The 132454-nt window shown below is 36.4% G+C and overlaps 4 protein-coding genes across 9 annotated transcripts; 2 read left to right on the forward strand and 2 right to left on the reverse strand.

The window, feature by feature from the left end:
- The first annotated feature begins 975 nt into the window (after nucleotides 1–975).
- On the forward strand, nucleotides 976–37911 carry LOC106068402 (uncharacterized). Of its 2 annotated transcripts, none has more exons than XM_056005700.1 (17): nucleotides 976–1239; nucleotides 6533–6696; nucleotides 8733–8905; nucleotides 10986–11085; nucleotides 12437–12518; nucleotides 14182–14465; nucleotides 16064–16201; nucleotides 17345–17509; nucleotides 17652–17745; nucleotides 19064–19162; nucleotides 21044–21209; nucleotides 28112–28194; nucleotides 31739–31840; nucleotides 33333–33456; nucleotides 34148–34349; nucleotides 36002–36144; nucleotides 36945–37911. In XM_056005700.1, exons 1-17 carry the CDS (start codon nucleotides 1100–1102, stop codon nucleotides 37320–37322), a joined length of 2637 nt encoding a protein of 878 aa, XP_055861675.1. In that variant the 5' UTR covers nucleotides 976–1099; the 3' UTR covers nucleotides 37323–37911. The 2 variants fall into 2 exon arrangements, with proteins under 2 accessions (XP_055861675.1, XP_055861676.1); XM_056005701.1 differs by having other exon boundaries at nucleotides 977–1239; nucleotides 16064–16189.
- A 1611-nt stretch (nucleotides 37912–39522) lies between these two features.
- Nucleotides 39523–60729, reverse strand: LOC106068403 (sphingomyelin phosphodiesterase 4-like). 4 transcript variants are annotated; one of them, XM_056005702.1, is made up of 18 exons: nucleotides 60694–60729; nucleotides 58425–58508; nucleotides 56820–57041; nucleotides 56203–56301; nucleotides 54347–54561; nucleotides 53447–53624; nucleotides 52955–53029; nucleotides 51569–51610; nucleotides 49949–50091; nucleotides 48558–48648; nucleotides 48342–48460; nucleotides 46579–46702; nucleotides 46076–46115; nucleotides 44882–45045; nucleotides 43733–43942; nucleotides 42319–42480; nucleotides 40959–41087; nucleotides 39523–40362 (listed from the first exon to the last, which is right to left on the reverse strand). In XM_056005702.1, the coding sequence occupies exons 1-18, from the start codon at nucleotides 60715–60717 to the stop codon at nucleotides 39994–39996; spliced, it is 2490 nt and encodes an 829-aa protein (XP_055861677.1). In that variant the 5' UTR covers nucleotides 60718–60729; the 3' UTR covers nucleotides 39523–39993. The 4 variants fall into 4 exon arrangements, with proteins under 4 accessions (XP_055861677.1, XP_055861679.1, XP_055861680.1 ...); XM_056005704.1 differs by lacking the exon at nucleotides 60694–60729 and adding an exon at nucleotides 60225–60357; XM_056005705.1 differs by lacking the exon at nucleotides 60694–60729 and adding an exon at nucleotides 58635–58653.
- Nucleotides 60730–65277: 4548 nt separating this feature from the next.
- Nucleotides 65278–76755, reverse strand: LOC106068389 (fructose-bisphosphate aldolase-like). Of its 2 annotated transcripts, none has more exons than XM_056005089.1 (9): nucleotides 76632–76755; nucleotides 71647–71763; nucleotides 70981–71156; nucleotides 70186–70276; nucleotides 69165–69325; nucleotides 68771–68854; nucleotides 68424–68598; nucleotides 67220–67419; nucleotides 65278–66206 (listed from the first exon to the last, which is right to left on the reverse strand). In XM_056005089.1, exons 1-9 carry the CDS (start codon nucleotides 76753–76755, stop codon nucleotides 66114–66116), a joined length of 1221 nt encoding a protein of 406 aa, XP_055861064.1. In that variant the 3' UTR covers nucleotides 65278–66113.
- A 41207-nt stretch (nucleotides 76756–117962) lies between these two features.
- Nucleotides 117963–129648, forward strand: LOC129922061 (uncharacterized). Its single transcript, XM_056006299.1, has 6 exons — nucleotides 117963–118189; nucleotides 123072–123181; nucleotides 124117–124216; nucleotides 125376–125465; nucleotides 126997–127147; nucleotides 128707–129648. The coding sequence occupies exons 1-6, from the start codon at nucleotides 118112–118114 to the stop codon at nucleotides 128973–128975; spliced, it is 798 nt and encodes a 265-aa protein (XP_055862274.1). The 5' UTR covers nucleotides 117963–118111; the 3' UTR covers nucleotides 128976–129648.
- The last annotated feature ends 2806 nt before the right edge of the window (nucleotides 129649–132454 follow it).

The following is a 132454-nucleotide window of genomic DNA, read 5'->3' on the forward strand; positions in this document are numbered from 1 at the left end:
AGGAGAGAAAGCGACAAAGAGAAGAAGAGAAAGAGAAGGAGAGAAAGAGAAGGAGAGAAAGCGACAAAGAGAAGAAGAGAAAGAGAAGGAGAGAAAGAGAAGAAGAGCGAGAAGGAGAGAAAGAGAAGGAGAGATAGAAAAGGAGAGAAAGAGAAGGAGAGAAAGAGAAGGAGAGAAAGCGAGAAGGAGAGAAAGCGAGAAGGAGAGAAAGAGAAGGAGAGAAAGAGAAAGAGACAAAGAGAAGGAGAGAAAGAGAAGGAGAGAAAGAGAAGGAAAGAAAGAGAAGGAGAGAAAGAGAAGGAGAGAATGAGAAGGAGAGAAAAAAACCGAGAAGGAGAGAAAGAGAAGGTGAACGAGAAGGAGAGAAAGAGAAGAAGAGAAAGAGAAGGAGAGAAAGAGAAGGAGAGAGAAGATGAGCGAGAAGAAGAGAGACAAGGAGAGAGAGAAGGAGTGTGAGAGAAGGAAAGAGAAAATAAGATGAGAGAGAGAGAAGGAGAGAGAGAGAGAGAGAAGCTGCTATCGCCTTAATCATCCTTTATTTGATTCTGTCTGTGTATAAGGTTAGGGTTAAAGTTCACACCGAGGGAAAAAGTATTTGTAGGCCTAACCATGCCTAACTAACGTCGTGAGTGACTCTTGGAGACGGAAGATACAAAATGTCATTCGACTGAAGACTTTATGAACTTTTTTTTTTTCTAAAAATAAAAAAATACAATCATTTATTTTTATTTACACCCAGAAAAGAGCTTTAATTTAAACTGTAAAATGTTCAACAGAGCTACTAAATAGAACGGCAAGATATCGAAATAAACAAAGCAAATCACAGTTCAATAAGGTATTTAATAAACATTGCAATTTTAATCTCACATGCCACCAAAAAAGTATTTTTAGGCCATACGCTAACGACCGTGTCATAGCACTATCAGATACTATCAGCTAATCACCTTATCCAAGTATCGATATCGAACTGTCCACTTAGTATCTTTGTGTAAAGTTTCTGACTTGTGTTATCCCTCTCTCTCTCTGTCACATCAATAAGTAATCTCGAGAAACAAACTTGTTTGACCAGTTTCTAATCCATGTGGAAAACAAACAAAAAATGTCCAATGTATATAAGGGGATATTCATATGTCTGATTCTTATTGGATTTATTGACAGCAGTGGTTCTAGTAATACTGTATTGGGCAATAACACCAGCAGCTCCCAAAGTTCAACCAATAACAATGCTCAAAAAATTCCGTAAGTAAAAAAAAACAACACGTGACTCCATTGGAGATTTTCAAACTGAAAGTTATTAGCGATAATCCAGAGACATAAATAAATATAGACTGGCCGATAATAGAGTTTTATGAAACGAAAATTTGTGACTTGCATTTCTGTGTACTTTATTTATGTCTAGGAGTTTTGTTTAATCTCTAAGACTGAAGATCATGCAATTTTCATAGACATATATATATAGACTGGACGATAAAGAACAAATTATTATCGGAAATATTTGGGAAAAGATCAGTGTGTAGATCCACATCACAAACCTATATATATTTGCCTATGTCTATGATTATAAAACAAAGACAAAATATTGGGAATATGGCAGTTTTGCACTTTTCAAAACTAAAGATCAAAGGTATATATTGGCTGAAATGTTAGTCCTAGAATTTATAGCTCAATCGCCGCCATTTTTTTTTCACATAGATATAGTACATAAAACATATTGACTCCCCCCAAATAAAAATAACTTCCTACTTCCAGTCTATATTTATTTATGTCTATGGCAATTTTTCAAATTTTCAGAATTCGGAAATCCGAATACAATAGATATACATGTTTTCAAGTTACATGAAGTTATTTCCTTTTTCCAGTCTATGCGATAATCTGTTTACTGATTTTAATTACATCCTACATAGCAAGCAATTATTACATGCTATTTAAAAGGAAAGTTTATCAATAGTTCTGTATTCTGTACACACAATAAATGGCTATTTATGGATTTATCTCGATTTTATTAGAACTCCCGATTAACCAACATTATTGTTATAGTAACAATAGATATTATTTACTAAACAAACTCCAGAGGAGGCCTTTTATAATAAAAAAGCTGATCTCGTGCCAGAGGGGGACCAGCAAAAGCAGAAATGATTATTAACTTGTTTGTTGACTTTTCCATGCAAAATATTTCTGAATCACAAGTTACGTTGATTAAAGGCCACTAAATCAATATTAGAGGACTGGGGATAATATCGTTTAAGCAAAATCCTATATGAAGAACAAGTACATAGTCTGTAATACAGTACCAGCGTAAGGTACTATTTTTTAACAATAATAAAGCATAGCACACTATAGGCGGACGAGCCCGTTCACGTGGTGTGGTATGGTATATTTAGTCAAAAACTCAAAATATCACGAGATATAAAATTTGAATCATTTATTTCCAGCTGAAATTTATCACATAGTAGTGTGGCTTGTTAGCTAGGCGAAATGTTAATAACGTGAATGTCGTGGGTTCGACCCCCGCGGTGGCCAATTTTCTTCTCTTTATTTTCAATGAAAAATAAAATCGGAATGCTTTGTTTCCTATTGTCACATGTGTGTGCAGTGTCGTAGCTAGAGTGGGGGAGGGAGGGTTCAAATTTGAAAGTCCTCCCGGACCTCTACTTGGAGGGGGAACCCAAAATGTCCCAAATCTAAGAATCGACTTTGGGACATATTGAACCACACGCTAAAGATGTATCCTTAATCTTTTAACAAACATAATGTCCGGCCACAACGGCAATGTCTACGTTTCAGAGGATTATTTATGAGTGAAGTGATTCACATCGTTACGCAGACCCAGTCACGACCTGCATATTTTCCTGCAACTGATGCAGATAAAGCTTTGGTACTCAAAAGGGGGGGGGGGTCTGTTTCAGTTTCCTTTACGTCTTCTAAGCCTCTCTTCTATAAAGGCGCCTGGGGGTTGATCTTTATAGCGCTTACCGAGTGAGTTTCTATTACGGAGTGTGTTTCTATTTCGGAGTGTGTTTCTATTTTGGAGTGTATTTCTATTTCGGAGTGTGTTTCTATTTTGGAGTGTATTTCTATTTCGGAGTGTTTCTATTACAGAGTGTATTTCTATTTCGGAGTGTGTTTCTATTTTGGAGTGTATTTCTATTTCGGAGTGTATTTCTATTTCGGAGTGTGTTTCTATTTCAGAGTGTGTTTCTATTTCGGAGTGTGTTTCTATTTTGGAGTGTATTTCTATTTTGGAGTGTATTTCTATTTTGGAGTGTATTTCTATTACGGAGTGTATTTCTATTTCGGAGTGTATTTCTATTACGGAGTGTATTTCTATTTTGGAGTGTATTTCTATTACGGAGTGTATTTCTATTTCGGAGTGTATTTCTATTACGAAGTGTATTTCTATTCCGGAGTGTATTTCTATTTCGGAGTGTAATTTCTATTATGGAATGTATTTCTATTTCGGAGTGTATTTCTATTTCGGAGTGTGTTTCTATTACGAAGTGTGTTTCTATTACAGAGTGTGTTTCTATTTCGGAGTGTATTTCTATTTCGGAGTGTATTTCTATTTCGGAGTGTAATTTCTATTATGGAGTGTATTTCTATTTCGGAGTGTATTTCTATTTCAGAGTGTGTTTCTATTACGAAGTGTATTTCTATTACAGAGTGTATTTCTATTTCGGAGTGTATTTCTATTTCGGAGTGTATTTCTATTTCGGAGTGTGTTTCTATTTCGGAGTGTGTTTCTATTTCAGAGTGTATTTCTATTTCGGAGTGTATTTCTATTTCGGAGTGTATTTCTATTTCGGAGTGTATTTCTATTTCGGAGTGTGTTTCTATTTCGGAGTGTGTTTCTATTTCAGAGTGTATTTCTATTTCGGAGTGTATTTCTATTTCGGAGTGTATTTCTATTTTGGAGTGTATTTCTATTTTGGAGTGTATTTCTATTACGGAGTGTATTTCTATTTCGGAGTGTATTTCTATTACGGAGTGTAATTTCTATTTCGGAGTGTAATTTCTATTTTGGAGTGTATTTTCTATTACGGATTGTATTTCTATTTCGGAGTGTATTTCTATGACGCCTAAAGAGTGGTTTTGGTCTGCACAGTTCACATTCCACTATAAACATAACTAACGCTAACTGGTATAATAAGCATTGATAATAATGTCATTTTACTTGACTAATACTCACATATAAATTACAACTTTTACCTTTACCTTTACCTATCCCTTAGTCTGCTGGACCGTTGGGGCACCAAGCAAGACTCGCCGACCGTCTTTCCCCAATTATAACTACAACATTTTATTGTTATTGACAAAAAAAAAAACACACTAACTTCTCGCCCCTTTGTCATCACCCTAGAAGGTGTGGGGGGGGGGGACCTCACAGTTTGAGAAACGCTGGTCTCAGAATCTGAACAACTCACATAAAAAAGGAGAACCTACATTATTCAAAACTGAAAAATAAAATTGATTGTTGATCTAGAAGTAGCGAAGAAAAATTGTCTTTTTGTTGTCTAATTATTTAGTGAACTCTTTTATAAAACTTTTTTCTCATCTACTGTTCATTGAATCTATTATAAGATTTGTTATTAATATTATCAATATTAATTTGTTATTAATAAAATATTTTTTATTGATAAGGCAATTATTCATGTAGATGCTAATTGACATATCGTCATAAACACAGCGCATTGAATCCAACACGGTGAATACATCAGATTAACGCGAGTGGAAGTCTATTGTAGAATTAAAATAAGACAGATCAAGTTATGCAATAAGTAATTATTTCTATGTGAACATGTTTTGTTAGTTAAATTAATATTTCAAGAAAATCATATTTGTTTTCTATTTTTATTTTTGCGCCCCTCTGCTTGTGGCGCCCATCCCCGAGGGTGACGCCCTGAGCATCGTGGCCCCCTCACTACGCCTCTGCTAGCTTGTTGACCACACTTTTTGAGAGCTCTCCAACTGTCTCTTTCAGAGGTCATCTGCTGCCAGCTACTATCCTCTATGCCAGTTGGGACGAAAAAATTGCCTGAGTTGATTTTTATAGTGCTTACGGGTAGTGTCCGATGGGGGACACCTCTAATATGCGTCCTCCTTTAAAAGTAAGACGAATCGCCAATAACGCTTTAAAAAAAAGTATGACAATAACAAGTTGCCAAGTTTTTTTTACAAAGCTTATATCAATTAAGTCTGTTTGTCTGTCTGTCTTTCCCCCATTCTCGGATGAAGTTAAAACTTTGCACAATTATTCAAGAGTACCAAGTGACCGAGCCTGGTTTGGGAATATTTTTGTAATTACGATAATGAACGATGGGATAGAGGCTACTAATCTGAAAAGTTGCTTTAGTGTTCTGTTAGTTCTAAATGTAAATGTACATGGCGATGAAATAGAAAGTCTCTTAAGTCCTCCTACAGTCTAGACAAACCACAGCTCACGTCGTGTCGTTTTACAATGCATCCTTTGAGTAAAACTATTATATTATTATTGGCTTGGAAGAAAGTCTTTGCACTGTAACTTCTCAAACGGTTACGTTCAGACATTTAATATTGCAATTAGTATATTCATTATGGCTTTAGTACGAAACATCAAGTGACGCAAATCTCTACGTTATAGGGTAAAAATGGCACTTTGTGACAAAGTAAAATGGCGCATTTTTTTCTTCATAGATTTAAACCGTTACATTAGTTTTCTAAATAAACGTTTCCGTGGGGCACCTCTGTTACGCCGAACACCTTGCCTTGTTCGTCCCCTAGACTGGATACGTGCCTGCCCAGCCTGAGTGTCGGACTATAAGAAAGCTCATACCGGCTTTTGATATCCATCCATCCCAGTGGCGCTACAGCCCATGGAAAGATCTGGCCTGCTTCAACGCACCCCTCCATTCAGATCTCTCCTGGGGCTTCCGTCTCCACGCCCTAACCCCCAAGCTTTTTATCGAGGTTTATAGTTAACTCAAAAGAGGCTGCAGCGGTGCACAAACTCGTTGACCGCGAGCGAGATATCATGATCAGTGTGAGCAAGAAAGGCGTTGAGAAGCTGTGTTATGACCATTTTCTTTGTTCTAGTACGGAAGATTAATGAGGAATGCAGTATTTCCCGTGGCTGTGCAGCCCCAGCTATAACCTACAAATTTTGACACATCCAGGGCAAGCATAACCATTGTCGATTAAGATTTTCTTTTCGCCATCTGCGTCTGCGGATTTTCTTTGGTCTCAAATGTGTATCCCGCGGCCTTTGTATAGAGAGGACTTTTTATGGTTCAACAGTTACGTTGGGCAGGGCACGTATCCCGTATGGGAGACGAACGTATGCCAAAGGCAATTTTTTTTTGGTGAGCTAAAAAGTGGTCGACGTAAAAGAGGTGCCCCACTGAAACGCTTTAAAGACCAGCTATAGATCAATAAAGCAGTCTTAGTTTTAAAGGTATGTAAAACAAAACACTTTGCTCAAAAACTAATACATACAGACTTTCTTGATAAATGAATTTCCCTCTCTAATTTGATGTCCTAGATAATATTTGTTTTACAGAGACCCCGCCATACAGTTCAATCCATTCTTGTTTGCGAACACCTTGATGACGCAGATGATTCCTATGTTTAGCCCCTTTCTGTATCCTAGCTCACCTAAGTGCGCTGAACACAGAGGGCGTGTCTTTGAAGGCATCATTCAACAAAAGATATGGGCCATGAAATGTAAGTATGTGCACACTCAATTCTCCTAAATCACTCAGGTAATTCTTTGTAAATCACTCCAATTCTTCTTCTTCTTCGTTCTCATTTTTTTTTGTTGGAGTGTTCAGATGACTAGACCAATACATGAGATGAACTGCGCAGTGGTTTCCAAATCAGGAAGCTCTCCATATAATTTTTCTAAATCACTCAGGGAATTCTGCTAAATCACTCAGGTGATTCTTGTAAATCTTTCACATAATTCTTCTCAATCACTCAGGTAATTCTAAATCACTAAAATAATTCTTCTAAATCAATCTATTTCTTTTGAATTGCTCATACTGCATACTTGCATACTTATGCTGTATATATCTATATCTCTATATCTGTATATCTATATCTCTATATCTATATTTATCTATCTATCTTTCTCTCTCTCTCTCTCTCTCTCTCTCTCTCTCTGTATATATATATATATATATATATATATATATATATAATATATATATATATATATATATATATATATATATATATATATATATATATATATATATATATATATATATATATATTTACAGCATAAGTATGCAGGACCATTCGACTTGAGGGTGCTAATTTAATGGATGCCTGCGAGGCACCTCTTCTTTTTTTTTTGTTTACAATAATAACTATTAATAAGATCATTTTATCAACATTTACTATATAACATACCCATGAAGTTTGGAAGCAACTCAAATACAATAGGAGCATGTGGCTTTAATAAAGTTACGTCAATCGTATGATTTATGATACACAGAATATGTGAACAACACGTCCTACATCTTTCGAAGCGTGTGGCAAGAGCCATGGCTCATACTGATTTGCTAAACGTAAATTTCGGCCCCACTGCTAGGTGCGGGGGCCCAATTGGAGTAATCGGTCAAATCGGCCATTTGCACATCGGGAACACAGTGCGAAGAACAGCAGACGACGTTGCAAGGTAGAATCTAGACTGGGACCCACATGAGAAGAGAAAGGAAGGAAGAACAAAGCAAACATGGAGGAGTTGGTAGACCAAGAAGCGAGGCTGGCAGGATAGACACAGACCCAACTGAAGGGAATTGCCCCGGAAGGAGTTACGTAACTTACGTCCCATGCTCCACTGGGAGTCAAAGGTCAACTTATGTCGGGACAACATTAACCTTTTATAGTAAGAGTTATTAATAAGGTTTAGTACCCTCAGACATTGCGATCTATAGATGTAACGCCCTCTTCGTTACATTTGACTGTGCATTTAAGTGTAATTAAAGATGTCTTATTTCTCTTAAGCTGGTGTACTATTTTTTTACCTCGCATGTCTAATTCATTCAGCATAGTACAACAAATATCAGTAGCGATCATAAATTAAGTAAGGCCTTGGTTAGCAGACGATATTTATTATCCATAAAATACAATAGCAATTTACTGGCAATTCCAGCCATCAAAAATACACATTATGTTTGACAAATCCAATGAAAATATTCTAAGTACACAATTAATATCCAATCACTGAGTCAATTACGTTAGACATCCTTACAGCTTGAGAACATGGCCACTACCATCCCACAATTCCCATCTGGACTCCCGTCTCTCACGTGCAACAACAACAACAAAAAATCACATTTCGTGCTTGTCAACTATTACAATCACAATATCTATAAATAGCGACTCCTATGATGATGTGACAATAGGGCAGATGACGTAAAGGTCATCTGTTTCCTTGGCTCACGGTTAACGAGGGTGTCATGTGGCTAGCACAACGACCAACCGCCTTTACATTTCTCCAACTAACGCCAGCTGCCCATTAAAGCTGGGTGGACTCAGAGGCGCCTTAAATATATCGTAATTAATGATCACAGTCTTCACCAGGATTCGAACCCGGAACCCTCGGTTCGGAAGTCAAGTTATATCACTCAGCCACCGCGCCTGCATTTATTTATAAGGTTTAATACCTATAATAATATGGCGGGGCATCGCGTCATATGCCATAAAGCCCACTGCTTTTATTCTTGTTTTTTTATATATTGTCTCTGTTTCAGTTGTTGACTCCTTCGGCAAACTTGGTAGTGGGATTTTTCAAGGCAACACAATCATCATGGGCAACTATGATCTCTGTTTGTCTGCGGATGACGGAAACGGAACGAGCGGCTCATTTATTGAGCTCAAGTTCCTCGCGCCGGTTCCAGTGACCACGCTAATTACATCCGGCTTTGTAAGTATTTATCCCGATTCATAGAATGCCGTCAAATGTAATAGCAAGGTTTCATGTCCACACTTGCAGAATTTTAAATTTTATTTAACGTTAGAAAGACAGCTGTGAACTGCTAATTTTTTTTTTTTGACTTAGCTTATGCATACTCAGTGGCGTAGCTATGGTGGGGGGAATTTAAAAATTTCCCGGGCCCACTTGAGGGGGGGGGGCACAAAGTGTGTTCGATTTTTTTTACATTAAATATTAAATTAACCACATGATCTCATGTCATGATGTCGAATGTCAAAAAAAAAACCCCAGAGGCCCCTAAGGTGGTCAAGCCTCCCAGGCCCCAAAAATATGGCGAATTCCTAGCTACGCCACAGTGTATACGCCACTGAATTGTAAAATCTTATGCCACGTTCATAGTCTCTTTCAGTTACCTTATAATTCCCAAATGTTTCTCCACATTGCTTTTCTTTGTTTATTGCTTAAAGAATATAAATGGGATCCTAACAAGAAAAAACATTAAAAATACTTGATAAAAAGGAATCTACCTCCTTTATACAAATGTGTAGAGCGATTATTTTTCTCTTAATAACTAATAAATGTTAAATTTTAAAAGAAAAAAACATTTTTTTACCTGCCCCATTCACCCCCCCCCCCCCCTCTCCGGAGAAAGAATCCAGGTTAAGCGAATGTATAGACCTACTAGACTTTATAATATACCCCTGATCCTCGTTCGGTTGAACGATTTGGGAAAGATATTTACCCTCAATTCATTTTGGAAACATTTTTGTAATGACGAAAATGACCAAGCGATAGGGAAACGACTAACCAATCTGAAGAGTGGGAAGCGTGGTCGAGACGCTTGAACTTGGCTTGGCTTGGCTAACTAGTAGGGGCTCGAGGTTCGACACCCGACTCGGGCGCCTGAAGGCAGCATGAAAAACCAACTCCTAGATACCCCCCCTCCCCCCACTGGTCCACAAATGAGATTGGACCATAGCACTCTGAGCATGTTATAAGCATGAAAGTAGTGCTATATAAAAGCTATAATAATAATTAAAAAAAAGAGTTGCTTTTATGTTCTGTTAGTTCTAAATGTCGCTGAATAGAAATATTGTGGCCCTACGTCGTGTCGTTTTACATTGCATCCTTTGTGTAGCATTATTGTCCTAGTATTGGCTTGGAAGAAAGTCTTTGCAATGTCATTTCTCAAATATTCTAGATAAATATTTTCTCGCTCTCTAGCCAAATTGAAATGTATTTATTTTTTTACTTTAAAATATTGTAAAGGTCAGACTAGAGTTTTTTCCAGTCTGGAAAACGAGCTTGTAATTCTTTTCCCAACGATATAAAGCAACTTTCAAATTTCTAGGAAAATTGTTAGAGCCGTTATCGAGAATCATGTCCACCCAGGCAGAAGTTTCCGTCCAGATTTGTGTTGAACGCTTTCAAATAGATGCTTGTGCTTCATCATGGACATACTGTGGCAGGACCGCACTACAAACAGCTATGTCCTTTCGAACGCCGGTGTGGACAGTATAGAGGGACTTCTTATAATCCGACAATGGGCAGGGCACGTATCCCATATGGGGGAAGAACGTATTCCAAAGCAGTCTATTTTTGTGAGCTAAAAGATGGTCAATGTAACAGAGGAGCCCCTCGGAAACGCTTAAGAGACCAGCTTAGGCGCCACCTCGCCTTAGCTGACATAGAAGAAAGCACCTGGCTGCATGCGACCTCAGAACGAGACAGCTGGAGGACACTCTTAAAGCCCGCGGGATACACATTTGAGACCAAAAGAAAATCCGCTGCCGAAGACAGACGCAGACGGCGATAAGAAAATCTAAATCGACCACCGGCGGACAATGGTTATGCTTGCTCTGGGGTGTGGCAAAATATGTAGGTCACAGCTGGGGCTGCGCAGACACGGGAAATACTGCATTACTCACTAATCTTCGGACTCGAAGACAAGCCTTATTATTATGTGTTTCCATGAAGTTTAAAATTGAATAGAAATATTGTTTCTTTCTATGTTGTAATGCTTTGCTCCTTGATTTGAAACAACCGACTTAGTCTATACATTGGCTTTCAGGCTAACCAACAGAACGGCTTGCCATTTCTGTACTGGCACATTTGTCTGCCAACCCAGTGCAACAAAGCCGATGCTGAAAGTATAGGGACAAAGTTTGCTGGTAAGTTTGTTTTCCGTCCACTAACAGCCTCTTTCATCTAATGATCCTGCCCCACCTAACCAATAGTTTCTATTTAGTAACAGGGTCGGTCTTAGGCATTGGCAAACTAGGCAGCCGCCAAAGGCTTTCGATTAGTTTTCGATTAGTTTTAGAGAAGAAATAGCAAAACCTGCCCTCAATGATATCGTTAGAGTACACTAGGTTCTTTAAAAAAATTCGCAATATTAGTTTTTTTCGTTTTTTTTAGCGGCCCCCGAAAGGGGAATAGCCGCTATTAGTTTCGTGTGGTCCGTCTGTCCATCCGTCCGTCCATCCCGTTTAGATCTCGAAAAGTAGAAAAGATATTGAAAAGTCGACACCATGACACAAATACACTTAATTAAAGGGGAAAGTTGTTTTTTTTAGGAAAGAAAGAAAAAAACAAACTATACGTGAACTGCAAATAAACACTACATCTATAGAACAAGTGAAGGCATATAAATACCTAGGCTTTATCATTAATTACAAGCTCTCATAGGAAGACCATCTTGGAACTCTGACAAAGAAAACAGCCCAGCGACTTTTTTTTCTATACAAACTCAAAAGCTTTAAACTAAATAAGAAGAACCTAAATACTTTTTTACGGCGCGATTATACAAAATCTGCTAACATACGGAATAACTTGTTGGCAAGGTAACGCGTCATCTAAACTGGTGCGCCGTCTAGAAACCATCATAAAGCCATCAAAGCCTAACCATCAAAAATTACACGCACAACATTACCACAATTAAAGGGTTGTAGTTGTTGATAGGGTTGTAGTTGTTGTTGATAGGGTTGTAGTTGTTGATAGGGTTGTAGTTGTTGATACGGTTGTAGTTTGTAGTTCATAGTTTCTAGTATTCATTCTAAAAATATTAAACCCTGTCTATTTATTTGCCTGAGAGGACCACTTCGGGGGCCGATTTTGAGTTTGTGTTTACACACAAACTGTCTTTGTAGCCTTGTTTTTTTTTTAATTTTTGTTCTATTTCATTTGGGGCAACCAAATTCATTTCTCTTAGGGCCTCCAATTTTTAAAAGGCCGGTTCAGGTAACAGTCCCCTTTATGTAAAGGTCTGCCCCACCTACCCCACAATGTTCTGTCTAGTGATAGTCATGTAATGATCTGTCTGTTATGGAGTGCGTGTGTGTGTGTTTCTATGGTGACGGTGGGAAGAAGTTAGCGATTGGTTCTGAATGATGCAAGATAGGTGGCCTTACAGTGACTGTCATGAGAATAATGTTAGTCTTACGCCAGTAGAAGACATATATTCAGTACATCTTTAAAAAAAAACTCAATGGTATTGTATTATATAACATGTATTGTCGACAGATGAGTCCGGTATCACTTTAGTTGAGACCCTGATCCATGAAAGCAAATCTCCCACAGAAGACACTTGCTTTATCATCGCCGTGTGAGTTTTTTTTTTTTAGTTTAGACCAACAAAATATCTAAACAATATAAACCATACACATAATGTCATGTAGCACATGTCATGATGCAAATAATGTCATGTAGCACACAATGTCATGTCACAATGTCATGAAGCAAATTATGTCATGTCACATATAATGTCACGTCATATCTAATGTCACTTCACAATGTCGATTAGCACAATATGCCATGTTGCATATTACTGTCATATTGCACAGGCTGTTATGTCCCACGTGATGCTTAGCTGCACATAATGTCACATCGCCATGCTGAACATGATATCATGTCATACATGTTATATATTACAAAATGCTATGTCATACATAATGTCACCTTTCGCAAATGTCATTGTCATAGAAAATGCCAAATTACACTTAATGTCACTGACAGCCCTTGCTATGACAATCTTTAAAATCATGTATATATATGGTTTACGGGCTTTTTCAGTGTACTGACCAAAGGTTTGGAACTCACTCCCCATTCATCTCAGACATCAAGAAGAACATTAAGATCTATCTGTTCAAAACCTTTTTTTTTTTTTAGATTAGTTTGTCATTTCAGTTCTCGTGTTTATGTTTTCAATGTAATCACAGCACCTTGAGCCTACATCATGTTTGCTAACGCTGCTCTATAAATTAAATAGCATAATAATAATTATTATTATTTTGTTAGAAACGAACGAGTATTCATTCTCTGGCGCTGCCAGGGTCGAGTTTCTCTAAAGAGAAACAACATTTATTGTAGTCCCTTTAACAGTTTCCACTGAAGAATTTTCTGGTGATGTGGCAACCTTCTTAGGAATGTTAAGGGCCTTGAAGGTATTTGTGACGTCAGTTGTTATTATTCCCTCGGTTGATATAACAATGGGGTACATTGTTGTTTTAGATAACTTCCATAAACGCTTAATCTCCAAGCCTAGGTTCCCATATTTTCTTTGTTTTTCCAGCTCAGTTTTTTTTTTTATTATGAGACACTGGTACGTCGATGTTGATAATGGTAACGTTTTAAAAAAATATTTTTTGTCAATAAACTGCAGATCAAGGCGATTAAAATCTACCGTTTACTCAGTCAAAATAGGCCTATCCCAGTATAATAAGTGATCAGTAGACTCGAGAATCTCTCGTGGCAAGTATTTGTAATGACGAGTATTATTCTTATTTATCAAATTATGTGTCAAAGCCAAGTGTTAGTGTATTAATTTTGCAACTTGGTTATGGCGACCTAGGTAGGCAGTTTCCAATAGGGCTGAACATCCTGCCATTATGTGTTCAATTGACTCACCCACATTTCCACGTTTTCGGCATTTGTCAACAACATTGAGTTTTAGGATATGATTCTGGTAATTTTATTTCCTAATTACTCTATCCAGCATTGCTGTAACAAAGCCTTCTGTTTCAGGGTATAGATGACCTGATTTGAGCCATGTTAAGGAAGCAGCCTTGTCAATGTTATCACCATCTTATAAAGCCGGGAATTTTCCGTGGAGTGTTTTTTTCTTCCTATTGGCGAATCTCATGCCCTGCCATTATTATTATATACATCCTTACTGTCTCTAGTTTGAGCTAATAATAGCAACAGGTATTTCTATATTTCTATACCGTCTTCATGTCTGATTTTTTGTTAAATTTTAATTCTACCTTCAGGATTATCTTAAGCGTGTTGGGTGCTTTTTGCCTGGCTGGGACAGTCATCGATGTTTTCACCAAAGACGAAGAAGAGGAGGTAGCGAGAGGCGAAGATGTGACGGTTGGAGCGTCAGGCTTGAACGCCGAGCAGGAACCCCAGAGTCATAACGAAAGCGTCATTGTGACTGGCATTCGCGTCATCCCCGGAAACCAAAACGAGGCTCTGACTCCGCCCACTGTAGGACAGCATGTTCTGCCAAGAAGAACTTCCGAGATCTTAAAAACAGAAAAGAGTAACAATGGTAGATACATCGTTTTTATTACTTCTCTCCCCCCCTTTTTTTTTTAAATACATGCTGTTCCTCTCGGGTTGTATCATCTTGCAACAAGGCTCAAAATATTCCTTATTTATTACAAAAAAATCGACTCTGGGTATGCTTGTGAGTCCAGAACCATCGAACACATCAGGCGTGATATTTCCGCCTAAAGGAGGACATGCCGTGTGTAACGGATGTATGTGCGATTTGTGATTAATGTATTTCTACAGTACTTATAATGCTTATAATACTCCTAGATGTGTGGGTATCTCGTATGGTGTATTACAGATGCGAGTTCTATTACTAAGACATACACCGCCCACAAACAAAATATAAAAGGCTCAAACTCCAGTTGCTAAGTTCACTTGATATGAAGATAGAATGACGAACTTTAATACAGAATGGGCCAGAGTCGAGTCAGTCACTAAAAGCGATGTTATCCCTTCAAGAGCCTAGCAGTACCTGTCCTAAAAGTCTACACGACTAATCTCTAACCCAATGCCTATGTCGTCACTAGAAAATGTCGCGTTCAAAGTCTGTCTACTACAGTGCGCCTCTAAACTAAACAAAGTGTCTAACAAGTGGTCATTCTCTAAAATAGAGCGTGACGTTTTTTTATGCATGAATGTTTGAAAAATGGGAGGGGGGGGGGGAGAGTAGTTTGGACTTGTTGTCCACTCAACACCCATATGTTCAGATCTTACAGTTCGCTTTAGGCTCCACACATTCACAAATAATTCACACGCTTTAAAGATCTATTCCCGATGTAATAAATCTGTTTCTATATTGTCTTGTATTACACATATTTTTGCCTGTGCCGAAATACTATAAATATCTAGGTTTTAATTGGTGTATCTGGTTTACAGGATGAAGACCGTGGTGTTAAGTTGTGATTTTAAAAAGTTATTGCACAAGAAAAACTGGTCGCCCCCACTTCCGTTACACAGATGTAATAAAACGTGACCTCAAATCAGTGAACATCAATACTGATAATTGGGAAGACATAGCTCTAGACCGTAACAAATGGAGAGAGACAGTGACCAAGAAAGCTATGGACAGTGAAAGTACATGGGTCTCAGCTCAGGAAGAAAAACGCACAATCCGAAAAATGGCCAGCTCCTCTACCACCGAAGCAAAAGCCACCTTAACCTGCGCTATTTGTGGACGGGAGTGTCTCTCCAAAATAGGGCTCCACAGCCACATGAGGAAGTGTGCTCTGAGATGAACCATAGTCGTTCTACGACTGAAGGAGGCCAATGACAAAAAAAGTTATATTGCAATAATTTGTGTGTGTTTTTTAACATTGTTGAATCGAGATTTTTTTTTATCTCTTCCTTTTGTAGTTCATTTTTTACAAAGTTTTTATCAACTCACTTGGTCTGTCTGTCTGTCTGGTACAAATTTTGTACACGTTATTTCTCCCACACCCGTTCTCAGATCAAGTCGATACTTTAAACAATAATTTGTTGGATCTAACGAAATGTGAATAAAAAAAAAAAGATTTTAAAAAGGATTTTGTATATTTTGCTTGTTAAATAAACTATACTTGATTGAATCTTGTGATGTTTTTTTTTCTTCATCAGTCTCGGGTCAACCAGCAGACGTGACTGTAGATGCGGTAGATGCCAACTCGGATATTTCTAACGGATCCACGTTCATCGATAGGAGCTCACTCACCAGCAGACGATCATCTCTAACTTGGAGAAGAAGTAATGAGCTTGGTTAGCGATTCATTAGCACTTTGATTACTTTAACGAGGTGCACTCTAACCTCTTGTCTCTTATTGTAGTTTTTTTCACTCTAACCTCTTGTCTCTTATTGTAGTTTTTTCACTCTAACCTCTTCTCATATTGTAGTTTTTTTCACTCTAATCTCTTCTCTTATTGTAGTTTTTTCACTCTAACCTCTTGTCTCTTATTGTAGTTTTTTTCACTCTAACCTCTTGTCTCTTATTGTTCTTTTTTCACTCTAACCTCTTGTCTCTTATTGTAGTTTTTTCACTCTAACCTCTTGTCTCTTATTGTAGTTTTTTCACTCTAACCTCTTCTCATATTGTAGTTTTTTTTCACTCTAATCTCTTCTCTTATTGTAGTTTTTTCACTCTAACCTCTTATCTCTTATTGTAGTTTTTTTCACTCTAATCTCTTGCCTCTTATTGCAGTTTTTTTCACTCTAACCTCTTGCCTCTTATTGCAGTTTTTTCACTCTAACCTCTTGTCTCTTATTGTAGTTTTTTTCAATGTCTTATATATGACAATGACCTATTAAGTACAAGTTCTCCTTTTAGACTTTGCGATCTCTAGGGCAGATAAGGTAAAGCTCATCTCTTTCTTTGGCCGACGGTTCACAAAGGCGTCATGATGCCAGCACAACGACCAACCGGCTTTCCTTTTCCTCAACTAATGAGTGAACTCAGGGGCGCCCTTAAAATCCCGAAATTAAGCATCCCAGTCTTGACCGAGATTTGGAACCCGGAACCTCTCGATTCAGAAGCCAAGGGCTTTGCCATTAGGCCACCATTACAATGACCAGATTGTTTAAAACATCTTAGGATTGACGCCCATGAAATATGTAAGTCCCCCCCCCCCAGTACATAGTTTAAAAATTCAATGCATTACATGCATATTCTATTTTCCCATGGCGTATCTAACTGGGCGGGCAGTTATGCACTAGAGGAGTGCAGATTTCTTGAAGCACAGCATTCGACGACTTAAACGCCCCATCATAAAATGTACACCACGTCTCACACTATGTTAGTGTCGGCCCTGATTTTTGGATGTAACAAATAAGTATTCATTTCATTAAAAAAAAAAGTAGTTACTTTCTTGAGTAACACTTTTACTTTAAATCTTTTATTTCTACAGGTGTGCTGGGACGTTCTCTCCTAGCCTTCTCCTTGCCCACAAATCTGAGGGACATCTTGAATGCCAAACATTCGCCAGGTGACATTACGTGTCTTCACGGCATCAGAGTGCTGACCATCAGTTGGGTCATTCTCGGACACTGTTACTATCAGGCACCATACTATAGTAATTATATCATAATCATGTTCTAATGACTAAGGGGATATAATCTAAACAACATCAGAATAAAACTAGCTGTTAAATATTATACATATATTACAAATTACGACTTGACAGAAAACTTTAATTTCAAATCATTTTCTTTCAGTCAACCAAACAACATTACTTGATATGTCTAGGTGGTGGACATTCCAGGGTATTCTGAATGCTCCATTCGCTGTGGATACATTTTTTATGTTGAGGTAAAACACACACACACACTTTCACGTACACATACTCACAAATACAATGGTTAGCTCATGAGCGTAGTCAGGATTTCATTTCAGGGGAGCGTTGAACGTCACCCTCCCCCCCCGGCTATGCCCATGGATTATCTTACTGTTTATTTGTTTTACATAATTCGGATGTTCCTTCAGAGTTGAAGATAGTTTACTTCCTAGTCCAAATCTCCCGCAGGACGACGGGGGATGGGAGCGGGCAGGGTTTGAACCCTCGACCGTCGATAAATCCGAACGACAGTCCAGCGCGCAAACCGCACGACCAGGCAGTCATCCTGTTAGAAAAATGTAGTACATTATGGGCTAGGCGTGACAGCTATTACATGAGTCCAATAAATTGCAAGTTCAATCTCCCAAGAGATCTTCATACATAAGAAAAATCTATAAATAGTACGTTGTTTGTTTTTTTCTTTTTGGTGTATCCGGCGTACAGAATCCGGAAGTCTTGATCAGCAAAATGTTTTAATAAACTATATAATTTTTTTTATCACTTTTCGTCGCAGTAGAATGAAATTTCTAAACTCTTTTGCTTGTAGTAAAAAGTAATTGTTAATAAAAATAAAAATAATTTTAAGGCTTGTCTTCGAGTCTGAAGATTAATTAGGAATGCAGTGTTTCCCGTGGCTACGCAGCCCCAGCTGTGACCTACATACAGACACCCATGGCAAGCATAATCATTGTCCGCCGGTGGTCGATTTAGATTTTCTTTTCGCCGTCTGCGTCTGTCCTCGGCAGCGGATTTTCATTTGTTCTCAAATGTGTATCCCGCGGCCTTTGTGAGTGACCTACAGGTGCTCTCTTCTATGTCAGCTAAGACAAGTTGGCGCCTAAGCTGGTCCTTAAAGCGTTTCCATTGGGCACCTCTGTTACGTCGACCACCTTTTAGCTCCCCAGTGGTCGATTAAGATTTTCTTTTCGCCGTCTGCGTCTGTCCTCGGCAGCGGATTTTCATTTGGTCTCAAATGTGTATCCCGCGGCCTTTGTGAATGACCTACAGGTGCTCTCTTCTATGTCAGCTAAGGCAAGTTGGCGCCTAAGCTGGTCCTTAAAGCGTTTCCATTGGGCACCTCTGTTACGTCGACCACTTTTTTAGCTCCCCAAAAAAGACTGCTTTTGGCATACGTTCGTCCCCCATACGGGATACGTGCCCTGTCAGATCATAGTAATACTTAGTTGGCAACAGTTATCTTTCATATATACATAGGTTCGTCTTTTTATTTAAAAATTACTCAAATCTTCCTATTTTCATTTTTTATAATTTCTATTCTTGTGTTGACAACAGCGGATGTTTGGTCGCCTTCTTGTTTCTCCGCACGACACAGAAGGCCGGAAAACTGACAGTCCAAAACATGGTTCTGTATTATGTGCACAGATTTTTAAGGTAACGTGTTATTTGCATCACTTATGACACCAGACATTATGTGTTGTTAGCCATGTAAAAATCCCAGGTGGGGTGTTTTTTTTAACTACATGGAGTGTATGCGCGTGTTTCTGGTGTAGCAATGAGTAAAGGTGGGCGGATCGTTGTGTTGGCTGAATAGATTCTGATGAAATAATGATGTGGTCTGTCGCAGTTTAAGTTAGTAGAGGTTGAAAGTTTAAGACTAGAGAACAAGTGAGAGACAGAAAGACGTGTATTTTAGTGGGTTATATCTTGTTTCAAATATCCTTTCTAACTTGTGTTTCTACATACATCTAAATTTGAAAGCTTTGCATTTAACTAAACGTTATACTCAAATTTGTTTAAAAAGAAGCAGTGGCGTAGCAAGGTACCTGTGGGCTTGGGTTCAAGAATATGTTGATGGGCCCCCTCCCCTCCTTTCCCATATGTCAAATTTTAAAATTTTATGTAGGGCAGATCACAATTGGTCAGTAGTCACGAGCCATGCGGTGCCGTATTTAGACTCAAAAGACCCTAAGCTATTCGAGATAAGGGAACCCCACATTATTTCAGATATTATATGGAACTACTAGGCCTAAATATTTCTTAAGGGCACTAACCCTATAGCTTATGTTGCATATAGATAAATCTAACCCTGGCCCCATGTTTGTAACGCCATCGGGTGTGGGCCCCAAAATGGTCGTAGGCCCAGGTTCATTGAACCCCTTTGCGCCATGGATGCTACGCCACTGAAAAGAAGTCTGTTCAAGTTTATTTCAAGTTATACAGTAAGAATATAATACGCCAACATAGGTTTAGTTGTACTAGATGTTCGCAGCTACAACCCAACGACTGGTATCAACACTACGCCAAGTCCTTTACAAAAGATATAGTCAATCAAAAACTTCATCAAGCTGCTATTGCCTTAACCAATATGCTGCGCTTGAGTTTCAAGCTTCCTTTTCATGCTACTAGATTTCTTATACATTTTTTAAAATATACTTTAAAATGTGAATATCTTTGATTTGTTTTTTAGCTCGTCTCATTAAAATATCCTTGGATGAGGGTGTGAATAATTGATATCATCATCATTATCATCATCATCATCAAACTCCATTTGAGTGAGGGCTTGAGAGGCTCAAATCCTCTCTTGCAAAAGCCCTGGACAGAAACCCTGCTGTCTTGCGAAGTGCGTACACGTCACCATACTGGTCGAGAATTTTTGGTTTCCCAGACCTGTCGAGGCGGAGATCAGCAAGTCTGGGACAGTCAAACAGAATATGAGGCACGGTTTCCTCTTCTTCCCCGCAGCGGGGGCAATGTGAATCGAAATTTGGCCATAGCCGTGAGAAATATGAGCCAACAGGACAATGACCTGTCCTGCCCTGTGCTATAAATAGCTTGCTCAGGCCTGGACAGCCTCCACCACGGGGATGTGCGGTCAGGGCGTCTCATGCGCTCCCAGACTCCACGGGCTTTTTGGGACTTGTCCCAGCACTCAAACCACTTTTCCATTTCGGTTTTTTTTTTTAAATTATAGCCAGAGCTTGATGAAAACTTTCAGCCTGTTCAGTGGGTGGAATTGATGTGCAAGCTTCTTTTTACAATTTAAATGAGCATCTTGAATGTATTGAGCTAAGAAAGTTAGGTTGGTAAAGTCTCATATAAAGACAATTAAGCCAAGTAAGGGTAACCTATTGTATGTATACTATGTTTGTTATTATTCTGTGAAGTTTACAATGCAGCATGTCTGTCCCCTTACTTATTTCAATGCATGCTCTAAGCCTATTATTCTGTCTGATAATTTAATTCATGTCTGCCTGTAGACTGTCACCAATGCCCGCCCTCAATCTGTTATTCTGACTAATTCTTTGCCTGTAGACTGACGCCCATGTACGCCCTGATCATACTCTGCTACACTGGTATTGCACCGTACATGGAGAGTGGACCTTTCGTCAAGGTTAACAGCGACAGAGACGTATCGTGCAGGAAAACTTGGTGGAGGAATATTGTGTACATTTCAAACTTTATTTCAGACGATGGAATGGTGAGTTCACTTTTGTTACATGCGATGGAATGGTGAGTTCACTTTTGTTACATGCGATGGAATGGTGAGTTCACTTTTGTTACATGCGATGGAATGGTGAGTTCATTTTTGTTACATATAATGGAATGGTGAGTTCATTTTTGTTACATATAATGGAATGGTAAGTTCATTTTTGTTACATATAATGGAATGGTAAGTTCATTTTTGTTACACATAATGGAATGGTGAGTTCATTTTTGTTACATGCGATGGAATGGTGAGTTCATTTTTGTTACATGCGATGGAATGGTGAGTTCATTTTTGTTACACATAATGGAATGGTGAGTTCATTTTTGTTACATGCGATGGAATGGTGAGTTCATTTTTGTTACATGCGATGGAATGGTGAGTTCATTTTTGTTACACATAATGGAATGGTGAGTTCATTTTTGTTACATGCGATGGAATGGTGAGTTCATTTTTGTTACATGCGATGGAATGGTGAGTTCACTTTTGTTACATGCGATGGAATGGTGAGTTCATTTTTGTTACACATAATGGAATGGTGAGTTCATTTTTGTTACACATAATGGAATGGTGAGTTCATTTTTGTTACATGCGATGGAATGGTGAGTTCATTTTTGTTACATGCGATTAAATGGTGAGTTCATTTTTGTTACACATAATGGAATGGTGAGTTCATTTTTGTTACATGCGATGGAATGATGAGTTCAATTTTGTTACATGCGATGGAATGGTGAGTTCATTTTTGTTACACATAATGGAATGGCGAGTTCATTTTTGTTACATGCGATGGAATGGTGAGTTCATTTTTGTTACATGCGATGGAATGGTGAGTTCATTTTTGTTACATATAATGGAATGGTAAGTTCATTTTTGTTACATATAATGGAATGGTAAGTTCATTTTTGTTACACATAATGGAATGGTGAGTTCATTTTTGTTACATGCGATGGAATGGTGAGTTCATTTTTGTTACATATAATGGAATGGTAAGTTCATTTTTGTTACACATAATGGAATGGTGAGTTCATTTTTGTTACATGCGATGGAATGGTGAGTTCATTTTTGTTACATGCGATGGAATGGTGAGTTCATTTTTGTTACACATAATGGAATGGTGAGTTCATTTTTGTTACATGCGATGGAATGGTGAGTTCATTTTCGTTACATGCGATGGAATGGTGAGTTCATTTTTGTTACATGCGATGGAATGGTGAGTTCATTTTTGTTACACATAATGGAATGGTGAGTTCATTTTTGTTACATGCGATGGAATGGTGAGTTCATTTTCGTTACATGCGATGGAATGGTGAGTTCATTTTTGTTACATGCGATGGAATGGTGAGTTCATTTTTGTTACACATAATGGAATGGTGAGTTCAATTTTGTTACATGCGATGGAATGGTGAGTTCATTTTTGTTACACATAATGGAATGGTGAGTTCATTTTTGTTACATGCGATGGAATGGTGAGTTCATTTTTGTTACACATAATGGAATGGTGAGTTCATTTTTGTTACATGCGATGGAATGGTGAGTTCATTTTTGTTACATGCGATGGAATGGTGAGTTCATTTTTGTTACATGCGATGGAATGGTGAGTTCATTTTTGTTACACATAATGGAATGGCGAGTTCATTTTTGTTACATGCGATGGAATGGTGAGTTCACTTTTGTTACATGCGATGGAATGGTGAGTTCATTTTTGTTACATGCGATGGAATGGTGAGTTCATTTTTGTTACATGCGATGGAATGGTGAGTTCATTTTTGTTACATATAATGGAATGGTAAGTTCATTTTTGTTACATATAATGGAATGGTAAGTTCATTTTTGTTACACATAATGGAATGGTGAGTTCATTTTTGTTACACATAATGGAATGGTGAGTTCATTTTTGTTACACATAATGGAATGGTGAGTTCATTTTTGTTACATGCGATGGAATGGTGAGTTCATTTTTGTTACATGCGATGGAATGGTGAGTTCATTTTTGTTACATGCGATGGAATGGTGAGTTCACTTTTGTTACACATAATGGAATGGCGAGTTCATTTTTGTTACATGCGATGGAATGGTGAGTTCACTTTTGTTACATACGATGGAATGGTGAGTTCACTTTTGTTACATAGGATGGAATGGTGAGTTCACTTTTGTTACATGCGATGGAATGGTGAGTTCATTTTTGTTACATATAATGGAATGGTAAGTTCATTTTTGTTACATATAATGGAATGGTAAGTTCATTTTTGTTACACATAATGGAATGGTGAGTTCATTTTTGTTACATGCGATGGAATGGTGAGTTCACTTTTGTTACATGCGATGGAATGGTGAGTTCATTTTTGTTACACATAATGGAATGGCGAGTTCATTTTTGTTACATGCGATGGAATGGTGAGTTCATTTTTGTTACATGCGATGGAATGGTGAGTTCATTTTTGTTACATATAATGGAATGGTAAGTTCATTTTTGTTACATATAATGGAATGGTAAGTTCATTTTTGTTACACATAATGGAATGGTGAGTTCATTTTTGTTACATGCGATGGAATGGTGAGTTCATTTTTGTTACATGCGATGGAATGGTGAGTTCATTTTTGTTACACATAATGGAATGGTGAGTTCATTTTTGTTACATGCGATGGAATGGTGAGTTCATTTTTGTTACATGCGATGGAATGGTGAGTTCATTTTTGTTACACATAATGGAATGGTGAGTTCATTTTTGTTACATGCGATGGAATGGTGAGTTCATTTTCGTTACATGCGATGGAATGGTGAGTTCATTTTTGTTACATGCGATGGAATGGTGAGTTCATTTTTGTTACACATAATGGAATGGTGAGTTCAATTTTGTTACATGCGATGGAATGGTGAGTTCATTTTTGTTACACATAATGGAATGGTGAGTTCATTTTTGTTACATGCGATGGAATGGTGAGTTCATTTTTGTTACACATAATGGAATGGTGAGTTCATTTTTGTTACATGCGATGGAATGGTGAGTTCATTTTTGTTACATGCGATGGAATGGTGAGTTCATTTTTGTTACATGCGATGGAATGGTGAGTTCATTTTTGTTACACATAATGGAATGGTGAGTTCATTTTTGTTACATGCGATGGAATGGTGAGTTCATTTTTGTTACATGCGATGGAATGGTGAGTTCACTTTTGTTACATGCGATGGAATGGTGAGTTCATTTTTGTTACACATAATGGAATGGTGAGTTCATTTTTGTTACACATAATGGAATGGTGAGTTCATTTTTGTTACATGCGATGGAATGGTGAGTTCACTTTTGTTACATGCGATGGAATGGTGAGTTCATTTTTGTTACACATAATGGAATGGCGAGTTCATTTTTGTTACATGCGATGGAATGGTGAGTTCATTTTTGTTACATGCGATGGAATGGTGAGTTCATTTTTGTTACATATAATGGAATGGTAAGTTCATTTTTGTTACATATAATGGAATGGTAAGTTCATTTTTGTTACACATAATGGAATGGTGAGTTCATTTTTGTTACATGCGATGGAATGGTGAGTTCATTTTTGTTACATGCGATGGAATGGTGAGTTCATTTTTGTTACACATAATGGAATGGTGAGTTCATTTTTGTTACATGCGATGGAATGGTGAGTTCATTTTTGTTACATGCGATGGAATGGTGAGTTCATTTTTGTTACACATAATGGAATGGTGAGTTCATTTTTGTTACATGCGATGGAATGGTGAGTTCATTTTCGTTACATGCGATGGAATGGTGAGTTCATTTTTGTTACATGCGATGGAATGGTGAGTTCATTTTTGTTACACATAATGGAATGGTGAGTTCAATTTTGTTACATGCGATGGAATGGTGAGTTCATTTTTGTTACACATAATGGAATGGTGAGTTCATTTTTGTTACATGCGATGGAATGGTGAGTTCATTTTTGTTACACATAATGGAATGGTGAGTTCATTTTTGTTACATGCGATGGAATGGTGAGTTCATTTTTGTTACATGCGATAGAATGGTGAGTTCATTTTTGTTACATGCGATGGAATGGTGAGTTCATTTTTGTTACACATAATGGAATGGCGAGTTCATTTTTGTTACATGCGATGGACTGGTGAGTTCACTTTTGTTACATGCGATGGAATGGTGAGTTCATTTTTGTTACATGCGATGGAATGGTGAGTTCATTTTTGTTACATGCGATGGAATGGTGAGTTCATTTTTGTTACATATAATGGAATGGTAAGTTCATTTTTGTTACATATAATGGAATGGTAAGTTCATTTTTGTTACACATAATGGAATGGTGAGTTCATTTTTGTTACACATAATGGAATGGTGAGTTCATTTTTGTTACACATAATGGAATGGTGAGTTCATTTTTGTTACATGCGATGGAATGGTGAGTTCATTTTTGTTACATGCGATGGAATGGTGAGTTCATTTTTGTTACATGCGATGGAATGGTGAGTTCACTTTTGTTACACATAATGGAATGGCGAGTTCATTTTTGTTACATGCGATGGAATGGTGAGTTCACTTTTGTTACATACGATGGAATGGTGAGTTCACTTTTGTTACATAGGATGGAATGGTGAGTTCACTTTTGTTACATGCGATGGAATGGTGAGTTCATTTTTGTTACATATAATGGAATGGTAAGTTCATTTTTGTTACATATAATGGAATGGTAAGTTCATTTTTGTTACACATAATGGAATGGTGAGTTCATTTTTGTTACATGCGATGGAATGGTGAGTTCATTTTTGTTACATGCGATGGAATGGTGAGTTCATTTTTGTTACACATAATGGAATGGTGAGTTCATTTTTGTTACATGCGATGGAATGGTGAGTTCATTTTTGTTACATGCGATGGAATGGTGAGTTCATTTTTGTTACACATAATGGAATGGTGAGTTCATTTTTGTTACATGCGATGGAATGGTGAGTTCATTTTCGTTACATGCGATGGAATGGTGAGTTCATTTTTGTTACATGCGATGGAATGGTGAGTTCATTTTTGTTACACATAATGGAATGGTGAGTTCATTTTTGTTACATGCGATGGAATGGTGAGTTCATTTTTGTTACACATAATGGAATGGTGAGTTCATTTTTGTTACATGCGATGGAATGGTGAGTTCATTTTTGTTACACATAATGGAATGGTGAGTTCATTTTTGTTACATGCGATGGAATGGTGAGTTCATTTTTGTTACATGCGATGGAATGGTGAGTTCATTTTTGTTACATGCGATGGAATGGTGAGTTCATTTTTGTTACACATAATGGAATGGCGAGTTCATTTTTGTTACATGCGATGGAATGGTGAGTTCATTTTTGTTACATGCGATGGAATGGTGAGTTCATTTTTGTTACACATAACGGAATGGTGAGTTCATTTTTGTTACATGCGATGGAATGGTGAGTTCATTTTCGTTACATGCGATGGAATGGTGAGTTCATTTTTGTTACATGCGATGGAATGGTGAGTTCATTTTTGTTACACATAATGGAATGGTGAGTTCATTTTTGTTACATGCGATGGAATGGTGAGTTCATTTTTGTTACACATAATGGAATGGTGAGTTCATTTTTGTTACATGCGATGGAATGGTGAGTTCATTTTTGTTACACATAATGGAATGGTGAGTTCATTTTTGTTACATGCGATGGAATGGTGAGTTCATTTTTGTTACATGCGATGGAATGGTGAGTTCATTTTTGTTACATGCGATGGAATGGTGAGTTCACTTTTGTTACATGCGATGGAATGGTGAGTTCACTTTTGTTACATGCGATGGAATGGTGAGTTCACTTTTGTTACATGCGATGGAATGGTGAGTTCACTTTTGTTACATGCGATGGAATTGTGAGTTCACTTTTGTTACATGCGATGGAATGGTGAGTTCATTTTTGTTACATATAATGGAATGGTGAGTTCATTTTTGTTACATGTGATGTAATGGTAAGTTCATTTTTGTTACATATAATGGAATGGTAAGTTCATTTTTGTTACATATAATGGAATGGTGAGTTCATTTTTGTTACATGTGATGGAATAGTGAGTTCATTTTTGTTACACATAATGGAATGGTGAGTTCATTTTTGTTACATGCGATGGACTGGTGAGTTCATTTTTGTTACACATAATGGAATGGTGAGTTCATTTTTGTTACATGTGGTGGAATGGTCAGTTCACTTTTGTTACATGCGAAGGTTGCATTACTATTAATGGAGTATACCTCTTCTGTCTGATGTCGATGATAAGGATGATTATAACTTGTTTCAGTTATGTGGGGCACTCATCAAGTGGCCAGAGATATGCAAACAAGAAGTTGTTTACATTTAAGTAATTTCCAGTTTTTATTAAGTAATTTCAGGGGGGTTAATTGGTTCCCAAAGAAAGGCAATTTACAATTCTGCCAAAACTTTGGCATTATCAGCCTCATAAGAGATCACCGGAAGACTAAGAAATTGGTGAGGAATTGATTTCCGGTACCAGAAACTTAGACAAATTTCGAATTTAAAGTTATAAATAGAAAAGACGAGCATATATAGTTCGATACCAATAAAAAATTTTTGACCTATATTTAAATAAGTAATTAAATTGATTTTTGTATTGTCAGGCACGAGACACAATTATGCGAAATTTTGACTCTATCCGAGATTGGATGTAGGAGAAATACCTTGTACACATTTTTTTACCAGACAGACAGACTGAATTGATACAATGATACAATGACGTTACAAAATGCCATATTTGTGATTCACTGTATTTTTGTAGGCCTACATTGGAAAGAAATTGTATAATCAAGTAATGACTCTCTAATGTTTCTCTTAAATCTTAGGTATATAATCTGTATCTCTTTCTTGTTTATTCCAGTGTATGGTGTGGTCCTGGTATCTTGCTAATGACATGCAGTTCTATGTGGTGGCTCCGCTTGCTTTGGTACCAATCGCCTTAGGGTACTACTTAGTATAGCAATATCATCTCTTAGTTTATTGCATTGTAGACCTACATTTACATACTAAGTAAAGTAAAGTTCCCATGTCAGGTACCCACTAGAGCTGGGTGGACTCAGAGGCGCCCGAAGTTCCCGAATTTAAAATCCCAGTTTCACTAGGATTCGAACCCCGGTCCCCGGTTCGGAAGCCAAGCGCTTAACCGCTCAGCCACCGCGCCTCCCACATTTACATACTACTAGATCTTTATGTCTAAGATTTTATGCTCGTAATGTTTTAAAATAAGTAAAGTTACCCTTACAGACATTGTGGTCTATAGGGCACGTGATGTAAAGGTCATCTGTTTCTGGGGCCTACGGTTAACGAGGGTGTCATGTGACCGGTACAACCTTTCCCCACTGTCAGGTGCCCATTAGAGCTGGGTGGACCAAAATTAAAAATCCAAGTCGTCTCCAGTATTCGAATCCCGTATCCCAGTTCGGAAGCCAAGCGCTTTACCGCTCGGCCACCGCGCCTCCTCGTTTTGTTTTGCATGTTGCCTCAGAATCGAAAATTAAAATTATTACATCCTAGCCCAAACCTCCCCCAGGACGGCAGCAAGGTTCGAACTTGGGAGCATGGAGACGACGGTCCAGAGCACCTACTACACGACCAGGCAGCCATATGCAGAAGAGAACAGCTTTTTGTCAAGATTGTGTGTAGCTCATTGTTGGCGCTTTACAGCCGTTAAAAAAGCCTGCTGTGAGTTTTTGTTGAAGTCTCGATGACTTTTAACTCATTAGACTGTGTAAGGCTGTAAAGCTACTGGTAGGTAACGAAGCAGAAGTCTAAGATTTCACACTGAGCGACTTAGGTACAACTCCAAGTAAGACAACTCTGAACTTTGGTATGGACTATGTAATTATACCTGGTGGTGGAAACAGGGCCGGTCTTAGATAGTTGTAGGCAACAGTCGAAGTGACTTTGGTGGCCCAAAATGAGTAATTAAAATAATATACAGCGAAAAAAATATAGTTATGCAATTGATTAAAAACCTAGTGTACTCTAACAATAACATTAAGGACAAGTTTCGTTGTTTCTTCTTTAAATAAATTGTTAGTCCTGTGCAAGATCCTCGCCAATCTGAGACTCTAGGCGGTTACCTAGTTTGCCTATCCCTAAGGCTAATTGTAGAACAATGTGTCGAATGGCAATCTCCTCTCTATGCAACTTTTGTCGACTTTGAAAAAGCTTTTGATAGTGTCGACAGAGAATCTATCTGGACTGTAATGAGACATTATGGGATCCCCAATAAAATAATAACCATAATCAAGAACCTTTATGATGGTTTCACCTGCCAAGTAACCCACTGTGGCAAGCTGTCAGAGGAATTTCCAGTCATAATAGGAGTCAAACAGGGATGTCTTCTTTCACCACTCCTGTTCCTTCTAGTATTGGATTGGGTCACAAAAGAAGCTTACTCTAACGTAGGGAAAGGAATCCAATGGACTCTCACACAAAAGCTGGAAGATCTGGAATTCGCTGATGACATAGCCCTATTATCACACAGACTACAGTATATGCAAGAAAAGGTCACAGCTTTAAGCGAAGTAGGAAAAAGAGTAGGCCTCAAAATAAACCATCAAAAAACTAATGTACTTAAAGTAAACAATAAACAAATTGGAGACATAGTATTGGATTCTCAGACAATAGACCAAGTAGAAAATTGTATATACCTTGGGAGTGTAGTCAGTATATCAGGTGGAACAGATGAAGACATTAAACGCCGTATAAATCTAGCACGTCAGACATTTACACAGCTAAAACCAACCTGGAAATCTCCTTACATCTCAAACAAACTAAACTAAGAATCTTTTACTCTAATGTCAAGGCTGTCCTACTGTATGGTTCTGAAACATGGAGAACAACTGAAGCCACAACAAAAAAAATACAGACCTTCATCAACAGATGCCTGAGAAATATCCTAAAAATACACTGGTATGACAAAGTAGAAAACACCAAACTGTGGGAGATGAGTGGACAGAAAAATATAGAAGTGCAGATCTTAGAGAGGAAGTGGAGATGGATTGGTCACACCCTTAGAAAAGATACCAGCAACAGAGCTAGGCAGGCCTTAGAGTGGAACCCCCAGGAAACAAGACGCAGAGGACGACCAAAAAGAACATGGCGACGCAGTGTACTTGAAGAAGCAGAGAAGACCGGGAAGAGCTGGGACACCATCAAAAAGCTAGCAAGAGACCGTGGAGAGTGGCGTGTTTTTGTCGAGGCCCTATGTTCCATGAGGAACTCAAAGGAGTGATGATGATGATGAAGGCCGGCCATGGTGGGGAGAAAACGTTTGTGACTCTTGCGCTTCAGACCGTACTCTGTTGGTCCTGAGTTTCCTGCCATCTTTCTGTACTTTCATGCTATTAGAGCATGGAATGGGTTGCCTGAGGCAGCCAGAAAAACCAGTGACTTGGCAGAATTTAGGTCATTGGTTAATATGTACGACTAAATGCATGACGTGTACGACGTAATCATCTTCTTTTTTGAAGTAACGTCTGTATTATATAAGATAAGGTCTGAAAGTTTTACAAACAAGTATTTTCAAGTGTTCAAGTCACATAAGATATGCTAAGTAACTAGATCAGTTCTCCCAATGAGGCCATACGCATGTAACCGGACTACTTAGTACATCTATTATACAAGCTACACGAAAGCGGGAAGCGAGTCTGCATTCTCACTTCGAGCGCCCCTCTAGCATTCTCACTTCGAGCGCCCCTCTAGCATTCTCACTTCGACCGCCCCTCTAGCATTCTCACTTCGACCGCCCCTCTAGCATTCTCACTTCGACCGCCTCTCTAGCATTCTATTCGACCGCCCCTATCTCTTTCATGATAATATCCGTCATACTGAAACTGTATAGGCTCACGGCGCCCTTACTGAATATACTGTGCGGTTCCTAACTCTCCGTCTGTAAAACTAATGTAACACAACGCTAGGAACCAACTCAATGTATTGAGTTACTTTAAAGCACAACACAACAAAAGACACAGTAAGAACAAATAACAGTAATTAATAAACAGTGTCATAGCAACTGGTCAAAATGTTCACCACCTTGTTCCACATAGAGATTGCATCATTTCTTGTAGCTTGAATATCATTAACTTACGACTTCTTGATTGATGTTTATTCATTCATATGTAATTGCTTCTTCAAGTGCGTTGAGCGTTGTATAATTATTATAGATTGCATAAAGTCGGTCTCTGATATAGCTCCATAGCCAAAAGTCCACTATCGTGAGGTCTGCAGATGTGTCCATTCCTTTGGTCCTTTATGACCAATCCGAGAATGTTCATCAAGCCGTTGTCGTGCTGGAATGAGGTGGAGGGGGGGGGGAGGCACCATCGTGTTGATACCAATGTTGATTGCCATTTCCAATGAAAGACAAGAGTCAGTTTCACTTGGTTCAAAAGTCCATACAACAGTTTTGTGTTAAAACTTTGCTTCCCGCGTCAACCAACTGCTTCTTGAGGTAGTTCTTTTTTTCCTTGTCCATTTTCAGTTACTTGTATCCAGGAGTTGTGGTAGCACTTCTGATGCTGGCATGTCACATCGTCAGTTACGCTGTTATAGACGATAAATATCATGCGGCTGCTTTATACAGGTACACAGTACATTAAGTATAAATCATAAAACTATCATTCTTTTAGAGTCATCGATATTATTCTTTCTGTCAATCTTTTAGTGTCATCCCTATTGTTCTTTCTGTCGTTCTTTTAGTGTCATCCCTATTGTTCTTTTTGTCGGTCTTTTAGTGTCATTCCTATTGTTATTTTTGTCGTTCTTTTAGTGTCATCCCTATTGTTCTTTTTGTCGTTCTTTTAGTGTCATTCCTATTGTTATTTTTGTCGTTCTTTTAGTGTCATCCCTATTGTTCTTTTTGTCGTTCTTTTAGTGTCATCCCTATTGTTCTTTTTGTCGGTCTTTTAGTGTCATTCCTATTGTTATTTTTGTCGTTCTTTTAGTGTCATTCCTATTGTTATTTTTGTCGTTCTTTTAGTGTCATCCCTATTGTTCTTTTTGTCAATATTTAAGTGTCATTCCTATTGTTCTTTTTGTCAATATTTAAGTGTCATTCCTATTGTTCTTTTTGTCGGTCTTTTAGTGTCATCCCTATTGTTATTTCTGTCAATATTTAAGTGTCATCCCTATTGTTATTTCTGTCAATCATTTAGTGTCATGCCTATTGTTCTTTCTGTCAATCATTTAGTGTCATCCCTATTGTTCTTTCTGTCAATCATTTAGTGTCATGCCTATTGTTCTTTCTGTCAATCATTTAGTGTCATGCCTATTGTTCTTTCTGTCAATCATTTAGTGTCATGCCTATTGTTCTTTCTGTCAATCATTTAGTGTCATGCCTAATGTTCTTTCTGTCAATCATTTAGTGTCATGCCTATTGTTCTTTCTGTCAATCATTTAGTGTCATGCCTATTGTTCTTTCTGTCAATCATTTAGTGTCATGCCTATTGTTCTTTCTGTCAATCATTTAGTGTCATGCCTATTGTTCTTTCTGTCAATCATTTAGTGTCATGCCTATTGTTCTTTCTGTCAATCATTTAGTGTCATGCCTATTGTTCTTTCTGTCAATCATTTAGTGTCATGCCTTTTGTTCTTTCTGTCAATCATTTAGTGTCATGCCTTTTGTTCTTTCTGTCAATCATTTAGTGTCATGTCTATTGTTCTTTTTGTCGGTCTTTTAGTTTTATTGCTATTGTTCTTTCTGTCAATCATTTAGTGTCATGCCTATTGTTCTTTCTGTCAATCATTTAGTGGCATGCCTATTGTTCTTTCTATCAGTCTTTTAGTGTCACGTCTATTGTTCTTTCTATCAGTCTTTTAGTGTCATGCCTATTGTTCTTTCTATAAGTCTTTTAAAGTTTTATCGAAAAACTTTTTGTTTGTTTCTATTAAGACTACTTAGCAATTTATTTCATAAATAAATAAAAAATAGAAATAAAAAAAATAAATAAACTTTTCATCCTTGTTTTCTAAGTCAACTTCAAATCTAGGTCAGTGATTGAATCCTGCTTTTGTTAGTATCAACAGGACGTAGTGTCTAGATTAGTTCTTGACTTTTGTAACTCTCTTGTCTAAAGGAACGCTGGGGACTACATGGCAAAACTGTATTTAAAACCTTGGTCAAGAGTCGGCCCATATGCCGTGGGACTACTTCTCGGAGTAATACTTTATAAAAGGCAGAAAAATCAGAAAATTAACAAAGTAGGTCTTTTATATTTTATTTATTTCTTTTCTTTTCTTTATTATTTATTGTTATTAATATAATATACCCTTATATTATATCTTATACCCTTCATCTATATTCGATTACAATATCTATACGTGATACTTAAGTATTCCTTGCCGCTTACGGGATTGTAGGTTGTGGCAAATAGCTATTGGTATCCAACTGCTTCCAGGTTCATATGTCCGTCGCAGGTCAATGTCGATGCCTTCTATAACGCTCGCTGTCGATTCTATTTGTGGCATATAGGAGCATTGGGGGAGGGTGTTTGGGAGATCAGCTGCGCTATTAAAATTTATCTTTTTTTTTTTTTTTAATTTGGATATGGATACAGAATTTTTTTTTCTTAATTTCATTTCGTATTTTTCGGTCTTAATTTGTTATTTTTCTATTTCATTCGAGGACACTCAATTTACTTCGCCTAGGGCCTCCAGTTGCTTAAGGCCGGCCCTGTGTAATTCATCATCTAAGGTCAAAAGAAGACCATTAGCTTTTTGCCCTTGCGCCATCTATATTTCTGCTACAAAATATATCCAATAACTCCGCTCCCTTTTGCTAAATAATTAATTAAATTGATTACTATATCGCGATGTCTAAATACCTAACAATTTATCATGATAGAAATATGCTTGCTAAAATAGACAACATTGTGTAATGTCTCTGTACTAGAATGTTGCGACCCTAGGATGGCTATTAGCTACAGGAGGTGGTCTTACACTGATGTATGCTACATACGACAACTTTAGAGACGGCGGTTTCATTGCTCCCGCATGGGGTGAAATGTCCACCATCGCTCATGAAACACTGAAGAGTCCGGTCTGGGGAATGTGCGTTGGATGGGTTGTCTTCGCTTGCTTTTCAAACTGCGGAGGTAAGAGTTTATGTAACTGTTTAAAGCTTTTCAAGTACAAACACAATTTTAAAGTCATGTATTACAAATACGAATATAAGTGTTTAATTATTAGTTGAAAACGTTTAAAAATGTTATTTATGTTTTTGAATGGTATCCTATAGTCATAACGTGTTCTTCCCCTTCACCTGTCCATTGTCCGTTGGGGCACCACTTTTGATCTGTCAACTGTCTTCATTTCTCTTTAGTTTGCCAAGACTAGAGTCTCTTTTACGCACCGGCCCGTCTTCTAAATGTTGTTTTCGCGTCGTTTCTTGTGTCTGACTGTACTTCTCTTTTTTTCCACCTGGTACTGTTCCATGCAGGAATGTCTTTGCGAGACATGAAAATCTCGTGTATGGCCGTGGAGTATTAGCTTGCGTTTTTTTTTTTTTTGGACAATTGTGAGAAAGTTATTATGGGACCCAATCACCACCGTGATTTTGTTTCGGATTTTCTTTTTTTTTTTTTTTGATGATTTAACACTAGGCTTATCCTTTCTTAAACGCATTAAAAACAAAAACTTAATTGTAAAACAAATACTTAAAAAAATGCACAATTACAAATATGAGTAAGATCGACAATGAATAATAATGCAAAGTTTTAACCTGAGAATGAAAAGCTGGAGAAATAACGTGTGCAAAAAGCTGGAGGAATAACGTGTGCAAAAAGCTGGAGAAATAGCGTGTGCAAAAAGCTGGAGAAATAGCGTGTGCAAAAAGCTGGAGAAATAGCGTGTGCAAAAAGCTGGAGGAATAACGTGTGCAAAATTTGTACCGGACAGACAAAGTGAGTAGGCCTATATATAAACTTTGAAAAAAAAAAGATGTCATAGCAACGATCCTTAGAGAATTAGAACTGCCTAATTAGTCTTTAGTCAGAGTGTTTAAAATACAATGTTCCTCAGCGTTTTTCCAATCCACCAGACTGTATGACACGGGCTTAGAATACCAGAAATACTAGCGATTACCCGCAAGCCCAAATTTAAGGTTTTGGTTTTACGCAGTCAGTGCAGCCGCCCAAGGCTTCACACTCAAAGCAAAAATACAAACTTTTGAAGTTTATAGAAGCTCTTCAGTCGGGATATCTCATTGTTTTATCTTAGCACAGCTCAATTTTGTGCTCAATTTCATTTTTAAATGTACCATTTAACAAGCTTAATATAAATAATCCTTTTTTAAAAAAATAAAGCTTATCTAAGGGGAAGAACTTTGTACTTAAAATACATCATCCAAAAAATATTATTTCCCTTTTCCCATATCAAAAAAAATACAATTCAACTGATTCATGTTTTGTTTGTTAGGTACCATAAATAATGTTTCATAGGTTTAACTTGGTAACTTGATCTAATAATGGAAATGGGAGAAATAAAGTGTACAAATATTTAAGGGGACAAACCTCGATATATTTAACCATATTTGTGACTACTGAAGGATTAGTTTCCTTGTTGGTACCAAAGGAGACCAATGATTAATTGACTAATAAGTTATTTGGTTATTGATTCATGTATTGTCTTGCCTCTAGCTAAGCCAATGAATAATTTCAGTTTGATCCGAGAATAGCTGTGTGAGAAATAACTTAAACTTTTTACCAGAGTTAGTTGAGCTTTGTAAAAAATGGCGTTCATTTCCCAGGATTCATCGACTCCTTCCTGTCATGGCAGGGGTGGATCCCACTGTCCAAGTTGACGTTTGGTGCTTACCTGGTCCACTTGATCATCATGATGTTCTTCAACAACAACGCCCAAGTCCTCAACTACTTCAGCTACTTCTTTGTGGTAAGCGTTCTCTGGTCCAAACTAACGTTAAAGCACTGAGACCATTACCCCTAGCAGGGGCGTAGCTAGGAATTTTCCATCGTTTTGGGAGCCATGGTGGGTTTGGCCTCTTTTTTTGGGCCCCCTGCATTTTGCGTAATATTTATTTTTTCATGTAAAAAACACTCATTAGGGGCCCCCCTCAATAGGGGGGGGGGGCAGTGAGATTTTCAATTCTCCCCCCCTTTCTCTCCACCCTAGCTACGCCACTGACCTATAGTATGTACTAAACACATACGCTCGTTACCAGTATTTGCTAAGATATATGAGCGTTATATCAATGTTTGATTTGTTTGTTGCATAGATGTTTAGGATGTTACCTCAGAGTTGAAGTTGAATTAAACCCTATCCCAAACTTTTCGAAGGATGGTGGGATGGGGATGGCAGCTGACAGGGTTCGAACCCGTAACCAACGTGACCATCGAAGGACATTCCTGAGCTCATACCACACGACCATTCCTTCAGCGAAAAGTACCAGGAAGGTCTTTGCGAGCTCCGAAGACCTTGTAATATGGTCATAGCTTTTTAGCTGGCGTTTTTTTTTTTTTACAATAGTTATCAGGTCATCATGGGGTCCAATCGCTGCAGTAGTCTAACCCTGTCTCTAATCTCTTGGTTTATGATGCGGTATTTAAATGTGATACCTAGGATCCTTCTAAGGAATCTCAATTCCAGTGCTAGGATCTTCCTCTCTAGCTCTGCTGTGAGACTCAAGGATATAAATTTAATTAACTTATTTTTTAAATTTCTTTTGGTTTCAGATTGAACGATTTCTTGCCGTGTTTGTTTTATCCTACGGGCTGTCTTTAGTCTTCTCCCTGCTGATAGAAACTCCAGTTAGAAACCTGATCAAGCCACCCGGCAAAAAGAAACACGTCAAGGCAGCGAAGCCTGGCTCTACCAAACGTGACATTGACCCAGATTTAGAAGTCCGAGGTATAAATCCAGAAGAGCAAGTGATCCAAACATCCGGGCGTAAACCTGAAAATGACGTCACAGATGGGAGGTTTTACAAGACAAAGATGTATTTACCACACTTTGAGCATCATCAGAACAGAGCCTACGTGCCTGATGAGAACGAATACGAGTCAGCGGACAATATAGGTCAACCCCAGAAACTTGTATCACGCTGGAAGTAGGACTAGTGGCTAGGACTGAAAGTTTGGATCAGTTGATGTCAGAAAGTAACAAAAAAAGATATGTAACTATTTCAAATAAGTGTTTTCTTTTCGCCAATAAAGAGGAGGCGCTTTAATACGTCTGCTTTTGAGGTACAAGACTTCGAAGCATCTTTCATAAAACAAAATAAAACACAGGACTATATGTGTGACGTCAGAACGCTGCCTGCTGCTTGTTTGATTTCGCGCGATGACACTACTGTTTAAGAATATATTTATTTTTCATTTTAACATTTAGAATCAAAGCAGATAGACCTGGGTTTTTCTTAAAATAGCAAGTAGATTTACCAGCTAAGTCATTGGACATTTTTTGTTTGTTTTAACATTGAGGTAAATCCATAAATAGCGAGCTTCTTGGAGTAACCGGTGTACAGAATATGGACGTATGTGAAGTAGCCATTTAATTTTTTGTTTGTTTGATCACATTTCTAAGCTAACACCTACACTTTTACTTTGTATCATTCATTTAGAAACAATATTCTTTTCATTAGTGTATTTGACGTTTTAAATTGTCTATTTTATATCTCTTAATAAACATGTTTGAATATTATGTTCATGATCTCTAAAAAAGAGTTGCACCGCAAGCCTGTGTGCAGTAGAGTATTCCAGGAGCAGAATGGTTGTCCCATTCGGCCCTGGTATTACCGTACAATCCAGTCCTCAAATAGCGGGCCACTTGATAATGATGGGGCATCCATTCATACTTGTCCTCATATAAGATGTTAGTTTGAGAATCCATCGGGAACTGAACTCGGCGTGTGTTTACAAAACTTGTATTTGAAAGCTGATAAGAATATAGATCTACGTAATCTCAATGCGTATGGCATACAGGCGCAACTTTAATTATTTTGAATTACTTGTTCCAGCAATGTCAACAAACGAAACAATTCTATCGGACATAACGAAATAGTATGTTGTTAGTGGATTCTATAATAGTATGTTGTTAGTGGATTCTATAATAGTATGTGGTTAGTGGATTCTATAATAGTATGTTGTTATTGGCTTCTATGTATAAGGGTTGAAGCTCTCCAGACTAACGGTATACGGATACAATCAAGTATCTATGTATTATCACGGAGATTGTTTTGGGGACATTGAATCGCCTATAAAAGATCTTTTATAAATGGTAATGCGAGGGCCAGAGGAAATGTTCGGTGGGCCTCTTTTATAAGCCAATATAAAATATTGTAGAGTATTACGGACCTAATTGCAATTCCAAGCCTCTGTATACAAGCTGTCTTTTCTTCCAAGCTCCTTTGGAGATGTTCATACATACATTCATACACAAATAAAAGAAGTATGATACGGCTATGTTATTTGTGTTTAACAGTTCCGGTATATGACAATCTTTTGTTGCACTTATCAGAACTGCAGAATCACACTTGCGCTTCCGTTTGTAGCGCTAAACCATTTCATTACGGAGAAAGCTTTAAACTTTCATCATATTCCTTACAACTTCATGAAACACAAATGGGCAACTAACTGGCGGAAATAAAGATTACATAAAAAGATGAACTGCTACGAATGGAGATAGTTTTTAAATTAGAGCAGTTCTTTTTCATTTAGTTGACAACAGTGGCGCTCAATTCAGCGTCCTTGAAATTCTTTAGTTTATCCTGTAGGTCTCCAATATGCCTAAAGCACTTACCTACCTTGACATTGAGTGCATCAAAAGATCATATTGAGCAGGTCATGCCAACCTAGACGTTACTCTCTAAACTAACATTTTGAAAGAAAATGGAAATAGTTCTAAGACAATTTAAAACACTTTCTATTTAATGGAGCCAGAGAGTAGCTTCATTAAAATGACATCCGAAGATAAGCAGCCTAACCTCAAAACTACCAGCATTGACTGTAAGCTGTAGGGCTTATTCTAGTTTTTAATCAACACATTACTTCGATATAAGCTGTTGATTTAAAGATAACATTTACACTGTCATTCAGATCATTAAAATCACATTGCACTGTCTTTAATATCATTATGCAATAAGACTGGACTGTCTTTACATTTGATTAACAAATATGTTGCAATCTTTAAGCAACATTTCCTTAAACGACATTATTGAATAAATACTTGACTAAAATTATTCGCCAAACCTTCAACCGATTGGGAAGTACTTCTAGAAGCCTTTAACAACAGATACAATGTAACAGGATGAAGTTGAGATGAGTAGACAACATTTTATTAAATAATATTATGGTTCAATTTAAAAGACAATAATTATTCATATGTGTAAATTAAGTATTAATGTCAAATCTGGTTCATTCATTCCTTTTCCTGGTTTGTCTCGACACATTCTTGTCACATGACTAAGCATCACATGACTTAGTATCACATGACTTGGTACAAGATATAATAAACAACACTTCTACTCACACTCTATATCGCATTTATTCAAAGGCAGTGTGAATGTATAAAAAGAACAACTCAGAATTGCATTCAATTTCATGAAGATAATCCTTAAACCATTTATCATTGCTTAGCACAAACATTTCAGTGCACACATAATTCAGTTACACAACAACTTGGCCAGATTTATACAAAACAGATTGTCATAGTTCTTGTTGCTCAGCAACCCCAAACAAACATACAAAATCTATATAAAGCTATGTACACGTCATTGGTTTGTTGTCATTGGTTGGTTGGGTCTTGCACAAGTTTTGGTGGAGAATGTGTCAGCATCCTATATGTTGCCACTACAAGTCCATAGGCCATCACTAAAAACAAAACCAGGAACAAAAACGGGACAAGCCCTGTCCCCAGCATGAAAGACATGAAGAAGTAGGCCAAGGCCAAGCGCACCATGGTGTGGTAGCTAGCCAGGAACCGTAGGCTGATCCGCGGCTGATGCGAGAAGTTCAGGTGAGTCGTAGACTTGCTGATTGGCGAATGGATTTTACGCTGAAGATCTTCTGGGGACATCGGGTCTTTGAGAAATACTCGACTGAAGTGGCCAGCAAAAGTGGGAGAAGAGTAGAGTGAGATTAGGTCTGAGCTGAACTGAAATAGACAACAAACAAACAGATGACAAACTATTTGTAAGTAAGTCTAAGCAATGAGGAATAAGACTAAAAAAAAATGAACAAGAGTGATTACATTGGGTTCATAATTGCTGGATCAAAGCATTGCCAACTAGCTGCTTGCTCGGATACACATTAGAAATCACTAGCCTATGCAACCTATTTTTAGTAAAAGCAGCCAGGGAAAATGTTGAAAATATCAACAAACAAATTTATTTTTTTTATTAGATGCAATGAATGAAGAAGATTGACTTTAAAGTCAATGTTTTGACAGAACCCAAAGGCGTTATAAAAGTGTCTGGGTATTACATGGCTAGAGATTAAATAACCAGGGCTTTAAGGGACAGGGATCCAATGAGTAAATGAAAATCATTTACATTTTTCTTATAAAAATCAAAAGCAATAAAGACGAAGACTTCTTTATTGTTCCTTACAGGAAATGCATTATGATGACATGGACTCCTAAAAACACTGAGTCAGGGTGGTGGGGGATACAGCAGTACTAAGTCTAGAGGGCTCTGTCAGACTAATGATAGTGGCTAAAATGTTGACCAAAAAAGGTTTGCCGCTACTTACATAAGAGTTAATGAAAGAACAGAAACGAAACAGTATGTTGACAAGTGTGCCATTCTCATAGCTTCTCACAGGCTGAAGGTCAGGGTCACCCACATAAAATGTGTCAAACCTTCTCTCTTTGTTTATTAGCTGTGAAAATTTTTTTTTTTTTAAAAGACATTAAAACAGGACGTACAATTTACTTTTGTTTAAATTCATTAAAGTTGAAATTACAGAATAAAAATATTTAATATAAAAATATTCAATCTTAACATGCAGTTCTTATAAATATATACAACTGGCTACTGCCTATCTTGTGGTTTAAAAAAAAATTAAAATAAAAACTTGGCTAATAAGTGTTTTAGGGCCTTATCCAAAGGTCTGGATTTTTACTTGAACAGTATAACTATTACATTTTGGGGAAAATAGAAATTGGGTGGGGTTTTTTTAAATGTCAAGAAGAAGTAGAAGCCCAAAGTTTTGAGATCTAGTTGAAGAAACAAACAAGACCCAGACTTTTTGTCTATTAAACATAAAGACACAATCACAGAACAAATAATCTCATTCAAATCAAAATGGAGCTGTGATAGTCCACAATAGAATGGATTCATATTGTCAAAGCGTCCAGCTAGGACTAATAACTTACAATTGTAAAAATGGAAAAAGCTGTAAAGAATTGTGACATCAAGGGAAAAAACATAGATCAACTCATGTTGATTAATTGGGGGAGGGGGGGGGAGGGGAAGAGAGAGAATTAGAAAATCCCCCCGATCTTCACTTAAGGGGGGGCACTCAAATGAGTAATTTTTTTTTACAGTAAATATTACGCAAAATGCAGGGGCCCCCAAAGAGATCAAGCCCCCACATGATGAAAAATTCCTAGCTACGCCCCTGTCCAGAAGTGCATACTAACTAAAGAAATCTCTAGGATGAACTTTGAACTTGAATGTTTCAATAGGAGTAGTGAATAGAATGATTGTAAAAAGTTCAAAATTAAGCTGTGGTATGAATCTAAGTGAAGACTGGGATTTTAATTTCAGGATCTTTGGGTGCCTCTGAGTCCACCCAGCTCTAATGGGTACCTGACATTAGTTGGGGAAAAAGTAAAGGCAGTTGGTCGATGTGCTGGCCGCATGACACTCTTGTTAACTGTGGGCCACAGAAACAGATAACCTTTACATCATCTGCCCTATAGATAGCAAGGTCTGAAAGGAGAACTAAACCTTATAAATAATGCCTACTATAAAAGTTAATATTGTCCTGACATAATTTATGTTTTACTTTACTTGAAATGAATTGTGGGGGATGTTTTACAACAAAATGGCAGTAGTGAAACAATCACTGCAAGGTCATGTGACTTGAGATTTGGTTTAGTGTTCACCTGTTTTCTGCCTGTGTCTGTCAGCTTCAGGCCAAACTCTGTTGCAATACATTCAGGATACTGTTTGTCTGGTTCAGTTAGATACATGGATTCATTGGCTATCGATGGGTCATCGCTTTGGTTCAAATTCGTTGAGCTAGTCATACACACTGGCTTCATTATCTGTGGATACAATCAAGTTTGTTACAGTTATGTAACATATAAGCATAGTAAAACATATATTACATTAATTATTGAAGGGAGGGACATAGCTGTATAATTATCATTAGTAGTGTGGTGGATGAGCTGCAAAGTGCTTGGTTTCTGAAACAATGGGTCCCGTGTTCGAATCCTAGTGAACACTGGGAATTTTTTTTATTTTGGGATCTATAGGGTGGATCTGAGTCCACCCAGCTCTAATATTACCTGACATTAGTTGGAGAAAAGTAAAGGCGGTTGGTCATTGTGCTGGCTACATGACACCCTCATTAACCTTTACTACTTTACTATGGTAATAAAAGCAATCACAGAGTTATAACATTAATTAATTAATGAAGGGACATAACTGTATTATTATCATCAGTATGGTAATAAAAGCAAAACACAAGAGTTATTGATGTAGCATAGAGGTCACTAATTAACAAGACCAAAGGTATGATGGGATATGAAAAGACAGAGAGATTGTCTGCTGATGAAAACTAGTCATGGCCATATTGTATTTCCGTAAAGGTTATATTTTATAAGAAATCTAGTGTCAATGTAGTTGTAGTTTTTTTTTTAACTCATACATCTGATTAGACATTTTAGTCAACATAGAAGCACATTTCAATGATTGATTATTATTTAACAAGAATAAATATTAAGTGTGCAGGATTTTATGGAGTTATTTCATATTTGGTACGAGAGCAGACATATGTAAGAATCAGAGTAATTAATGCAAGTAAAACAGCAACTACAGTAATATGGGCCTGTTATGCAGTACATTAAGTATTCTAACAAGAACTATCAGGGCTGGCCCTAACAATTGCGTGGCCCTATGCGAAATGGATTGCGCGGGGCCCAGTCTGAGTAGGAATAAGGATAATATGTGAAAATTAAGCATTTTGTATTTTAAAAAAAATTTTGTCTATGCATTTTATTTATTAGATCTTTACTAGGTACAATTTTTATGATTTTAGAAGATTTCCATGAGCCCGTGGAAAATCAGGAGGCCACGGTAACCCTGCAATATAAGTTATAATAGTTTAATTTAATAATGTAAACCTAGAATTAGTGCGGGGCCAAAGAAAGTGGGGGGGGGGGGGGCCACCGCAGCTGCATAGGTTGCATTGGCATAAGACTGGCCCTGAGAACTGTAATAAAAATCACAACAAAAGATAAAACCTAAATTGAGTACAAACACAAACACAAGAAAACATAAAAAAACTCAACTCACCCCAAACACATCACAGAAATTAGCAATGGCCTGCTCCAAGTGCCCTGGCAACCTCTTGTGATCAGAGGACGTGTATATGCTGTAGGAGTTATCCCTGAAGCCAAACAACGCTGAGAAGAAACCAGACCTTGTATCACTGTGTGGAGCTTTAACCTGCAGGTCTCTCACAAATTCTAACGCCTCAGCCAATTGGTTCACAACTTTCACCATCTATTAAGAAGTACAAAAAAAAAGTTTCAGAAATGAAGTACTGTAAGGATACTACAGAAAACATTCTAGAAAGTTTTACAAAGCAAGTTTCACTAACTATCACTACATCATTATAATAATGTGTTTCTTATCTATTAAGGTGGTTAAACTCATCCAAATAATATAATAATAATAAAGCTTGTCTTCGAGTCCGAAGATAAATCAGGGATGCAGTACTTCCTGTGGCCACGCAGCCCCCAAATAATATAGACATATATTTAAACACTAACATTAAAGCCACTCAAGGTTCAAGGACACGTTACAATTAAAATGTTCAAAGTACATCTCAACATAATTCTGTCACTATATTTAAAAAATTGGCTTTGTGAACAAAATGGCCGACATTTTTCTATCTCATTTTTCTTTCTAGCTCATGAAGACAAGATTTTAATGGGTTCAAAAGAAGACGGTTTATTCTAATTTAAACCTAATCTTGGCTTAGCACTACACTTTTTTTTAGCCTGTTTACAATCATACTAATAGGCTTGGTATAAAACATCCAGATAAATACAGATCACATTAGTTTCTAAGTCAATGTTTTTTTCTGTATCAGGGAAAAAATAATATACAATTAGTTCTATAAAAAATAAGTATAAAAAATATCACATTTCAAAGTTCCCACTTCTTAAAAATATCCACAAGGCTGAATCCTAAACTTGATTAAAAGCTAAGCACAGGAGACAAGCACAAATCTTTTTTTCAGTATCATATTTTTGTTTCCACCAAAATTAATGGAAATACACATCAAAATAATACACTATTGGTGACCTCATAATCATTATAAATGGTCACCTTCACCTATTTTATTTCATAAATAGAATGTGTATCAAACAGAATTTCTTACTTTTTCTAAGTTCTACAGTGCATAATGCATTAAAAAATAGAATGTGGATTACTTACACTATGTTTCATTTGGTTACTAAAGAAAGACTGGTATTGAAAATGAGGTCCTTCTAAATCAAGTATGGGGGAAGGAAGTAGAGAAGTAAAGAGGTTGTGTCCAGACAAATAGCTGCCTCCAAGGTCAGTGGGATGGCTTAGGTTGCCAAACAATTCCGATTCGGCTGAAACACAATTTTGACAAATGTAATTTTAGCATAACCATCAATCAATCCCCACATGATAGAGATGTATAGCCATCAATCAATCCCACATGATAGAGATGTATAACCATCAATCAATCCCACATGATAGAGATGTATAGCCATCAATCAATCCCACATGATAGAGATGTATAGCCATCAATCAATCCCACATGATAGAGATGTATAGCCATCAATCAATCCCACATGGTAGAAATGTATAGCCATCAACCAATTCCATATGATAGAATGTATAGCCATCAATCAATTCCTATGAGATAGAAACTTATAATTCTTTCCTACAACCAAAGTATATTCATAATTAATAATAATAATAATGGCAATGCCTTCGATTCCGAAGATTAAGGATGAGCGCAGTGTTTCACATCACTATGCAAACCCAGATGAGACATTTAAAAATTTTAAGCAGCAAAATGCCATAAGTGGTACTGGTAGCAAAAAGCTTTTTTTTTCTTTCTTAAAGAATTGTTGAACTTGTAGCAATATGCATGAAGACGTAAAGTACAGGATAGATCTGAAAGGAGAGAAGATGTGCTAAAGCAGGCAAAGCCCTCCAAGGGCTGTAGCACCACTGGAATGTAACACTATGTCAAAATAACTGTATACATTTGCTTTAGGTTCATATTTCAATTGGCTATAATGGATGTGTGCCATTCCAAGTGGCATATGTTCTCTAGAGCTAGAATGTAGTAATGTTCAAGTCTGAGGGGACATTTGAAACATTTAAATCAAACAATATCAAGACCATTTTTCAATTACAAAAAAATTATCCCTAATTGGGATTGATACAGTTGGTTCTTTTATTGAGTCATTCTATTCCAGGTTAAATGTGGTTATGTTTTAGGCAACCCCAAATCATCACTGTCTTCAATTTATCATTTTAGTCATCCAGAGAAAGGTCAATTTTTTTTTCTACTTAAGTCCTAGGTAGCTTAGAAAAGAGTCTTAGACTACAATCATTTATCTTCAATCATTTTATTTCCAATCTTACCTTTGAAAATTAAATCTCTTAAATTGGGAAGACTTAGAATCTGTAAAAGATAAAAATTTAAGTTAAGGAATTACAAAACTCAACCAATGAATCTAATGTATCTATTTGAATTTTGCTACACCATTCAGCTTCATTCATTATTAATACCTACTTTAAATGTTACCATCACTAAAACGCATTATTTTCTTTGTCAACAAAATACATTTTCTTTTTTGAGGATGTAAGATTAAAGAAACAACCCAAGAGCAGATAAGTATCAATGTCATATTTGTATATATGTTATGGGGGGATAAGGAATTTGGCGTGAAAAGTTATTTGTTTCATAAATAGGGGAAGTTTTGACTAAGAGACAATGACACAATAAAGTAAAAAAAAAAGATGAAGATTTTAGTCAGAAAAATGAAATGTAGACAGTTTTTATGGACGTAGAGATTTGCTTGGCAATATTCGACGGTTCCCTTTGTTATTATTAAGAACAAAGTCTACTGAATGAGAAAATTTACCTTTGAAACTCTAAAAACCATATACGCACTGTAAGGTGAGGTTAGATCCATCCTGTAAATACGAGGAATGAACTCGGCTGTCAGGACAGTGTAAAAAAGTAAATTATCCTCAACAAACGATTCCCTACAGAAAAAAAAAAAGACACATATATCAGTTGATTAAATTCAAGTTTCAGAAATATCTGGGTATAAAATAGAAAGTATATTGGTATTAGAAGTTTGACATGGTAATATGAAAAATTGAACCAATAATATAAATAAATATTATTAAGGCTTACAAAATTGTACAGTACAGTCACTGGGAGGAATATACATGTATGAGAGATTGGAATATAACAATAAAAATTAAAATGTCTGTCAGGAATTACTTGAAATGTGCTTTTAAAATTTGATATGGAACCAAATTTGTTATTATTGACACATTTCAAGAAACTATTGCCAAGGTCTATTCCAATATAAAATTGCAGACATTCCTGAATAATAAGTTGATATAACATTTGTATTCTTCTAATTAAAGGGTAAAGATACCAGCAACAGAGCTAGGCAGGCCTTAGAGTGGAACCCCCAGGGAACAAGACGCAGAGGAAGACCAAAAAGAGCATGGCGATGCAGTGTACTTGAAGAAGCAGAGAAGACCGGGAAGAGCTGGGAAACCATCAAAAGCTAGCAATAGACAGTGGAGAGTGGCGTGTTTTTGTCGAGGCCCTATGTTCAATGAGGAACTCAAAGGAGTGATGATGATGAATTAAAGGGTACTGGAATTACTTCAAGAAAGCATTTGCAATTCATCATGACCCCAACTCGCAGTATAATTTTGTAGGCCAGCATCAAGTTAAACTTTTCATTTGTTCAGATGAATATATCTGATTTTAAAACAGTTTGTTCAGATGAATATATCTGATTTTAAAACAGTTTGTTCAGATGAATATATCTGATTTTAAAACAGTTTGTTCAGATGAATATATCTGATTTTAAAACAGTTTGTTCAGATGAATATATCTGATTTTAAAACGGTTTGTTCAGATGAATATATCTGATTTTAAAACAGTTTGTTCAGATGAATATATCTGATTTTAAAAATGGTTTGTTCAGATGAATATATCATTTTAAAATGGTTTGTTAAGATGAATATATCATTTTAAAATGGTTTGTTCAGATGAATATATCATTTTAAAATGGTTTGTTAAGATGAATATATCTGATTTTAAAACGGTTTGTTCAGATGAATATATCTGATTTTAAAAATGGTTTGTTCAGATGAATATATCTGATTTTAAAAATGGTTTGTTCAGATGAATATATCATTTTAAAATGGTTTGTTAAGATGAATATATCATTTTAAAATGGTTTGTTAAGATGAATATATCATTTTAAAATGGTTTGTTAAGATGAATATATCTGACTTTTAAAATGGTTTGTTCAGATGAATATATCTGACTTTTAAAATGGTTTGTTCAGATGAATATATCTGACTTTTAAAATGGTTTGTTCAGATGAATATATCTGACTTTTAAAATGGTTTGTTCAGATGAATATATCATTTTAAACCCGTTTGTTCAGATTTATATATCACTTTAAAACTGTTTATTCAGATAAATATATTATTTTAAAATTATTAGTTCCCATTAATATATCATTTTAAAACCATTACGACTTAAGCATTTTAGATAGTTCATTCTTTTCAAGTTGAGTGCTATGTCCTAAGAATGTACACTACAACCTGGTATCTCCATAACACAACAGTAAATGCACAATACTCTTACCATCTTTGGTCTACATATTTATTAATATCAGTCTCTGAGTGATGAGATTCCAATATTCCTCCTTTAGAGATATCCTTGTACCTCCAAGGCTGGATAAAACTAAGCCAAGTTTCAAGAACCTGCAGAAACACAAAGCAGAATTTCAGATAAGCAACTGTAGGAGTCTCATCCCACAGGTTTAAACCCATACCATCCACACTCCCAACTCTCTCTTACCATTCTAAAGCAGGAATCCAAAGGCCACATTGCAAACGCATGTTTCAGAAAAGTGTAAAGTTTCTTCTGTAAAATATGAGGAATCACTGACCTACATAAAAAGAAGGAATTTCAAATTACAGCATTTCTTATTCTCAAACTTTGACAATCACAGCGATAAATTTAATCAAAACATTTGGAAACAAGCACAAACCGACCTTAGTAATTTTTGGTAAGAAAGTCACTTCAAAGTAAAGAAATGCTTACAGGTGATTGTTTAAAGGGCTGGGAGCTTTGCAAATGGTAATGGCATCTTAAAACTACAATAAAACTTTTTTTTTCTAAACTCATAAACTGAAATGAATCATTTTCTTCTAAAAATTAGGGATTAGTCCCTCAAGTTATTTGGTTGGATTATATAGCCAATACTTTGTGGTCGAAGGTGATCACATTTCTTATTTCATCTCATTGGTTGGATTATATAGCCAATACTTTGTGGTCGAAGGTGATCACATTTCTTATTTCATCTCATTGGTTGGATTATATAGCCAATACTTTGTGGTCGAAGGTGATCACATTTCTTATTTCATCTCATTGGTTGGATTAACGACTTGTTCAAAGGGTGGGGCTATCAGACATTATTTAAATATTCTTTTTTTTTTCTATAAATTTTACTTGATACATTTTTTTTAACTCCTTTTGGACATTTGACCGAAAATGTGTCACTATAATTTCTTTAGCCAACTGTAAGGTATCTCATCCCATTTTTGTTAAGCCCTGATGGGCTTACTGATGGGCTTAGTGACAGCTGTGAGCCTGCATCTATTTCTCCAACCAGTTCAAAACTGAAGCTGAAAACCAAATTTGTAACACTAAAAAATTTTTAGTGGGCAAAAGGACCTGCTTTACCAGAAGAGACATACTTGTATGTTTATTGATTGGCCATTTGTATTGTACAAATATATATGGATATGTGTACAGTCTTTCTTCTTACAGCATATATTGAGGTGTGTGTTTTTTTTATTTATTTGGACATTGGATAACAATCTTTCTTCTAATCCTGATGCTCTTCTTAATTTTTTAATTTTGAAACTATCTAAAACTGTTTTACTAGACTGCACTCTGATTATGTAAAACAATGATGAAAAGAATAGGTTACTGGGACAATAAGTAAAACACTTAATTGATCTAGTCATATCTAGTTTATAATTGATTTTATGTATCTGCTAGCAGCTGACAAGGCTTTGATGCCGCCTGCTGACCAAAAGTTTTATCCATCTCTTGACTTGAGCTAAATAATAAATTAACCCATATTTTTTTTCTTGCATTCAACTAAAACACTTTCTAAAATATATGGTGTACTGTTATTGGCAACTTTGCACAGGCTAATAACAAATTCTAAAAAAAAATACCTTTTAAACTGATCAAGCGGTGACTGAATGTTGTGTGTGTATGGCGAACTGACCACCAATGTGGCGCTGTTAGCAAAGTAGTGTAGGTACTTGACTAGGAGCCTGACCATCTTAACATGATTCATAGTTGGCATAAAGTGTTCCTGGAAAACATACCGTTGCATTATTAAAGGACATAGCATCTTTGTATAAATTAACTAGTAGCGATCATGCAACATAAATCATAATAAAAAAAAATAAGGTAGGTGTTACTAGATATAGGTGTGGTTTTTTTAATATAACTGATTACAATTTTTATAAAATAGGAATCCCACATTATCCTGGCAATGCTGGTGCCCCATGGAAATGCTTTAAAGGACCAGCTTAGGCGTCAACTTGCTTTAACTGAAATAGAAGAGAGCACCTGGTTGTAGGTGGCTTCAGAACGAGATAGCTGAAGGTCACTTGCAAAGGCAGCGAGATACACATTTGAGACCAAATCTGCTGCTGAGGACAGAGGTATATGGCGAAAAGAAAATCTAAATCTGCAGCCGACGGACAGTGGTTATGCCTGCGCTAGATGTGTGGGTAGCAGCCACAGGAAATACAGCATTCTTCATTAATCTTCAGACTTGAAGACAAGCCTTATTACTATTATTATTATCACCCTGGCATTGCCACAGAATACCTTTAAGCTCTTAATTTTGTAGTAGTTATAAGATTTATTATCTTAAAGTAAATGGGTTTTGAACAACAATTCAGCAATGATAAAAATAAAAAAAATAAAAAAAGATGTTACAAATTCATTCCTATAACAATCTGATTGAACGATTCAAAAAGGGGAAACACATCAGAAAGTAAAAGCATGTCTAGCTACCTCTATGCCAACAACCATGCTATATGTGATTACAGCTACTCAGCATCATGTACATGAAGACAAATATAAAGTACAAATATTCATTTTAATACTAGGTGCAGAAAATTGAATAAAATGAGAAATAGACAAGAATATAAAAAATGTGGGTGAATGAACTCAAAACATCAGATGGACTCTATAAAAAAAAATTTCAGATTTTAAAAAATCAAATGACTTCACTAGCTTTCTGTAGCAAAAAACTTTATTTCTTTTAAATTTACAGCATTTATAGCTAATGATTTGTCAGACCTTAGTGTAATTTTATGTGAGTTTCTTAATATAGGCAGGGATTCCATTAAAAATATTTTAGATTTAACAAATCAAAAAAAAATAATAATAATAAAGAGACATCATTCAAACAAAAAAATAAATAATTGGAAAATTTAAAATTACAATCATGCACACAAAAAAAATTGTGTCATAGAAGAAAAAAATTAAAAGAAAAAAAAAAAAAAAAAGCAAAATATTAAATGATTATAGACATGAAGGGTAAATAATTAAATGTCTAGTCAGGCTATTTTTTAAACTGGGATGTGAGTAATATAAATGCTAAGAATATCAAGGCCACCGAATAGGTCAAATTTCATGCCTGACAGCTAAAGAGTGCCAAGCCAATGGGATGAAAAGTGCGCTTAATGAAAGACCAAGGGAGTTAATGTGGAGAATGAGTTGATGCTGAGATTAGCTAAGTGATACAATGAGCCGTGATCCTCAGACATACTTACAAATATTGTCTTAAGTGGATCTGTGTAGCGAAACGCTGAAAACTTAACAGGAGAAATAAAGACATCTATTAATTACTAGTTCTCTTTGCTAACATTTTTTATGACAAATAAAGACATCTATTAATTAACTGTTCTCTTTGATTAATTACATTTTTGTTGACAAATAAATACATCTATATATTTACTTTTTCTCTTTGATTTGTTACATCTTTGTTGACAATAAAAAAAACAACAACACATTTCTTCATTTCAAGTGGCAGACTAATGAAACTTCACAGATAAAAGTATACAAGGCTATTTGGTTGAATAGTAAAAAAGCATGGAGGCGCAGGGTTCAACTCTTGGTGAAGACTGAGATTTTAAATTCAGGATCTTTGGGAACCTCTGAGTCCACCCAGCTCTATTGGGTACCTGACATTAGTTGGATAAAAGTAAAGGCGGTTGGCCATTGTGCTGGCCACATGTCACCCTCATTAACCGTAGGCCACAGAAACAGATGACCTTTACATCATCTGCCCTATAGACCACAAGGTCTGGATTTTTACTTTATTTGTGATGGTTTGAAATTGGAAATAGGAAAAGCGGCAAAGACTGGGATAATACATTCAGGGTTTACTCAATTCTATGAGCTGTAATTATCATTTAACATTTTAAAAATTAATGTTAAATCTTGCCACAGAACAATCTCCAAAAAACTCGACCATCTTTGGAACTCATGTCTTATGGACCTCTCAAAGTTTGTAAACAACTTTATTTCTATTGTTAAACAGTAAATCTAGCTTTTAAAAATGCACAGCCTTATAAGCTGAACGAAATGTTGGCAGAGTACAAATCTTTTCTTTTTTTCGTAAAAAAAAATTAATTGAATTAAATTTTGATGAACACACATTTTAATAATTAATTTTCTAATTTAGTTATTTGGTTTTGCTTTTGCATGTTTTTAAATTGAATGAAATACTGAGTTTGAAATCAAAGGCAAGGATTAGAAGAAGAATGCTACACGAGGTTAAAAATAATGTGAGTTATAGACATCAGGCAAAGTGAAACTAAAAATTATCATAAATATGAGTAAACTTAAAGAAGAAATATACACACAGCTAGGCTTAAATAGTTGTTTTTTTTTTAATATAAATTTATCAAATTTTATTAACAATTATCCAAGTCACTATTTTTTAAATTAATAACCAAATGAAATACCTTACAAATCAATAAAAAAAATTGAAAATGAACATAGATTTAAAATTAAAAAAAAACAAACATTATAAAACATGAACTAACGAAACAATCCAATCATGTTTCCAAACTTAATTAAAATGAAAACAGTTCATGCCCTCCAATCACTCAAGCTCCTGACAAGAAATAGTATTCTTATAACAAATAACTTACAGGAACGCCACAAGCGTAGGACTGGATCTCATTAACACCAGAAGAGTTTTGGTTCAACCAGAATTCAATAAGGACCTAGAAAAAAAATTGAAGGACATTGTTTACAATATGAGTCATTTTCTAACAATATCAAAAATACCCCCCCCCCCAACTATTTTAATTTAGTTTTTTCATTGCCTTCTAAATCAATGTGTGCTGGAATCCACTGAAGAAGTTCCCTTGCTGTTGATGTTAAAAAAAAGGTTTACAAGAGCAGAGCTGTCCTGAGTTGCTTTATAAATATTTAAGAAGTGTCCGAGTTTTTCAGGCTTTGAACTACTGTTTTGACATCAGTCAGTAAGACAATTTGGCTGTTTGGTGTACATGGGGTTATATATCATTATATGTAATATGAATTATGATGAGAGTATGATTTACAGACCTGCTCATTATTAAACTGTAATATTTCTATCATCAATACAAAAAAAAAAAAAACTACCACAAATGACTAACTTGTAAGAAAGTCTCAGAGCGCCAGATCTCTGTCTCTGCCTGGTCGTACACTGGCATGTTCTGCATGTGAATTTTTTGAGCATTAAGGAAAGAAGATTTGAATAAACTTCGATGTGAAGAACTGGACAGTGATGCATTTGATGGGGATACCTGCGTCAGACTCTTGCTAAAAACACGGCTGAAAAAGTTAAAAAAAGCGTCAATCAAATAAAATTAAGAAAAACTAATCTGCTCTATGCTTAGTTTATCACACATAGTTTTCTTAGTGCAAGAAGCTAAATGCAATCCTTTAATACTTTCTCAGGTTGAAATAATGGTATGTTAATTATAATTTTAATGCTCAACTTTTTAAAAAAATAATCCTTAATTTGGTCATCATTAGATGGAAAGTCAATTAAATGTTGCATCTGTTTCTTTTTTTTTTGGTTGAAAAAAAAAAATGTAACATGAGTTTGGTTAATTCTTTTAATTTCCTGTGAGCTGGGAAAAAAAAAGTAAAAAAAAAAAAAAGTTCCCCTTTCAGAACTTGTGGTCTATAGGGCAGATTATTTAAAGGTCATCTGTTTCTGTGGTCTAAGGTTAACAAGGGTGTCATGTGGCCAGCACATGGACCAACTGCCTTTACTTTTCCCCCAACTAATGTCAGGTACCCATTAGAGTTGGGTCAACTTAGAGGCGCTCAAAGGTCCTGAAATTTAGATCCCAGTCATCACCTGGATTTGATTTTGCTACCCCCCGCTCATCCACCACACCTCCTTGTGAGCTGGAAGGGGATCGTAATTATACTGTTGAGGCCAGACAACAAAGAAATAGTTAATGAAAGCATTAAAAATTTTTTTTCAAAAGATGAAACAATAAATCTTTTTTTTTTTAATGATAACAAAAGGCAAACCAACAGACCTTTGATTCTGTGATAGGATTGGCCTAACTGCTGCATTGCTAAACTGTGGTAGGATGGGAAGTGAGCTTTTGTCGCAAGGCAAGAAATAGGAGAGCATGTCCTCTATCAGGGTAGGGTAAAGGTACTCGTGCAAATCATTCCAGTTGTGGTTGACAGTTCTCCAGACGGGATTTACCAAGGCGTAAGCTAAATGAAACATGTAGTACTCAAAGGGATTTGAAAGATATTAAGGAAATACATCCCTGTCTGTTTACGTGGGCATGTTATTAAATGCTTATTACATATATATATATATATAATATAATCAAACATATGTGCATTATTATCAAACTTGTTAATGCTTAGGTTTTTTAATGCAGATTGAAAGTTCAATGGGTTTACACTTTGGAGTGTCATCACGATGGTCCAATGTTCAAACCCTGCCAGATTCCATCCCTTGCCCTCTAGCAGGAAGTTTTGGTTTGGGAAAATAATTGTCATTTCTGAATAAACATTTAAAAAGTACCAATCAGGACGAAACAAATAAAGATGTTGATAATTAGGTGAAAACATAGGGCACTAACTGGACACTTAATATAGATAAAATAGAAGTGCTTTTTATTCCATTCAGAATTTGAACTGGGTTAGTTGACAGGTTGTGTGTTGTTTTAGTACAAGGGTGTAGTGTTAATTAATTCTACATTAAAATAGATGTATCGAAAAGAGGTATCTTAATAATAATTTTATTTATAAAGCGCTGTTAACAAACAAAATGTAGGCTCAAGGAGCTGTAACAACATTACAAACAAAAACACAAGAGCTAAAATGACAGTTAATCTAAAAAAGTTTTAAACAGATAGGTCTTAATGTTCTTCTTAAAAGTGGTGTAGCATGTCTGTCTGAGATCAATGGGGAGTGAGTTCCAAACCTTTGGTCCGTGAACTGAAAAAGCATGCAGATCTTGTACAAAGACTGCATCATAAATGAGGACATTTGAAGCAGGATCACAGGTGACTGGGCCCTACTATGAACTGCTGACCACAGTCAGAAAAAGCTAAATCAAAACTCTATGGTCTTCAGAACTCTATGGTCTTCAGACCTTACTGCAGGTAACAGTACCAGGAAAAAGAAGAGGCGGACAGAGAAGATGATAAGAGAACACAACAACATCAACGAATGGACAGGCCTATCATTGAAAGAGATTTTTGTCAAGGATAATAACAGAGCGGCATGGAGAAAGATGATTGACAGATCATGTGTGGTGCCCCAACTGCCCTACAGACTTGAAATGAAGTGAAAAAGTTAGTTTCTTTGTTTTACATGTTTCGGACATTCTCTCAGAAATGAAGATTGTTACGTCCTAGCCCGAACCTCCTGCAGGTTGGCAGACGTCGACGGAGACCAGGGTTATGTGCTAAATAAAAATTTGAAACAGAGATTCAGATATTATTAGTAAGCTTAAACCACACAAAAAAAAAAAAAATATAAAAAAATCCAATTCAAAATAAATGATTCAGCACCCTTTTACCATAAGATTACTAAAGATTTAAAAAAAAAGATTTTTCTACATCCCTCTCAGATTGTGCTTCAAGTATTTAACAATGTTGTATATATGTGAAATATATTGAACTAGGACAAGACCTTATGAGAAAGGCTTTGTTTCAGTAAAGTATGACACCATTAGAAGATGTAGCACTCACTAACACAGCGATGGAGTCACGGCCAAAAGACTACAGTAAGAAAACAAACACGAAGATAAATACTAAAACAAATACACGCCCGAGCAACATAGAGGATAAGTTTATGATTGCTCCAATATTTACATGCACGTGCCATTTGTAATCACCCAATCATTGGAACATATTTATTAAAGGATATTTAACAGAAGCACAGTTGAGCTCAAGTTTTGAGACTGCAGCTTGTTTAAAAAGAATGCTGGGATAGCTCCACTTTCTATCATCTGCCTTGAAGGAGACTACAAAAAAATGGAAAGACAGAAAAAAATTTGCATTAAATGTTGTTCCATAAGAAACTTTGTGAACTATGGGACTCAAAAGAGGAATGAATATTGAAACAAAAAATAATGGGAAAAAAAAGTATCACACAGGTAACAGCAGCAAATTTCAAACTTAGAAAGAAGTGAACAAATTATATTTTTTTTTTAAGTTTTTGAAAAGCCAGGAAAACACATGTACCTCTCACATCTTACATGTTGTTTATAAATGACATTTGACATTATGTTTCAATTTCTTCTATTATAAAAAAAATGATTTGAAAGACAAATTTAAGGAATTCTTCCAATTTTAATTGTAAAAGTTATGATTGTACTGTCTGAAACTAACATTTTTTACTTTATAACTAGTTCAAGACTGGGCTGTGTAACTGAAAGTCATTTATTTTATTTTAAAGAGGTGTTTCCTATTGACTTTCTGATCATTCAGAATAAAAAAAACATTGTAATAAAGATGATTGAATAATAATTAGATCACTTACTGGTAAATACTTAATCGGGAACTCATACAAAGCTGCTGGGTCATTATGCAAATAATTCACCACTTTCATTAATGGTCCTTCAGGGGACAGCAGAGATCGTATGGCAGAAAACACCTCAGGAGTGTGATGCTTGGAGAGTTTGTCCAGCTGCCAACCTTGGTTAGGCTCTTTCTCAAAGTCAAAAATCTCATGAATAATGGAAGGAAATGACGCTTTCAACTCCTAAATAAATACACAAATAATGGATCAATTAAAAATATGCATCAATAAATTCTAACAATAAAAAAAGTATATCATACTTCAGTAAATAAATAAGTAAATATGACTCTATGCAGTCACAATAAACATATATATGTAATTGATACTATTTGGTTCCAAAAGAATGTTATTGTCAGAAGTGGTAATATAATATATAATATATATTTACTCAATCACCTATAAGATGCTTCTAATGGCATGTTTCTCAAATAGCCTCTGACAACCCATTCAATTCCTGGCATTCAAGTGTGACTCAGATATATTGGGTCTGGCGTAACTGACAGGAGAAGGGGGAAAGGTGAACTATTCAAGCATTAACAAGCAAGCTTTAGACAGGAGGGTCTCATTAGCCTTGGCTGGCTACCCACCTAGGAGAAGGAAAACTCTGCATCCAAACATCTGCTGCCTTGGGGCGATACACAAACCTGGGAAAGGCTTCAGGAGTTAGGTCTAACTTGTTTAACATGCAACAATAACTTTTTTTGATGTTTTCTTTAAATTACAGCTCTACTTTTATAAAAGAAATTTCTTAATTGAACTCTGATAGCGTAAATCAAATTCAAACACATTTCTTGCGACACAAAATTGTTTTTTTTTAGTTCAACTAGAAAAAAAAATCAATTTTCCCGTTCAGACCTAGCAGTGTATGGTTAGAATGTGAAGCTTATCTGTTGTTGTGGATGTGCCAAGCGCTTATAAACATAAACAACAAAACAATATCATGTGACTATTAGAACACAAGACTCTTCAAAATAAGCAGACACTCTCAGGTTCTAATTTGGAAATACTTTAATATTATTACAAATTACGTAAACATAATATTTTCCACTCTCTCTCATGTCAACATTTTCCGGCCTCCTCTTTTTAACCTCACTTCCCTTCAATATCCAAATTCGCACCAATTGTCATTCACACCATGCTGTGCTACGACTGTAACAGTGACCTCATCAAGCAAGTGTTACGATCAAATATACAGGGAGAGGTAGTTGGCTGGGACACATACTCTGAGAATGGACTGCTATGAAATGGACACTTCATCCCAAGAGAAAGAGATGGAGAGAAAAGAAAACAAAATGAAGATCAGCAGAGAGGGTGGCCCAAGTAGCAGAGATTATATAGGTCGAAACTTGGTGCAACCTTGATGACGCTTGAGCTCTAATAAGCATTGACAATGTAACATATCTACAAGACCCTTGAAAGTGCTAAGCATTTTGTATAATTTACCTCTAAAAGAAGCTAGTGGAGCAAAGTATTTCATAGAAGGTGCTAAGCATTTTGTTTAATTTACCTCTGATCTAGTGAAGTGAAGTATTTCCTTGATGGTGCTAAGCATTTTGTTTAATTTACCTTTAAGCTAGTGGAGCGAAGTATTTCCTCCATAATTCGAAACCTTTGATGCAATGGTCTGTTCTGACTGGCAGAAAGATGTTCCTGATAGGAAAAATAATTAATTTTTTTAAAAAGTAAAAACAACTTATATGGTAGACAAAATTAAGTGTTGTTATATTAAAAATGAGTTCATTAGAATACATAAAAATTGAAATTATAAAATCATACACAACAAATCACTCCCCACTTAAAGCATTCAGATTTATTTTAGTGTCTTCATTCTCTGTTTCCTGTTTAGGAAATAGGAACATATATACAAAAAAAAAAAAAAAAAAAAAAAAAAAAGCATTATAAAAATATTAATACACCAGTATTTTATATTTTTTAAAAAAATGGTCTACCTATCTCATTTTTGAATAGATCTAGATCTAGTTACAGTATGACTCTCTCTACGATGACTATCATAGACCAGTATGAGTATGACTCTAGACCTTCGAGGAATGATTAACCATTTAAAATTTATATTTTTTTTATGTCTACGATGATTATGTATTATTTCTTCTTCTTCTTTGTTCTCATTTTACATGTCGTAGGGTTCAGATCAGTAATCCTATATTAACCCTGCAGTGGTTTCCAGATCAGGCAGTTCTCCTTATAGTTTTTATTCTCTAGGAGGGTTTTGGGGCCAGAGTCTTGTTTGGGTCTCGTCATATTAGTATGCAGCTTTGAAGGACATGGTCAGCATTATCTGGTGATGCTCCAAAAGGGCAGGTTTTGCTCATCCCAACTTTAAGCTTCCGAAACATATGCGTTGGTCATGTCGTCCTTTTTCTTGTAATTGGGATACATGTGAGATGGTCCAATTCTCATATATTTTACACTCTCTATTATTTTCATCATTTCTTCTGGGTAGAGGGGGGATTTTCATTTGTTTGTTCATTCTAACATCTATGGCCAGTAGGTCTGCTTTTTCATTGCCTTCAAATTCAATATGTGCTGGAATCCATTGAAGAACAGTTTCCTTGCTGTTGATGTTTAAAAAAAGGTTTACAAGAGCAGAGCTGTCCTGAGTTGCTTTATAAATATTTAGTTGCTTTATACATATTTAAGAAGTGTCTGAGTTTTTCAGACTTTTACTGTTTTGGCATCGGTCAGTAAGACAATTTGGCTGTTTAATGTACATGGGATTATATATCATTAGGCCCTATATGTAATAATATGAATTATGATTTATCATCAGTCATGCCTCAGTGAGTCAGTGTCAGTATCAAACTATCATGAGTATGTACTAGATTCTAGAATCTAGATCTTTGTTTATTGTTATAATATATAAAAATATAAAATGTATTTGACTATTTGTAGCCACTAAACTTCACTATATAGACACATCATTGAGTTACTAGCACCAGAGTGTGACTAGAGTACCAGTACTAGTAACTAGACTACTCTTACTCAGCTAAGACTAGAGATTAAATCATAGTTAATAGTATTTACTTTAACTTAAAGAGTTAGATCTAGATTCTAGAGTCTAGTTTAGTAGTTAAGTCTAGTTACGTTAGTTAGTAGAGTTACTAGTCTAGAGTTCTAGATCTAGACTAGTCACTATACTAAAGTTAATAGTATTTATAATAGTCTCCACTCTAGTCTCTACACTACAGTACTACAGGTACAGTCTACAGCTACACTGCTGCCCAGTGCTGCTACACTACAGCCTACACACAGTTTAGTAACACACTATACTTATACTATACTCTAGATCTATACTATAATTAATACTAACTATACAGTAACAGTAATACAGTACTACAGTCTACATACATGATACACTCAGTTGTTACAGATAAACTGTCGTAACAGTGGGTGAGTGTGAGTGAGTAGACTGACTTTGAGTACTCAGAGTCAGAGTGACTCAGAGTAGTCTACACTTACACTCTGACTCTACGTCTATTCGTCTAGGTCTAGACTGTACTAGTAACTAGACCGTAAGTCTAGAGAGTCTAGACTAGTCACTAGGTAGAGTACCGTAGAGTCATAAGACTAAGACAGTGCTAGACCGTACTCTAGCGGCTAGGGCTAGAGTAGAGACACTGACAGTCAGTGACAGTGACCGTCTAGACTTAGAGTCTAGCTAGACTAGACTATTGATTCGGTAATGTAAATTTTCATATTGTAGATCTAGATTCTACTCTAGTCAGAATCAAGATCGATAGATTAGATCTAGACAGAATTCTAGATCTTAGATTAGAGCTAATTATTAATTACTTTACTTTAAATTACACTGACTTACAATAAGTGGTATGTAGGAAGCCATGATGGAAAATGAAAGTATAATTAAAAACTTTGATTTTAGCGCCGGCTGAGCGTCGCATTTTTCCTTCCCATGTCTTTTAAATCGCTTTTTAATCACAGACTGAGAGAGACTACTAGATGATCTATGTATGTCCTAATATATAGCCTAATTCTCACCGACAATGAATAATTGTACACAATTTCAACTTGATCCGAGAATGGAAGGTTGTAAAGAAAAAAAAAACGTGTTCAAGAATCCAGACAGAGTTGATATAACTTTTGTAAAAATTTGCTTCGAATTGAGGCGTAATTATATTCTTAGGGTTACCAGACACCTGCATGTCAAAAGGAGGACAAAAATTAGAAAAAAAAATCCTTACTAAGCCTAAGGAGGACAAAAAGACAAAGGAAATTGTGTCTACAATGTATTTGATGAAACATGTCTGTGTAAAAATACTGTTTTATGTTGCAGCAATCCCAGTAGATATAGTCACAAACACAGGTATGGTGTACATTTTCTGTTTTTACTTTGTGAAACAAGCAAAACATAGTAAAAGAAAATGAAAGTAAAAAAAAAAAAAGCTTATATAGTGGAATAACCGCGAAATCAATGCAACATATGTGAATACTGCAGGAATTAGCTTCCTTTTTCTAATTAATTATCACTAATTGATTAACTAGTTGTTTTTTTCTTTTAATTAATTCATGTATAGTCAATCATCGACTATGAAAAAATATGTAGGCCTACAATTATAGGAAGTGGGACAAATAAAAACGTGTACAAAACTTAATAAGGAAAATAACTCCATGTTACAGACCCATTTCTCAATAAAAGTTTCTATTTCCCTTTTCAACATCAAACAAAATAATTATTTACCAATAATTAATTAACTAATCGGTTAATGTTTAATGTTTTGTTAGGTACTACAAATAATTGTGTAAAAATTCAACTCGATCCGAGAATGGGCCTGGGAGAAATAACGTGTAAAAAATTGTACCCGAGTGTACCGGGCAATTTAAGCTTTGTAACCAGAGTGAGTATACCGGGTAATTTAAGCTTTGTAAAAATGCCTGTCACCGTAACAACGGAAAGTCTATTGTTGTTGTTTTTTTCTTTCTTTTGTCCAATGGGCGTTATTAGGGACAAACTTCTTTTCAACATTAGCAATATGCCATATAATGCAAAAGAGTTTCTCAGATCTTGAGAAGCTTCGAGTCATAGGATTCTAGGAAACGACCCCAAACAGGAGATTTCCTCAATCGCCGAATGTCCAGAAGCCTTACATAGAAATATCAACAGTGTCGTTACGGAACTGAGAAGCTGAGGAATAGTCAGAGATTGTGGATATTTTTTTCTCGGGTGGGGGAAGGAGAAGTGATAGGGACTACTAGAATTTAACGAGCCAAGTGTTTATGTTTGGAATGGATGGTAGAGGGCTTAAAAACGTAATAGATACTAGAATTCAAGGGCAAAAGGTAGGCCCTATGTGTGGGGCAGCGTTGAAATGACGACCTTTAATTATTGGAAGTGCAAAATAAAAAAACAAAAGTGGAGGGAAGGGGTGCCAGTAAGAAATCAACACAGTAAAACGTCTTTTATTCGGACGTCAGTCATCCGGAACGTATAACATCCTGACCGCCTTTTGTTGTAGATTTATTAAAATTGTATAGAAATTGAAACCAAACGGAGGAAAAGAAAATAGAAAAAAAAATACGTGCACAGAATGAACTAACTACCAAGCATTTGTAAGCTTTCATGCACTAAGGCTCCTTGCTGGGATGGCTCCATTGTAGCACGGTTCAGATATCTGGCACTCAGACTGGCTGTGTTCTTTAGAATGAACTAACTACCCATCATTTGTAAGCTTTCGTGCACTAAGGCTCCTTGCTGGGATGGCTCCATTGTAGCACGGTTCAGATATCTGGCACTCAGACTGGCAGTGTTCTTTAGAATGAACTAACTACCCATCATTTGTAAGCTTTCGTGCACTAAAGCTCCTTGCTGGGATGGCTCCATTGTAGCACGGTTCATATATCTGGCACTCAGACTGGCAGTGTTCTTTAGAATGAACTAACTACCCATCATTTGTAAGCTTTCGTGCACTAAAGCTCCTTGCTGGGATGGCTCCATTGTAGCACAGTCCAGATATCTGGCACTCAGACAGGCAGTGCTCTTTAGACTGCTCTTGTCTCTGTACAAGTAAGGTGACCAGATATTTGGGGAGTGAAAGAGGAACACATGTGGATCATGAGACGTGAAAGGAAAAGGCACTATTTCATTCAACAACGTAGACATTACAATGTCAACTCACACAATTTACACACAATAATTTAAATAATTGCAGGCTTTCTAAAAGGTAGATAGATCATCTTTCTTAGCGATCCATTTGAAAGGGTCAACCTATCAAATTGGCCGCTTCTCTATCTTTTCGATTGTCGCGGCTACATCACTTTTCTAATCAACACGCGCCATCCGAAATAATAAGTCGTTTGCGTATTTATTTGGGGAGGAACATTTTCATGCTTCAATTTGTGCATTTCTGAACCAATTCGTGAATGGCAGAAGATACTTCAATAATAATATTAAATAATAATAAATAAATTAATAATAAAAACTTCTGCATGGAATATTGCCGCAATGTTGTGTACAAAATGCAGCTACAATTCAGCTCACGGGTTTTTAATTATGCTTTCGAGTATGATGGGGCATTTAAGCAGTCTCTCCGCTGAAGGCTTCAGATGTAACCACCTGGTCTTTCCACAGCCCGAAATTCTGCTCTGTTCTAAATCTACGAATAGGCTTTTAAAAATATTTCATGCGAAAAGTGTCTAAAAGAATCGCATCATCAAGGGAAACAACTTCATTTTATTGTGGGCTCAAAGCATCCATGAACACTGTTAAAAACTTGGCATCACTAACCTGCTTATTTATTTTGTTCATTTTTATAAGGGCCAAACTTTAGTAACGATTCCTTCAACTTTGGTTCTTGCACAAGTGTAGGGTCATACATTTGTAAGCAATTTCAACGTGCAGTCCATTGATCCAAGACAATTATAGGCAAAAGTACCTTTAAAGACTGCGAGACTAATTATTAAAAAAGTATGGAAATGCCGGAGAAGTCCCTTTTTGGGGCCTGAAAGAAGCTTTTAATTGAAAATTACGACTTGCGACAGAATTCTTATATCGCACTCCACTTTGTTGATTTTTCTTGCCTTCTTTCTAAACGGAAACTCGGCCTGTACGTTTTTTCTCAGATAGTTCATACACTGTCATAGACATGAACAGAAGGGAAAACTGAACGACAATACGCCAAGAGTGGACAGGAAACAAAACTGACGCCAGTCTCTGAGAAGGGCAGTACGCTGCATAGTAAAAGCACTAGACTTGCCTCGAACAAGGGAACCTGCGAAGCGTCGAATACGAAACAAGGATCAAGAAGGAAACGCCCAACGGCAGTATTTTTTAAAGTTATTAGTCTAGAGATTAAGAAACATTCTAAAATAAAAGCGTGTCATTGATCGATTTAAAAAAAAATTAAAGCGGGACATTGGCCGTCCATCCCGGATATTTTATGAAAATCGTGACAGCTCCGCCTAAGTCGGGACGTCTGGTCACCTTAGTACAAGGCAAGACCCCCGCATGCACAGGTTCTAAAGTTTTCATAACAGTGCGAACGGATCGAAACTGCTTCTGAGCACCTTGCAATTATTGAGGACCTGTTCCACTGTTTCTGAGCACCTTGCAATTATTGAAGACCTGTTTCACTGTTTCTGAGAACCTTGCAATTATTGAAGACCTGTTTCACTGTTTCTGAGAACCTTGCAATTATTGAGGACCTGTTCCACTGTTTCTGAGCACCTTGCAATTATTGAAGACCTGTTCCACTGTTTCTGAGCACCTTGCAATTATTGAAAACCAGTTCAACAGTTTCTGAGCACCTTGCAATTATTGAGGACCTGTTCCACTGTTTCTGAGCACCTCGCAATTATTGACAACCAGTTCCACTGTTTCTGAGCACCTTGCAATTATTGAGGACCTGTTCGATGTCCTCTTGCCTAGATCTAGGTTTTCTCTTTCCTAGCAAAGTAGGCTTCTATAGGACATATCCTTCCTCCTTCTCAATTTTATGAAGCGTTCAGATGACTAGACCAATATATGAGATGAATTACGCTATGGTTTCCAAATCAGGGAGCTCACCCTAAAGTTTTCTTTCTAAAAATTTTTTGGGGGGGGGGGGGGGGGGGGGGGGGGGCAGTGTCTTCTACGGACCTCATGGTAAAGAGAACAGTTTTGAAGGACATGGTCAGCATTCCCTGGTGACACGAACTACTGGAATAATTAAGAAGTAGGTCACTAACTACTCAGAATGTGCAAGGTGTTCTGTTAAGGAAAAAGTTTGGGAATCACTGCTCTAGCAAGATGTAGCTTGAGAAGGAATGCTGGTTGAGCTATGGCCTCAAATACAACCAAACAGGCAGCAACAAGGATCAAAGAGCAGGTACATGAGAAGTAGGTACATGAGAAGTGCTTGAAATCAAGGACATAAAACAAAGACAATAATAAATAGATAATCCAGACATATTTAGTCAATTTATTTTTATTACACATGATCTACAAACAATGTAGTTTGAAGTGAAAGCCAATTATCTAGACCATTCTAGTTTGGACAACTAATGGTAACATATAATTGTACTTGTCTGTTGACCAATCACAGAAAGACAAGAAAAAAAAAATGTACACTATACATTTCCTTTAAAAATTGTGTTGCTAAAGATGTAGCATTTGTAAATAACTCCACAAGATTTTCTGATAGATCTTTGGCTTCATTCATTGACTCAGATTTCTAAAAACACTTAAAAAAAAAAAAAGGAGGGAATATACACACACACACTATGTTATAACATATATCAAGTTTTTTTTTTCTTCAAAGGTTTCGAAACAAAAGCTAATATTGTGGATACCTAATAGTATCTGTGGTATCTATAGAATCTAATTAAATATATATAATAAATGTCCCTCATTCAGTCAATGTAACCATTTCTTCATCAAAACATTAACTGCATAAAAATTATGCAAAAAACAGCAACAGATCAAATCCAATGTTTGATATTTTCTATTCCACTCGTGGAAACGTACATTTATATATATACTGAAAGACTAACAAAACTTACATTCAAAAGTGATTAAAAAAAAAAAAAAGTACACAATTATCTGACTGAAAAATATCTCAGGGGACTTAAGCTAAGTGAAAGTGACAATGCAGATAAACACCTAGAGATTTTTTTTTTTTTGGGGATAAAGATAAAATAAATACTTTTTTTAAGTTTTAAAATCATCGTTAAAAATTTTATACTTTTAACTATGAAAGCCAAAATATTTTTTAAGACGTAAATTTTGAGGTGTTCCTTTGTGGTTGTTTAATAAGCATGGTTGGCAACAAACAGAGATTCTCCGCCCGCTGCTGAGGAACCGGATCCTTTGTATAATCCAACTGCAGCTTCACCATTAGCCTGTACAAATAGACAAAAACAGATTTAGTAAGGAGCTACACATTTTAGAGAAAGTACAGTAATCATGTAGGTCAGAATCCTCAGTTAAGAGCACCAAACTTAAATACAAAATTTGAGTACACACACTAAATGTAAACAGTGATTTAAATAGACTGTTATAAAATATAGAACCTTTGTTATTCCAATGATTATCTTATCGACTTTGACATGAATGTTGTGCTGCCATTTTGTTACCTATGATTTTTAAATCCCAAAACATAACTCACATTTCTTTTAAAATTATCATTAGCTAAATCTTTATAGCAATTCTCATTTTTAGTTGGCATTGTCTGAAAAGTCTGGCTATGCTGTTGACCAGGCTTTGACAAATGTCAGAATGTCATTAAAAAAAATCATTAAGGCATGCTGATCTACACTATAGTCGAAAGTACTTATTATTAAATGTTTTACAGCCAGAGAAAAGATGGCCCGTGCAGCACATAGATGAATCAGAGAAAGTCAGCACAGATTAGGATGGCTGCCTGGTCGTGCAGTTTGCGCGCTGGACTGTCGTTCGGATTTATCGACGGTCGAGGGTTCAAACCCTGCCCGCTCCCATCCCCCGTCGTCCTGCGGGAGGTTTGGACTAGGAAGTAGTAAACTATCTTCAACTCTGAAGGAACATCCGAAACATGTAAAACAAACATTAGGGGGTAATCATTGAGCTCTATGCCAATAAAATAAGGTATATGATTTATGCCATATTTTATTCCCATGCCAGAGTTTGAGACTTATGAACAGAAATTCAATAAGAGAAAGCTCTATTCCAGATGAAACATTTTTAATCAACAAATCAAAACTTCATTATAGTGGTAGTAATTTTTCTTGCATAGGACGCCAGATGAGAATTTAAAGTGTAGGATAAAAATTGTTATATATATATCTGGATAGAATTAGTAATAATAATAATTACTTTAATAATAATTTTTAAGCTTTCATAAAATTGCATGACTTAACAAAATGTCGGAACTTACTCTAGCACGCTTGACCAATTCGTCCTGGGCAGCCTTGATGTTTTCATCTTTACCTCCCCAAGCTTTCAGTACACTGGCTTGAAGGGCACGCCCATAGGAGAAGGTCAGTGGCCAAGGTTTGCGTCCTGGGAACTGGTTGATGGCATTAAGATTTAAGGTAGCATCCTCTTCAGACTGTCCACCAGAGAGGAAAGTAACACCTATTGGGCAAATTTAACAATCAGATGATTAATAAAAAAAAAAACAAAAAAAAAAAAAACAGCAATAACAATTAGTCTTCATCTTACACATCCCAGTAGACATTATTTCCTAGTTGACCTCATGCCCCACTTAGCCATCTAAATTCAAGAGAAGACTTGTGTCCTCCTCCCCCCCCCCCAACACCTTTGGTCCTGATTTTAAAACCCCATAAAAGACAAAGCACTTAAACACATTTTTAAAGGTGTACCTAGGATAAAATCAGAGTATGCTAGATTAATTCTAAAAATAAACTTGTCTTTCCTTAAGAACATTAATACTGAACCTTATCACAGCAAAAAAAAATTATGAGTACGGACAAAAACTTGAAAAATAACAAAATGATAGATTTGTAGTCTCAACAAAGATGAACAAATGCAATAAGTCTATCAGTTATTTTCTAAAAAAATTTGTTGGTCCAGTATCCAATTTACAACCAAAATGAAGAATCACTTTCACATCCAGAAAAAAAGATACAAACTTTTGACATTATAAAGATAGTGAAACAAATACTGTATAGATATAAAGTTTCTAGTTACTATAAAGTAACTCTGGCTGGAAAAAAGGAGGAAATCCTCAATGCTATGAAGAGATGAAAGCTAAGCTGGTTCAGTCATATTGCAAGACACGACTCAAGAGAAAAGCTGGCAAGACAACATAAAAGAATGGAACAGCCTCTCTCAATATCCTGCTAAGAACAGCTGCAGACCAGGAAAAGTGGAGTTATTTGGTTACACCAACTGTGTCAGCACCCATATTACAAAAGTCAAGAGACGGTTGATATGAGATGCAGAGATGCCACACTAGCAAAGTAGCTGAGAGTTAAAATGTTTACAGAGTGGGGGAATAAAAAAGTTAAAAATAGTAATAGTTTACAAGTACTAAATATACTGGACGTCTATTTCAAAATTTGTACTTAAATCTAATTAGCCTCAATGTTCAATTCAAACTTTGAGGCAACACTTACCAGCAACTGCAGCAGGTACAGTCCTGTTGAGAGCAGTCACTGTTGCCCTTGCATTGTCTTCTGGCTTGTAAGTCTTGGTGCAAGCCTGACCAGCTGTCACCATGTTGGGTTTTAGTAGAGTACCCTCCAAGAAGACATTATGGTCTGCAAGAGCTTTGTAGGTGAAAGCTAAAACCTGCACAAGAATAAATACAAAATCATAAACATTGTTAAGAGAAGCAGATATAAATAAAATGAAGATAAAAAAAAAAAAAGCCAAAAAATTATTAGAAAGAAATAGGCAGATTCTGGATTGTTTCCTAACTTAAAAAAAACTACAATTATAAAGCAACAAAAAATTCTATTACCTGTTCAGTTACTCTTTGTGCAGTTTCCAAGTCATGATCACCATCAGGGAGTACTTCTGGTTCAACGATTGGCACTAAGCCATTCTGTTAGAAAAATGGTATCAAAAACATTAGAAAACAACAACAAAACATAATAATAATTAAAACCTTAAGCAGAATAGTGGGGAAAATTATAAATTTTAGAGCAGGCTTTAGAGTTCGGATTATCAAGCTAACTAATTGAAACCTTGAAGTGCTTCCGCATCAACAGGGTTGCAAGACATATATAGAAGACAGTAAGAAGATGGTTCAAACAATAAAATTGGTCAACATAGACCTACATCTTAAATTACTGTATTTGATAAATACAAATGCTATCTTAGAAAAAAAAACAACAAACAAACAAAACTCAAACCTGTTGGCAAATGCTGGCGTAACGGGCAAGCACATTAGCATTTTCCAACATAGCTTGGTAGGATGGTGTAAATTCTGAAATTTTCAGCACACATCGCCATTTAGCAAATCCACACCCTCCTTTTTTGTATTCAGCACACCTCTCAGAGAGCCCGTCTAAGCCTGCAGAAACAAATTCAACTTCATTATTTATTGAATGTAAACCATAAAGCTTATTTGAATTAACTAACTTGATTTTCAGCAATTTATGCAAATGAAGTTTAAAACATTAGATTGACATACAAATTAAAAATAAATAAATATTTTTATAACTTTTTGATAACATTACCGCAGAAGCATGTTTAAAAATTATACTACAATCCTTAATTTTCTATTATTAGACCTTGATTATTGTACTTCCACAAGAAATAAATATATATTGGTGGTTTGAAATATTAGCTTACAAGTGGATTATAATTTTAAAGATAACTGTAAGGTTGTTATTGTCAGAAGTGGTAATGAATAATAGCAATGTAAAACTTAATAATAAAATGCTTCCAATGGCATGCATCTCAAACAGCCTGGTGGAACTGTTAACAGTGACAGGAGAAAAGGCTAAACTGTTGAGCCTTCAGGAAGGAGAGGTTTATCAGCATTGGCTAGCTACCTACATAGCAGAAGGAAAACAACTGCCTTGTGGCTATATTCAAACTTGGCAAAGGCTTTAGAAAACAACCCAGAGAAAAAAAAAATCAGAAGCCAGTAACCTTTAAGTAGATTGCAGCAAACAGTACTACAGCCTGCAGAACCTGTGATGCTGCAGTGTGGACAATATTATTCCAACCATTTTATTTTGATGAGATGAGTCATAGTCACTTCTTGACCAAAGGAGGTCAACAACAAAAATGCATGCAAGTTGTTTTTTTTTTTACTAAAAATACTTCCTTAGGAAGGTAATTTAGATGTAGACAAAGTAGAACTAAAATATACATTAGATTATTTACAAGAATGAAGCATTCACAGACAAACATTTTTTTCTTTACCTTGAGTTGTGCATTCGTTAAGAGTTCCAGCCAATGGGACAACACCTTTGTCAACTTTAATTCCCGGAATGATGCCCCTCTCTTGCAAAACCTGTCCATTAAAAAAAAAAGTATGTGTAAATTTGCACAATTGTCCTTTTTTATCTTATTTAAAACAAATTCAAGTTAACTTGCTTAAATGAATCCTTTATCCTCCAATCATACTATATAATCCTAACTATCCTTAGCTGAAGAGATTTCTAAGACCACAATCATAAGCGTACAAGTAAATGGGCATAGCAATTGTTTTCAGAAGTTAAATCCAAAGACCCAAATTCCAAGATTGAAAATCTGAACACAAAATGTTAACACCTAATGCACATTTCAATAATAGATTTACAAAAGATGATTTAACACAAAGCTTAAAACTTATTGACTAGTACCATTTAATGTCTTTCTTTGAAGAAAGATGAAAGAACTAAAATATTCTATTGGAAAGATCCTGTTGTTTTTTTTTATAAAACTCCCTTAGCATTTTCTTTTTGTCATTTTAGAAAATTACTGTTGTTTCTTGTTTATACAATTAAAAAAAATCTTGAATCTGACACTTAATATTACATGCAGCAACCATGCATGAAAATAATATTTTAAAAATTCTATTACAAAAAAACAAAAAAGCTTAAATGCTGAAAAATATATTTTAACCATGCAAAACAGATTTAAATTGCTTTTGCAAAATGAGCAACTCAAACCAGTAACTTTTGTAAAAAAGGTCACCTTCAAATAGGTAAACAGCTATAAGCCAGGTCAACTTACTTTTACAAAAGGCTTGCCTGCGGCAGTGCTCTGTCTGAATGTTTCGTCAAACAAAATAACTCCACTAATGTTTTCTGAAAGACTGTCATCTGCTGTGAAAAGGAGCTCTCTGTATTTGCGTCTGTTGTCCTCTGTATTTGGCAAGTTGATAGCCTCTAACCTTTTGCCCATAGTGCCTAGTAAATGAAAAATAAACTCTCAGTAATTAATTATTTAAGCATTAAGTTTTTAACATTGAAAAGCATATATCAACCACAAACAATTAGTTTTTATTTAAAAAAACAACAACAACAACAACAAAAAAACCCAACTTAAATGTTAGGCTTAAGCTCATTTTCATCTCTAAATGTACCCTATATAATAAATTGAAGACACGTCAAATGCTGGATTAAAACTTTTAAATAAAAGTACTGGTACAAACTTTATATATGTATCATATATAGGCCAGATATTATTACAGATTTTCAAAATATTTAAACCAGTCAACCCCTGATCCCTAAGAGTCTAAATTTAACTTCATTGTTACTAGCTTCAAGAGATACAAAAAAAAAAAATGTCTACAATGCAAGAGTGGTTAAGGGCATACAGTTTTAATTACACCTCTACTGATGCGTGTGATTATCATACATATTAACATAAATAAACAACAACAACACAATGACGTACCAACTGATTCATCAGCAGCAAGAATGCCACATTTAGCACGGACGATGGCATTAGCAATGCCCCGCAGCTCATCTTCCTGGGCAGGTGTTAAGTACTGTGCAAAACGGGATTTAGGCTCTAAATAAAAAAAAAAAAACAACAAATTATGTATTTAAATATTTTTTTTAGGACTTATCTTTATACCATACATATAATATATACATGGTATGTCCCAACCCTTTTAGGGATATGGTTTTAAAAACTATATTAATTTATTGCATTTTTTAAGCCAATTACATAATACCTATGTCTGACAACCCATAATTATCTTTATTTTAGTCCGACAACCCATAATTATCTTTATTTTAGTATTTGTACAAAATGACACAGATTGCCACTCAGCATTTTTAAATTTTTGGTTCACTTTATTTTCATTTTAAATGCCAAGAAAACAATATCTGTTATTTTTAGATACTGCTGTATGCTAATTAACTAGGAAGCATAGAAGTATAGTTTATATTTTTTTATTTCATTTTTATTTAAGAGTGTGGCAACAGTTTCCACTTTGCTCCTTCACCAAAATTTATATATATGCTGCCATAATGTCAAGAGAGCGAAAAGCAGGCAATGATAGAGTTAACTCTTTCTGTCCTAATCAATGATACCATCTTTGATTTTGACCTCATTAAATTAAATTAATGTTTGATTTTTTAAACTTGACTTTGAATTACATAAAAAGAGCATGCATTTCCTTTTAATTCTATACCAAATATTCAACATTTTCTGATAACAAACAACAAAGCTATTGAAGCCCAATCATAACACGGGTAGTGAAATAGTAATGAATGAGCAAATGAAGAATTCATTCAAAACGTGGACAAATAATTATGGAGAGAAATAGTTAACCAAGCCTAAAGTTGCTCAGCCCACCAAGTATGGTAGTCAAAGGGGGAGGGTCAATCAGTATAAAATAAAATACCAATTGTGGCAAGGTGATTAAAAAAAAAAAAAAAAACGAAGCAGAGAAGGGAAAAACAAATGGTGGTGGTGATAATTACTGGAGTGTCTCTAGATCTAGAGCTGTTTGATTGTTTGTTTGATTTGAGGCACATCGGCACAATTTAGGCCATCGAGAGCTGTTTGAGGTATAATATATACATAAAGGACTTAAATAGATGTATTTATACATTTTTTTATGGTCTGTTCAGCGGAACTATCAATCTATCCAAAGTAAGGAACTACCAAATCAGACATCAATTTTTTTACAAATTAAATAACGTAAGGAATTAAAAAGTGCTATTTCATTGTGTTATTGCCCAGACCAATAGCTCAGAAGTATCCTGATCAGGACAGATATATATTACAGAATACTTGTCCATAATCATAATATATTCAAACCATTAAAAAAAATGGATTTAATTTTCATTAAATTTAGACGTGTCTTAGATCTAATCCAATAACAAGTCAGTTCCCCTGCAGTATAGTAAACAATATAACTTTCCATACATGCTACATCTGTGGTTTAAAGTCTTTATAGTAAGCCTTATTACTATCTATATAGATAGATTTAAATCTAGCTCTATACAGTCTGTCTTCCATCACTGGCCTCTTTCAGTCGTAGAACGACTATGGTTCATCTCAAACACTTTTTAATATGGCTGTGGAGCCCTATTTTGGAGAGACACTCCTGTCCACATATATTGCAGGTCAGGTGGCGTTTGCTTTGGTGGTAGAGGAGCTGGCCATTTTATTGGCCTTCACTGTCTGTCTTATCTTATATAAACCATACAGATGTTACTTAAAAAAAAAAAAAAAAAAAAAAAAAAAAAAAAAAAAAAGATGATTACAGGTACATCCTAAGCATCATGCTTGTTAACCAATGACTTGAAAATTCTGCCAAGGCATTGGTTTTCCTGGCTGGCTCAGGCAACCCACTCCATGCTCTAATTAACTCCAATAGCGCTAGCCCACTAATACTAGGTAACTAGACTAGTAAATCTCTAGTATATGAAATAGTTATTAAAAAATTAGTCTATTCTAGATCTAGATAGGTATAAACAAGAAAATCATAAATACCTCCTGGACTTTAAAATTATGCCACTTAATGACTTATAATATACTTAAGAGTAATAGTTCAATTATTTTTATCTTAATCCCAATGACAGTAATGAATGATAAATCTAATGTACCTTCTAGACAATATAGATAATAGACTATAATAATGTAGATCTAAAATATTTCTAGAGATCTTTAAAAATATATAATAGATCCAGACTCTAGATATAATTACAAATCTTTTCTAGATCCAGATTTAAGTAAAGAAGTAAAGTTCCCCTTTCAGAACTTGTGGACTATAAAGTATAGGCTAGTATAGGGCAGATGATGTAAAGGTCATCTGTTTCTGTGGCCTATGGTTAATGAGACTGTCATGTGGCCAGCACAACAACCAACCACTTTTACTTTCCACCAACTAATGTCAGGCACCCATTAGAGCTGGGTGGACTCAGAGGCGCGCGAAGATCCAGAAATTAAAATCACAGTCTTCACCAGGATTCAAACCCCGGACCTTGGTTTGAAAGTCAAGTGCTTTACTTTTACTGCTCAGCCACAGCGCCTCCAGATCCAGATTTACCAGACGTAAACACTTATGAGATATAAATATAAACGTAGACTATATTATACTACATTCTATTTAGGATAGCCTAAGAGAACTAAGAACTGAGTAAGAACTCTTAGAATTAGAAGTAAGAACCATTAGTGACATTAGACATTAGAGTTAGGGTACAGTTAGACTGCATTGAATCTGATCGATTCTATATTAATATTATTAATTAATTAATATGATCTAGATTATAGACTCTATACTCTAGATAGACAAGATCGAAGATCTAAGTCTGAAAAAAAGATAAGACACACAAGAAAAAACACATCATATATAATATATACATTATGATTATCATAGTCTACGAGGGCAAGGTCACTGCTCAGTTTGCTGTCTAAAGTCTTGCAGTCAGATTTGTAACATCGTAAGAACAAAATTGCATGCCGGCTAAATGTAAATCCAAGCTTGGGAGATCTACATAATTAGAAGATTTGTCGTTTTGCATAACTAGTCGCTTAACAGAAAGTGATTTGTAAAATACTTACTAGCCATGATCTAGATTATATCCAACTAGTTCTTGAACTGCTAAAATAATACGACGTACAGTCGGACTGTCTACCGAGGGCAAAACCAATACGGAACTCGAGTATGACGTACAAAGGTCGATTTTTATACAACCTTCACCTTGTACATTTTTGGATCCCTTTTTTTTATTTATCAAATCGTATTTTAAAACACTGGTGACTCAAATTGTAACTTTATAAAATTTATAATATAAACTATTTGTTGCTTTCAGAAATAATGTATTAAAACAATTTGCACCATTATGATATATTAATCTTTTTTTTATTAACAATGAGCACCTCGCTGACTACACAGAGGTCAAGGTGAACTACAATAAAAGGGAAAGAAAAAAAAAAGGATCCTTTTTATATCATTCATTCTTGACGCAACGAAAATCAAACACTGTTGCAATCTCCTTTATAATTTCAACATAACCCTTTGCCTCTTGTCCGCCTGGCCCTAGTGTAGGCCAACTATGCTGCGACTATGCGTTACCGTGTTTTCATATAGGGTTATATGATTAAACAATAGTTGCAGTAGGTAGGCCTATGTCTACCCAAGGCCGGAGCTACGACGTACAGCGGCCGCCTAGGTCCTCGCCATTACATGTCAAAAATATAATTTAAAAAAAAATATGCAGATTGCATATAAGAAAATAAGAGAAATAAGATCAAATTTTAAATTAATCTATTTCCTTATTAACATATATGACATATGCTTTTAGATTTATTACTAGTAGTAGCCTACTAGTTGGCCCTATTAAAAGCAGGTGATGGCCTAAGCAAAGATTCTGCCGTGTATACTTATTAGGATATGGACGGAACCAGGGGCGGACTGGCTATATTTTATTCATTATTATTATTCATTGTACATGACAAAACATGAAGCAATAAAAAAAAAAACTAACCAATTTGGTAATTCATTATTGGTGATTAAAAATTTGGTTGATATCGAAAAAGGGGAATAACTGCTACTAAATGAGAGATGTGAATGTTTGTATGGGTTTAATTCCCCCCCCCCCCCTCCTTTTACGTTTTGACACATTCTGGGAATAAGTTGAAATTTTGCATAATTATTCATAAAATATGTATCTCTTGATGGCTGGATTTACCACTTTTATGTGTATCTTAATTTATGGATAATATAAGAAACGTCTGCTACTCGGAGACTTTGAGAGCTATATTAATAGGCCTATTTGTTGTGCTGTGCTATTAATTAGTAGTAGACTTACGAGACAAGAAATAGTACACCAGTCACCAGTTCGAGGGAAACTAGACATCTTTAATTACACTTACATGCACAGTCAAATATCACATAAGAGCAGTGACAGGAACTAAACTCTGCCATTTTTAGATAAATGGCAGTAATAGGCGGTTCTTTCCCTTATATAAGATTTGTGTTTTTTTGTTGTTGTTTTTTATAGAAAAAGCAATGCTTTGCTTTTAGAAAAACCAATACAATTTTTTTTTCTTTTGCGTGTTTATTTTTCTATTTCTTTTGGGGCCACACTTCACATATTCACTTCGCCTAAAGCTTACCAAGGCCTGCCCTGGTCTCGCTCGAGCAGAGTTATGTTTTCTGAGCGCCTAAGGGCAGCACGGAAAACCTTCTCCCAGATACCTTCTCTGCCGCTGGCCCACAAATGAGTATGCTATAAGCATGAAAGTGGCGCCATATAAAAGCTGTTCAAAAAAGAAAATGGAGAGATTTGGTTTCGCGAATTGTCTCAGCACCCCAAGGACGAAAGTAAAGTAACTGACGATGATGATGATGATGATGATGAATCTGTAATGAAAATATCGTCTCAAATTTCTTTTATTACGACATTAAAAAAGGCCACCTTCATTCTTTGCGTCTGAGGCCCTTGGCAGATCGATCCTGAGTTTTTTCTTTGCTTCTCGCGAGGCATCCCCGCCTTCCAAAGGAGTAGCATTTGATGAAAGGCAGCAACACAGACTAGGCATCTGTTAACGTGGCGAAACAAGGATAAAGAAATAGAATGATATGCATTCTTGTACAACCAATTTTAAATCATGTATTTGCGTGTGATTGTGAAATAGAAGGGTGGGAAAGATGACTGAAACAATCTAAATGTCTTTCCATTTATAAGTGAAAATAGATAGTCAAATGGGGAATCAAAACCTACAGTTGGCTTCCGAAGTAAAAAGTGAATTGCAGGCGGTATAGAAGAAGGAACTGCTAGCTAACACTTACTCTGGTAGCAAAGACTTCAGGCCTCGGCTGAGCCAACCCATACTAACCACATGGGGTCCGCTCGGGGTATGAACGTTGGCCCAAAGGACGCCCTTTAAAAGCGAAACTTGGCTAAGTTGGGGGTGGGGGCCAGATACATGGGGCTCGTTCGGGGAATGAACGTGGCCCCGAATTGAGTCTCTTACGAGCATTGCACGAGGTGGACAATTCAATAATGTTGTAGCTTGACGTGGCTGTCAACTAGATTAGGTCTACATGGAAGCAGGGGAAGTCTTCAACTGAACACTCGAATAGGGGCCACAAAACCACAGTCAGTTTAACAAGTAAAACATAAAAAATACTTTAAAAAAAACAACACACACACACACACACACACACAAAGCTTGTACAAAGGTGTAGTTGTACCATTTTGTTTGGGAGTCATGTAATTACGTTTGTAATAGATCTAGACCAACAACAATCAATCTGTGCGAAAAAAAAAATAATTTCCGATTGTTTTTTTAGCGCAATTTCATGCTTTTAGATTTTTCATTTGTCTGGATCATTTGGAAAGTGGAGAGGGCGGGGATGGGGCGAACTAAAGAAGGAGTTATCTGGGTGATCGCTTTCAAACTAAAGGGCTAAAGCCTCCTCAGACTGCTCAGACCAACACGGTAGCCACTGTGCCAGGAAGCTGCTTATGAAAATAGGTTTTATAGTTATTTACAAACTTTTGTTTCTACAGAGAACAAAGGGGACTAACTCAACTTATGCCGCCTTATCAATATCAATCAAGTAAAAGTTCGAGATACCAAACAAAATAATTAATTACCAATAGTCAATTAACTAATTAATTTTTTTTATTCGTGTGTTGTTTTTTTTTTTGTTACACCAAACATTCTCAGACAAACTAAACATCTTCAGCGGCAGAAGGCCCCTGAAAGAGACAGTTGGAATGCTCTCACAAAGGCTGCGGGTCACACAGTTAATGCCCAAAGAAAAAGCAGTGCCGAAGACAGAGGCACAGTAGACAAAAAGCAAACTTAAAAAGACCCCAGCTAATAAACGGCTTTGTCTGCGTTAGATGTGACTAAATATCTAGGTCGCAAACGGGTTTGCGTATTTGTGTGAAAACATTGCACGATTCCTTAATCTTCAAAATCGAATACATTTGCCTATATTAATAAAACAATAACTCGGGCATTCGATTAAATATGACAAAGACCAAACAGATTTCAACAACAAAATAAACTCTAACAATAGTTAGCAAAGAATTAGTCTTAATCCAAACAGCTTGATTATGCTACTCTGTCAGGAAATACAAATCTGTATCTTTCTAATCTTATAAAATATTTGACATAGTGTGTGTGTCTTGTGCTTATAAAATATTTGAGATCGTGTCCTAAATCTTATAAAATATTTGAGGTCTTGTCCTAAATCTTATAACATATTTGACAAGAGGGTGTGTGTCTTGTTCTAAATCTTATCAAAATATTTGAGATCTTGTCATAAATCTTATAAAATATTTGAGATCGTGTCCTAAATCTTATAAAATATTTGAGGTCTTGTCCTAAATCTTATAACATATTTGACAAGAGGGTGTGTGTTATGTCCTAAATCTTATCAAAATATTTGAGATCTTGTCCTAAATCTTAAAAAAATTTTTGAGAAGAGGGTGTGTGTCTTGTCACAAATCTTATGTAGCACTTGCAGGAACTCGCCCAGTGGCTACATACACGTACATCTGCTCATGTGTGGCCTCGTTAGGGTGCCCGGCATCTCAGAAAATATTTCCGAAACTAAATTGACAACTGGATTTCAAATTTACCACTAAAGATAAATTTAATGAATAAAAATAAAATACAAATAATTTGTGCCCAAAAAGCTCGACCAGATTTTGTGAATTAAATCTTTATTCCCTTTTTTCTTTTGCCATTACCGCAACACCACCATTTAGAGGGGAAAAAAAGCCTTTCATTTGTTTTAATTGAAATTATGCTCCTCTCTGGCCCTCTTCATAAGAATAAAAAAAAAACACCCCAAAAACAACAACACACACCTCATGTACTCAATAAATAAATAATTAAACAAGAATAGTATAAAAAATAAATACAAAGCTTTTTTGAAGTGGAAGAACTCCGTCCTTAAACCTATATTTACTGATATTATACACGTTATTTCCCTTATTCGATATCAAACAAAATAGTTAATTACCAAAACCGGTAATTAATCGACTAATTGAGTATTTTTGTTTATTGATTCATGTTTTGTTAGGTACAATAAATAATTGTTTAAAGTATCAACTTGATCGGAGAATGCGTGAGGGAGAAATTGCGTTAACAATTAGGAACTAAACCCAACACATTTTGCCACAAATGTGGACACTGAATTATTAGTTTCCCTTGTTGCTATTTTAAAAAATAATGAAAGTAATTAATTGTCTAATTGGTTACTTTTTAAAATTGTTTCATGCCTTGTTTTTTCTATGAATAGTTGTGCGAAGTTTCAGCTTGATCCGAGAATGGGTGTGGGAGAAATAACGTGTACAAACTTTTTTACCAGACAGACAGACAGAGTGAGTTGATATAAGCTTTGTAAAAATAAACTAGTAACCAAATGTGGTATATTACAAAGATAGGGCTTTCTTTCTAAGTTGATTATATAAGCAAGTAATTGGTTCAAATAGGCTTCTTTCCCAGACTTTTGATCTAAATAGATTTTGGATCTTCAGATTCAAAGATAAATAAAGAACATATAAGCCTTTTTATTTCTGGCAAAATTAATGTCACATTAATATTCAACAACACACAAATCAATTTTGTCTAAAACAAGATTTGCTTAATGCACAAAGATGCGACATTCAAGGGTTCCATAAATAGACACATCGATTAAGAACGTATGGATCTACTGTCTAGTCTAGACTATATAGGTTGAGAGTGTCGAAGAACGAAGCAAGGTGATGAAGTCCAAAGGTCAAGGTCGGAATATAGCGAGGCTTTCATCACAAATGTTTTAGATTTCTGTTACGCAAGTTATCTCACCTTGTATGCAGGTAACACAATTTATGGGGTATTTTAAATGTATTATATAATGCATATAATGTATAAACTATTGATAATACGATGAATTAATGGAAGGAGAGAGAGACTGGACAGTAACTTATAGTTCATACAAGTTCGCTACTTTTTGAAATACTAATTTACTTTCTTTAAATAAAGACACCTATTTACAAAGCTTATATCAACTCTGTCTGTCTGGTCCATTTTTTGAACAAATAAATTCTCCCACTTCCTGTTCTCGCATCAAGTTGAAACTTTGCACAATTGTTCATTGTCCATAACAAAGCATGAATCCATAAGAAAATTTACCAATTAATTCATTAATTAGCAGCAATTAGTTGGTTTTGTTTGAAATAGAAAAGGAAAATAAATCTTACAGTATTAAGATACATGGCTGTAACTGTACAATGTTTCCCCATTTATAAGTTTAAAAAAAAAATTATATTCTGCTTGATTTTTTGCTTGTTCAAAGTACTGTACCTCCTTAGACAAATAATGGAAAGATTACGCCTACTATGCTCCCCCCCCCCCCAACCTGAGAAAGTAGTAAGTCCAAATCATCAAGGCTATCGCTAGATGGCAAGGTAGATTCAAATAGGACAGATGTGCTGACATCATTATCATCATCATCGTCATCATCATCATCATCGTCGTCAACATCATCATTATACTCATAACCATCATAACCATCGTAATCAACATCAACAACATCAAGAACATCTTAATCATCGTCATCATCACCATCTTCATCAACATCATCATATTCATAATCATTATAATCAACATCAACAACATCAAGAACATCTTAATCATTATAATCATCATCATCATAATCATCATTATCATCAACAACATCAAACTCTATTTGAGCCATGGACTGAAAGGCTGAAATCCTCTCTTGCAAAAACTCTGAAGCCTGCTGAAGTGCGCAATGCACGAATACAACCATAAAGGTCAAGAACTTATGGCTTCACAGACCTGGCGAGACGGAGATCTGCAAGTCTTGGGCAATCAAAAAGAAAATGAGACACGGTTTTCTCTTCCGCACCGTAGTGGGAGTTCCTTAGTGGGGGCACCTTAGTGGGGGCACCGTAGTGGGGCACTATAGGGGGTCACCGTGAGTCAAAGTTCGGCCTGAGACCAGCGAAATATGAGCTTACGGGACCGTGGACATTCCTGCACGTTATTATAGGTAAGGCACGTCATAGGTCTGTACAAAGTGGCCACTAGCTATTGGTCTAAACTGACCACAGGTTGTAACGTAGCAGGTCAGTGTTCAGGCCTTCTTTAAAGAATTGTCTCGGTTTATGACGGCTAATTACCGAGAGCATAACGTCACCCAAGCAGAAATGAATTTATGGAGAGAGAGAGAGAGAGAGAGAGAGAGAGAGAGAGAGGGGCAGAGAAACAGATCAAGAAAGAGAGAGAGAGAGATTGAGAGAGAGTGTGTTTGAGAGAGAAGGGAGGTGTGTGTGAGTGAGGGATAGAGACAGGTTGAGAAAGCGAGAGAGTAAGAGATTGAAAATGTGTGAGAGAGACGGTTGTGTGTGTGTGTGTGTGTGTGAGAGAGAGAGACGGTTGTGTGTGTGTGTGTGAGAGAGAGAGAGAGAGAGAGAGAGAGAGCGAGAGAGAGAAGATTGTCGAGTTCAATCGACCCAGTTTGTAAAGTTAATAATTAAGGTCCTCGAACTTAGCTGTAGACAATGAAGATCTAGAAAGGACTAACTAATGGTTGACAAACAGTGTAGTAGTCACCTAGATTTTGAACCGAGGACTACTTTATAACACCTTGACCCTCTGACAGTTATCAACAAGTAAAATACTTTAGTTTATAACTTTGTAACCATTTTTAGAACTGTAACATCAGCATTCATAAACAATTTGTTTTGTCTAACACAAGTCACAGACATTTACCTCCCTCCTCATTTTATACTAGATGTAAATAATTTTAATAGGGAATTTTGATTATGAACACCGATTGAATCTTAAATTAGTGATTTACTATAAAAAAAAAGAAGGCTAGATACAACTTGTAGTAGCTTTATGAACATAAGACTTTTAATAATTTATTAGAAAAGAAAATGGCAGGTGCATCTACTTTTGATCACAAGCTGTGATTACTGTACAAAAATCCCCCCTCCCCGAATGGCCAGGCTCGGTGGGGGGGGGGGGGTGGCAGAGTGCACCCCCCTCCCGCCCAACTCCCTTAGTCTGTCCGGAATTTTTTTTTTTCATTAAATATTACGCAATTATCTCATGTCGTGACGTCGAATGTCAAATTGCAGGGACCTCTAAAAAGGTCAAGTCTCACAGGCGTCAAATCCCGATGTAAACCACCGTGTTGGACCGTTGGGGCACCACACAAGATTTGTCGATCGTCCTTCTTCATTTCACTGTCTTTTGCCTTGGATAGAACCTTCTTTTATGGTAGACCCGTCCATTCTGTTATGTTGTCTTCCCATCTCCTTTTCTTTCTGCCGCTTCTTCTCTTCCTGGTACTGTTCTCTGTAGGAAGGTCTTTGCAAGCCCCGAATACCTTGTAATATGGCCATAAAGTTTTAGCTTGCTTTTTTTTTTTTTTTACAATAGTTTGCAGGTCATCGTGGGGTCCAATCGTTTTAAATAATGTATTCACAAATTGGATGATTTCTCTACAAAACTTGGCCCGCTCCACTCCTGGAAAGGATCGATCGAGCGGAAAGAGGTAGGGGGAGAGCACACACTGCCCTTCAACCCCCGGACTGGATCTGCCAGTGGCATGTATCTAATTTAATAGTTGGTCATTGTTCGTCGATATAAACTTAAAATGAAAATTTTTATGTTTAAATTGAACAATTCGTTCCAAGTATTGTCAAATTGAAAATCCTCTTACGTTATATGAACTATCATCGATCTAATAAGAGATATTCTCATATAAGATTATTGCGTGTAGTTAAACTGTAGTCTATTCACTAAACTCAAAGAGAGAGAGAGATGCGCCCCAGTGCCGAATCATAAACACACATGAGGATCAGCTGTTAGAGAGGTGCCAGTGACCTTGACCCCCGTTAACCCTTAGGAAGCTATTGCTAGGTCTTACATGCAGCATGGTTTTATTATATCATAAGTTGTGCACGCTTCTGGCACTTCTGCTAAACTAGTTCGAGGATATCGTTTTATGCCCCACAGGTGAGAAAGCACAATGGGACTTTGCGGTGATTCTAAAAATACTAATTAAAGTACTAGTAAAGGCCAGTAAGTCTTACAGTCTAGCAGGTACATAGACATATATAAATATATGTCTATGAGCAGGTATAAAAAGGAAAATGAAAAAAGTGGCAAAGATAACAAGGTTACAAAGACAGTTTGTGTGGAAACACAAACTCAGAATCGGCCCCCGAAGTGGTCCACCTAGAGTCTTCACCAGGATTCGAACACGGGACTTCCGGTTCTAAGTGCTTTACCCCTTAGCCACAGCATCTCCATATATTCATTTAGCGTACAATACTATTTTTTAAAATAATAATTACTAACCTTATCCATACATTCAAAATTAATAACATGTTACATGTAATAAAAAGAAACTAAAAAAGATTTATTCTTCTAACAAAATTAGATATATTGGCAACACGAAAAAACAAATAATTCTCGACCTACTTTAAGCTACAATAGTGTAGGCTACAAATGACTTAAGACTTTCCCCTCGCAAATAAAAATGAGTATCTCCACTGTCATTTGTCATACAAACTAGACATAGATCTAGCTAATCTAGCTAGATCTAGTTTTAGATCTAAATCTAGATTCAAGATCTAAGTCTAGGTCTGGAACTTGATATAGAATCTACTATATCTAAACTAGAACTCGTATGAATTTACACGTTTAATCTTAAAATTACAGACCTAGGCTAATGTTATGATCATGAATAGTAGGCCATTTGTTACGGGGTAATGGTGCGCTATGCTGTTCGTATCCGATTCATGTCTTAATGTAATACTATTGTTTACATAAAAAATAAATCTGCACCCCTAAGAAAAAGGGAAAAGAAAAATTAGCCGTTGCATCAGAACTTTGATCTAAAATATCATGATGTCCGATTTTCATTCTCTTCTAGTTTCTGAGATCTAAACGGGACGGAAGGACGGACGGACAGACGGATAGACAGGCCACACAAAACTAATAGCGTCTTTTCCCCTATCGGGGGCCGCTAAAAAAAAACGAATGAAAATTGTTGCATTTGATTTCTTTAAATTTCGGCTCTAAATTTTAATTTATGTCTGTCCAACCTATCAATTTACCACTGATATTTTACAACTCAGAGTTGTTATGAATTCTGAATAACAGATTTCCTTATGGACAATAAAAATTATTATTATTATTATTATTGCTCTGAAGAGTCTGGATGGTTATCTTATTTTATAAATTACAGACGTTCCTTGATTAAAAAAAAGAATAAGGGAGAAACCTACGCCTACACGTATCCATGTGTCAATAAATTCATTCAAGTTTATTACAAGCTTAAACTCTACTTAAAGCAATAGTTTTCCGGGCTGATTCAGGCAACCCGTTCTATTGTCTAATGTAACTAAGGAAGAAATAACATTTACATAGAATAGTCCTAGTATACGAAATAAGAAATAAGCCCTTATCAACTCATTGTTGTTGTAACTTTAGCAAAAGCTTAACATCAAGTATCTAGGTTTAAATAAGAAACTTATATCTCGGTTTCAATAAATCACTTAACATCTAATATCTAGGTTTAAATTAATAATTTTACAACTTATACTTTGGTTTAAATTTTTTTTTCACCAAAGCATATCTTTTAGTCACTCTAATTGTGTATTAGTCAGCAATTTGTATAGGATCAATGACTAGATCTAAATACACGAGCTTATCGAATCTGAACACTTTGATGTGACTTATTTACTACTTAAGCTCTCTTGTAAAGTGAATGCTTATTGTTCGACAGCTAAGCCGGGCAGGGAACTTATCTCGTAGGCCTATGCCTAAAGGCAGAGCCGGTCCTGCAGATTGTGGGGCCCTATGCGAAATGGATTGCGCAGGACCCTTTCTGGGTTGTGATAAGGATAACAAGTGAAAATTAAGAAATAAATAAATTCATCTTTGTATTTTATTCATACTTTTATTCATACTAAGTACAAAATCACTTTCATTTAACTTTACGAGCCATTTACAGTTGATAATAGTTTTCCAACAATAAAGCCGATAAACATTCAGATCTGCCTTTTAAATTTATTATCGAGTGGCAAAATATCGCTTTTGATGTTTTTTTAAGAGGTCGAGATAGATTTAGATCTATATTTGTATGCCAGGGACTATAAAACTAAAATAAGTATTTGAAATTCTTGTTTTGGTTAATATTCGGCTTATTTTTACATTTTTGTCAATGAAAGCTGACAGTGCCGTTATTTTAATCGCGAGTAGGATTGGAATTGTCCAAATTGAATGACACCCGGAAATGACATTTTTGTCTGTTTTTTAAAGGAGATTTGCATCGGTTTTAATAATTTCAGCAGATTTTTATGACTTTTTCGTATATTTTACAATTTCAGGAGAATTACAGGATGTGGCGATGGTTTCCTAAAGATGATTCAGCGCTGACACGCGTATCAAAAGATTACGATGCAGTAGTATTAATAAACTGGCACAAAGACATAGACTTAATAGACTAATTAAAAAAGCATTGTACATCACTCAAATACAGCTACCATCTCTTGAAGAGCTTTTTCAAGAAAGATGCATTTCCAAAACACTCACGATTCTTAAAGATAACCTGCACCAATTAAACCACTATTACATAGGATCTGAACGAAGTGGTCGTCTCCTTTCCATTAGAACTAAAACAGAAAGATTTAAACACTCCTTTATCCCACTATCGGTCAGAGTATTACAAGATCAGCTGTCGTCATCAAGAAGTACATAGAAGTCAAACTCATAAAGTGCTGGTTGTGAATGTGTATGTGTGAGTGAATGTTGTTCGAATTTTTTCATCCATATTGGTTTTTGTAAAGTAGTTACGCTGAGGTTGTCAAACTGAATTGCCATTTGATTGGATAAATAAAATTATCTTATCTTATCTTATCTAATCTTAAACAATCTTCTATAACCAACACACCAAGAAACGATAACGAGAATAGGGCCTACTATAACGTGAATGTACCCGTAAAACCATATATACCATGTTATATGTCAGCGGTTCTCAACCTTTTAAGCTCGGCGACCCCTTTTTACAACCCCCCACTCTGCCGCGGACCCCCCCTTCCCATACACAAATACAGAATTGTAGGGTAGACAATAACAATCCATATTTTCGATGCTCTTAGGCGACCCCTGGCAAATGGTCAATCGACCCCCCAAAGGGGTCGCGACCCACAGGTTGAGAACCCCTGTTATATGTGGTTTAAAGCTGCCTTAATTAACGAGAGCGACATGAGGCCAGCACAATGACAAACTGACTCTTTCTTGACCAAAAATAAATATCGTTGCATTTAAGAACTAAGAAACGTCAAATTTTTTAAAATATAAAGTTACAAAAATTGTGTTATTCCTTCAAAGATCAGACCCACACAACAGAGGGTTAAAAAAATACCAAGCAAGTAATTGTAGATACAAGGTCCTAAGATAAGACCAATTTGAACTAGATCTAGACCCTCTCTTTCTTGAAGAGGAAAGAAAAAAGATTTTTGGGCCAAAGTTTTCATGCCCTGGTCACGTGACGAAAATTTAGATCAGTGAATCTCAAAGTATTCAAGTCAGTATCGCACAATCAGTGCTGGATTTATCTACATAAAAAAGTTCAGACCTTGTGGTCTATGGGGCAGATGATGTAAAGGTCATCTGTTTCTGTGGCCTACGGTTAACGAGGGTGTCATGTGGACAGCATAACAATCAATCGCCTTTACTTTTTCGCTACTTATGTCACGTACCCTTTAGAGCTGGGTGGACTCAAGGGCGCACGAAGATCCCGACATTAAAAAATCCCAGTCTTCACTAGCATTTGAACCCCGGACCCCAGTTCGGAAGCCAAGCTTTGTACCGCTCAGCCACCACACCTCCTGGATTTATAGAGGCAAAATAAACTATAGCTTGGGGATCCTACATGTCTTGGGGTCCCCAAAATGTTTTGAAGAAATAAATAACCTTATGTTTATTATAAGGGGCCCCATATCTAAGATAGCTCAGGGCGTTATCAAGTTATAACCCGGTCCTGCGTATAATGATTAGAATAGTCATAAGATCTTTGTAAAACCAAACAAAGACAAAATTGACGCTAGTATGAAGGTAAATAAAAACTGTAGCGTTTGACCAGTGCAACGGACAACTAGAAACAAACAGGTCTTATAGATCTAGACTTCTGCACGGTGTCAGGGATGACAAGCGGTGGGTTTCCAGCCTCAGACCATTGCGTTGACAATCAAAAATACTTGACTGCGAATAGTGCGAGACTTCACAAATATAACAAAAAATTACAAGAGAAATCCACCACTTAATGTTGCATTGAAGATATATGGAAATCATACAAAAAATACATGCTTTAAGAATTGCAAGGGAGGTCACCCTATATATACTTTCATGAATAAAGATTATACAAGTTACACCCCTTTACGTGGCATGCGTCGCTTAGTACAATCACACTCGTGTGTCCAGGGGCGTAGCTAGGAGTTTTCCATCGTTTGGGAGGCCGTGGAGGGGGCTTGACCTCTTTTGGGGCCCCTGCAGTTGCTTAATATTAAATTTTCAATGTAAAAAACACTCAAGTGGGGGCCCGGGGGATTTTCAAATTCTCCCCCCCCTCCTCCCCCCACCCTAGCTACGTCACTGCGTGTGTCTACCCTTAATATAGAAGCGTTTATAGTTTAGACTTCTGTTAAGGAGTGCGGTTATTCAAAACATTTAAAAAGTGAAAATAACAGAACTGATTAACCCACATAGGCGCTACATACGTCTAGCTTAAGTCAACTATTCGTCTGCAATATTTTCGCAAATAGAAATAGATACTTTTGTCTTTAGATTATTTCTCTCCTGCTGTGGGTATCTAGACTTAGTCTAAATAAAAAATGATAAGATAAAAAATGTCTAAACATTAGTAAAAAAAGTTAGTTTCAGGGGCGTAGTTTGAGGGCCCGGGAGGCTTAGCCTCTTTTGGGGCCCCTGCATTTTGCTTAATATTTAATTTTAATGTAAAAAAAAAAACAACCTCAAATGGGGGCACGGTGGATTTTCGAATTCTACCCCCCTCCTCCTCCACTCTAGCTACGCCACTGGGTAGGTCAGAAATGTATGTCGAAGCGCTACAGTGAAACAAATATTTGGCCAGGTACCAACTAAATCTCTTGGTTAAAGATATACGAGCTCATCTGTGAAGATTTTGTTTGCCAGCTGGTGCATTTTTTATGAAATGTTTTGTAACAATCGTGGATTTGTCTGTCTTGACTAAGATGCCACCGATCGATATAGCGGGTTACCTTTGACCTCATTCTGCCTCATTCCAGAAACGATCATGTCAAAAGAGGGTCACATGGCAATCCCACTGCAAATTAGCTGTGAACCAATCAGTGAAAGGGGTCAAGAAAAAAATCGCAAGCATCAGTTTCTACAAGGCGGTAGCTAAGAAAAATATTTGGAACAGAAGAAATTCTAGAAAAGACGAGTTATAAATCTGGAGAAAGTTAGTCCGGGTCCATGAGTTAGTAGGGTGTCTATGGATTGTTGAGAGTCTAGTTAACACAGAAAGTTCGCTTGTATCAATATAAAGTTGTTCAGCATAAAGTTGTTCAGTATAAAGTTGTAACAGTATAAAGTTGTTCAGTATAAAGTTCTATCAGTGCAAATGATATCAGCCTAAAGTTGTAACAGTATAAAGTTGTTCAGTATATAGTTGTTCTGTATATAGTTGTTCAGTATAAAGTTGTTCAGTATATAGTTGTTCAGTATAAAGATCTAGCAGTGCAAATGGTATCAGCCTAAAGTGGGCCCTAAAGTTGTAACAGTATAAAGTTGTTCTGTATATAGTTGTTCAGTAAAAAGTTGTTCAGTATATAGTTGTTCAGTATAAAGATCTAGCAGAGCAAATGATATCAGCCTAAAGTGGGCCCTAAAGTTGTAACAGTATAAAGTTGTAACAGTATAAAGTTGTTCAGTATAAAGTTGATCAGTATACATTTTTTATCAGTGCAAATGATATCAGCCTAAAGTGGTCCCTAAAGTTGTAACAGTATTTCTACAGTGAAATTTAAGCAACATTAGTTTGTCGTTTCTTCAGTGAAGTTGCAATAATTTTATATCAAGTTAATGCAGAACACTGAAGTTTCTTCAGTATGTCCTAATCATTTGATAATTATATTTCCTCGGTTAGCGATAATCTTTTGTACCATTGAATATACACAGAGGAAAATAAGCACTGTACTGTCAACGCACTCCTAAATATAAAATCTCAACAAAATTGGCATTAAAACTAAAATAGTAAATCGGTACATAGAAAATAAAATACACGATTCATGATCTAGTTCAGACTAGTTAGGCATGGTGGGGTCCAATCAGAATATATTTGTTATTTTGGGTTTTTGGCACATCGGCACAATTTAGGTCATGCCGTGATAATAATCCATCAAGGGTTATCCCCCCTTTATAGCTCAAGATCAAAATGTTATACAACTAAATAAAAGTTGTTAAAAATAAGGTCCTCATAGCTCAAATAGTAAAAATAGTAAAAATGTATATAATTCAATAAAAATCTGTAGTAAATAATATTAGATCTAGACCTAGATCTATATATTGATATTCACAATTACTTTACCCTATCACAAATCAAATGTTCGTAGAGCCCATCATAATATATTCACGATTTTCCTCAGTAGTTAAGTAATAGACAATATAACATGAATGTATACGATGTCTTTGAGATGAAACAGAAATTTACCTTTACAATCCCATGTTTCCCTCTTATGAAGTCTTAGACTCGAGACTGCTGCATTCACAGGGAAGCCATTTTGGCTGCGCTCAAATAGACACCAGAGTGTTTCATAGACTTTGTGGGATTTCCCTTTCACAAAAAATAAATTCCGCGACATTTGAAGATGGTAGATTTATTGAGTTTGAATGGAGATCTGATTATTAAATTTGTTTACTTTAAAAGAAAATGAAACAATATAAGTCGGTGTCGCTATATGCTGTTAAAAAGATTGGTTTTTGGAAATTTTTAAAGTTATCAATTGTCTGCAATAAAAAAATAAATCAAACAAACAAAACCAACGAAACAAAATAAATGGAAATAAAATTATTTTGCAAGATACACTATATTTTGTTTGTTTAAAGTTTAAAGATAAAAATCAACAACAGCCTAATAATGTCAGTTTAATTTTAAAAAAGTGAACAGAAAAATGCAAAAGATATATAAGGAAAAAGGTACTTCCGGTCCATTCTAGCTTTGAACTATAATCTTCAAATACAAAAACAAAATTTAATAAAATACTCCGAAAGACTCAAAGATAAAGGCACATTTCTCGTTCCATACGCTAGGACAAATTTGTACAAATGCTCCTTCTTCCCTAGTGCTAGTACAGCATCATGGCGTGGCGCTGTGAAAACTGGCGCACTAATTGCTGAGGAAAAGAGGACAGCACTGGCAGAAGAAAAACGAGGCCCAAGACACTAGCTCCAGCCCAGTGTGCAGCCGAACATTCCGGGCTCACGTAGGTCTCATCAGCCACATGAGGAGACCCCCCCCCCCTAGGCCCCCTTGGATGACGAAATTGGTAAACATCGAACCACGATGGACGAACTATATATATCGAACATGAAATGGGTTGCCTGAGCCAGCCAGGAAAACCAATGACTTTGCAGAATTTAAGTCATCGGTTAACATGAATGACTGGATGCATGACGCATAGGACGTAATCATCTTCTTTTATTAGTAACGTCTGTATTATATAAGCTAAGATAAACGAAACGCGTCCACGCAATATCGACCAATAATAATATTTTTTTGAGCATTATGCATTTCTACTATAAACTAATATTAAGTTGTATATTTTCTTTATATAAAACAACAACTAACAACTGTTTGTTGTCCCTATGTTGAAACTCTTTATGTATCTTTTCTGTACAAGTTGAATACAATTCAACTACTTAGAAAAGAAATGCGTGTGCAAATATTATTGAAATACAAATCAAAGACTAAAAAAAAAAAAGAATATTTCTTTTAAATTAAAAAGCGTGGAGAGCTTTCAATGTTCATCTCTGTATTCCATATCTGGCTTTTTGGTTAGTTAAAAAAGAATTTAGACTTGGCAACGATTCCTTCATCTAAGTTAAACTAGTTAAGTTAGATATTATATTTGATATTTTTGGTTTTTGGCACATCGGCACATGTCGCGCTCAAAATCCCTCAAGGGTTCTTCTTCTTTATTATTATTATTATTATAGCTTTTATATAGCGCTACTTTCATGCTTATAGCATGCTCAGAGCGCTTTGGTCCAATCTCATTTGTGGACCAGTTGGGGGGGGGGGGAGGGTATCTAGGAGTTGGTTTTCCGTGCTGCCTTTAGGCACTCAGTAAACGCAACTCTGCCCCGAGTCGGGTGTCGAACCTCGAGCCCCCTTCTAGGTAGCCAAGCCAAGCCAAGTTCAAGCGCACTTGGCCTCTCGACCACGCACCCACCTTTATATCTCAAGAGCTAAGTCTCACACAGACAAGTCACTACAAACAAGGTCTGTTTACAGTTAAGATAATAATAATAGTAAAAATTTGTTAATTCAAAAAAAATCTGTTGTAAAAAGTATTTACCGGTTTTCACAATTTCTCTGCCCCATCACAAATCAGACCCCTCCAGACAACCCCACCTCCCGGACAAAGTCCAGTATCTTCCCAGGGTCTCAAACAGTGTTTTTAAGTTAAGTGCTCTAAACTATTTTAGATAGACTTGCATATGACCTCCCGGACAAAGTCCAGTATCTTCCCAGGGTGGACATTATCAAACAGTATTTTTAAGTTGAGTGCTCTAAAATATTTTAGATAGACTTCAATATGGTATTCATTGAAGTGCTGCAAGAGTGCATTCTCTTCTAGTGAGTGGTGCAGTGAGATGAGTGTAGTTCGACAGTTACGCTAGGCAGTGTGTATATATATATATATATATAGTGTAATAACTTAAGGGTGGCAACTCTACGATGTAGATGTTTACTTACATGGGAGATCACAAATACATAGAACATAGTCTGCCTCTTCTAAAGCTCTCGACTTCCTTATTTTCTTCTAATGTCAACATCCTTCTCAGTCTAGTCTCAAATAGTGGCGCACCTTCTCAGTCTAGTCTCTAATAGTGGCGCACCTTCTCAGTTTAGTCTCTAATAGTGGCGCACCTTCTCAGTCTAGTCTCTAATAGTGGCGCACCTTCTCAGTCTAGTCTCTAATAGTGGCGCACCTTCTCAGTTTAGTCTCTAATAGTGGCGCACCTTCTGCACTCAGGACCGATCTTAAGTTGTCAGCTTTCATTAAAAAAAAATGTAACAATAAGACCAAAAGCAAGAAGTTCAAATACTTAATTTACTTCAATAGTCACTGGCATATAAATATAGATCTAAATCTATCTCGACCTCTTCTGTATTATATTAAAGCGATATTTTGATAGTCGATTTTAAATCTATCTACTGTAGATGGCTCGTAAAGTTATTTTGACACTGATTTTGTACTTAGTAAAGTATAAATAAAATGCAAAGACGAATTTATTTTCTAATACAAAATCTTAATTTTCACTTACTATTTATTATCCTTATCACAACCCAAATTAGGCCCGGCGCAATCCGTTTCGCATAGGGCCCTGCAACCTGTAGGACCGGCCCTGTTGCACTATCTTGGATGGCGGTGTGCATGGCAGGGTTATAACAATATCTTGCATGATGGACGACCGAGCGATAAAGGCAATTTTTTTTTTCAAATCGAAACTAGCAATTTTTTTAAAATGGATTTTTATCTTGTCTATGGCGATATATAATGGACCTCATTCACCAATCGTAAACAAACAACATTTAGCCACGTGATTCTCTATCTCTTCCATACAAATTACGATCTAATTTTAATCAACAATGTTTATCACATGACAGTTTTTTTCGTTATTTTATCAGTATTATCACGTGACCGTTATTTTTTTTTTTGGTGAATGGGGTGCATTGTGCAAAGTTTCAACTTGATCTGATAGTGGGATTGGGAGAAAAAAAAGAGTACAAACTTAAGAGTTGCTATAAGATTTGTAAAAATCAGACATTTCCGGGATCAGAACTCAGTATTCCTGTTTCCAAAGGCTTGTGTGTTAGTACTGAGCCAAGAAGCATTGGATTGAAAATGGTGTTTTCAAAACTAGACCAATCCGGTATGCCTCAAAGAAGAAGAGAAAAATAAAGTTTCCCGTTCTGACCTTGATAGGGCAGATGATGTAAAGGTCATCTGTTTCTGTGGCCTACGGTTAAACGAGGGTGCCATGTGGCCAGCACAACGGCCAACCACCTTTTTTATTTTTTTTCCCAAACTAATGTCAGGTACCCATTATAGAGGCGCCCTAAAGATCCCGAAATTAAAAATTCAAGTCTTCGACAGTATTCGAACCCTGGACCTCTGATCCAGAGCCCAAAGGCATTACCCATCAGTCACCGCGCCTCCTAGATTGAAAGAGAGAGTACATGAAATAGATAGATTTAACTTTGTAATTATAAAAAATTGACTTTATATTTACTAAATACACCTTAAAGAGCTACTACTGAATAATGGGAAACGTGTCTCGACAGGAAACTTACTTCTTCACCTTCACGTATCCTTTAGTCCAGCGATGCCAAAACTACGGCCCGCGGGCCGGCGTGCTTCTATCCGGCCCGCCAACGCATTGGAACAAAATGTAATAAAAAAATAAAATGTAAAAATAAAAAATGTAAAAAATTATTTTTTTTTAAATTAAAAAATTAGAATGTTGAAAAATATTCCCTTTCAGTTAGGATTCTCACTCATTCTTTGATGAATTCCATCTTTAGGTTTAGTATTCTAATATTCATAGTAAATATTGTTTGTATTGTAAGAACACAAGAGTTGTTTTTTTTTTTCAATGGCGATAAAACTAGACAGCTATTTTTAAATCTTGGAAAATTCCGCTACTGTCTTGATCTAGCCGTGTCCTTGACACATTGTGTGTGCAACACAGAGCATCATTGAGGCCTCGTTTTGGGTCGTGTTCTTTTGATGTCAAAGTGATTGGTACCGTATTGTTTAACGTTTGTGATTGAATGAAATGGGAGAGCCTAAGAAACGAAAAGTAGACTCTGAATGTAGACACTTTCAAGAAAAGTGGACAGATCTTTACTTTTTTGTGGAATATGTAAGCCAACATGTTTGATTTGTAAAGAAAGTGTGGCTGTTTTTTTAAAAAAACATAACATGAAAAGGCATTGTGAATATGCCTGGCTGACACAGCGGAATGGCAGCAGTTGTTGAGTCAAATGGAACTGAACCCCTGCGGCTTCACTGCATCATTCACTAACAAAATCTCCGTGGAAAGGTTTTGAATCTGGACCATGTGATGATGATTGTGCTCAACACTGTTACATATATGCATGTTTTTCGTATTTTTCTATACAGTCGTTTACCCCTGCAGCTGTAAATCTTTGTTTTTTGAGTCTACAAAATGATAATCAGCTAACTATGTCTTTCCCTAAAGAAAGAATGATTCAACTTCTGAGGCTCTTGATGAATAATTTCAGTGAAAGATTTGTGGATTTTCAGAATTTAAAAAATGAAATCCGTCTTTTTGAAAATCCGTTTGCTGCCGATGTGTCAAGTGCCCCGACAGATCTGCAACTGGAACTGATTGACTTACAAAGCCAGACATCCCTGCTTGACAAATTTCAAGTGATGCAGACTGTTGACTTCTACTCCATGTTACCTGCAGAAGCGTTTCCAAATCTTCGAAAACAAGCACTAAGGATGATCACAATGTTTGCAAGCATTTATTTGTGTGAACAAACTTTTTCTATGATAAAACGGGTGAAAACCATGTGACGTAATCGCCTCACGGGTGAACATCTAGATTCAGTGCTCCGACTTGGTGTTTCATCTATGCAGCCAGATATTCAGAAGATGGTTTTGGATAAACTTCATGCATCACATTAATTTATGTAAGTAGGTCCACATATAAAACTATTAAAAATAGCTTATATATATATATTTTTTTTTTTTCTTTTTGGTGATATGGCCCGCGATACGAATGCCGAAAATTAAAATGGCCCGCAGACCGGGTAAGGTTGGGCATCACTGCTTTAGTCTATGGATCGTTGGGGCACCACACAAGATTTGTCGACCGTCTTTCTCTACTCCTCTCTGTATTTTGCCTTGGAATGAATCTCTTTCAATGGCAGGCCCGTACATTCTTTTATGTTGTCTTCCCATCCCTTTCTCTGTCTGCCTCTTCTTCTTTTTCCTGGTACTGTTCCCTGAAGGAATGCCTTTGCGATCCCCAAAGACCTTGTAATATGGCCATAGAGTTTTAGTTTGCGTTTTTTTTTTACAATAGTTAGCAGGTCATCGTGGGGTCCAATCGCTGTAGTAACAGTGTCTCTAACCTCTTCGTTTGTGATGCTGTCTTTAAATGAGATATCTAGGATCCATTGCTAGGATCCTCCTCTCTAGCTCTGCAGTCAGCGTCCAAGACTCGCAAGCATATAAGAATATGGCCATGACCAGGGAGCGCATCAGTCTGACTTTGGAGTCGAGGTCCATGCCTTTGTCTTTCCATATTGTTTTGAGTTTTGCCAGGACTTCTGTGTGGACTGTGCTATTCGGGCCAGTAGTTCAGGTTTGGTTCTGTCATCTGTGACGCTAGCCTCGACGTATTTAAAACTACTGACACTTGTTAAGATTTTCACCTCTAATGCTGATGTCACTTTAAAGCCATTGGTCATAATTTGATTTTTCTACGGCATTTATTTGCTTACCATATGCTTCACAAGTCTTGTCTATGCGCATTACCAATTCAGCTAGTTCTTCTTCTGTCCCTGTTAGGCCATCAATGTTTATCTGCGAAGCGCAAGTTACTAATTTTTCTTCCTCCAATGCTTACAGTACCTTCATTGCCCTCGACAGCATCTTCCAGTATCCTTTCAAAGAAATATATTGAAAAGCGTTGGTGAAGGTAGGGGCCTTGTCTTAATCTGTGGTTTTGAGCCAGTCCCCAATATTATTATTAAAGTACACCAGCGGCCTCCTTGTAGAGGTTCAGTATTACTTTAATTATGTTTTTTCTTTATGTTGTATTATTCCATTGTCGCCCAGAGTGCCCCATGCCATACTTTGCCGAAAGCTTTCTTGAGATCAATAAAGACATGGAAAAGATTCTCTTGGTGTTGGAGATAGTTCTAACAGAGTATACTGAGGTTTAGGATTTGATCTATTTTTCTGGGACCTTGTCTAAAACCCGCTTGTCTTTCTGATATAATTTTGTTTGTATGTCATGTTAAACAAATACACTGCAGAATTGAAGAAAAGAAATTTCAAAGGGAGGAGAGTAGGATCGAAAATAATTTGGTATAATATGTATACGATAACCTCCCTTTGATTATTTGTAAAGCAGGTTTAGAGGAAATATATTGATAACGCACCCAAGACAAGTGGACACTGGACAATGGACAAACTGTCTTAGGTCGAAACACGTGGCTGTGGTCAAGTCAGCAGAGGCCACGGTAGAGACTCCCCCTTCCGACGAACCACCAAGATCACAGCAGAAGAAAACTCTCTACTATTGAAAGATTCTCTTCGTAGCACTAGCCGTTACCACGTCATTGGTTTACGATGGCTCTAGAGTTGTGGTGCTAGCGTAATTGTTTCTTATGTTTGTTTTTACAAAGCTTGTATCAACTCACTCTGTCTGTCTGTCTGTCCGGTAAAAAGTTTGAACATGTTTTTTTCTCCCATTTCTCAATCTTAGATCAAGTTAAAACTTTGCACAATTTTTCATCGGACCTGACAAGACATGAATCAATAAAAAAAAATTAACCAATTAGTTAATTAATTGTAGTGATTAATTATTTGGTTTGACATCGAAATAAGGGGAATATAAAATACAGACGTTACTTCAAAAAAACATGATTACCTCCTAAGCGTGTCCTTAGGTCAATCTAGTAATGCATGTTAATAAATGACATAAATTCTGCCAAGTCACTGGTTTTCTTGCCTGACTTTAAAAGCACTAGGGAAGAAGGAGCATTAGAATAAATTTATCCTAACACATGGAACAAAAAATTTGCTTTTATCTTTGTGACTTTTTGAGTATTTTGTTAGGTCTTGTTTTTGTATTTGAAGATTATGGTTCAGTGTTTTATGTATAATTGCTACTTTACTTTAAGGCCTTTTAAGGCCTTCTAAATTTAGTGATTTTACTAAAGGTGTTACTATAATCAAATATGAATATTCGTTTATTATAAATCTCACTGGTCTATTTTGTGTCTGCTTTATAGTTTGTTAATGTTTTCTGAGTGATCCCAAACAGATGATGCATGTTGTATAAGAAAGACACTTGAAAACAAAAGCCTAACTACACGCTTGTGTGTTGACCGCCGATCTCCGAATCAGTGAAGCGTATCGTCATGTTTGGCCACGAGACTAGTCTGTGAGTTCCGTGCTTGGCTCAGTACCAGAGCCGCCGTGTCGTCTAGACGTTATCAATTTCCGGTCTAATTGTGTTGGGAATGATGTGACGAAATCATTAGGTCTGACATTTTGAACAGGAATATGGTTGAAGTCTTTATGGTGCCAGTTCTAGATATGGATGCTGGATGATGCATTTCTACATGTAGGCCTATTTCACTTCTTTAATAAATGGAGCATGTGGTTTGCGACTCGGGCTGTCGTTATAACGGTGGCGAGTTCCAGCCCTGCCCACTAGTGTGCCTTGCCGTCCTGCATGAGGTCGGAATAGGAACTTTTGTACTGTCCTGAATGAGGTTTGGACTAGGAACTTTTGTACTATCCTGCAGGAGGTTTGGACTAGGAACTTTTGTACTGTCCTGCAGGAGGTTTGGACTAGGAACTTTTGTACTATCCTGCAGGAGGTTTGGACTAGGAACTTTTGTACTGTCCTGCAGGAGGTTTGGACTAGGAACTTTTGTACTATCCTGCAGGAGGTTTGGACTAGGAACTTTTGTACTGTCCTGCAGGAGGTTTGGACTAGGAACTTTTGTACTGTCCTGCAGGAGGTTTGGACTAGGAACTTTTGTACTATCCTGCAGGAGGTTTGGACTAGGAACTTTTGTACAGTCCTGCAGGAGGTTTGGACTAGGAACTTTTGTACTGTCCTGCAGGAGGTTTGGACTAGGAACTTTTGTACTGTCCTGCAGGAGGTTTGGACTAGTCAATTTTGTACTGTCCTGCAGAAGGTTTGGACTAGGAACTTTTGTACTGTCCTGCAGGAGGTTTGGACTAGGAACTTTTGTACTATCCTGCAGGAGGTTTGGACTAGGAACTTTTACTGTCCTGCAGGAGGTTTGGACTAGGAACTTTTGTACTGTCCTGCAGGAGGTTTGGACTAGGAACTTTTGTACTGTCCTGCAGGAGGTTTGGACTAGGAACTTTTGTACTATCCTGCAGGAGGTTTGGACTAGGAACTTTTGTACTGTCCTGCAGGAGGTTTGGACTAGGAACTTTTGTACTGTCCTGCAGGAGGTTTGGACTAGGAACTTTTGTACTGTCCTGCAGGAGGTTTGGACTAGGAACTTTTGTACTGTCCTGCAGGAGGTTTTGACTAGGAAATTTCGTAATGTTTGACTGTCGCCAAACAGATATCTAGATCAATATTATTCATATCTGAAGATTCACTTTTCTCGAGTTGCTATGTATATAACTGATGGTTGAAACGTCTCAGGTTCGAGTCTTAATGCATAAACTATATTGTTTACTATGCGACATATTGAGTAATGCATCATCTTCTTGAGTTCTTCCCGTAATTATCATTGGTTGCCGATACAGAAGGTATAAAGTTGTCAAAGAGTTAGTAGCAGTACACACACAGAGGGTCAAGAAATATTCAACATAAAGCATCATGTCAAGTATTTAGCATGCTGATCTCCAGGACACATGCAAAAGAACGTATCTGTGAGTCTAGTTTTTAAATTTGTTAATATAATAAATAAAACTTGAACATCAAGACAAAACAAAGTTGTTGTAAAATTTTCACATTATATTTTGGAGGGAGAGGTATTTCAAAGTTTAATCTAACTAATGTTATTTCTATAAAGTATCACAAGTATATTTTTATATTATATTATTATAAACAAGCACGAACTGTGGCAAAATCTGTGGCCCCAGAATTGGCTTAATTAACCACACCAGATTCTGCCCCGTCCCAAAACAACACCAAAACCAGTGACTCATCTGGGCGCACACATTGTCTTCGGAGACTGAAGTAGCTCTCTCTCTCTCTCTTTTTTCTCTCTCTCTCTATATATATATTATTATTATTATTATTATTATTATTATTATTATACTTTCTGATAATCTTCTCTATCTTCTTAATTTCAGGCGTTCCTTACAAAAACAAAAGAAACAGCGATCTGTTGGCCTTGATGGACTGATTTACAGAAATATATCGCGAATGTAATTTAGCTGGACAGTTTAAAGCAAAGATAGGCCTATAAATAAACTGAGCATACAATTGGAATGTGTCTATATTGCTATTTTCAATTGGAAGTTCTGGGATATTAAAACAAAAAATGAACAAAAAATGCTAAAGAAAACTATTCAATGACATTAACGCAAAAGATTGAAACTCAGTATTCAAACGATTCATATTTCGTCAATTTAATGGATTTATATTCATCTTCTTCTACGTTCTCAAGTATTATGTTGGAGGGTTTATGTTAAGGATTGAATGGATTCATATTCATCTATTCAATTGATTCATATTGATTGAAACTCAGTATTCAAAGGACTCATATTTCGTCAATTTAATGGATTTATATTCATCTTCTTCTACGTTCTCAAGTATTGTGTCGGAGGGTTTATGTTAACGATTGATTGGATTCATATTCATATATTCAATTGATTCATATTCATCAAATGAATGGAATCATATTCAGCAATTATGTGTTCAAATTCATCAATTCAAAGAATTCATGCTCATCAATTCACTGTTCGAATTTCTCTGTTTAAAAGGATTCATTCTCCATTACATGTGTTCATACTCGTCAATGAAAGGTGTTCATCTCCAGCGCCTTGGAACGCTCTTCGGATTATAATCTCATGGTGAGTACATAAATATAGCTTGAACATAGACATACATAAATATAGACTGGCCGATTAAAGAGTTTTATGAAACGAACATTTGTGACTTGCAATTTTGTGTACTTTATTATACAGCATTTATGAGCAGTATAAAAGTTAAGTATTCATATCTATTTCAGCCATAACCTATATAAGAATTACATATTTTGTAAATAAGGAGGCAGTGTAGTTTTGTTTAATCTCTAAGAATGAAGATCATGCAATTTTTCATAATTCGGAAATCCGAATACAATAGATATACATGTTTTCAAGTTACATGAAGTTACTTCCTTCGGCCAGTCTATATTTATTTATGTCTATGAGCTTGAATCAGTACACATTCATAAACATCATATGTTCATAAACATTACACATTCATAAACATCAAATTCATAAATTGCGCATTCATAAACATCACACATTGATAAACACTATATTTATAAATATCACATTCATAAACAGCACATTCATAAACAGCACGTTCATAAACAGCACGTTCATAAACAGCACATTCATAAACAGCACGTTCATAAACAGTACATTCATAAACAGCACATTCATAAACAGCACATTCATAAACAGCACATTCATAAACATCACATTTATAAACATCACATTTATAAACATCACATTTATAAACATCACATTTATAAACATCACATTCATAAACATCACATTCATAAACATCACATTTATAAACATCACATGTATAAACATCACATGTATAAACATCACATTCATAAACATCACATTCATAAACATCACATTTATAAACATCACATTTATAAACATCACATTCATAAACATCACATTTATAAACATCACATTCATAAACATCACATTTATAAACATCACATTCATAAACATCACATTCATAAACATCACATTTATAACCATCACATTCATTCCCACAAAGGATGGTTGTCTTTTCTTTCTTTTAATCCCATTCCTCTACTGCCTCTATTCTTTCACTCTCTCTGTTCTCTCTTTCTGAATTGTTTTCTCTCTCTTTTTTTAACAACCTTCTGTCTCTCTCTTCAATCTCTTCTCTATTTTTATCTCTTTCTTCTTTCTCTCTCTCTTTTCTCTCAAACTCATACCCCCCCCCCCCCAAACATCAAAATCTCTTTATCAGTAACACTTGCTCATATTTCTATGATGCTCTTCCTCTCTCTCTCTCACTCTCCCTCACTCTTTCTCTATCTCCCTCCCTCCCCCTCTCTCTCACTCTCTCAATCTCAATATATATATATATATATATATATATATATATATATATATATATATATATATATATATATATATATATATATATAATTTGATCAAATATGTACGATTTCTCACGGTGTATACTTGATTGTCTGCATGTTATGAACACAAAGATAACTGAGTCGAAAACCATGTCCGCATAGAATGGCTTTAACACACTGAATGACTACACAGCACACATTTCGTGAACACATTCTTACAGACGAGTTACAAGCAGATGTAAACATAAGAACGGCAACCGATACAGCATATAATTATCATAACACTGCATTAACCATAAAGGAGAATATATGAGTAGGAGGGAATGTGAAAACAAATATATTTATTCACAAATTCATGCGCATTGTCACACACCAAGACTACTCTAAACATTCTCTCTTTTTATAACATCTGAAATTATCGTTTTCTTATCGTGAATACAATAGATGCCAATCTTCATAAGAATTCCTGAACACTGACCTGCAAAGTCGCAACCAAAATGAAGTTAAGTTTTGAAGTAGAGGAGAAATAAGTCAGTACAAGCCTAATTATAGTTAAGTCATAGCAAAGTTAGTTGTTTTTTTTAGTCCGTACAGAGGTTGAAGTATGAATGACTCAAGGATGGCTGCCTGGTCGTGCGGTTTGCTCGCTGGACTGTTGTTTGGATTTATCGATGGTTTCAGGTTCAAACCCTGCCCGCTCCCATCCCCCGTCGTCCTGCGGGAGGTTTGGACTAGGAAGTAAACTATCTTCAACCCTGAAGGAACATCCGAAACATGTAAAACATTTTACAAACAAACATTTTTACAACTGCATCTTTTAAATAACTGTGCCATCATCATTCGGCTGATAATTAGTGTAAATTGAAGCAATTATCCGTTGAAAGATTGTTTTGTTGAACTTTTATTGGATATTCAGTTGCCAGAACTGTGTCTGAAATTATTTATACTTTTATTAAACATTTTGAATAGGCACCTTGGTCACCTTGACGTATTATTTATATTGTTATGGCACGATTAGAAAACGGACAACGTTTGGCTGCTATATGAACGTAGAGATTTAGCTTGAAGACATTCGATGGTTCCATTCATTATTATTAAACTTATTCGACATTCTCTGTCAGCGTCGACTTACTTCTATTGTTGGCCTTTCGACTGTGTTATTGGATTTCGTTATTTGACCAAGTTGCATTAGTCACAGCGCGGAAGCGCCTAACAATATTGTTACGATCTCTCCTAATCAGGCCTTCTGTAAACACTGCTAAACACAACACAACACAACACATCAACAACTTGACAACAAGGCTCCAAATAATCTGGTACTTTAATAAGGGTCAAATAAAACAGCCAATATGACACAATTGGCAACACAATAAACTACTACAAGGTTAGACTGTATGTCACTCTACTAAACTCATAAACTCTACTGTCTCTTCCTGGACTCGTACGATTCACTGGAGGACTGCACCAGGACCGACTTCATGGCAGACTAACAATCTCGGTCTCAACGCTCTCCGGTCTTGAACTGCCGCTTTCTTACACACTGTGTCTCTGGTCTGCGCAGGCTTATGATCAGATGACCATAACACGGGCAATATTCACGTGCAAAGTTCATGCCAGTACTGTCCCTTGCCTTTCAATATAGCACGCTAAACTGTATTACAGGCCTGTGTCACATATGTCGGCTGATCACACACAGTTAACCCTTTTGGGTCGCGAATAGGGTTATAACAATATATTTAGGCTTTTATATCATCTCAGTTATATTAATATTATCTGACTAATAACATTTGGTAGTCAGATGTGAAGAAGGCATTTAAACAAGTTCCTTTACAAGAATAATAAATGTGAACAACAATACTTTGTAATTTGCAATATGTCCTGCACCCCTCGTGGTCAGCGAAAGAGGAATAGTCATTAGTTAACTAAACCGGTGAGTGTGCGTGTATGTGTAGGTGGGTCAGCTGATTAGTGAATGACTCAAAGATGGTCAGGGTGTCACCATCAAATTAGAATTCGGACATTCGTAAATGCTTCTGCTTTGTGCCCGGGGCGGGCGAATCTCTACATACGAATATACAAGAGAGAGAGCATCAACTAATTATTGACAGCTCGTGTAGCATTTGTAGCCTGGGGGATAGGGGAGGTAGGGGCTTATAATTTAAAAAACCAATAAGCTAGTACAGAAGGATTTAAAAGTTGACAGCATCAGCGACAATTTATACTTGTCCAATTAAATGTGAGGTCAGCTATACTTGATATAGTAGCAGCGTAGTCACTATGTGCTAGATTTTTATACATTGAGTCAAATCCATAAATATCCGTCTTTTTTTGTGTATTCGGTGTATAGATTACAGAAGTATTGACAAGCAGCGGTATTTTAATAAGCTTTATAATACATTTTTTTCTGCAATAATTAAAATTCGATTCTGTAAGCAAAGAGCAGATTACTGTGGATACATTTTTGTATGAAAAACTCCAGTGAAAGGCTCTAAACCTAAAAGAACACGTGGCCTGACCTTGACCCTCTAAACACAATTTGAAGCTATAAAATGAAAGGAGTAGTTACAGAAGTATCATTTTCTGCAGTTCTTTTTAGAATAATGTTTATACCCTGCCTACGTCAGTATTTGCATCCGCGAATGTTTAAACGGCTATAAAATGCATACTTTATTTAGTCCGACTCTGCCACTCAATTAGTCCATTTTCGCTACTCAATTAGTTCGTTTCCACTACTCAATTAGTTCGTTTCCACTACCCTATTAGTTCGTTTCCACTACTCAATTAGTTCGTTTCGCTACTCAATCAGTTCGTTTCCACTACTCAGTTTAGTTCGTTTCCATTACTCAATTAGTTCGTTTCGCTACTCAATTAGTTCGTTTCCACTACTCAATTAGTTCGTTTCCACCACTCAATTAGTTCGTTTCCACTACCCTATTAGTTCGTTTCCACTACTCAATTAGTTCGTTTCGCTACTCAATTAGTTCGTTTCCACTACTCAGTTTAGTTCGTTTCCATTACTCAATTAGTTCGTTTCGCTACTCAATTAGTTCGTTTCGCTACTCAATTAGTTCGTTTCCACTACTTAATTAGTCTTCGTCTTCTCCACAAAATGTATTATTTCTCTGCTTTCATATGTGGTTGGAAATCTTTATCATATAGTTCCATGATTAGTTATCATAGCAATGCATTTTGTCACGGTTCTGAACGGTGCGCTGATGTGTGCTAAGTGCTTTACGAATACTGGTGCGCATAGCAGAGCTACAGGAATACATTTAAAGTAGAAATAAATGACAACAAATATCCAAATCTCTTGCTCACATTCATTCTAATGCTATGCTAGGAACGTAAGCGCCTTAATCTGGTTAGACCCATGTCTGCCGCTACTTCATTTATTTACTAACGAGCCGACCCGCTGCGTAGCATACACCCCCTCCCTCTTTTTTTCTGAGCCTCGCTCTCTGTCGCCGCGAAAGTTACGTGGGGTAACTCTAGTCCGACTTGCAGAAATAAAAGAGTTATCTTTCCATGACTTTTTCATCGAGGGTTAGAGACTCGGCGTGCTTGCATGGTGTCCCGCATTGTTGGGAGACGAAGATAATTATATATAGAGATAGATAAGAATTCGCTCACAGAAACACAGCTCCTTTCTAAGTCAACCACAGCTACAAGAATTTCAGCCACAAGTATCTACGAACAAAACAAAGGTAGGCTGAACAGTACATACGACGAGAGGTGGGGTGAGCTGGGGGCGGAACACGCATCGTTGAAATAGCAGGGTCCTCCTCGGTGATGGTTGTCTTTGGATAGCCAGTGACCTCGCAGTAATGTCAATTACACCGTCAAGGATTTCAGGGGACTTAACAACGACTATAACATTTTTTGTAAAAAAAGTCAAGCTCTTAGCAGATTAACATAGCTAACAAAAGGGAGAGAATTTTTTTTTCTTCTTTGTGCGATAAAAAATATTGTAAAAATGTGTAAAAAGGAAAAAAACAACATCACTAAAACAAAACAGAATCCTATACTCTTAAGCGAGCAATATACATATATATATATAATCAAGGTATGGGTAAATTAATGAGAAAAGAGAGAAAATTATAAACACATTGGCAGCATTGAGAAAACTCGAGGTCGACCGTTATATTGGTTTGAAGGTTTGAAAATGTTTTCGCAAAGTTAATTTTGGCTAGAATCAGGGGTGGACTGGGTATCAAAATCGGCCCTGGAATTTCTATAAAATTCTCTATCATGTGATGGGAATCCATTTCTAGGTGTATCGGTCCTTGAAAATCATTAACTTTGATAATGTATCGATATGCATGCACACAGTGAACTCTATATCTTAATAAGCAATATAGCGTCATTTGCCCAAATGCCCATATAGCCAGTCCGCCCCTGGCTAGAATGTTTTATAAATGAAATTTGTGCATATGACGTCAAAGGGGAAACAAAAATACTTGACACCGCTGACGTCACTGGCTGACTGAATAACACTATAACATTTCTTTGTAAACATGAACAAGTTTTAATGAATCAATTGACCTAATTAAACATTTGCGCACCATCTTATTGTAAGCTCTATTAGCCTTGTCAACAAAGTAAAAGCTACCTACTCGGCTCTCTGCAATTATAGTGTAAACAATTTATAGAGAACTTAAAAAAACAAAAACTAATCATACATCAGAAAATTTCATTAATTTGTTGTCTTCCATAGTTCCATGATTAATTAATCTACATAAGTGCTTGTAAGAGTCTGTGCATTAAATAAGTGAAATAAATTATAGCTTTTATATAGCGCCACTTTCATGCTTATAGCATGCTCAGAGCGCTATGGTCCAATCTCATTTGTTGGCCGGTGGGGAGAGGGGGTATCTGGGAGAAGGTTTTTCTGTGCTGCCTTTAGGCGCTCAGTAAACACAACTCTGCTCGAGTTGGGTGTCGAACCTCGAGCCCCCTTCATAGGTAGCCAAGCCAAGCCAAGTTCAAGTTCAAGCGTACTTGGCCTTTCGACCTTGCATTATTAAATTACAAATAAAAACGATACATGATTATGAAATGCACAGCAATGAATGCTTGTAATAACTTTCAAAGTGAGTACTCTTTTCACAGTGCAACTGTCATTCTTATAGCCTTCACAGGGCGCTCTGGTCAAATCTTTTTGGTAGAACGGAGGGGGAGCGGGTACCTGTAAACATAACTCTGCTCGAGTCGAGGTTAAAACTCGAGCCCATTTGAAAGTACCCAAGCGTCTCTTGTCACTCAGCCACTTTCTACCTTATGTCAAGAATGATAAATAAAATATTATTGCATGGAAGTATTTTTCTTTTAAGCGACTTAATATTGAAAACAACATTACAAGTAAAAAAAAACTATACGTTTAAACAAAAGTTATAAATATTCTTATGTTTGATGGTTTTAAAATCTGCTAATTGGTGACTCGAATCGCTTGACCTTTATATACAAACCTCCCAATACAGTCGATAAAAGTTTTAATGAAGTATTTAGTTTGACTCCTTGTTAACATTTATTTATGGTGAAAATATCCGTTAACAATCAAGTTATGTTTGATACACATCTATCAAGCTATGTTTAATACACATCAATCAAGCTATGTTTGATACACATCTATCAAGCTATGTTTGATACACATCTATCAAGCCATGTTTGATACACATCTATCAAGCTATGTATGATACACTTCTATCAAGTTATGTTTGATACACATCTATCAAGCTATGTTTGATACACATCTATCAAGCTATGTTTGATACACAACTATCAAGTTATGTTTGATACATATCTATCAAGCTTGTTTGATACACATCTATCAAAATATGTTTGATACACATCTATCAAGCTATGTTTGATACACATCTATCAAGCTATGTTTGATACACATCTATCAAGCTATGTTTGATACACATCTATCAAGTTATGTTTGATACACATCTATCAAGCTATGTTTGATACACATCTATCAAGCTATGTTTGATACACATCTATCAAGCTATGTTTGATACACATCTATCAAGTTATGTTTGATACACATCTATCAAGCTATGTTTGATACACATCTATCAAGCTATGTTTGATACACATCTATCTAGTTATGTTTGATACACATCTATCAAGCTATGTTTGATACACATCTATCAAGTTATGTTTGATACACATCTATCAAGCTATGTTTGATACACATCTATCAAGTTATGTTTGATACACATCTATTTAGTTATGTTTGATACACATCTATCAAGCTTGTTTGATACACATCTATCAAAATATGTTTGATACACATCTATCAAGCTATGTTTGATACACATCTATCAAGCTATGTTTGATACACATCTATCAAGCTATGTTTGATACACATCTATCAAGTTATGTTTGATACACATCTATCAAGCTATGTTTGATACACATCTATCAAGCTATGTTTGATACACATCTATCAAGCTATGTTTGATACACATCTATCAAGTTATGTTTGATACACATCTATCAAGCTATGTTTGATACACATCTATCAAGCTATGTTTGATACACATCTATCTAGTTATGTTTGATACACATCTATCAAGCTATGTTTGATACACATCTATCAAGTTATGTTTGATACACATCTATCAAGCTATGTTTGATACACATCTATCAAGTTATGTTTGATACACATCTATCAAGCTATGTTTGATACACATCTATTAAGTTATGTTTGATACACATCTATCAAGCTATGTTTGATACACATCTATCTAGCTATGTTTGATACACATCTATCACGCCATGTTTGATACACATCTATCAAGCTATGTTTGATACACATCTATCAAGCTATGTTTGATACACATCTATCAAGCCATGTTTGATACACATCTATCAAGCCATGTTTGATACACATCTATCAAGCCATGTTTGATACACATCTATCAAGTTATGTTTGATACACATCTATCTAGCCATGTTTGATACACATCTATCAAGCCATGTTTGATACACATCTATCAAGCCATGTTTGATACACATCTATCAAGCCATGTTTGATACACATCTATTAAGCCATGTTTGATACACATCTATCAAGCCATGTTTGATACACATCTATCAAGCCATGTTTGATACACATCTATCAAGCCATGTTTGATACACATCTATCAAGCCATGTTTGATACACTTCTGAACCTGACTCTCTCACATGTTATTTCGTGTGTAAATATGTCTGTATTTCGTGTGTAAGGAAAGATTTGATTACTGCACTATTCCCCCGACATAAACGTGTCACCTAGAACAATGATTTAATACAACGGAAACAAATGACCGAGATCTTTTTAAAAGTGCGAAACAATCATGAGAAGAATTGGGTAAAGTTCATTTAAGTCTAGCACTTGTACAAACAGTCACCAGGTTTTAAAACTTTCTTTTTTTAAGTGTGTGTGTGTGTTGTGTTCGTGTCTGTGTTGATGTGTGTGAATGCTTAGCGTATATTGATGCGCTTGTATGCTGGTTTGTGAGTGTGTGTGTAAATATGCGATGTGCCAGTGTGTGTGTGTGTGTACCGGTGTGCATGCTTATTGTCTATCTGTATTTAGTAATAATGTGATTATGCGTAGTGATGTGCGTGTAAGCTCTTTAGTTGATATGAGTGGCAATGTTATTGTATAATGGGTGTTTATTATGAGTGTTTATTATGAGTGTTTATAATGAGTGTTTTTTGATATGCATGTGTAGGCGTGGGGCCGTCTCTTCCAATACTTCATATAAGGTAGAGATATCAAGTTACCCATGTCATATGACCATTCAATTTCATGCAACCTAAAAAAGCAAATAAAAAACAACCTATTTTTACTGTGAAATGTTTTTCTATCTAGATGTACAGATGTGTGTAGTATCTGATGTATGCAGTAATTTGATGTGTATAGTATCTGGTGTATGCAGTAATCTGATGTATGCAGTAATCTGATGTATGCAGTAATCTGATGTATGCAGTAATCTGATGTATACAGTAATTTGATGTCTGTAGTATCTAATCTAATTTTTTTGGGGGGGGGGGGGGGAGGGGTCGTATCTCTCCTTGCTAGAAAAGTCAACAATAAATCGATTGGGACATCCAAATTTTAACACGTCTTTCGTCATTTCTGTACCCTTTTTATCAAGGGGCTCACGCTAAAAATAGATATTAGAGACATATCTTATCTTATCTTATATAATACAGACGTTACTTCAAAAAAGAAGATGATTACGTCCTACGCGTCATGCATTTAGTCATGCATATTAACCAATGACTTAAATTCTGCCCAAGTCACTGGTTTTCCTGGCTAGCTCAGGCAACCCATTCCATGCTCTAATAGCACTAGGGAAGAAGCAGTATTTGTACCTACTAATGGTTGTATATAATTTATGTCATTACCCAATTATCAAAATACCTGCTGTCGCCAAGTGGTCGACTTCTGTCGTCAATCAAGACTTGAACCGAGCGACACAAAAACTCGTTCGTTCCTCATTCGGTCAGACTATATCAAAGCTACTCGTTGACTAGGAAACGTGGCAGGAATCAAGACATCTGTGTGTAGTCACTAATGAACTCTTTATGTTTGCGTCTGTTTTATTTTTGTGAATGCTTTTGTTGTTGTTTCTATTTGAGAAAAGAGTCCTTGACCTTGTAATCACTGCAAATTTCCAATTGGATCAATAAAGTAGTCTTAGTCTTGAAAGTATTTCCGCCTAACTAACGCTAAGATATTTCAAAGAACGTTTTTTTAAAATAGTAAATTTCGATTTTTAGCGGCCCCCGAAAGGGGAAAAGACGCTATTAGTTTTGTGCGAAATGTCTGTCCGTCTGTCCCGTTTAGATCTCGTAAACTAGAAGAGATATTGAAAATCCGACTTCACAATATTTTAGACCATTCAAAGTTCTGATGCAACGGCTACTTTTTTTTTTCCTGAAAGCAAAAATTCTAATTTTTAAAATCAATTATGCAACCAGTTTTTTATAAGAAAAAGCTAATTAGTATGCATTAAATGTTAGACCTAATTTAAGACGAATAGTAATCTTATAAACATCATTTTCATGAACATTTTTTCTATATAGCGGAATTTTTTTTTTTATTTTGATGATTCGAATATGAGTTTGAGCCTTTTCAAAACAATTAACTTATTTAGTTCGAACCGAGGGTCCCGGGTTCGAATCCTGGTGAAGACTGGGATTTTCAACTTCTGAGTCTACCCAGCTCTAATGGGTACCTGACATTAGTTGGGGAAAAGCAAAGGCGGTTGGTCGTTGTGCTGGCTACATGACACCCTCGTTAACCGTAGGCCACAAAAAACAGATGAACTTTACATCATCTGCCCTATAGACCACAAACTAGTTAGGCCAGGTTCAAATCTAACTTTACATTCACTTTCACGTATCCTTTGATCTGCGGGACGGTTGGGGCACTACACAAGATCTGTTAACCTTCTTTCTCCATTCTTGTCTCTCATTTGTCTTTGATATAATTTCATTCGGATGTTCTTTCTGAAAATATTGAAGCCTACCTGGGTGGACCACTGGTCGTGCGGTCTGCGCGCTGGACTGTCGTTTGGATTTATCGACGATCGAAGATTCAAACCCTGCCTGCTCCCCTCCCTCGTCGTCCTGTGGGAGGTTTGGACTAGGAAGTAAACTATCAACTCTGAAGGATTATCCGAATTATGTAAAACATTTTACTTCGGGGGCCGATTTTGAGTTTGTGTTTCCACACCAACTGTCTTTTGTAACCTTCTTTTTTCAGACTTGAGAATCTGAAATATACATGATGGAAATATTACTAGAGTTAAAACCAAATGTTTCAAATTCTAAAAATTTTCATCAATAAAAAGGTTGATGACACTTGGCATCACTGCAAGGATTGCAGAGTTATAAAAATACGCACTGAGAAGTTGTGAGGACCCTTCCTTTAAGTCTAGAATATATTATTGTTCTCTCGTGACTAAAGAGGATCCAGTTAAATATAAGCGACCTGAACATAAAACTATGAATACTTTGGTACGCCCTTCGTGGGTGTAGAGCCTCTGAAAGAGCGACTCTACTGCCATTAGTCGAAAATAAAAAAAAATCGTTCATTGTGTTGTCCACACAGCTTGAAGCAAGACAATTCAATCTAGATTTTAGTAGCATGAGAATCACGTTCTAACTGTTCTGAAATTCTTTTAAATCATCAATCTAGTCCTTCGCAAGTTTGTCCCAGACTTGCAAAGATCCTGCATTGCAAAGATCATTCATTTGAATATCATCTTCACCTTCACCTTCGTCTGTTTAACCTTTGGCGCGCTCCTCACATAATCTGTCGACCGTCTTTCTCTCTACCTGACTTTCGCTTGCCTAGACCCTCTTTTAATAACAGGCCTGTTCATGCGTTTATACTCTCCCCATAAATTTCTCTGTCTGCCTATCTTTTTTCCTCTGGTTTTGTTCCCGAACAGGCATGATGGTCTTGTGATATGTCCATACAATTTTAGCTTGTTTTTTATGTGGTCAGCAGGTCATCGTGGTACCCAATGACCATTGTGATCATGTTTCTAATCTTATCATTTGAGATCTGGTCTTTGTAGGTGTTAGCATCTATAGCATGGCTGCCTGGTCGTGCGGTTTGCGCGCTGGACTGTCGTTCGGACTTATCGAAGGCCCTGGGTTTAAACCCTGCCCGCTCCCATCCCCCGTCGTCTTGCGGTAGGTTTGGACGAGGAAGTAATTATATTCAACTCTGAAAGAGCATCCGAAACATGTCAAAAATTTTACTTTTTTTTACATTTCGATTACATTTCTAGGATCCTCCTCTCTAATTCTGCAGCTAGCTCCAAGACTCGCAAATATACAAGAATATTGCCATGACCAAGGAGCGCATCAGTATCTACTTAATGCCGAGGGTAACACCTTTGTCTTTGGAGATAATCTTGAGCATCACAAGTGCTGCTGTGGGCTGTGCACTGCTAGTCAGTAGTTCTGGTTTGGTTCTTATAAATAGTGCCGAATTGTCCAATGCAAGTTTTAATATGCTTATGAGTCTTGGACGCTGACTGCAGAGCTAGAGAGGAGGATCCTAGTAATGGAATTGAGATGCTACAAAATGATCCTATGGTATCACATTTAAAGAACTCACCACAAACCAAGAGATTAGAAACAAGGCTACTGCAGCGATTGGACCCCCTGATGACTTGCAAACTATCGTAAAAAAACGCAAGCTAAAAATCTATGGCAATATTAAAAGATCCTCGGGACTCGCAAAGACCTTCCTTCAGGGAACAGTACCAGGAAAAAGGCAGACAGAGAAAGCGATGGGAGGACAACATAAAAGAATGGACGGGCCTACCATTGAAAAAGGTTTTAACTAAGGCAAAATACAGAGAGGAATGGAGAAAGACGGTCGACAAATCTTGCGTGGTGCCCCAACGGTCCACAGACTAAGGGATAGGTAAAGGTAAGGTAAAAGGTAAAACGTTTTAATAAACGAAGACGAGGAATCTTGGTTATAACTAAATTGGAACTTCCTTAAGATCAATGCACTACTGACTCCGCAACATTAGCTACTTGATTCACATTATTGTGGAATTCTGCACCTGGCATCTATCCACTAGCGTTGCTAGGGGGTGGTTTGAGGGGTGCGGATCGCACTGGGTGACGTCAGGCCCGGCGACGCCTCTTCATCTGTCCAGCACAGGATGACATTCACATCTCCCAACAAACATCTTTCATCATTACACGCCCAAATGATTGAGGCTCTAATGTACACAGAGTGAAAAAAAAACCCAAAATGTAATAGAGTTGGGAGTAGATTGAGAACAAAAACTTTTCCAGGTAATTAAACATGTAATGAAATGTTGCGTTTGATCTTCTATTTCTTAAATCACATAGTCAGAGCAATTGGTTTTTAAAATAAATGAGATTGGACGGGCTGAAAAGTAATTGCAGTGCAAAGTATAATCGACAACCTGGTTTTAACTATTGAAAGAAAGTATACTAAATTTTGTTAGCTTTCTATTGACTTTATATCTTTTGTATGGTACTGTCTTTCTCTTCCATTAACAATAACAGGCAAAATAAATACGTTATATAACGGGTCCATGGTTGATTAAATAGGTTCTACCTAAATATTTATAAACTTCAAAAAAATTAGTTAAACATTCAAGCTGAAAATTATTTTTTTTTACAAATCAAGAACATAAAATTAAAATGTTATTTAACCTTGATTACATCAGTAGAACGAAATGAGTCCTCTGTTTGGGACCTCTCAACTTAAAAAAAAAAGCATGTAGAAACTAGAACAGATCCGAAATAGAGCTGTGAGATTTATAATAAATAACATTCACAGTTGACTAGAGTAACACCTTTAGTTAAATCACTAAATTTATAGACACTTCAGGACGGGTGACGAAATAGCAATGTAGTAACAATACATATAACACTGAACCATAACTTACACATATAAAAACACAACCTAATAAAATACTCTGGAAAGACACAAAGATAAAAGTATATTGCTTATTCCATATGCTAGGACAAAGTCATACAAGTGATCATTCTTTCCTATTACCATTGGAGAATGAAAGCTGTTAAATAAATCATCTAGGAAATGAATCAGCAGAGTTTGAATACGTTTAACACGCGTAGGACGTAATTATCTTCTTCTTTGAAAAACGAGCTACTTCAATAATAAAGTATCATTATCTCCCTTGCATATGTACGCGTTCATCTAGTGATAAATTTCTTATATTATCCTATATAATACAGACGTTACTTTAAAAAAGAAGATGGTTACTTCCTACGCGTCATGCATCTAGTCATGCATGTTAATAATTAGAGATACTAACTCCACTCAGATCTTGTTACCGCTAGCTTAGCTGCTTTCGGCTACATGTTCAGGCTGCCTGTTTCGAGCTACCTATTTTAGGCAAGCTGTAACAAGCATCTTGTATTAGGCAACCTGTTTTAGGCAAGCCATATGAAGCATCCTGTTTCAGGAAAGCCGTGTCAAGCAAGCAGTTTTAAGCATCCTGTTTCAGTCAATATTTTAGGCAAGATGTTGCAGGCTAGCTTTTTCAAGCAATCTTTCTCAAGTAAGCTGTAATAAGCATCTTGTTTCAAGCAACCTGTTTTAGGCAAGCTGTATTAAGCTTGCTGTTTCTTTAAAGCTGTTTAGCACAATGTTTCAGGCAAGCTTTTCAGGCTACCTGTTTCATACAAGCTGTAATGAGCATCCTGTTTTAGGAGAGCTGTTTAGCTTAATGTCTCAGGAAGCCTATTTCGGGCAAGCTGGTCTAGACAAAAGTGGCACTTTGGAAAGAAAGATCTAGGACATTTTAGATACTTCGGTAAAATTAAAAGGAAGTTATTAAGTGGATTTTCAACTGGTCCACGCCCCCAGGCCTTACTACTAAATCGAGATCTCATCTGCATCCTAAGTCAAACTGTTCACTGCTGTTTTTTTTTCTTTCGGAGGGGGTGGGTGGGAGTAAGCGTCATCTGATGAGGTCACCACTGTGTACACTGTAGAGTCTCCGCAGCGCTGGTCATTAAGTGAAACACGTCATCTTAACGTATTATTAACCATACAAGGTGAATCTGTTAATTAAGGTAACTGACTCCATCTGTAGTTTTTTTCTCTCAAAAGAAACAGGTATAAATTTCTAGATCTAGCTAATAGTAAAAAAAAAAGATTAGTTTAAAAATCAATACCTCATGAAATAAAATGAAATATATCTATACTTTATAAAGTATTTTTATCATTTTAGAAATGTGTTCCATCTTGTATATGTTTATATTTGTACGCCAACACATAGAGAGAACTTTGCAGACACATTTTGCATTTCTCTACTTTCATATTTAATTTACAAAAAACTCTAACACTTTTAAGAAAAAAAAAGTTGCCATTGCGTCAGAATTTTGCAAAATTGTAAAATGTCATGATATCGGATTTTCAATCTGTATTCTAGTTTTTGTGATCTAAACTGGACGGACAGAAAAACGGACTGACAGATAGACCACTTAAAAACAAATTGAAGATCTCCATCTTTCGGGGGGGGGGGGGGGGCGCCAATAACTAAATAAAAAACAAAGAAAAAAAACCTTCATTTTTCGAAACACGAAAAAAAAAAAAAAGATTCTGAAGGGTTTTGTAAACGGGCCCATGGAGTCAGCCGAACTCAACGTCTTACGTTACATGGAAACTCCAACTGGACACCAGTAGCTGCGTATAAAGGAAAACTTTCTTTAAAACTTATTTAAAAACTGTTCATTTCAAAGAAAGGAAAATTAAGCCACAAGCCTATCCATGTGTCACTATAGTCATGCATTGGTTTTCCTGGCTGATTCAGGCAACCCATCGCAAGCTTTGTAAACGACACATTGCGTAATTTATCCTAGATCTATGTATTGAAATTAGAAATCTAATTATTCACAACATCTGTTGCTATTAAAGTCGCCCGCCCCCCTTTACATTTTCTCCTGTCACAACGCAATCCATTCTGTCTTAAATAAAATCTCTTAATCTACAGTGCTACCTTAGTTATTTTGATTACTGAACCTCACCACCGAGTCAAATGTTTGGCCAGCTTGCATCCAGCTTGGCACATTCAAACGGTGCACAGTGTAAATGTTGGCCAGATACCCTCTCCCTGCTAAAGCCAAATAAAGAAATCATTTAATTTTTTTTTATTCCCCCCCTCCCTTTCGTATAATAAATAGCCCCTCAGCGACAAAACAAATGTTCTCTTTTTTCTCTCTCTCCCCACCCCCCTTCCTTTTCAACGTTTCTTTTTAATTGTGGACACTTCTAAAGGATTAACAGCCTGATCAACAAAAGACGAAATAAACGAATAAGGAAACGCGTGGAAAACACGCGCGGTCGAAAGTCGAAACAAAGGTTAGATCTATTCACTGTACTCTTTTAGACACAGCCAGTAACTAATTCATTGTACCGGCTGACCGCATTCATCTTAACAGTGCTAGTCTATGTCGTTCTTAATGTGACGATGGCTTTATAAAAGATTAACACAGAAAACAGCACACCCCTCCTTGGTATTTATTTTTTTGAAAGTAAATATTGACCAATAACTACAACAATAACAAAAAACAAACAAACAAACAAAAAACGTCCAAAATTTAGGGACAAAATAGCAAGTTGTTTTAAGCTCATTACAAAAGACACAATTAACAGGGAAACAAGTGGTTTGAAGGGCGCAGAGATTTATAAAATATTTTTCATTGCGTTAGCGAGTAAAAATTAATTACCTACATTAGAGACCTTGCGATATATGAAGCTCTATGTATCTTTAAAAAAATATCTACCTTCTTTGATATATATTATATTGAAATAGGTTTCATTGTTAATCGACGATTTAAGCAGTTGTGTTTAGGCCCTATGTGCATATTAAACTAAACAAGAAACGAAAATCAATCCAAATTATTCACTGTTTAATTGTTCTCTTTCCATCTCTTATCGTACACTAAACTTCTCTTACTGTGGTATTATCATCTGTATACCTGGAAGTGGCAGGCCTAGACTTGTGGGACTCTAAAACAATTTGAAATAGGAATGAAGAAGAGGTTTTTATTTATTTATTTTTTAATTTTTTACATAAAATGTTAATTTTTTTAGGATAATAACAAAATTAACTTTTGGTCCAAAACCATTTTTTCTCTTCTAGTGTGTTTTTTAACATCTTAAAGCATCGTTCCTTTACTGCACCAGTGATAAGTAACGCCTGAGTTCAATGTATTATCTTGTTGTCAAAGTCATACAACATCCATACAAGCTATCTCTCTTTTATTTCTTTCTTTCTTTCTTTCTTTCTCTCTCTCTCTCTCACACAATTTTTGTACCTCTGTTCTTTATCTCTCTCTCTTACATTGTTCTCTCTTTCTCAAGTCTCATTTTTCTCACTCCTTCTCGAAGCATTTTTTAAAATCTCTCTTTCTCTCACTTTCTCTCTCTCCTAATTATCCATTCTTTTCTGATTCTCTCTCTCTCTCTCATTAAACATTGTTTCTCTCTCATTTCTTTCCATTTTCTCTGTCTTCTTGCTATCTCTCCCTTTCTCTCTCCTTCTCTCTCCTCTCTCTCTCTTCTCTCTCTCCCTCTCTCTTTTATTTATTTCGTACTTAATGATGACGCTATCCCACGTGACATTTGACTTCAGGGGGGAAAAAAACGAAAATTAAAAAAAAAAAAATCCTCTTTTAGTCAAAAGTTAAGGGCGAAAGGTGGAGTTGGGGTGAAAGAGGTATAGACAGGGAGGAGGCGAGTTTCAAAACTGTTTACCTGTGTGTCAGATGACCATAATGACATTGACAGAAGTCAACATGAGGTGACACGTGACCACACTAAGTAGGTATAAAACTTAAAACCGTCATCAACTCCCGTCAATATAGTTTGGGACCAAGCAAAACATTTTCAGACTTCCTGGACCTGGGCTCTATCAATTTATAAAACAATTTTGGGATTGCCTTTGTGGACCCGTTCATTCATAACTCAGGCGCCAAGTTCTTAGGGAAACGCCATGGAAGCTAAAACTTGTGTTGTGTTGCTGGCTCTAGTGGCGGCCGCCGCAGTGGCTGACGCCCAGAGAAACGGCAGGGTAAGATTGACATTACGTAGTCATTGTTTTTAATTTTTTTTTTTTACAAGTTGATTCTAATCTACGCTAGTGGTACTAGGTAGCAAAAGTTGATTCTAATCTACGCTAGTGAAACTAGGTAGCAAAAGTTGATTCTAATTACGCTAGTGGTAGCAAAAGTTGATTCTAATCTACGCTAGTGGTACTAGGTAGCAAAAGTTGATTCTAATTACGCTAGTGGTAGCAAAAGTTGATTCTAATCTACGCTAGTGGTACTAGATAGCAAAAGTTGATTCTAATCTATGCTAGTGGTACTAGGTAGCAAAAGTTGATTCTAATCTACGCTAGTGGTACTAGGTAGCAAAAGTTGATTCTAATCTATGCTAGTGGTTCTTAGTTCTTAGGTCCTCCCGCGCCGTTCGGCGCATTGGGCGGCAAGCTGTCTCCATAATGATCTGTCACTGGCAATGTCTGAAGCCTCCTCCCACCTGGTGTCCACTGTTCTGAGGTCCTCCATGAAGGTGTGTCGCCAGGTAATAGGTAGCAAAAGTTGATTCTAATCTACGCTAGTGGTACTAGGTAGCAAAAGTTGATTCTAATCTATGCTAGTGGTACTAGGTAGCAAAAGTTGATTTGGATATATGCTTGTGGTGGTTGGTAGCAAAAGTTGTTTTGAATCTATGCTAGTGCTACTATGTAGCAAAAGGTGTTTCTAATCTATGCTAGTTCACTAGGTAGCCTATGAGTGAAATGAACAAAAGTCATCTTGACATTGGACTTGGTGGTGGAGTGGTAAGGAGCTTGACTTCCGTACCGACGGCACTTGGGCTCGAGTCCCGGTGAAGACCGAGATTTTAAATTTCGAGATTTTTAGGAAACTCTTGACTCCACTCAACTCCAACGCGAACCTGACATTAGTTCGGAAAAGTAATAGGGGTTGGTCGTTGTGCTGGCCACATGACACCTCTTTCACCACCGGCCATAAAAAAAAACAACGGATGAACTTTACATCACCTGCCTATAGATTGCCATGATAGGGTAACTTTACTTTACCATTGTAAGTTAAAAGAATGTCAATCGCATTTATAAACAAAGTTATTAAGAAAACAATGGATAATTCGGTGTTTTGCTTGTAAATTAAAAAAAAAATCAATTTCTACTTAATGTTCAAATAATGTAGTAAACAAAACAGTTAAACCTTAATTTTTTAATATCGAAGACTGATGGATAGAAATCTTGTTTTTGTTTTTTTTTAAAGCGATGTTCACAATTAATTTAGTATTTATCTCTTTTATTTCTTGTTTGTGTCCAAAAGCTGATGACTCCTTCTTACTTAAAATAAAAACTTATTGTTTAAAATTAAAAACTTATTGTTTAAAATAAAAACTTATTGTTTAAAATTAAAAACTTATTGTTTAAAATTAAAAACCTATTGTTTAAAATAAAAAACTTATTGTTTAAAATTAAAAACTTATTGTTTAAAATAAAAACCGCGGTTGTTTTGTATAGATAATATTGTAATAACTTAAGTGAGGCAACTCAACGAGGCACATATATCTTTATTTACACGACATCACAAGTTCATAAAACATCATCTTTCTTAGGCACAGTCTTTTCACCTCGGCTCTCTACTTGGGCGGAAATCGTTCTCCTCTCTCTAATGTTGAAATCCTTTTAGGTCTAGTCTATCACAGTGCGCACCTTCTAGCACTAGCCTGGATGGCGGTGCGCATGGCTGAGTTATAACAATATTATAATAGGATAAATGTAATGATATTAAATAGCCATACAAAAGATAGCTTGACGTTTAGCAACATTGAATCAAACAACATTTTTTTTGTTGCTTCATTTCTTAACTACGGGAAAAAACAATGAGGCAATATTATGAAGATAATAATATTATAATTGGCAATGTCTTTGATTCCGAAGATTTAGGATACAATAATGACCACAGTACCTTTTCCCCTTCAAACCATTTTTTTGTAGTTTAATTTTTTATTATTATTTTCATAGTACTAAAATTGTAATGCAATCATTACAATTAGTTTTTTTTGTGTGCTTTGAAACGTAAAGGCTTTTTAGTTTCAGTTTCTGTGACAATTGTATGCCTACATTTTAACAAGCTGAAATGATTTTTTTAAATTTTTTATTTATTAATCTTAAGAATATATATTTTTTATGCGCTATATTCTACACTATAATCAATTTTTCCAATCTCTTTTATTTATAGCGCAAAATAGAGGAAGTAATAGACTTTTCACTTTATGAATTAAAACTAATTTTAAAAGAAATGGGCAAATAACTAGCGGTAATAAAGGAGATTTGTTACGAAGATAAACGGCTACACATTGAGATAGTGTTAAAAGTCAAGGTCAATTCCTTTTCATTTAGTTGGCAGGCAACAGTGACGCTCAATTTTGAGTCCTTGACATTGCTTAGATCTCTAATGAAGACATTTTTTTTGCTGTATTAGTAGTAGTTTCAACTATACCGAATTGAACTTACTAGACAGAACTGTACCGAAGTAGGTTACGTTTTCTAGCGTGTTCAATAGAGTGGCATTCTGAATTCTCAAAAGAATAAACGGCACACCATTTCGCTGAAAAAAAAAATTATGATAAATTTTGAACCAACTAGGGTAACCTATTATGCTGGGTGCTTTCTGGCTTCTATAGTATTATGTGGCCAGGACAACGGCAAACCTGCGTTACTTTCCTCTACTTATGTCAGGCTCAGTAGAAGGAGCACGAAGATAGGGTAGTCCAAAGAAAGGCTGGCTGGACAACATAAAAGGCATGAGCTGGCTGGACAACATAAAAGGCATGAGCTGGCTGGACAACATAAAAGGCATGAGCTGGCTGGACAACATAAAAGGCATGAGCTGGCTGGACAACATAAAAGGCATGAGCTGGCTGGACAACATAAAAGGCATGAGCTGGCTGGACAACATAAAAGGCATGAGCTGGCTGGACAACATAAAAGGCATGAGCTGGCTGGACAACATAAAAGGCATGAGCTGGCTGGACAACATAAAAGGCATGAGCTGGCTGGACAACATAAAAGAATGGACCGGTGTCTGTTTTGATATCCTTATAAGAACAAGCTAGAAAAAGTGGAGGGAGTTGGTTACGCAAACTGTCACATGACCCATACAACGTAAGTCACGTGACAGATGAGAGGAATAAGATGAGCTAACGCATGAAATGCAAATAATCTTATATTTTTTTGTGTGGAAGGAACGTCCTTAGATTATAAGATATAGTTCACATCATTCTGTGTACCTGATATAGTTGAAAGAAAGTAAAATAGTTTCCAAAGCCTGGCTGTACGCTCCTGCTTAAAAAGTTTTTAGAAAGCATAAATTTAAAAAAACAGAACAAAACAAACAAACCCATAAATTAAAAAATCTTAACTTAAAAAAAAGGTAAGTAAAAGTTCACTTTCAGACCTTGCGATCTATGGGGCAGATGATGTCCATGTCATCTGTTTCTATAGCCAAGGATTTGATATAGTGTCACTACGCCTCCAGCACAAAGAACGAACGTCTTTAATGTCCCCAACTGGTAACTTTATCAAGTCTAAGGTTAAATGCATAATTAGCAACAACAACAACAAAAAAATGTGTAATCATCTTGACTAAACTGACATTGATCTGAATAAAAGTTTGTACATCAATGTATACAAATCGAAATTCTTAGTTAAAATGATTCAACCAACAAAATTTATTTAAAAATGATTTTAAAAAATGATTTTTAATTTAGAACATGCTCACTTGTGATATAGAGTCAGAACACAGTTTGACTAGCAACATACCTGGCTTCTATCATCACTAAGTGTGCATTTTTAAAAATCAAGTTTGAAATCACTTGAATCAAAACTGTTTGGGTCTACACCCCCCCTCCCCTCCCCCCCACCCAATCACTTTATTCATCAACCTTTCAGAGATTTTAGCTAAGTGTCACAACTCCAGAGCTTAATTAACGCATTAGTGTCTCAGTTTTGTTTTAATAATGACAACCAGTGCTGGATCTAAAATCTCAAAAAGCACATTGTCCCCCTTAAAAGGCCGGTTCTTCACTTTGACTACCTGGGAAAATAGAGGGCCGTAACTAGTGTCGATATTGTTTCATTTGTAAAACTTCAACCAACTTTTTCTGAAAAAACAACAACGAAACAAATCTCTTAAGAATGCCCAAGTTTTGACACAAAGAAATCACCAGGTGAGTTACCGTAAGACAAACAAATCAGTTGCATGTTTTAATTTGTATATACAAGTATTAGTTCTCCTTAACTCACAAGTCTGTCTATTCTTGTAGGAGTGGTACAGTGCCTTGAATCTAACATCTGAATGTTTGGGGTTCAAAACTAGGGGAAGAGGTCGGATTTTTCCCCATCTGAAGTAAGGGCTCAATTTCATGAGTGACCACATGGGTACTCGGCCGATGGCTTAATGGGTACTCGGACGATGGCTTAATGGGTAATGAGCCGATGGCTTAATGGGTACTGGGCCGATGGCTTAATGGGTACTCGGCCGATGGCTTAATGGGTATTCGGCCGATGGCTTAATGGGCACCTGGTCATATGACCGTTATCTTGAAAAAGTAAAAATATGAGTTGATTTTGCTAGTCATCTAATACCTACCAAAGTATAATCCCTCAGAAAACAAATAGCATAATATCATTTGTCCTTTAGGTCATAAGATAATCTTTATTCCGATAATCCATTAAGCCCAAATGGTCACGTCAAGTTTTCTAGCATATCGATAAACTCGAGGAAAAGATTTTTCTTCCGGGTTATAGAAAACCAATGTGACTCTAGATTTAATACTACTTTCAGCCATAATGCACGATTTAATGGGTTTTATCATCAGAATTAGTAAGTATTTATTTTTTCTTGTTTCAGAATCGTGGCGGTAGACCACGTGGTCCACCTCAACTTCCGGACGGTGACGTCTACAGCTGGGCCAGGAATGTGAGTGGCAGCAGCGTGGACGAGAGCGCATTTGTTCCAACGTAAGTCACGTGACAAGCAATGCACCAGGCTACATGCTTTATGCAAGGGGCGGACTGGGGGGTGTTAAAATCGGCCAAGGCATTTGTATACAATCCGCGGCCCACAAGTCGTGTATCATATGATGGACATCCGTTTCTAGGTCTACCTGTCCTCAAAATCATTCTGTTCAAGTTTGATAATATATCGTTAACTGAGAGGCATGCATACAATGAAATCTGTATCTTTTTAAAAGAAATATAGTAGGCCTTAGTGCTGCTTTTTTAAATCGCTAAAAGAAAGGGCTCTAAAAGGATGAAGCCTACTAGTAGCACTGTCTACGGATGTAGGCTATTACATTATTTCGGAAAATGTGTTAGATTAAATTAGCATTACACTGTAGAGTTTGTAAAAAAAATATTTTAACAGGACGCTCAGAGGTCCCATTTCTTTTTCATTAAAATATTATAAAAACTTTAATAGTTTAATAATGCTATAGTGGCATTCATGAGACCCTTAAGTGGCCCTACCAACCCATTTGGGTACCGGCCTACCGGACATTTGCCTTAATGCCCATATAGCCGGTCCGCCCTTGCAGTTTATGCAGACGTCATGACTGTTCCATTAGAGATTTTCTTGTGTGGCGGATAGCTCTAGAGTTCCATCTATAATATGTCAGTAACAGCTCAATATGTCCCATTGAAAAAACATCAGAGTTAACGGTCAGTGTTTAAAAACAATAAATTTAAGCTAAAAAAGTGGTATTTATTTAATGTATTTTTCGTCTACGGTTTTGAAAATATTCTTTTATCACAAATATTTATTGATAATGTTTTTAAAACTAGCCTACAATACAAATGCATTGAACGCAACTTTGGTAGAAACCGGAAAATAAGATAATTACAAGTTATAATACCTCATGACTAACCATGACCTGTATTTTTGGATGTTACTTCAGAGGTTCCAACTTGATCATCATGAGGTCGTTTGATGAAGGCTTGAGGGGTTTGAACCTGAGCCGGGCCAGCATTCTGTACGACTTCTCTACACCCAATCCAGTAAGTCAAACACCAATAGGCGAAATAGTTTTGACTTGAGTGAATATCAAAGTTAATATATTCAACATTTTAAAACCTTTCCTATAACTATTTCTTTAGAATTAAATTTCAATTTTAAGTGAAGTTTTAATACTACAAAAACAGCAACAGAAGCAAAACGTTCTGTCCACGGAAATTTCGTTGAGTGCCAACTTTAAAATATAAATGCTTCCGCCAATAAAATTGTGTGGCATCTGGATATTTTAAAATCTCACACAGGCATACGCCTTGGGCGGAATTACTTTCTCTTTTCCAGGAACGTCTGTTATTTATAAGATAAAATAAGATCTTATTATGAGATCCAAGGTATAGATGCTCTCTTGCTTTCTGTTGCTAGATTTACCATTTCTAAATAAGTGCAGACACAAGCAAAATCCTTGTTTGTGGTGGAGACAGTACAAAATGTTGCATACAGTTGAATTAGAAGAAATTAAATTCCTAGGGTCAAACATTGTAAAAACTGCACAAACTGTGGAAAATCTGGAAGAGTAACATCAGTTTCCCAGTAAAATTAAACCCAGCACCACCATAACAGAAGTCAAGGGACTTTTCAAATTTTTTTTTTTTTTAAAAAAAGGTCAATAAACTTAAAAAGAAATTCTTTCTTCAAAGAGAAATAAAAATTACAAACAAAAAGCCTACGCCCTCAAGGTCATAGGGTCTACTCCAACTGACAACTGAGTTGATTGACAGATTGTGATTGATGACCCGACCCCCGCCCAGGTCATCTCAGTTAAGCTGGTTTGATTATGTCATTTAAACATGTATTAATGATTTCTTTGATTTGTTTAAAACTTGATGTATTGATTAATGATTAATGCGCTGAACACACACACACACATGCACACTTCTATACGCACGCTGACACACGTCTTAAGACCCACGTGTTTGCAAATTAACACAGTACATTACTTTAAGCAGTTTGTTCTATAAAAAACACTTCTAAAACGCTAATTATAAATATAAAACGAAATTAGTATCGTGAATGATAGATACATAGAAATCATAAATACACGTACTAAAAAATTTTTAAGATTATATCTCTAGTCTAAGTTAGGCTTTGCTAAAGAATCCTTATACATACTAGATATTGTATTGACTATATATTAATCTTTCTCAGTTGGTAGCTATTGGAAGCTTTGGCCCATGCTTCATCACAAACACAAACTTGACCTACCAGGAAGTAATTGATGAGCTGGATGCCAGAAACGTAAGACATACTTTCAACATATGTTATTATTATTATTATTATTATTATGTTGTAAAATGTTTTACATGTTTCGAATGTTCCTTCAGAGTTGAAGATAATTACTTCCTAGTCCAAACCTCCCGCAGGACGACGGGGGATGGGAGCAGGCAGGGTTTGAACCCTGGACCATCGATAAATCTGAACGACAGTCCAGCGCGCAAACCGCACGACCAGGCAGCCATCCTTATTATTATATACTGTAAAATTGACAACTATGTATTGAGATACTTGAAAATATAAAAACGTCCACAGAGTTTCCTTTACCATTGGGTTAAAGAAATATAAAAACTTATCATTTTCTGATTCTTATTTTGTTAACTTAAATATATGAGACAGTTCAAACTAACAATGTAATGTATTTTTTAGCATTACTTATTGTCGCCCCCTACCCCAATCCTAATGCCCTACTAACATCTCCATTGTCACATGTACACACACCCAACAAAAATAGAAAAAAAAAATCACCAAGAAACCAATGCGCATGCGTGAGAGTCAAAACTGAAAGCTGTCTTTAGAGAGTTAAGCAGGGAGCTCTTCTGTCAGTTCGACTTCGACGCTGTATTTGTAATGCTGGAGTCTTACCCTCTAAGATCCACCTCCATTGACGCCAGGCCAAGTCACGTGAGAAGGGTAGGACTACATCCAAGTACTACCACGGTTTGATATTTAATATCTACATTCATTTTTACAAATCTTACATTAGCTCAGTCCGTCTGTCTGTCTAGGTAGATTTTTTCTCGTACTCGCAGTTATTCATAATACAAATACATGAATCATTTTTAAAACGTAATCAGTGAATCAGTTTATTGGTAATTAATTGATTTTCTTTTATATAGGAAAGGGAGGAGATAAATCTTGCAGTATTGCGATATGACAGTGATTGCGCGATGCTTTCCATTATATTCACTTTATTTTTTTTAAAAAGTATTTGCGGTATTTCGCTTGTTTGCTTTCATATATTCAAGCTTCCATTAACATGATAGCTCCTCGGAAGTCGAACTCAATGTTGTCAATTTAAAAAAAAAAAAATCTCATCGATAAATATAATTCTCTTTGTGGCCCAACCATGCGGGAGACCACGATGAAAAAAGGCATGGAAAGATAACTCTTTTATTTCTGCAAGTCGCACTAGAGTTACCCCACCTATATTTCGCGGTGACAGAGAGCGAGGCTCCAAAAAAAAAAAAAAAACGCTGCGGGTCGGCTCAATACTATTAAAGCATATAAACTTGATAGAAGAAACAAGAATGGCTGTCTGGTTTTGTGACAAACGCTCCAGGATGTCGTCCCAATAGTAAACATTTAATATGAAAGCTTTTATCCCCCCCCCCTCCCGGCCGTCCTATACAGGGTTTGAACCAGGACGTTATAGTTTTCCTTTCCAATGGAACATCCGAAACTAGTAAAACAAAATACTCGGCCACTTAATGTAAAGATTGGGGAAGTGTTCCGCTGTATTTGTGTGATCCATAAGATTTATTTTTATTGTCAGGGCTCGTCTGCTTCCACCACATCAGAGATCCGACTTGACGGCACCTCACTCCCCCTGCCGCTTGAGCAGGTGCGACCACTCTATGACAACTACCCATCCCTGAGACGTGCTTGCAGAGATGGCAGAGTTATCATGACCACACCAGACGTCGGTAAGACTTTTTAATTCTTAATCGCACAAATTAGTCTTTATGGTAGACATGTTTTATACACGCTTATATACAGTAATAAATAAAAAGTCTATATGCATTATGAATTTAAATAACGGAAGCGTGGTGGAGAGGCTAAGTAGGCTTGAACCTGGCTTGGCTACCTATGAAAAAATGACATGAGTTTCTAAATGTCGCCAAACTATTCTTTAGTTGCCTCTTGAGTTAACTAAAAAGGCAGAAGTAACAGATTACAATTATTTAATGACGTCATTATTGTGTAATGATTTATCTTTCCCTTTCACTCTTGGGTGCACCACTAGCGAAACTTTCACCAGCTATCTCCATTAATTTCTGTTACCTGCTTAGCTTAGCTACTCGTAGGATGTTAGACCCGTCTGTAATGACATAATGATCTTTTATCTCAACTTCTGTTTTTTAATTACTTAAATGTATTCCACTGACGCCTACTCTTTACTGACACCTCATTCACTGACGTCTCCTCTTCACTGACGTCTCCTCTTCACTGACGTCTCCTCTTCACTGACATCTCCTCTTCACTGACGTCTCCTCTTCACTGACGTCTCCTCTTCACTGACGTCTCCTCTTCACTGACATCTCCTCTTCACTGACATCTCCTCTTCACTGACATCTCCTCTTCACTGACGCCTACTCGTCACTGACACCTCCTATTCACTGAAACCTCAATGCCATTGACGCCTCCAAATTACTGACGCCTCCTCTTCATTGACGCCTCCAAATTACTGACGCCTCCTCTCCATTGACGCCTCCAAATTACTGACGCCTCCTCTCCATTGACGCCTCCAAATTACTGACGCCTCCTCTCCATTGACGCCTCCAAATTACTGACGCCTCATCTCCATTGACGCCTCCAAATTACTGACGCCTCCTCTCCATTGACGCCTCCAAATTACTGACGCCTCCTCTCCATTGATGCCTCCAAATTACTGACGCCTCCTCTCCATTGACGCCTCCAAATTAATGGCGCCTCCTCTCCATTGACGGCTCCAAATTACTGACGCCTCCAAATTACTGACGCCTCCTCTTTACTGACCCTCCTCATCTTAGGCGCCTCCTCGTTACTGACGCTTCATCTTCAACGACGCCTCATCATCACTGACGCCTCCTCTTAATCGAAGATCGACGCCTCATCGTCACTGACGCCTCCTCGTGACTGACACCATTCCCACGCAAAACACTCATTTTTTCCACTGTGCACCCACATTACTCTGCATTCCGCCCCTAACCAAGAGATTAAAAAAAACTCCTTGATGTCACTGTCAAAATGTTGTAAAATCATTCCACCTCACTGATAAGTATACAGGAGCCCAATTCATCACGCGCTGGTTGTGGGTGTAGGTCTTTTTGTTTAGCATGTTTTGCGCTTTTGCCTCTATATTGCAATGCTGAGGTGAACGATCCTAGTCGAACGGAAGTTCTATTTTTTTTCAACCAACAAAGTAATCTTATCTTATCTTACAGATATATACTTATAACTTGACGTAGCGTAAGTAAATGAACTTTGAACTTTGTGTTTCCAGGTAACGCTGTTCCATTTGAGACTGAAGACTTGACCATCTTGGTGGTGGACGGAACTGTGGCCATCAGAATTCCCAAGCGTATCCCACGTGCCCCCCGCCCTATCGGAGGCTTCACCAACCCAAGCCAAAGTAGATTCGGACCTCGTGGGCAAGGACGCAGACCAGGTCAAGATCTATTCACCACCGGCACCCAGACGCCCTCCCAGGAAACAACATCTACGTCAACCACCACCACAACCACCACCGCCAAACCACTTTCCGTCGTTTAAACTGTTTTCTGCCAACCAGTTCACAATATATAATAAAAAGAAAAACTTTTTTCCCCCAAATAACTCAGTATGTCGTAAAGTAAACACCATTATTCAAAGTCCTGTATAACTGCTTATTAAAATGCGTAAAACAGAAAATGTTTACGACATTAATATAGTGTAAAAAATGTAAAAATTTTGTTCGTTGAAGAAGATTGCTGGTATAATGAATAAAAGTCATATACTCTCATTTAAAAGCACAGCACAAAGGCCTATCGTTATATTTCAGTTATACAGACTGAAAAAGTACTAAATACCCAACTATGTTGTATTTGTATGTTTCATGTTATTTCCTTTGTAGCGACATCAAGAATAATAAACAAAAAAATACATCTTAATAATCCTAATAATGTTCTTATGCGTAAATTAATACATCGTTAATGTATGTCGATTACATCCTGCTTTAAGTTGAACATGAAATCACTAAGAAACAAGACGAGAACAGCCAACGAGAGAATATAACATTGACTGACTGGGTCCTGCGCAATTTTTTTCCCACAAGAAATTTGTTAAATTATTTTGTTGATTCTTTTTTGTAAATGTTTGTATTTAACTCTTTGCACAATGACAAAATATTTTGTGTTTTTATTTGATCATGTTCTGTGTCATTTTATTAAAAACTGTATCTCACTTATTCAAACGTGTAGGAGCCATTTCTTAAAGCAACATCTTCCATTTTTACTATACTGTCATATTTAATTAGGGACGTTTAAAGTAGTTTTTAGGGATCGAGGATGTGCTAACTTAAAGCGTTTGTCCATTATCAGCAACGCTTTTTTAATCTAAGGTACATCTGCCTTGCGATTGGACTGGGGAAAAGTCCAAAAAAATAAGGCAATAGAGGCTAAAACACTTTGTTTTAAGCAAATTGTTCTAAGACCATTTTTTTTAAAGGAGACATTTGATAGACGACCTTTAAAAGACGACATATTGCAGGTAATGTTTTAAAGGCATTCTTTTAAGGACATTGTTTAAGGACATTGTTTAAGGACTTGTTTGAAGGGCAATGCCTCAAGGAAATAAAGTTGAGGACATTGTTTTAAGAACATTGTTTTGAAGACACATTTTTGAGGACACTGTTTTGAGGACATTGTTTTGAGGACAATGCTTCAAGAACAATAAAAATTGAGGACATTGTTTCAAGGACACTGTTAAGGACAAATGTGTGTCGCAACTAAATGGGCTTAGTAAAGTAAGGGAAGTAATTAAGTTAAATATAAAAGAAAACACAAATATCTATAGTCCTCTCCCCTTACAGTCTACACCTGAAGCCTACGAATGGAACTTTTTTTTAGCTGCAAGCATGCTCAAAAAGTGACATTTATATATAAGGTAGCATCTAAAATACAAATTATTACTCTATCTTGACAGTGGCTAGCTAAGAATTAGCCATCATTTGGGGTCCCAGGGGGCTTGTCCTCTTCGGGGGGCCCCTGCATTTTGCGTAACATTTAATATTTAATGTAAAAAAAAATAATTTCAAACAGTCGTTTAGGGGCTCGGGGGGGGGATTTTCAAATTCTCCCCCCATCCTAACTACGCCACTGTCTTAAATTATCTCCAGTGCTCTATAAGTGCATTCCGAATTGAATTTGGTCAAAACTCAAGAAATGAAGGGGCGAGAAGAGTCTGTCCCCTTGTTTTCTGATCTTTTTTTATCAACCTCAAGGGTTTATATTCTTGTAAGACATTAAAGACTTTCACAGTAAGCTAAACAATGCCAAGGGCACACAATTATTTGACAGTCAGTGTTTCCAACTGAATGAAAAAGAAATGCGCCAAAATATTTAGCTTGTGTTTTTAAAATACGTTTTAATGTCATTGAGTGAAACATTAGGCTTCCTCCGTATTGAAATTATGTTTAGCTTCCTAGAGAAGAACTTTTTTTTTTTTTTACCTATCCCTTAGTCTGTTGGACCGTTGGGGCACCCTGCAAGATTTGTCGACCGTCTTTCTCCATTTCTTTCTGTCTGTTGCCTTAGTTAGAACCTCTCTCCATGGCAGGCCCGGTCGTGCGGTTTGCGCGCTGGACTGTCGTTCGGATTTTATCGACGGTCGAGGGTTCAAACCCTGCCCGCTCCCATCCCCCGTCGTCCTGCGGGAGGTTTGGACTAGGAAGTAAAACTATCTTCAACTCTGAAGGAACATTCGAATTATGTCAAACATTTTACAAACAAACAAACATTCTTTTAGGTCTTCTCTTCCCATTGTACAGTTCTAAAAATGCACCAAAATGATCATACACTTTAAACCAGTGATTCCCAAAGTGGTCTATATAGACCCCCCAGGGGTCTACGAGATAAAAAAGTTTGGGAACCACTGCTTTAAACCAACATTTCCTTTAGTTTGTACACCGGATACGCCAAAAAGCTATTTATAGTTGTTGTTTTTTTGCCTTTAAACCTACCGTTTACCTTCGAAAATTACTAAGTACTTGTTATGCATGTTAGAGACCTTTAACTCTATTACTTAGTCATTCATTTTCTGGCTGATTCAGGCAACCCCTTTCCATTTTCTAACGGCATTAGGGAAAAAAAAAAAGCTATTTGGGTATTAATATTCTAAATTAGGTCCCGTAATTACACTCATGAATGAATAGAAAAATCATTGGACTAAAGAGGCTAAGAATTAAACATTATAAATTAATTATTAATTATAGCGTTTATATAGCGCTACTTTCATGCTTATAGCATGCCCAGAGCACTATAGTCAATCACTTTTGTGGACCAGTGGGGGGAGGGAGTGTCTGGGAGAAGGTTTTCCGTGCTGCCTTTAGGCGCTCAGTAAACTAAGACTACGACTAAGACTGCTTTATTGATCCTTACGGAAATTTGTTGTGATTACAAGGACTCTTTTCACATATAAAGACAACACAACAGAAAAATACACATAAATACAGCAGACACAACATAAAGAGTTCAATCAGCGACTACACACAGGCATCTTGGTGCTTTTCATGTTCCCTGATCAACGAGTTGCGGTGATATAGTCTGACCGAGTGAGGTACGAACGAGTTTTTGTATCGCTCTGTTCTTGTTTTGATTGACAGCAGTCGCCCACTTCGCGACGACCTGAGGTAGTTCTGATGGAGCAGATGGCCGTTGTCTTCCAAGATTTTTTCCATTTTTGTTCAAAAAGTTCCTTTAAATGCGGTAATGTTGTGAGTGTAATTTTTTATGCTTTTTTTAAATGATGTTTTCTAGACAGCGCACCAGTTTAGATGAAGCGTTGCCTTGCCAACAAGTTATTCCGTATGTTAGCATATTTTTTATAGTCACGCTGTAAAAAGTATCTAGGATCTTCTTGTTTAGTTTAAAGCTATTGAGTTAGTATAGAAAAAATAGTCGCTGGGCTGTTTTCTTTGTTAGAGTTCCAAGGTGGTCTTCCCATGAAAGTTTGTTAGTAATGATAACGCCTAGATATTTATATGCCTTCCCTTG

This window comes from Biomphalaria glabrata, chromosome 12 (assembly GCF_947242115.1).
Source record: "Biomphalaria glabrata chromosome 12, xgBioGlab47.1, whole genome shotgun sequence".
Classification (NCBI taxonomy): Eukaryota; Metazoa; Mollusca; class Gastropoda; family Planorbidae; genus Biomphalaria; species Biomphalaria glabrata.

Excerpts from the sequence above, each read along its gene's own strand:
- LOC106068402 (XM_056005700.1), top strand. The coding sequence starts at position 1,100 with ATGTCCAATGTATATAAGGGGATATTCATATGTCTGATTCTTATTGGA. Across the intron at positions 16,202-17,344 it reads GAGAAGAAGTAATGAGCTTG|GTGTGCTGGGACGTTCTCTC; the intron begins GTTAGCGATTCA and ends TTATTTCTACAG. Across the intron at positions 19,163-21,043 it reads TATGTGCACAGATTTTTAAG|ACTGACGCCCATGTACGCCC; the intron begins GTAACGTGTTAT and ends CTTTGCCTGTAG.
- LOC106068403 (XM_056005702.1), bottom strand. The coding sequence starts at position 60,717 with ATGGCTTCCTACATACCACTTATT. Across the intron at positions 53,030-53,446 it reads GCTCTGAGACTTTCTTACAA|GTCCTTATTGAATTCTGGTT; the intron begins GTTAGTCATTTG and ends TTTTTTTTCTAG. Across the intron at positions 42,481-43,732 it reads ATTTCTGTGATGTGTTTGGG|ATAATGAAGCCAGTGTGTAT; the intron begins GTGAGTTGAGTT and ends TTGTATCCACAG.
- LOC106068389 (XM_056005089.1), bottom strand. The coding sequence starts at position 76,755 with ATGCCTAGTCTGTGTTGCTGCCTTTCATCAAATGCTACTCCTTTGGAA. Across the intron at positions 71,157-71,646 it reads TGCTGCTGATGAATCAGTTG|GCACTATGGGCAAAAGGTTA; the intron begins GTACGTCATTGT and ends TTCATTTACTAG. Across the intron at positions 67,420-68,423 it reads TGTACCTGCTGCAGTTGCTG|GTGTTACTTTCCTCTCTGGT; the intron begins GTAAGTGTTGCC and ends TTTGCCCAATAG.
- LOC129922061 (XM_056006299.1), top strand. The coding sequence starts at position 118,112 with ATGGAAGCTAAAACTTGTGTTGTGTTGCTGGCTCTAGTGGCGGCCGCC. Across the intron at positions 124,217-125,375 it reads ACTTCTCTACACCCAATCCA|TTGGTAGCTATTGGAAGCTT; the intron begins GTAAGTCAAACA and ends AATCTTTCTCAG. Across the intron at positions 125,466-126,996 it reads ATGAGCTGGATGCCAGAAAC|GGCTCGTCTGCTTCCACCAC; the intron begins GTAAGACATACT and ends TTTTATTGTCAG.